The sequence below is a fragment of the Elaeis guineensis genome, chromosome 5 (genome assembly GCF_000442705.2).
Source record: "Elaeis guineensis isolate ETL-2024a chromosome 5, EG11, whole genome shotgun sequence".
NCBI lineage: Eukaryota > Viridiplantae > Streptophyta > Magnoliopsida > Arecales > Arecaceae > Elaeis > Elaeis guineensis.
In genome coordinates, this window is record NC_025997.2 from 117,842,274 (window position 1) to 117,986,452 (window position 144,179).

General features: G+C 37.0%; 4 protein-coding genes across 13 annotated transcripts; 2 read left to right on the plus strand and 2 right to left on the minus strand.

Moving 5' to 3' along the window:
* The first annotated feature begins 1,893 nt into the window (after nucleotides 1–1,893).
* LOC105045461 (uncharacterized) lies at nucleotides 1,894–65,387 on the plus strand. 7 transcript variants are annotated; one of them, XM_010923743.4, is made up of 35 exons: nucleotides 1,894–2,218; nucleotides 2,997–3,164; nucleotides 3,263–3,352; nucleotides 5,312–5,448; nucleotides 5,533–5,623; nucleotides 5,750–5,832; nucleotides 5,933–6,039; nucleotides 8,306–8,458; nucleotides 10,053–10,117; nucleotides 16,117–16,204; nucleotides 16,357–16,435; nucleotides 16,540–16,648; nucleotides 20,848–20,907; nucleotides 21,417–21,535; nucleotides 28,154–28,535; nucleotides 28,643–28,824; nucleotides 28,934–29,006; nucleotides 34,196–34,346; nucleotides 34,458–34,627; nucleotides 34,737–35,087; nucleotides 36,710–36,877; nucleotides 36,984–37,277; nucleotides 38,685–38,861; nucleotides 39,083–39,346; nucleotides 41,843–41,941; nucleotides 42,134–42,318; nucleotides 45,271–45,606; nucleotides 48,286–48,439; nucleotides 48,599–48,709; nucleotides 51,554–51,721; nucleotides 60,902–61,028; nucleotides 62,644–62,802; nucleotides 62,901–63,007; nucleotides 63,102–63,161; nucleotides 64,957–65,387. In XM_010923743.4, the coding sequence occupies exons 1-35, from the start codon at nucleotides 2,030–2,032 to the stop codon at nucleotides 65,158–65,160; spliced, it is 5,460 nt and encodes a 1,819-aa protein (XP_010922045.1). In that variant the 5' UTR covers nucleotides 1,894–2,029; the 3' UTR covers nucleotides 65,161–65,387. The 7 variants fall into 7 exon arrangements, 6 of the variants coding, with proteins under 6 accessions (XP_010922045.1, XP_010922048.1, XP_029120499.1 ...); XM_010923746.4 differs by having other exon boundaries at nucleotides 63,102–63,146; XR_832056.4 differs by lacking the exons at nucleotides 62,644–62,802; nucleotides 62,901–63,007; nucleotides 63,102–63,161; nucleotides 64,957–65,387 and adding exons at nucleotides 61,952–62,053; nucleotides 62,177–62,298.
* Nucleotides 65,388–66,952: 1,565 nt separating this feature from the next.
* LOC105045459 (uncharacterized) lies at nucleotides 66,953–78,615 on the plus strand. Of its 3 annotated transcripts, none has more exons than XM_073258301.1 (6): nucleotides 66,957–67,203; nucleotides 70,975–71,019; nucleotides 71,105–71,174; nucleotides 73,246–73,286; nucleotides 78,226–78,281; nucleotides 78,381–78,615. In XM_073258301.1, exons 1-6 carry the CDS (start codon nucleotides 67,063–67,065, stop codon nucleotides 78,457–78,459), a joined length of 432 nt encoding a protein of 143 aa, XP_073114402.1. In that variant the 5' UTR covers nucleotides 66,957–67,062; the 3' UTR covers nucleotides 78,460–78,615. The 3 variants fall into 3 exon arrangements, with proteins under 3 accessions (XP_010922044.1, XP_073114402.1, XP_010922043.2); XM_010923741.4 differs by having other exon boundaries at nucleotides 66,974–67,203; nucleotides 78,222–78,281; XM_010923742.4 differs by lacking the exons at nucleotides 78,226–78,281; nucleotides 78,381–78,615 and adding an exon at nucleotides 73,832–74,246 and having other exon boundaries at nucleotides 66,953–67,203.
* Nucleotides 78,616–81,915: 3,300 nt separating this feature from the next.
* On the minus strand, nucleotides 81,916–90,201 carry LOC105045462 (10 kDa chaperonin, mitochondrial). The gene is made up of 3 exons (XM_010923749.4): nucleotides 89,928–90,201; nucleotides 83,467–83,606; nucleotides 81,916–82,243 (listed from the first exon to the last, which is right to left on the minus strand). Exons 1-3 carry the CDS (start codon nucleotides 90,030–90,032, stop codon nucleotides 82,195–82,197), a joined length of 294 nt encoding a protein of 97 aa, XP_010922051.1. The 5' UTR covers nucleotides 90,033–90,201; the 3' UTR covers nucleotides 81,916–82,194.
* Nucleotides 90,202–125,501: 35,300 nt separating this feature from the next.
* Nucleotides 125,502–131,437, minus strand: LOC105045463 (10 kDa chaperonin, mitochondrial). Of its 2 annotated transcripts, none has more exons than XM_010923751.4 (3): nucleotides 131,169–131,437; nucleotides 126,984–127,103; nucleotides 125,502–125,821 (listed from the first exon to the last, which is right to left on the minus strand). In XM_010923751.4, the coding sequence occupies exons 1-3, from the start codon at nucleotides 131,271–131,273 to the stop codon at nucleotides 125,801–125,803; spliced, it is 246 nt and encodes an 81-aa protein (XP_010922053.1). In that variant the 5' UTR covers nucleotides 131,274–131,437; the 3' UTR covers nucleotides 125,502–125,800. The 2 variants fall into 2 exon arrangements, with proteins under 2 accessions (XP_010922053.1, XP_010922052.1); XM_010923750.3 differs by having other exon boundaries at nucleotides 126,964–127,103; nucleotides 131,169–131,432.
* Between the last annotated feature and the right edge of the window lie 12,742 nt (nucleotides 131,438–144,179).

The window sequence follows — 144,179 nt, forward strand, 5'->3', positions numbered from 1 at the left end:
CTTACAACTATCATGGGTTTGATTCTCTCTCTCTCTCTCTCTCTCTCTCTCTCTCTCTCTTTTTGAGCTTGTCTCCACGCTTGGCAACCAGACAAACACCTGAAACTAGTTATCAGGCTGGGATTTGATAAAACCTTAAAACTCTGGCAGGTTTATAGGTTGAGGCTGCCGTCATAGACCAGGTGTTTTTCTTTTTCTTCCCCCCACAAGCAAACCAAGAGGAAGAGAGCTCGATTAGTCTAGAGCAACAGAGCAAGAGAGGAAGAGCGGGCGAGGACAAGGAAGATGTAGACCTTAGATCGAGACGACAGATGAGAGGTGTTGGAGAGAGGAGGGTGCAAGATTAGCTGATGTGAGCGGAAACCTCCAAGAACTCATCTAATTGGTATAAGATACAACAAAAACCCCAAAAATACGTGAAGATAGAGACCCAAAAGGAAAATATCCTAAAAGTATTATTTTATCTCTTATTTGCATTATTTTTTTTTTCCCTTGTTCTTCTCCACCTCAAAAACACAAACCAATGTTGTGGGAACTAATCTAACCTTTAGTTTTTTTTGAAAACATGGAAAGTGCATGTAAAACAATTTTTTTTTTTAATGCTTGAATTAAACATATAAAGTGTAAGCATCAAAAGTAGTACATACTATAAAATCAGCTAGAAAAAGAAGAATTATACCTCAAGTATCATATATGGGTTATAAAGCTCATGTATATATTATTTTTGAGGCTAGGGAAGGCATATGCTCTTCTTGTCCGCCAACAACCATGTAGCTTCATCTATAAGTTCATCTCTATATGTAGTTTATTAGTTTTGTGTTTTTTACGGTATCAAGTCATATTTGTTATTTATATATAAAATAATTTAAATTTTTATTTTGTAATATTTTTTTAAAATTTATTTTTCTCTTTTTATGAGAATAACAAGGAGAGGACAATCAATGAAGGTTACCATAACTCAATACTTAGATACATCATAGAATCTCAATACACAACCTACTCCTAGATGGAAGGATTTACTTGTTGGATGCTATTTTAAGTCTCAAAAGACATTGTTGTCATCATTAACCTAATTCATTTGATGATATGTTCATCCTTATTTTATTAAGTCGTAGTATTCCACAATGTACAAATGATAGATGATCAAAAAGGATCTCAATTTTTACTTGGGTAAAGTATGAGCCTACAGTGATCATATAATACAAATCATCAGTCAGTATATAAATTTCTATGATCTAATCCCCTATCATGGAGTATTGTGATTGATATAGGGTTGAAATTAAATCGGATACGGATCGAATATCAATATATCCATATTCATTTTTGTTTCATTTGATGAATATAAATATAAATATGGATATTATTTGGATGTAAAAATTCATGTCTATATTTGTTGAAAATGGATATGAATACAATTTGGATACTAAAAATATGGATATAATTACAGATATAAGTTGGATAATTAAATTTTATGACTATAGAATCAAAAATATTATTAAATAAATAATAAATTAAGTTAACAGTATTTTTATATGATTGTATATATTTTTTAAAAATTAGTAAATACTATATAAAATTGTATGGGGTTATATATAAATTCGGATATTTGGATACAGATCGGATAATTATTTATCTATAATCATATTTTTTTTTTCATAAATATAAATATCAATATTAGTTAAATTTTTAAATTTTTATTTATATTTTGATTGATTTGAATATAAAAATAGGTTCCGGATGGGCATTATCCGTGCTACCTTCACCTTGGACTGATAGGTCTTTACCCTCCTGGGCCTCCCGCTCGTGCGCCGAGGCTCCCACGTGCAATCCTGGTCCATCGAACCCAACGAGGAGTCGTCCAGCGATCCAGTCAGTCCTTCCTCAACCCCTTCTTGACACAGGAATTTGCGGCGTATCGTCGGGAACCCATAAGTACGCCCGCCGAATGCCCATCGTTCCAAAGTTCCCTCTCGGTCTCTCCCACTCTTCTTTCCTTGCAGCGGAAGAATAGAGAAAGGAAGCGTTGGAAATGGCGGAAACTTCTTCTTCCTCCTCGCCAGCGGCCGCGCAATCCGATGCGGAGAGGGAGGAGATGCTCGATCGGATGCTCACCCGCCTCGCCCTCGCCGACGACTCCAAGCTCGAGCCATTGCTCTCCAAGATCCTCCCTTACTCAATCTCCTCACTCGCCTCTTCCTCCCCTTCCATCCGAAAAACGGTAACCTTTATCCCTTTTTTCCTGCTCTCTTCGCTTTTCTCCGAAATTATGTTACTGTTTTTTTTTTTTTTTTTAAATTTTTGTCACTCTTGTGATGGTAGGATTGGCAGCTGTCGAGTAATTTCGTTTGAGTTGGTAGAAAAGTACGTTTTAGGGTCTTAGTTTAGTGAAAGATATTGGTTCTTGTTTTCTGATAGCTGTATGATTGCCAGCTGCGCGGCTCTCGTGTATCTTTTTAAAAAGTTAGTTCAATTGCTATGAGGTTCAGTCGAGTGCGTCTAGGTATTTGATCTTGAATAATTCGGATTTTATTATATTATTATTTATTAGAATTTAGGGATTTCACTTCTTAATTCTCTATATATCTATCGCTCTGCTTTGCCCATAGGGCTTCATTGCTTTCTTTACAATCCGTGTTACCTTTGTCGTGTTGGGATTCTCCATAGTTCTGTTTCATTTCAATAGATGGAGGGGTTTGTTTTAGGGTGATCATTCAGCAAAAATACTGGTTTCTATTTCCTGGTAGCTGGGTAATTGCCAGAGTAATATATTGTGTTTATTTGGTTGTTTTTTTTTTTTTCTTTCCTCCTTTTTAACTTACATCTGTTTGGAACTAACTGCTATTTGATTTTGTGGTTTTAATGATTGATGGAGTTCACTCATACTTAATTAATTTAAGGTTTTAAATTCTTAATTCTCCATCAATCACGTTCTTAGTTGTTGTTTACGTTCTCAATATAACTGAATGCAGTCATTAATTTTCTTTGGTTGCCACTAGGTTTTGGAGATCCTAAGTCATGTCAACAAACGGGTGAAGCACCACCCAGAGATCAGACTTCCCATGTTGGAGTTATGGAGGATCTATAATGATGCTGATGCTTCGTCGATGGTTAAAAACTTCTGTATTGTGTATATTGAGATGTCATTTGATCGTTTATCTAGTGAGGTCGGTCTTTTTCAATTTTAAAGTTTTTTAAATGATTATCCATCTCTATCTCTGATACGAATGTTCCCATTTACGCATTAATATGTCCTCTATTTCAGGAGAAGGCAAATATGGCACCTGATCTTTTAGTTAATGTTGCGAATCTTTCACTTCAACATCAAGGCATCATCTTGAGGATTGTTTCAAAGGTCAGATTGAATTATTGCCTTGACGAACTGTTAATGCTCTTCTATGCTTTCTCCCAATTCCCTCTCCTAGTCTCTTCTTTTTCCTCGATGCAGCAGTGCATTGACTTCGCAGTTATTAAACTTGTTCAGTAGAATTGGTTGGCAGAAATCCAGACAAAATGATGGGTTAGGTGCTCCCTTAACTAATGTCCAGCATCATCAGAGTAATCCCGCTGGACACATGGGATTTTTAGCTAGCATCCTAAATTATCTATTGTAGACGTCCCAGATGTTTCTAGCATTTTCTCCATTGTTGGTCCATGACTTGGAAAATAAGTGCCAATCATGATTTTTAGATTTACCTGTATTCTATGTAAATTTTTTTTTTGGGCGATAAAGCATGAAATGTTAAATATTGAAGCTGCAGGATGTCTAATCAGTCTTCTTGATTATTGGATTAGAGCAGTGCAATAAAATAAGAATCAAGATCAATGGTCAGAAACTAATGTTAATCAAGTCAATGTAGTTAAAACCTAAAGGTGTCTTAAAGGAGCTAAGAAGCCGGTATTGTTTGAGGTGCTAGGATTGCATATCATCCCATTTCCTGTGTGCCAGAAAGGTGCTCATTTGAAGAACGCAAGGCACTATTCTGCATAACATTTAATAAATGGATTAGAACTAAAATATTCATGCCTAGCTTAAAAAGAAAGGATGAACATCAACAAATTAATCTTGAAACAAGGTTTTAAATTCCGGTGGGATGGCATGGTAGTTTCATTGTCTTGAGTGTCGGGATAGGACAAGTTGGGAAATGGACTTGGACAGGATGAGGCGTCCTGCATCCCAAGTGTCAAAATGCAAGGTGTCCCATTCCACTAAAAAACCATGAGGGCCCCAGCCTATGGTATTTAAAACTTTATTTTGAAATTTCCACCTCATAACTGGTCTAAACATCACCATCATATAACATAGTAATCATTTAGCACTAATAAATTTGTTTAATTTTAAATGTTAGAGTGAGGTGCCTCTATGAGTGCTGGCTAGTGACATGGATAGTCAGGTGCTATCCATGATGTTGCAGATGGGCTTTTTAGCTGACTTGTACGGGCTGGTAGTTGCTGTACGGGCTGCTATCCAATACCTTGCACTCCCTAGCATTGGTAAGTGGGTGAATTGACCCGAGCTATCCCAAATAGCCAGGTACCAAAGTGACACCTCTCTGTATCATTGTGTGTGCAGCTTAGATGTTTGAGAACACCTTTTTCTTTTGAATCGGCATGGCATGATACTTGTATCATGACATGGCAAGTGCCATATTGGCTGTTGACCAGGAAGGGTAGTAGCACTAGTTTTTGAATCATTGGTTTCAGCAGCAAGACTGAGTTCAAATAGGAGGTATATAACTTTGCTGTTATTGGTAATGGTTTGTAGTGTTAGTGTTACGATCCTAGATTTGAGACGTATAAGTAGGCTATGGGTCAGTACGATCGGGTTTTCAAAAGTGCCTGGTGGATTGATTTGGGTCTAGCGGTCTCAACCTGATATCAGGTTTTCTTAGGTAGTGGTAAATGTTGGAAAAGTTATTATTTTAAGATGACTGACCAAATCTGACCATATCACCCTTGTCCATCACATCTGAAATAGCAAAAATATTGGTACTCCTACACGTCAGTGATAGTGAAATGCCAATTATTCTGCTTCCTGGGATCTCATAGCATTGGAACTTCTAATTGTTAAAGATCACCAGCTAGTCAAGTGCTATGCGATCATATGAAAATGATAATGGGTGAAAGTGCGAAACCAAGATTACAATAAGAATGCTTGTGGAAGCATATGTGCAAATTAAGATCTGAAGTGAAAATCAATTGAAAATCATAAGAATGTATTATATTTCTGCAATCCAGTTCCTGACCTTATTTCGTTTAATCTTTGAAATTCTCATTTAGTATCTTATCATGCATGATGCCTTTTTGGTCGCAGGTGACTGGTGAATGCCATTCAAGTCAGGTTGTTGAAAATATTGGTGCGAAGTATAGAGCTATTGGCAGTGGTAAAGATGGACAAGTTTTCATAGAGTTTTGCCTTCACACCATTTTGTATCAGCCACCACCTCCTGGGTATGGCATTGGCATTACAAACTTTAAATTTTAATATCTCATTGGTGAAAATTTTTTCAAATATTAATTCTATGTTCTTTCTAGTGTTGGATGCCCGGCAGGTCTTTCAGTTGTTCAATCAGATCGTGTTACTGGAAAACTTCCACTGAAAGATGACATGTTGATGATTAGAAAAGTAAGGCTGTTTTGTGTTTCTCTATCTTCTTGCTTGCGATGGTTTCCAACTATCAAGCATTTTGCTTTCTGTGCGAGTCACCAGCCAAATTGACGCATTGTACTTACATTGTAATCTCTTCTCCAGCTCGGAATTTTGAATGTCATAGAAGCTATGCAATTGGGTCCTGAGCTTGGCTATCCTATTTATTTAGCTGCCTCCTCAGATAGGTACCTATTTCTGTGATAGTTTAATAAAGAAACACTACATGATTACTCCTAACAGGCATCTTTAATTGTGTTGTGCTATTTGTTTTTTGTTTTGTTCAAGTCAAGAGCCTGTTGTTAAGAGAGGCGAGGAGCTCTTAAAACGTAAGGCTGCTGGTGTCAATTTAGATGATCCTAATCTCATAAAAAGACTGTTTATGCTATTTAACGGTACGTGTTCTATCATTTGTTGACTGTTGCAAAGTAATTCACAGCATATAGTGTTTATCCTTGACACATATTCTAAAGCTTGGTCTACTAGAAATGAATATACAAATTTATGATACTGGTTTCATTAAGATAATTGAAATTTAGTTGTGAAGATACCCGATTTTTAGTGTACTTCCACTTGGATATGTAAATTGAAGCCTAAACCCATGCAACTTGATGATTCCACTTGTTTACAAAGGTTTTTAAGACCTAACATGACAGTCTTCTCATGAGTTTTGTCTAGATCTGCAATTGTGTTAGGTGACGTACTGGCAATGTTTTGAGGTCAGGATGGGTAATAGTCACAAAACTTACCCATCTTTTTTCTTTTATTTATTCATTTTTTGTTATTTGTTCATCTGGATGAAGTTCACCAGTCATCAGAAAATAAAGCAAGTCCTCCTTGTGCAAATCTATAATTACAACAATAACAAATCCTTTCTAATTTTTTAAAATTTCTTTTAGCGATCTTATTGAAATCTTTTTGCTATTAACTCAGATGAAGTCCCTTTACACCTCTCATTTTTCAGTTCAACTAAAAACTAGACATGCAATAGATTTTACAAGTGGCATATCTCAAGATTTGGTCCTTTGTTCGCCAGTTCTCAAGAGACAATTCTGATACTGGATAAAAGTACAGAATTGTTATTTGATTCTGGGGTTTGGAAAAATCAGTGTTATTCTCCTTTTTTGTTTTTTATCCTTCTGCACCTTAAAAATACAAAGTAATATAACTTTCGAGTGGCAATTAAAGGTTTAAATTTTGGCTAATACCAATCAATTTCGGCTGAAACAGTTCAGTTTCGTCGGAGATTGAATTGAAGCTGACCTTCAATATAAGCATTTGGAAATTTACCAGGTTTTGGTTGTCTTGGCTGGTTTCAGCCCAAATCATATATGCTTTGTATAGGTTCTATTTCGGTGTTTACTGTCATGTTATATCTGATACTTCCTTAAATATATAAGCTGCAGTGTTCCTTTTTTCTTGAGTTAAAGGAGGGTTTAGATGATAAACATAAGTTTTGATGAACCAAGGACTTTGAAAGGACCCTTACTTTGAAAGGTCTTTGAAAAGACCCTTATTGTTGTACTTTATAAAGATGAATGCAAACAACTAAATAAAAGATACTATCATTTGTAGTAAACATCTTTTTATATTAAATAAATATGACATTCTATAACTGCATGTAATTATGTGAATAATTACTTACAGTATGAGAAAGAAATGTCCAAATTCTGTCTTTGCAAATTCTACCAATAAAAATGATAAAAAAGCTTGAAATGCACACAGCATCAGAGAGCTCTTCATTACTACATATAGATGAAATTTCGAACAATAAAAGTTCAAGAAGTTGATATATTCTCAGGTACAGAATATTAGTACATTTTTTGAATTTGACTTATATGCAATTTTAAGTTCAGCATAAAATTATTGTTCAAAACTGTATGAATAAAAATAAAGATACTCCTAAATATTATGTTGTGACTTTTCTTGGTTTCTTTTATTTTTTTTGATTAGTTTTTGAACTTTTTTTAAAGTTATTCTTTTTTTTTGACCCAAAATCTGAAAGTCACAGTGAGCCTGTTGAAACTGCTGAAATTATTGACACTGAAACTCCAGAAGCCTGCCAGAGATGCAACTGTTTTCGAATCTTGTAGTAGAATTCTAGAAGATAACAAGGGAAGTCAACAGATTACTAAAAAGTGGGCAAAAGAATAATTTATTGGGATGCTACTAAACAGGGTGTCATTGAATTATGTAAATCATCTACCATGATCTGTTGTTGGATTGTGAACCTGTGGTTTGAACTGAAAAGCATTGCTTTGACATTCAGTCATGAAGCCAGGGTAGCACCTTTCTTTGTTCTGACTAGAGTGACAGGCATATGAAGGTGAGGCAAACACCTACAAAGTCAGGATGATTATTTTTGGTTCGGCATATCAATATTTATATAGATTCAAACTTTGTCTACATGTAATCATGTACAATTTCTCAAGAGAGGATTGAATTGTTGTTTGGATGCAGACAAACATATTTCTTGGGGGTTTCATATTTTGGCTATTTTGCTTTTCACTTGTCTGGATTGAATATTTTGCCTACAAACATTAATGTTTTTTTCTTTCAGTTCGGTATCTTTTTTACTGTTAAAATACGTGTACTTGATCTTTGATTATTTGGTTTGTTTAGCTTTTATGTTCATAAATATTCTTATTTCACTACTGGTAGGTACTGTTGGGGTTGAAAATATAGCAGTAGATTCCAGGGTTGCTCCAGCAAATTCTGCATTGCGAGTGCGGCTAATGTCTGTTTTCTGCCGATCAATAACTGCAGCTAATGCTTTTCCTTCAACACTTCAGTGCATCTTTTCTTGCATCTATGGTAATTTTTTTTTCTTTTCTTTTCTTCCTTTTCGGTACTATGGATCTGCTTTTAGTTCCACATACTATTCATTTAATCATTCTCAATAATGCAAGCTATTGATTTTTGTCCTGTGTTTCATCTGAGTAGCTGCATGGTAATCATTCAGCAGAGCTCGATATTCTTTTGCTTTTCATTTATTAATTCTTCAGAAGTGGAAGTGCTTTTTCACTCCATTCTTTTTACTGAGTTTTAACCCCTGATTTCTGTACGGTTCTATTTTTTCTTCACTTTGAGAATGTCCTTAATGAGTTTCATGGAGGTCACAAGTAATTGAACTCTGTTTTGTGAATGACCCTCTTATGATTGAATACATCATATTCCCTTACTTGATTGAAAGCTATAAAATCTTTTAGAAGCAACATATCAAGAGACATAAAAAGGAAAAGATGGATAACTAAGAACTCATTGCCATAATGATCTATTTTTATTCATATAGCAGTAAAACACCATTAATGATGTTTTTGGGTTTTTCTAACATTTGAAATTAAATTGCCTATGACAAAATTTAGATATTATGATAAAATTGAAAAACTGATGTTGCTTGGCACATGTAAGAATGCTTTAGACCAATGCTTCAAGTCTTGGTACTAGATCCTATACAGGTACCTTTTCAGTACAATTTGGTATGGTATGATAACTTCTTGTATGGATACGGGGTACACTGTTGCCGCTGGCAGAACACCTTTACCGTGTATTGTTATGTGCAAGGTTTTAAATCCGGTGGGATGGAGCTGTCCCGATTTTTTCATGGAACGGGATGCGTCGCCGTCCCACCCCGTCCCGACACTTGGGACAGAGGATGTCCCAAGGCATCCCGATTGGGACGCTGGGACGCTAGCGAGACGACTGTCCCAACACGTGGGATGGTATCCCATTCCGGTGTCCCACGGGACGTCCCGCTGGGATCTGAATCTCTAGTTATGTGGCATCTAGAGGGTGTTGAGTTGGTATAATGGGTCCTGATTTTGCTTTAGACAGAATAATGTCAAGATTTGAGGAGCAATTTGCTTTTCTTGCTGTAAGCTTTGTAGGTGCTGACTGGTACTGCTCTTCCCTCCCCTCCCCCATCCCAACACTTGGAGATACCCTCACTAGCAATGTAGTGTTGTATTATGCTTCTTTTCATTCTCTCTATTTTTGCTGTTCTCTTGTTTCTTTTTTTCCTTACCATTCACCTGGATGAATGGAGAAATTTTACAAGAAAAATCTGCTTTATATTTTTACATGGGATTGTAAATTTGAGAAAGGACTGTTGAATAAAGAAAATGAAACAGAAGAAATGAAGAATTATTGTTGAAAACTTTTGGAGGATAGACAGATGATTATGATTGGTTTTGACTTCTCAGTTTTTCACATTCGACAGCTTTAAATGCATCATGTACCATGGTTGAACATGATTCTTGCATTGCTATATTTCTGATGTCATAGTCTTTGAATTTTTTTTTTGGTGTTATAAGTTGTTTTGTCATAACGGTTGTCTTTTCATTGTTAATTATTTTTGAGGTTAATTTCCTAAGTTCTATTTGGTTTTTTGAACTTCTTAATATGATAGGAAGTGGGACCACTTCAAGATTAAAGCATTTGGGGATGGAATTCACTGTTTGGGTGTTTAAACATGTAAGGATTTGGTTTCCATGTATATATATATATATTATCTTGCTTTGCCTGTCAGTTTATTGTTATTTGCTCTTTTTAGGAGATCATATATTAATGCCTTATCCAAGGCTGCAGATGTGGTTATTAGATATGAGTTTAATAATATGTGGCAAAACTCTTTCCCTTTCTTCATCTATCTATCCATCTGTCATAGGTGTATGTATGTGTATGTGTGTATGTTTTTATCAGATGTATGAATGCAGATCTGTGGTCAATACTGCAATTGTATTTGATTATCCGTGGTTGAGTGTCTTGATAGTGATATGTTAATCATGCCATTGGAAATGTAGAAGACTGCTTTAGGTATTATTATTTTCTTGTAGGCATTCACAAGATAACTTTTCTGGACTTGTGAAGTGGCAACTTGCTAAACAGAAATTTAATTTTTGTGTCCTCGTATTTTACCTTTTCAATTCAAGGTATAGTGCCTCTATCTATTGTGCCATATCTATGGCAATACCATGCTGGTATCCTATAAGGAAAAGTAGTTCATATTCTTCACTATTATTGTCGGCCTATATTGCGACATTTGAATCTGTACTAATGCATCTCTGTTTAGTACATGTCCATACATACTGATTAGTAACAATACTTACTCATATCCTACTTGTTTTACACCATGCCTAACCATCTAGAATTCTTCCCCCCCTTTTCTTTTTTCTTGGATTGGAATTCTGGGTCTGATCTATAAGTTGAATTCTTCATGGGACCAAGGCTTCGAACTACCCATAATATATGATTATCCTACAGTACTACCAATATATGAGGCTCCAAAAGAGGGAAAGTGTGCTTCTAGCACGTGGAATATGTTTTTAAAGCTCATTCATGCAACATATATCTTGATCATCTGTGTAATGAAATTTTGAGTGTGTTTGTGATATTCATCTATTAGTGCAGTTTTTGTAATGTCAACATATATAACAAATTACTTGAGACCATGTCATGCATAGGGTATTAAACAACTGAAATAGATATCTTAGAAGATTCATGATCTTACATTTTGAAAGGTAGAAACTATATTTGTTAGTTCGAATGATCTGATCAGGGAAAAGAAAGATTTTCTTCAACCTGTTCAACTCGAATCTCCACAAAGAAAAGTAGAAGCAAGGAATTTTCAAAAGTAGGGCTCAAGTCCTTTTTTTTTTTGATAATAAGTCCCTTTTTTTTTATTTTATTCTCTATCATCAAAAACTAAGGTACATAGCCTCTATTTATAATAGTGAGGTCCGGCCTTGCATAATTTAGATCGGATTCCTCTTCTTATTTTGTAGAAGGATGTTCATTATCAAACAAGTTATGTTGAACTCTTGTTCATAGTTTAAATAGGACTAGATCTCTAAAAATTATGATGAATATAAAAAATTATGAAAAAATATTAAAATTTTAGATAAGGTGGATCTCAACTTTTACATCAATTTTGCCTACTATCACCTTACCTAATTCTTCACGGATTGGAAGATAACTTTCGATCAAAGTATTTTCTAAAAAAGAAAGTTTTAGTTTGATCAGTCCGTTTCGAGGTCCAAATGATGGAATTTTGGCCCGATTTAGCCTCTTTAAGGGATAGCCCAAAGTTGTGGATTTCAAAAAGATACCTAATTTCAAAAAAAAAAGATCATCACAATTGGGCATTATATGACTAAGTGATGGCCTCCTGAAGTTTGGCATGCTATTTGGCTTTTTGATGTGGTAGATCTTGCTCCTGCATCCTATCTAACTTTGCTCGTAGTGGCCAGTGTGATCTACATTGCGTCATTGTAGTAGCGAAAGCGATCTATATCGAGTCTGGGGATCCTCTTGGATATCTGTACTAGTCCAAATGGCCTACATTGAGCCTGATGATTAATCTGGATAAGAGCTTCCCTTCTTTAGAGGATTTAGCTCCTGCGAAATCAGAATTGAAGATGGGAAATGTTGCTTTCTCGCCTCACGGATGAACTACTTGACTTTATTTGGAGATGGTTTTCAGCATTGGTCTTCCTTGCTAAATGATAGATGTTGATCTCTAGATGTAGGAGACAACTTTGTTGCAGGAGTTGCTGGTGCTTGTGTTGAAGGTGTAGCCAATTAAGATACGACCTGGTTGAGTTGGGCAATCTTCTCTCTTAGTTGTGTGAGATGTCCCTTCATCTCATAATCCATTGAGGTAGAAGTAGCAGCCATATATATACTTGCTTTTGTCCTTCGATGTACTTCATGCTTCGATAGCTCTTCTCCTGTCTGCTTATGCTACTAGGGCATTTGGACCACAAACTAAGGCTCTTATAGATCTAGAGAACTAAAACTCTATTACGAACTTAATCCAATCGGAAAGAAAGATTTTCTTCAATCCGCTCAACTTGAACGTCCACAAATAAAAAGTAGAAAAAGAGGAGAATTTTTGAGTTCTTTTTTTTTTCTCTTAATTTTATTCTCTACTATCAAAAACTGAGATACATAGTCTCTATTTATAATAATGAGGTTTGCCCTTGCATAATTTGGATCGGTTTCTGCTTTTTATCTTCTAGAAGGACGTCTACGATTAAACAAATTGGGTTGTACTCTTCTTTCTAGCTTAAATAGGACTAGATCTCTGAAAAATATAATGAATATAAGAAATCATAAAAAATGCTAAAATTTTACAGAAGATGGATCTCGACTTCTACATTAATTTTGCCTTATATTACTCTATCAATTCTTCATGGATTGGAAGATAACTTTCGGTTAAAGTCTTTTCCGCAGAGGAAATGGTTTGATCAGCCTGTTTCGAGGCCCAAACGATAGAATTTTGGCCTGATTTTGCCGCTTTAGGGATTAACCTAAAGTTATAGATCTCGAAAAAATATCCAATTTCAAAAAAAAAAAAAAAAGATGATCACAATCGGGCATTGTATGACTAAGTTATGACCTTTTGAAATTTGGCATGTGATTTGGCTTCCTAATATGGCGGATCTTTCTCTTGGATCCTATCCAGCTCTGCTCATAGTGGCCAACATGATCTACATCAAGTCCTCATAGTGGCGAAAGCGATCCACATTAAGTTTGATGATCCTCCTGGATACTTGTAGTGGTTAAAATGGTCCACATCGAGTTTGATGATCAGCTTGGATCATTGAAAGCTGTCTATGTACTAGTATAAAGCAACTAAATTGTCTATGCCCAAACATAACATTCATGGAGATGGTAAATATTTTTCTAGACTTTAGTAGTTTTCTCTATCAATCATGTCTAGTTTTGGCTACCTTGAGGGTCTTTGACCGGCACATTAATGAAATGCAATGCTTTTATCATTGAGATAGCTGAACATGTAATCTCTAATGGTGACCTGGCTCAGCCAAAACAGCAGATGATTGGTTCAATCTGGCTCTTGTTGGTTCCCTGATCGTTGCTTTGAAGATGGCTCTGACTGGCCTGTTTCTTGAACTGCAAGTTGACATATTTTGTTAAGATTTAGATCTCTTACGGGATCTTTACTGCAGTCAAAGGCGGCTTTGACTAACCTGCTGCTTGAGCTGGAAGTTAACTTGGTTAATATTTGTATCTTTATGAGATCTGTCAAATGGCGGTCTTTTTAGGAAATTTTGGGAGACCAATTTGAGAGGACTCTGGACTGACTTTAGAGTCTAAAATGGACTCAACTAAATTTTGTGGGGTCCATGTAGCACAGAGGGACTGGTGTCATAGGTGGGAAATTAGTGCACCATACACAGGAGGTGGTTGTTGAGTTGCTAGCCCAGCATTTGCTGGACCAGGCAACTTTTCATGTGCACATAACTGGCGCCCCAATGCATTTTCATTTATTTAGGGGAGCAATAGTTGACAGGTCCAGTCTTTTATTGTCTCCTTCTAAAGTTTCTAGTATATGCTTAACATGTGAGAATCAATCCTCTTAAAAGGGGAAAGAGGCAGGCTGTTTTCGGTAATGTGATGAGATATTGATAGGAGAAAGTTTAAGGGCTGCAGGCCTCTCTATGCATTTTCTTGTGTTATTCTTCTGATCTCCACTAAACTTTCTGAAAGTTTGTTCTTTGTTCTCTTTTACCTTCCCTTCTATTTATACTTATTTCCACCTTCTGCTGTGACAGGACTCTGCAGTATCGAGCAGTGCATTTTTGTTTTAGCATTTCTGAAACTAGATGAATAAAGCTGCTGCAACTTTCCTTATTCCAACAGTTCAGCAATCAAAATGGAAGCTATTTAAGATTTTAATTGTGAAAGGATTGTAAATTTGTCAAAAAAATAAAGAAATCAACCTTATCGTCAATGCTTGTAGCCACCTCCTATTCTTGGCTACATCATGACCCCAAGTGTCTTGGAGCTACACAGCCTCCTGGAGTTTAAGATCCTTACTGATTTGTTAACTTTCTTAATATGACAACCTATATTTACATAAAGAAATAATTTATTGGAATTGAAAAGGAAGATTTCAAAGGTCAAGGATTTAAAACTCGGTAGCAGTTAAAATATATGAAATCCAAATTAGTGGAAGGAGATGCTTATGATGTTCTAGTCAAGGTTGATGTTTAGGAGATAGCATGATCAAGGTTTGTAATCCCGTGGGATGGGGCTGTCCCACTTTTTCTATGGAACATGATGTGCCACCATCCCACCCTGTCCCGACACTTGGGACAGGTAATATCCCAAGATGTCCCGATCGGGATATTGAGACAATGGCGGGATAGTCCTGTCCTGACACATAGGATGGTATCCCATCCTGGTATCCCACAGGACGTCCCACCAAGACCTGAATCCTTGAGCATGATAGTGGTTTAATCATTTTTGTTATTTTGGATCTATATTTTAGTCAAAAGAGATAGAGGAGGACTTATCTTTCAGAATCAGAGAATAATGGATAAAGTGGAAGTATGCTTATGGGGATTATTCACCTTGTGGATGCCATCAAGATAGAATGTAAGATGTCAATAAGCTCATAGCATAGGGTTTAGAATGTTGAGCGATAAAAAATGGTCTGAACATAGAATATGAACATGGAGAGTATAATTGTTTTGAGCTCGAGCAGTAAATCTAGGAACTGTAAGGAGAAATGAGTTAAGTCATCTGCATCCCATCGAGGACCAAGTTGTGGTGAATCCGCTAAATGGTAGCTTTGCATTCATGACAATAATCTGGAAAGTCCAAGTCCCAACAGTCTATTGGATCGGCCTAGATTATCCATATGGCTCAAGCCAAGGGTACAGGCCATCGCTTTAACCAAACTCGTTCTGTTTGAACATGAGTACTACTTGATAATGCATATTCATTTTAGAGATATGGCTGATTGTTGGCAGACAAGTTGTCCAATTTGGTGTTGGATGACAATCAATGCACTGCCAATCAAATATAAACATTGCAATAAGTTTGAATTGTTTGTTTATACATTTTTTAACAATTTGAGTCAAACTAATCTCACATTTAGTAGCTGCATGATGTACAAAAAGTGCAGCACACTTGTGATTTTAAAACTGAGCTGCTTTATATCATATAACAAAGTTTCCCTTTTTTGAATATAGTTGTCTTATGGCATTGGAGCCTTTAAGGCTTTTATTTTTTTCTTCTACCAATTTGTCCTCTTCAAGGTCTATTTGACCACATCCATCAATTTCATAGGAGCATTTTTGCTCCATCAGCAGCTGCAAACTTTGGTTCTTTTGTTTGGTTTCTTTTCACGTAAGCTAGGTCCCTGCTTTATCATGATCAGTTCAGACTGTTGTAATTGATGACCAATCTCTTTATGCCACCATCCAGTGTACCTGAACATAGTCATGTGGATCTTACATGCTCAAACTCCTTTGTCAACCAAGAGCTTATAACGAATACTACATGTTTTTTTTTTTTTTTTTGTTGATATACCGAATCGGCTGATAATTTTCTACCATGCAATATCCCTTTACATTTTTGGTGTAGTGATTATTAGATCAATCTCCTTCGCAAGAAAAGTTTTTTTTGGAACCGGAAAGATTTTCTTGTAATTCTTCATGCAGGCAGTTATGGATCAGTTGAAGCTTATGGGTCCTATCATCTTGAGTGGGATTTTACGATCACTTGATGGTTCCTCAATCACGGAATCAGGTCAAGAATTTTTTATTTATTCTTATTTTTGCTTCTCGTCCCTGACACTTCTGTTGAAAGTCAGCTGCATGTCCATTATATTATCTGCAAAAGACTCTAGGAAGTATTGCTCTTAATGCTGTGTTTTTTTTTTTTTTTTAAACTAATTTTAGAGGCTGCTGCTAGAGATGTCAAAATATTTGCTTATCAAGCAATTGGCTTGCTCGCATCTCGCATGCCTCATATTTTCAGGCAAGTTTGCCTTTCTAATTGTACTTTTATGCTTAGGTTACATATATTGTTGCTGCTATGACCAAAAAATTATCTTACATCTTATCAATGTCCCTTTTTACCAGAGACAAAATTGACATGGCTGTTCGACTTTTTACTGCTTTGAAATTGGAGGATCAGTCACTTCGTCTTACCATTCAAGAAGCAGTTACTTCCCTTGCAGTAGCCTATAAGGTACTTCAGTACTTCTTTAAGAGTTTGTCTTGTTGCATTCTTGTTGGTTCTGTTGCTGATATCATGCAATATAACTGTAGTTTTGTTACTTGTATTTTTTGTATTACTTGAAGTCTGTGCTCTATGGTGGCTTTTCTTTTTTTTCCTTTTGTCATGAAAGATGGGAACCATCATTATGATTGTTATTTTATATTGTACTTGGCTTTGTAGTAGCTAACAAGTATAAAGAAAGGTTCATATGTTAAATATGGTCATTGAAAGATTGTTACTTTGTTCCATTTGGAGATCATAATGCTACCCATAGTGTAGTCTATAGTATTTCATTTATAGCCAGGTATAGTGCTAACAGATATTTGCTAATTACCATATTATCACTTATTTACAAACCTTGTGTAGGTGTCATAGTTTTTATTTCCATCTCACAGATAACCCTTTTTGGTTATAGGGTCATCCTCGGTTCTTGAATTGATAACCATTTTTCAGCTAACCTAGCCTCCTTTGTCCCTTGGGACCAAAGGAAGCTGAACTCCCCCTTTGCAACACCCACCTTTTTTCCTTCTTGGGATGGGTGTCCCACTTGAAGCAAGAGGATCCAACATCTTATTCTTTGAGTTGATGAGATCAAAGTATTTGGTTTCCAACCCAGCAGTTTATGTATAAGAGACGAGATTCATCCATCCCCATATATTTAATCCCTTCACCTATAAGGGAACATGTAAGGCCAACTCCATTTTTAATTCCATTAATTACATGTCTATCAAAAACTTAAGTTATGGTTTCAATAAAGATTTGTTTTTCTGGAGTACCAAAAGTGAACATGACGTTGTTATGAACATCAAGGCCCAATATATGGAACCCAAGAAATAGGCTGGCCCAACTTAGATGAGGTTTGATGGCTTCTTTGTGGTCGAACAGTGTGATGGGAATTGAACCCGTGGATAGTAGATTCACGATCCACTACGTTGATGCACTGGGCTACATCCGTCCTGCTCTTTTTTCCATTCATTATTGTATATATTCTGACCTCCATAAGTCAAAATAAATCTTCCTTTCAGCTTAGAATCAAGACATTCTATCTGGTCCAATCTTTAGAATCAAAAAACACATTCCTCCCTTCTTTTTTGATTCCAAGAAAAAGAAACACGTCAAAAGAACTTGGGCTTTGTCCTCAACTTCTTCAAGAGCTTCTCACAGGTCAGGCATATCAGTTGGAAAGACCATGACCTCCACTTTGTTTTTGTTGACTTGTGTCTCTTGGGCCTCTCTGGCCATCAAAGCTTCTAAGGCTTATGTTGGAATGTGGAGGCATTTCTTCAGACTCATTGGAGGAGTCTCCTGGTGTGATCATTCTGAGGCTAAGGCTTGATAGGCAATTCCAGTTCTTCTGCTTTTGGAGTATCCTACTTTATGTGATTCACAGGGTTCAACAAGCAGTAGATTTTTTATGATCAAAGGTGTGGTATTGCTTGTACTAATGGTCCTTGCATCTCATATGTATTTCAACATTTATAGACTTATCTAAATGAATAGTTTGTTACTTCATATGACTAATTTTTCGATCTATGATGGGTACATTAATGAAAAAGATAATGTGTTAAGTATATTGGTTTGTTATACATCGATATTGAAAGTAAAAGCAGTTAATAATAGTAATACAAATCAAGGTTTTAAATCCCATGAGATAGTGGCGTCCGGGTTTTCCTATGGAACATGATGCCCGACAGTCCCGCTCCGTCCTGGTGTTCATCCTAGTTATGCATCTTGGTAGATATCTTTCATCTATCTTTTCTTCTTTTTTCTTTCTTTTTCTTTCTTCTTTCTTTTTTTCTTTCTTTTCTTTTTTCTTTCCTTCCTTTCTTTTGTTCTTTTTCTTTTACCTTCCTTTTCCTTTCTTTTTCTTTTTGTTTCTTATCCCTTTCTTTATTTCTTGTTTCCTTTTTCTTCTTCTTTCTCTTTCCTTTCTTTTTCTTTCCTTTCCTTTCACTTTTTTCTTTTCTTTACCTTTCCTTCCTTTCTTTTTTCTTTCTTCTTCTCCCCCCGAATGGATGGGTTTTAGAGTCCCAACCTTGTTTTGGTTCTGTTTTTTCACTAGAATGGGACAAGACGGCTGGAACGCCCCCATCCCATCAGGACTTAAAATCTCAATACAAATAACCGCCTTAATCGGTTGAAGGAGTCATTTTTCTCATTTAATAGAATCTAGTTGCTTTAGTAAGGTCTGGACAAAGTAAAGAAGAATTTCAACATAATTGTTTGCTCCCAGAAATTATACTATGCTTATAAAGTGCTCATTTGTGTTCTATATTTGCTTGGCTTTTCATTGGTGCCTTGTTCTATGTAGTGTATGACATTGTCATAGTTATTGAGGACACATTGAGAGAGGATGGCTTAGATGGCTCGGACTTATACAACATAGGTTGAGGGATGTATGTACAAATGAATGATTTGACACATGTAAAAAGAAAGAGGTAACCTAACATCACATGCGAGAAAGTAGTAAGGAAGGACTTGATATCTCAACATCTTACAAAATGACGGTCCTAAATCGTGTAGAATGGACACAGGATTTCATGTAGTGGACCCCAACTCATTAGGGATGAAGGCTTAGTTAAATAGTTGCTGTTCTTATGCCAGCCATGGGCCCACTTAATTGACATTTTGCATCTTGCACTCTTATTCTTTTACCTCCAACTACTTGCATGGAAGTGCACAACATGGCTCATAGCTATGCCATTAAATTTCTCTTCTTCTTAGTGAGTTATATTGTTCTCTAGTAATATAAGGGGCTGTTTGGTTTCCTGCAATTTAATAGTAATATTAACTAAATATTAGTATAACAATATTATATTACTATTAACATTACAATGATATAACTTTGATAATAATATGTAATACTATAATATTATTATAATATTGCTATTTGTAATAAGGGAATGATTGGAGTAGTCTGGGAATCATGGTCTGCCGTATCATCCCATAATGCCTGATAGAGGGCTTACTATACCATACCAGTCTCATATCGGTATATCGTGTCATACCATATTGACACATGGTATGCGATCTTGTACCATACCACTGACACTGTAACAGGATGGTACGTGTAATAGGATGGTATGTATATGGGGTTTGATCCCGACGGGGAACCTTGGTGGGAATGCTTTTCAAAGGGCTTTCTCAATTACAAGATTCTATGCATTTGGATTTGTTGGCTGCTGTTCCAATTGCCAATTTTTGAGCTTTTTTAGCAGTTGAGCTGCAGCCTGCAATTGAAATTGCAGGCATCTGAACACATTTTTTGGGCATCTGCAATTCCATTGCAGGCTCTCCCTACATGCTTAATATTGTTTCCCCAACTTGTTTGACCCAGCTTGATAGAAAAGTTTATGGAGGCCCTCACCAAACTTCCCCATTTCATTCACATCTCCTATTAGAAGGATTTTTTTTGTACTAGTCCCTCAAATATGCTATATTTGCATGGTAATCCCTGTCTTTCCAATATTTTTGTTTTAATCCCTGAAATCTTGTACCTATTGCTTATGTATCCCTTAGGTTAAGTAAACTAGATGAGAATGAGATATTCTACTTTTATTCTCCTAGCAGTCTTAACTTCACATCTTCTAGACATTTTGCCCTATCCCTCGTACTGAACGGATCTCTTAACCCATGCCCTTCCATTGTTGGCCTCCCATTGGCCAAGTTCTGAGCATGGAGAGAGTGAAGTGAGTGAGAAAAGGCCAAATTGCAAGTCTTAGTCATTGTTATGAAAAGGACATTTTTGTCCTTTTGCAACCTTTGTTAACTTTAACCAGGTTTTAGTCAATGAAAACTAGTTGAAGGATCGATTTGTACAAATAGAGAACTTTGCAAGGATTTTTGTATCATTAAGAAAAAGGACAGGGATTAATATGCACATATGAAAGGTTATGGAGACTAATATGCAGAATACTCTATTTTTCCTTTTATTTCTGGCAGCACCACTCTACTACATGCTATTAAATGGGATTTAAATCAAACTACATGTTTGTCTTTAGTTTTGTACATTTTTGATACTGTAATTTACCGATCAAAGTAGTTTGGATTACTTTGCCTATATGTAATTTCATCATTAATGTTATCATTCTTTACTACTATTAAGATATCTTCTTTTTTCAGAAATTTTTCTTGGAAATATTTTATAATCTTTATCGCTTGTACATTAGGGTGCTCCGGTAGCTGTCTTGAAGGATCTAGAGGCACTTCTGCTGGAAAACTCTCAAGTGGTAAGGATATTCCTGTTTAGTTTGTCCATGATTTCCTTGTATCATCATTCTTGCAAAACATTTATTGTAAATATTCTGACAGACAGTGGAGGGAAATTTTAATATTGGATTACTGCTGTCTCTTGGTTGGTTTTCTTGGTGTTGGAAACTTTAATAGCAGATATTCTGATATTCAGTAAATGGAAATTTCAAGTATTCATTAACACTATGTAGTTTGGAGGTTTCTTTAAATTCAACAATCACCACAAGCTTTAGTAGGGAAGTGATTGGAATTTGGAAATGGTCTACGTACGTATAAATCTTTCTCATGAGAAGTGCTTATGGTGCATAAGATGGATGAGGATCCATTTCTGGTCACTGTCTGAAGAAAATTGGACAGCGCCGGTGGAGTTTGTACGGGCAGTTTGCTGCTAAAACTTCTTTTAGTATTGTCTTTTGTAATTAGTTGATGGCTAATGCAATAATTGGCAATTTAATCTTTTCAAACCTTTTGTTCTAATTTGTTAAAGGTGCAAAGCGAGGTGCGATTTTGTGCTGTGAGGTGGGCAACATCTTTATTTAATTTACAGCATTGCCCCAGCCGGTACATTTGTATGCTTGGTGCGGCAGATTCAAAGCTGGATATAAGGTCATTTGTGAATTCTTTATAACCACTGCTTATGAGCTCACCTTTTGTGCATTTGATTGATATCTGGAATTTGTTCCTATTATTTTCTTTTAATATCTGGACTTTGTCTTTATTAGTCTTTTTTGATAATTGTTTTTGTGGGTTTCAGTTCTATTCTCTTTGAAATTCTCTTCATTGTAGGCTTTATTTGGTGGGAGTGTACTGTTTTGTCACTAGGTCACTGCTTAAAATGCTACTTCCTTGGTCAAAGTGCTTGCTCCCAAAGATTGGTATTCACATAATCAACAATTCAAGCACTGCAGACCAATTTATGTTGCTAAATAGTCATTCAAGATATTGCAACTGTTAACTTATATCTTTTCAGTTATAATATCTTGGTGGTAGTGAAGGGAGGCCCTCACTAAACTTTCCATTTTGGTCACATCTGTTATCTGAAAATTGCTAATCCCTTCTTCTCTAACAGCATTGTTATAGTGTATGATATTTATTGGGATTGAAATCAACCTACATATTTGCTTTTAATTGTACTTTATACATTTAATAGGATAATTAACCGACCAGCTTGGTGTTTTGTGAGAAGAGTAACAATTCGAGAAAGTTATTCTCGAGGAGTCAAGTAATCATTTTCGGCTGTGATTATCTTCATAAATGCTTTAAACCAGCATTCACCGAACCATCCCAAACTGTATCGATAGGATACCGATTCGGTTCCGGCATACAAAACGGCACAATGGCCATCTCGAAGGAAGAAAGAGAGGAAGAGAGAGAGAGAGGGGGGAGAGAAGGAGAGGGAGAGTAAGAGAGGGCCTCTGGCGGCCACCAATGGCTATCCAAGCTCTTGTCGAGCTCGGTAAGGATAGAGGGAGGGAAGGAAAGAGAGGGGAAGATGCTTACTGGAGGCCCTCGGAGGCCCCTCCGAACGGACGGTGACACTGTTGCAACCTCTCCAATGGTCGGGGAGCCAGCGCCGAGGGAGGTTGAGTGCGATCGAGGCCAGAGGAGGGCTGGCCTGCCGACTTCATTCGATAAAAAGAACCCTTGTTTCATAAGTGGAGGAGGGCGGAGGCCCTCCTCTGACCTCGGTTGCCCTCAACCTCCCTCGATATTGGCTCCTTGGTCGTTGGAGAGGTCGCGGTAGCATCGCCGTTCATCTGGAGGCCTTCGAGGGCCTCCGATGATTCGACAAGTGTCTCACCCTCTCTCTCGTTCCCTCCCTATGCCCTTATCGAGCTCAACAAGAGCTTCGATCTACTGAAGGCCCTCTCTTCCCTCTCTCTCCTTCTATCCCCCCTCTCTCTCTTCCTTTCTTTCTTCTCCCTCTCCCCTTCTTGTCTTATCGGTTTGGCATGGCACGGCAGGGCACGGATCCGTACTGAACCATCTCGTCGGCCGACCGGCATGGGGTCCGATTCTGGTTCGGTAGTCTTTGCTCTAAATAACTTTCAGACTGTAATTCAAAGCATTTTATATGGCTTTGTCTGTGAGCATGCAAGGGTGGCATCATTGGTTGCTTATTGGGATTGAATTCATCTAATGTTGTCATTGGAATAATTCAGCGCATTGTAAGTTTAAGAGGACATGCAAGGCATGTGGCTTGAATGTGGGGTATCTTTTCTTCTCTCTGTCATTTGTCAGTGTGGGGGAATGCAAGTTTGTATTGTTCGTGTATCCATGTGCTCCAAATGCTTTCTTGTCAGAAACAACGAAAGTCCTCTCAGTTCCGGTATACAAAATGGCACAGTGGCCATCCCAGAGGAAGAAAGAGAGGAAGAGAGAGAGAGGGGGGAGAGAAGGAGAGAGAGAGTAAGAAAGGGCTTCTGGCGGCCACCAAGGGCTATCCAAGCTCTTATCGAGCTCGGTAAGGATGGAGGGAGGGAAGAAAAGAGAGGGGGAGATGCTTATCGGAGGCCCTCAGAGGCCTCTCCGAACGGACAGTGACACCGCTGCAACCTCTCCAATGGTCGGGGAGCCAGGGCTAAGGGAGGTTGAGTGCGAGCCAGGGGAGGGCTGGCCTACCGACTTCATCCGATAAAAGAAACCCCTGTTTCATAAGTGGAGGAGGACGGAGGCCCTCCTCTGGCCTCAGCTGCCCTCAACCTCCTTCGGCGTTGGCTCCTTGGCCGTTGGAGAGGTCGCGGCAGCATCGCCGTTCGTCTGGAGGCCTTCGAGGGCCTCAGTGATCCGGTAAGCATCTCATCCTCTCTCTCGTTCCCTCCCTATGCCCTTACTGAGCTCAACAAGAGCTTCGATTTATCGGAGGCCCTCTCTTCCTCTCCCTCTCCTACTATCCTCTCTCTCTCTCTTCCTCTCTTTCTTCTCCCTCTCCCCTTCTTTGTCTTATCGGTTTGGCATGGCACGGATCCGTACTGAACCATCTCGCCGGCCGGCCAGCATAGGGTCCGATTCTGGTTTGGTAGTCTTTACTCTGAATGACTTTCAAACTGCAATTCAAAGCACTTTATATGGCTTTGTCTGTGAGCATGCAAGGGTGGCATCACTGGTTGCTTATTGGGATTGAATTCATTTAATGTTGTCATTGGAATAATTCAGCTCATTGTAAGTTTAAGAGGACATGCAAGGCATGTGGCTTGAATGTGGGGTATCTTTTCTTCTCTTTGCCATCTGTCAGTGTGGGAGAATGCAAGCTTGTACTGTTCATGTATCCATGTGCTCCAAATGCCTTCTTGTCAGAAACAACCAAAGTCCTCTCAAATGAAAATCAGCATCGTTGGTCATTATATATGACATCTAAAATACTGGAAACTTTTTTTTAAAAAAAAAATATTTTTGAGGTCACTTGCCTATGCATCAAGCTAACAAAAAAAATGCATGATAAAATATAGTTAGTGACAAAAACATAACATAAACATTAGAATTTGCAACTCCCTCCATATATTATTTTTATCATCGATTAGTGTGCCTTTTGACACCTGCAGTCTGGAAATGCATGTAGTTGGGGTTACATGTGGTTGCAGACTTGTAGTTGCTGCAGTTGAAACTCCATGTCCTAAGATTTGGTCTAATGGGTTTGAAAATGCGGTAAAATAAAATCTGATGTTTGTTAGCCTGAAAATGAGAATTGTAACTATATTTGGTTGTATCATCAGAGCAGTATTAGTTATGCCACCACTAACCACAGTCCTTGTTCTGACAAACCCATCATAAAGATGCCTTTAAAGCCTTTTCTAGTTGTGGTAATTTGTCTTATGGAAAATTTGGCCATAGGACAAAATACCATAAAAGGGTCCCTGGGTGTAATTTTACTTGCATCATTTTGATCAGCTTATAGCAATCCAACAATTGCATCCTGATACTTTGGTTCAGTAACACCCATTTGTAGGTGTCCAAACACACCCTTAGTTGTTATCTAGGGTCAGATGCTATATGATAACAAGTTTTTTTAGTGATGCCTCAGTACAAATACAAACTGCAGCTACATCAGCTCTCTTTCCCCTCTTTACTGCTTCATGGCTATGCATATATATTTAAATTAATATATTATATGATTATTCATTTTAAATTTTGGCATGGTGACCCACCCTCACTTGACCTTGAAGTTTGACAATGTGGGATCCATGTACCCTATGTGAACCAATCAGTGTCCAATTTTTACTGCTACTGGATGTTTAGACATGATCCTGTCTTTTGCAATTCAGTGTCAACCATCATAAAATGCTGAAGCAACAATTTGTATATAATTTACCAATTGGACATCCAATATGCAATCTAACTCTATATATCTGTGGTGTTTGAAATAATTTTTATAAGTTTCGTAATATTGACCCAAACTATAAGTGTGATGCTTGTTGGTTATGCTTATGGTTCTGGCCTAATGGGCATGTCTTGCCTACTTGATTAGTTGTAATTTGTCCTATTTAATTTATATAAATGAATATTTTATAAGTTTCAGTTAGTTAGGGAATATGTTGAACACAATTTGATATGTCATTTTTAAGTTATCCTTCTCATCCATCTTACTCATCTTCCTTTTTCTTTCACCCCCTTCTCTTTCCTTCTTCACCTTGCTATTTTCCTTTCTTTTCTACCTTGTCTTGTTTCTTTTATTCTTCTTGGAACATTATGCATCCATGTTGTTTGCCTCATCACCACCTAGGTATTTGAGTATCCATCCCTGTTCAGCTGTTGTTTAACTTGGGAACCTTGAGCATTACCTGCTGCTTAAAATGTTAGCTGTTAATTAAGTAGAAAAGAATGTTGCTAATTTAGGTTGTGATCATTTATTTGCTAATTAATTTAACTTTGGTGGGTGAAAATTCCTCTGCCTTCAAATGAAATCAACGTGTTAATTGGTCAAAACTATGGGCTGATGGAAGGTCACTTATTTTAATGTTTAAACCATGATGAGAAGTTTGAAAGGCCAGACTTTTGGTACAGTTGGTTGCTAAAAACTGACTGACTGGAACTTGCTATGCTGTCCTTGTATCCTATATTTCTTTTATGCTAGCATCTGAGCGAACGACATTCTATCATAGACTTCTTATTACGTATCATGGCTATGCTGTTGTTGGAGATGGATGATTTTTTCCCCTTTCAGTCTTCCATCGAGCGAAGTGCTGGGGGAAGCAGCAATGGCGATCTTCTGAAGGAGAGAGGAGACTTGTAGGTTTCTTGAAGAGTGGCATTGGTTGGTCTGAGCATTGTTGTCTATTCTTCGTATTCTACCTGAAGGCCAAAACTGTGATAATGTGATGCCTGTTAGAATAAGTTGTTGACTTCTTTAGCTTGCACTTTTTATCTATCTTGGTAAAATGCTCCGTTATGCTCTGAGTCCAGCTGCTGGACTGTGCCTCCCAGATCTGTAAATTAATGTTTCTTCATGCACAAGCTATGTTATCTCTTGTCCTATGATTGCCCAGATTCTTTATAGTTTATTCTTTTCTTGGATCAATTAACTTGCAATGCTGATATTGTTTCTATTACTGTGTACTTTATCTTACTCATTGACCTATCTATGTGGATTTCCTGTGCAATATGGTGGTAATGTGCCACCACCAAGATTTGAACCCTGAACTTCTCCTACAGGCAGGCTATTAGGAGACAAGTGTCAACTAACTGAACTATCTGCTATTGGCATCACTCTATATTTTTGCAATAAACAATTGAAGTTACATGGACAAGGCTGAAATAGACAGTAATATTAGCAACGCCATTAGGTGATGGCTAAATAAGGACACAAACCAATGGAAATTGGCAGGTACCTTAGGGAAGGGCTAATATAAAGAGATTGTCGTTACTTTCTTTTTTTTTATAAAAAAATTTATTTAATAGGTGACAGAATAGTTGGTAGAGAAAGGAAAATTAAGGAATGTAACTTGCTTATACATAGTCACTTAGTGACATTTGTTCTTGTTTTGAAGGCCTAATATTCCTTTCTTTTTATTTAATAGGTGACAGAACAGTTGATATAGAAAGGAAAATTAAGGAATTTAACTTGCTTATACATAGTCACTTATTGACATTTGTTCTTGTTTTGAAGGCCTAATATTCCTGTATTTCTTTGGAGGCTGGTATTTTTGGCATTTCTACCATCATGTCTCTTTGACTGAACAACAATATTTTGAAATTTTTGATGCTTATAAGATATTATTTTGCAACAAAGGGGTGCTTATGATAATAGAATTTCTTGCCTTCCATTCTGCTTTTTGCTGTCATATACCTGGAGGGCTTCTATTGGTTGTTCTTTTATTAGCAAATAAGCTAAAATTTCATTTTATGTCTTAGACTTTATGTGGTCTGGCAACAAATCATGTCATATAAAATTTGGGTTTTAGGGTTTGGTCATAAGCTATAGCAAAATTTCTTCCAAAAAAAAAAAAAGGCATATCAAATTATGTTAAGCTTATTGGAAAATATGGTCTTTATTAAGTCCCATAAACCTAACTGGCCCTAGTAGGAATTTAAACATAGCATAGAGTTGGAACTTAGAAGTACAATTGGAGCCTCCTCTTTCGCCTCACAACTACAAAACCCCAGAGATGTTCCCCATGAAGCCCGTGGTTGGGGAGTGGAGAAGGGCTTGACTGTTTCTTGTGTAGGAATTGGAAATTGTCAAGATTAATGAGCACCAACAGGTATGTCTTAATCCCAAATTGTCCTATGCATCATCATGATAGATCCTGACAATACAATTTCAACTTACATGATGTTCTAGCCTTGAATAATTGCAAGACGTTCCAAGTGAGGAAGCTGAGCGACTTATTGTGCAAAATTTGGTTTTGTTCCAACAACAATGTTGAGCTTCCTTGGGTTATAGTCCATCAATATTATCAATTGGAATTGATTAGTGCTTCCCATCTTCCTTCATATATATTTCTTTGTTTGCATACATAACATACATGCGTAGTTATGTACACATGTACATAAGCATGTGCATGCATGCTAATACACACCCACCCACCCACCAATCCTCTTAGTACACAGCCATACATGCAGACAGACATGCATTTAAATCTCACAGCGAGTCTGTTATGTTGTTATCCTTTGGTCTTAAACTGGATTATCCATGAGTTTGATGTTCCCAGGCCTAGTGTTTTTTCATGCCAACTAGTTCAATATAGGTGATATATTTGTTCTCTTATATTGTTTTCTACTTTTCAGGGAAATGGCTCTTGAAGGTCTTTATCTTATGAAAGATCAAGGGCAGACATTTGGAACTGGTGCTGATCTCAAATATCCTGAGCTGAAGAAGATGCTAGACTATATCTGTAGCCAGCAACCACAATTATTACATTCTACAGAGCTGAGGGAAGAAAAACTTGTTTTTCCATCAAACACATATGTTGCCATGATTAAGTTCCTGATGAAGTGCTTTGAGGCAGATGTTAGCATATACAATTCTGATGTTGGTGCAGAAATATCTTGTTCTCCGGTAATAACAATGTGCTTGTTGTTAGAACATGCTATGGCATTTGAAGGATCTGCTGAGTTGCATGGCACTGCATTGAAGGCATTAGTTGAAATTGGTTCTCATTTGCCTCAGGTTATATATATATATATATATATTTGGCCTTTCTGCTGAGATTTTGAGTTTTTCATTTTCTCTTCTTTCAGATGTACTTGCTTTTTAATACTCCTTTTCTTTTCCAGTTGGTAGCATCACGTTATGCAGACCGTATTGCTTGGTTGAAATCTTTACTAGGCCATATTGACTCTGATACTCGTGAATCTGTATCGCGCTTGCTGGGAATGACATGTACTGCTATTTCTACTTCTGCAGCATCCGATCTTATATCTGAGCTTGCTTCCTCTGTTAATGGAACTCACTTAAGGTTTGCATGATAATTTCATGCATGTTTACCAATCCCTGTATAGCTTTCTGTTTTCTTTAGTTGAATAGAGTTGGTCCTTTCTTACTTTCTTTATATGAATTTCTTCCAGATTTGAGAATCATCATGGGGCATTATGTGCCATAGGATATGTGACAGCAGAATGCATGAAAGAACCACCTAGTGTGAGTTTTCTTGCCCCTACAAAATAGTATCTTAATTTGATTTTACTAGCTTTTACATAACACATACCTTTTGTAGTTCTTGCATTTTATGGTCCAGTGTTCAATTTTGTTGGAAATGTTGATATCTGCATATTTTTCATTTCTTATCTCCATCTGAAGAAGCATAAATGTTACTTCAATTTTTTTCTGTAAAGTGCTTCTGAAGTATTTTTTTTCCCTCTCTTGATTCAAGCTCTTCCCTTGGTGTGTATGTGTGTGCATGTGCTTGTGTGTATAACTAATTAACACTTTATGTTGAAACAAATGAATTATGACAGGAGTTGATGATAGGTGCTTACTCTTTTCTATAGTTGCTAAATGAGAAATATCATATGCTGAAAGAAAAAAGGTGATAACAGATTCTCAAAATAATACAATGATTTTATTTTTGTTTGCTTGTAAAACAAAAAACATCTTGATTTTCTGGCCCCTGGTGCTTGAAATCTTCTCCATTTTGTCATATAATGAATATATTTTCGCGATGAGCTAAAAGAGTTCATATATTTTCGTAATGAGCTAAAAGAGTTCATCTTCCACTTTTAGTCACATTTTGGCTTTGATACTCTTGATGCACTAGTGCACTCTGTGTATGTCTTGAACAATACATCATGACACTTTTGTTTCACCTTGCTTGTACTCCACTCCTTCCTTCCTGTTGGAGTCTGCAAACAGCAATGTTGCTGCTGCCTTTTCTTTTACTGTCCTACCAAAATTTTGCTTCCTTGAAGTCATTGAATCTTACTCTTGTTACTTGAATTATCTTCCCTTGACAAGTGCTAGCACAATTACCCACCCAACACTCTTAATTTGATGCGCAGACCTCGCATTCCATGCATCTTTTGCTGACATCAACAATGGTTGATAACGGGACTCTCTGGCTGGTACAAGTAGTTTCTCCATGGGAGAGCATCCTTCCTTGATCAACTTCTCCAAGCACATGAGATAACAATGTATTCAAAATCTATAACAAAGTTCTCTGGTGAATCTGACAAGTTTGGTGTTTTGTTGTGTAGCATTCCTTAACAGCAGTGCTGAATGCAAGGTCCATAATCAGTGGCATGTCAATGGTCACAAGTACAACAGATTATGTATTGCTATGACAGCTCCTGAAGCATAGGTGAAAGAAGTATGCAAGGAGCCGTGCATGAGATATTTTAAATAGGCTGGGGTGGCCTTAGGCTGGGCCCAGGCCCAAGCATGGCTCAGGCCTGAGGTTGAAATCTCAGCCCAAGCCTAGCCTGAAAGAAACTAGACTGCAGATATCAAGACTCAATTGGCAAATTATGATGCTCCCCCCTTCCTCTCTCTCCTTCTGTCTATCTGTCTCTCTTTAGACAAGCTAGGCTCAAATTGGAACTCGTCCATAAACCTTTACCAAAACATTAAGTCCAGGTCTTGTCCAAGCTCATGCAAGTTTCTAGGGCTCAGAACTCTTCGGCCCAAGTACCTAAAAAGATGAGATGGGGTCTGGAAGATTTTTAGTTGGGTCTTTTGTTTGGCTCGCCCATCAACAGCCCATTGCATGAGCATGCTGCTAGTCTAGCCATGAGAGACAATCTAGTGAGACTTGTCAGTTTACAATACTACCATCACCCACTTCAACTTCTCGCATCCTATATTGAATTGGTAAGCAGACAATTCATGCTTGTGTAATGTCCTCTTAAATTATGTAGTGTTTTGCCCTCACCTATGCACTTGTATTGCACCTTAAGTTCTAGTCTGAGTGCTTCTATGAGGGATTTTTGGTGTGATGCCTTTTTTAGACAAACAAGTTTGCTATGACCTGTTTGGATGCTAGAACATCCTGTCGGACCAATCTCTTGTTGGTTTTTCAATTATGAAAATAGGGTGGAAGCTGAGTAAATTGAAGAGATATTGTAGCTGGGATGACGAGTAATCCCTATTTTCGAGGATAGGTGATTCCTTCTCCAAAATGATTCTAATCTTTGAAACATAGGGATTAGCTATATGGTAGCTATCTCATCAATCTAGTTTCTTGTTTCAGTCACATGTTTACAATCGAAGAATTTCTAGGAAGATCTTACCGGTCGAACAAGATCATCTAGTGTCCAAACAAGCCCTAAGGTTGTTGCCTATACAGGGAAAATGATTTTACTTTCTAACTTATTTAGTTTAAATAAATGGCATTGTTATCTATACAAAGGAAAAAAGTTTATATTTATATAATTTAAGCTTGCCATCTTAGTATTGGACCTTGTATAGTCACATGTTGGTACAATGTTGGGATGCTCAGTGTGGGGGGAGGTTTGGCATATCAAGACTTGATACGCCACTCATACCATTTTTTGGTTGGGTATCGGGATGGTACACCACATTCAATATGTTTTGTATGAGGTGGTGCGCACTGGTATGGTGAACGTCAGTTTAAATAAATAGTTCATCATTCTAAGAAATTACTTTCCGTAGTTAGTCTTTGGTCATGGAATCATATTCACTAGATCTAGGATGCCAATTTTTGACCCGACCCATTTACCTAGCCCAACTTGAACACAACCTGCTTGAGCCATTAGGTTCATGGATGGAGTACAGGTTAGCCAGGTGGGTTGGGTCATGTTTGGGTTATGGCCCAAGTATATATTATATTACTTTTTACACTCTTTTTGTATATATATGTATATCTATAAGGGGATGTATTATGCTTTTCTTAAGAGGAGAGTGCATCCACTCCTTTCAAGTCTAGAATCAATAATGGGGCATTCAAATTGAAGATTCACATGGCTGATCAAGATCTATATCACTGAAAATGCCTATAAACTGAATATCATGTATTTTGGTCATCTCTAACCTATGTCATCATATGTACACAAAAAAAGAATGGTTTTCATTATGCTCAAGTTTTTAAATCCCATAAGACAGGGCTGTCCCGATTTTTTCATGAAACGGGATGTGTTGCCATCCCACCCTATCTCGACACTTAGGACAGAGGATGTCCCAAGACATTCCGATTGGGACATTGGGACGCTAGCGGGATGGCCTGTCTTGATACATGGGATGGTACCCTATCCCGATGTCTCATGGGACGTCCCGCTAGGACCTGAATCCTTGATTATGCTAATATGCTAAAATACATGATAAAGCATTTAGATTGAAATCCACCTAAAAATCAATGAATTTTAATGCTTAGATGATAGTAAAACATGGTCTCCCATGATTCTAACTGTACAATTTTGTACCCACTTAATTTATAGGGCAGGGACTACCAAAACACTTGTTTTTTTTTTTTTCTAGGCGTTTTTAGATGTATGTAGCATGATCAATGGTGTGGATCTTCAATTTGGATGCCCCATTATTAATTTTGAAATGGACATAGGAGCAAAGGCCATCTCTCTCTATATCCTGACACAAAACACTAGCATACATAGCTGAAGGGAGCCATTCTATCAACAATCATATTAACTTGTTTTAAAACTAGTACAAAAAAAATATGAAAGAATAGCCTACCATACAACATGAAGCACTAAAATAGACTTGGAATAAGGAAAACAGGTCAGTGGGTGGTCTGCAGGTTGAGTTTGGGTGAGGCTCTATGTGCCTTGATACACGATCTCAACCCATCCTGACTCATAGATTGCCACCCCTAACTAGGTCCATGTGTATCTGTTTGACACATGCCAGTAACCCTCTTCAGGTATTTCCATATATGAATGACATAGCAATTTCAAGCTGTTATAATTGTTGGTTTTGTTTTCCCATTTCCAACTGTTGGCATTTATGAGCTAGAGCATTTACCTGTTCCTTCAATAAAGAGTATGGTAGTTTATTGAGTAGCCTGGCATTGTAAACCCATCCTGACTCATAGATTGCCACCCCTAACTAGGTCCATGTGTATCTGTTTGACACATGCCAGTAACCCTCTTCAGGTATTTCCATATATGAATGACATAGCAATTTCAAGCTGTTATAATTGTTGGTTTTGTTTTCCCATTTCCAACTGTTGGCATTTATGAGCTAGAGCATTTACCTGTTCCTTCAATAAAGAGTATGGTAGTTTATTGAGTAGCCTGGCATTGTAAACCAGTCTGTCTCTGTTGTCTCATCCTAATAGTGTCAATGCTTTTTGGTGACACTTCTAGTCTTCTGTAGTGGATGATGTGTGGTCCACATGTGACATCCACCAACTGCTTCAGAGTTCCACCTTCCCCACTAACAAGGATCCTTGTGTTGTGAAAAAGCATATGCCCGTTTTATAATGGCATGGTCGAGTTATGTCTGGCACCTGAGTACATATGCAGATCTCAAGTATATGTCGTTCTTCAGTTTACATGCATTTGCTGATCTTATGTATATCTGGTTCTTCAGTTTTCATGCATTTGTAACAGCTTGATAAGAATTAATGGTCTGTATGAGATTTGGGATCATTAGCTAGAGCATGCATAAACCTGTCAATTTGATCTTCCAAAAAATTTAACTGAAAATAGGAATAACAGAATCCTTAGTCAGCCTATAATCTATTTTTGGAATAACATGGCTCAACAAATATGATTAGTTCCACCTGCTTTTTATGTTCTGTTCAGATGTCGAAAAAGCAAGAAAAGAAAAAGTTAAATGGGACTCTTCTTTTTCAATGTTTGGCAATGAAAATAAAATTCAGTAAAATTGGAGGAAACTGAAGACCAAATTTTTCTCAGAAAAGCCAACATTTTGTTCCTCCTTCTGAGGATGAATCTAACAGGCAATTTAAGACAAACGGATCTGGCCATTTCTCCCATGTCCATGATTCTGTCAGTGCAGCCAAACAAGAGAAAATTCTTAACTTTCTTTTCATTTATTCCATAAAATTGTTCTTTAACTATTCAGCAGCCAGACAGGACCTTATGTTTCTGCGATATTTATATATGTTTTGTCATTTGGTGAGACAATATTTAGTTTATTATTAATACTATACATCCAGTGTATGTGAATGTTTGTTGTGTGGTTTTGGTAGGTGGCATGTCCAGCCTAAGTTTTGCCTCTGTTCAGTAAATGTGTCTGTGTACCCAGCATATATGGTATATACTTGCGAAATCATAATGTCAGGCTTTTTCTGCCTGTGGAGTCTAAACAGCTTTTATAGCCTCATGTAACATTTGGTAGCTGCACAACCTGTTTTATTGTTTTTTTTAGTGATCTGTATGCCAATATTATTACAGATCTCAGAGGCGCTGTTTGAGAGTACTGTTAATCTTCTTGTTCATGTGGTTGAGTCAGAAAGTACGACATTGTCCTCTGCTGGAATGGAAGCACTTGGTCATATTGGCCTTCGTTGCCCATTGCCTACACTGAATCGTGATTCTGTTTCAGGTACCTTCTTGTTCACTGATATTTTGTCAGGGATATACATGGCTTTGTGTAATATTGTTATGCTTATTTCACAATGATGTTATATAATAGATCTACTATTCATCACTGCAGCTGGAGTTTTGACAATTTTACGTGAAAGATTGAGCAGGCTACTTACTGGAAATGATATCAAAGCAATTCAGAAGATTTTAGTTTCTCTGGGACATATTTCTGCAAGAGAAACTTCATTTTCACACTTGAGTAGTGCTCTTGATTTGATTTTTGGTCTTTGCCGATCAAAGGTATGTGTGGTGTTTTCCCTTGTAATAAACTCCGTACATGTTAGTCTAGTAGCTATAGGCACATAGTATTCTTTCCAAAAGTTTACAATGTGAATTATGGAATCTTCAGGTTGAAGATATACTTTTTTCTGCTGGGGAGGCGCTATCTTTTATTTGGGGAGCAGTGTCTGTATCTGCAGATATGATACTCAAATCAAATTATAGTTCTCTTTCTGAGAGTTCCCACTATCTTACTGGTGAAATGCCATTATCCATAGTCAAAAGTAACTCATCTGAGGGTTGTAACTCTGATGAGGAGTCACGCGTCATGATCCAGGAAGTGATAACAAAAAAACTCTTCGATGATCTCCTTTACAGTAGCAGAAAGGAAGAGCGCTGTGCTGGAACTGTCTGGTTGCTGTCACTGCTAATGTATTGTGGGCATCATCAAAAGATCCAGCAACTTCTCCCTGAAATTCAGGTTTGTCACTTTGTCGGCTTAGCTTTACTTTTAGAAGAGCACTGTGTTGGTCTTCACAATCCTTTGTTGCTGTTGATATATATCTTTGTGAGAAGATGTTTATCAGTAGTGCATTGCATGCGCAAGAAATGCTTGACCTTCAAATTTTGTTTTCCAATTTGGAATAATGTCAGATGAAGGGGAGTGAGAGTGAGTCATCCTAATGTGGGAGCTTGAAACATTCATTCCTGTGAAATTTATAGCTCTGGAGAACCTTAAAAAGTATTGATACTCACCAAAGTTTTAGGTCCTGGCCGGTACTAGCCTGCATCAGGCATTTTAGGTTGGACCATGATGAACCTGGACCTGGGACAGGTGTGAAACTCTGAAACCATAGAAGCAAGACCAGCCAGGAGGTGTTGAAAAGGCCCAGCTGGCCCTCCCTTTTGTTTTCTGTGTGTTGCATCCAAAGGTGGAGAGGATGAAAGAAGGGAAAAAAGACGGGAAGAACACCTCACACAAAAAAGCACATCTTAAAATGGGAAAAGAAGGCCAAATTGGTGCCTGGACATCAACAAGCATCTAAAAGGTGAAAAGATAAAAAGACAGCAAAACAAACAAAAAGCTCTAAACAAACTTAAAACATCCTAAAGATCATTAACTTGCATTAAACAAATTCAAAAACAAAAAGGAAAGAAAATAATCTGAGGTCCTGGTGTGGTACTAGGATGCCACAGCATATTGTGTTGGTACACAGGCATCCTTGTGTCATACTGATGTACTGTTATGGGCACTGAGGCCGGGTCCTAAAACCTTGCATTACACAGTGCTCGTTTCTATATAAGATGATTGTATTAACTAAACAAAACTAGAGAGGTAAAACTAAGAGTTGTTCAGTTGGAAGCATGATACGGTAACCAGTAATCCAGCTAAAAACGAAAGAGTGCATGCAAATATTGTTTGCAGAGCAACAATTTTTGCAGTCAATGGGCACCTAGAGTAAAGTGTCCATGGCTGTGTCATCACACATCTGCTCAGGTGATGGGTGTGAATTGATTGTGAACTTATACTTTTGGGAGTAAACCATTCAAGACTAGAATCGATTACTCCATGATAAAAAAGTGAGAAAAAGACAATCAAGAAAATCAAGATACTAGATAGGGAAAGGTTCACATGTTACTTCTGTTAGGATAGATGCAAAACATTTACAACACAAAGCGGTGATAACCAAAATAACCTAGTACATGTATATTTGCCTAGCCTATCCTTACCACTATTAGATGATGGGATATATGATCTGTCATCAATATCAATACCAGCAGACAACTTTCAGGCTGATAAACTCATATTTGTGGCACTGTTATTCCGTTTAAACCAGAAGCTGTAGCTTATTCCCACCTATGTTAAGTTTATCTGAAGCAGTTGGCTGAAAACCAAAAGAATATTGCATTGTGAGGAGGCTTTTGGTAAATCTATCCTTGTTCTTTTTCTGTTACTGCTGCATTTATCTCAGAGTCTAATCTGCTAGCCTGATAATAGTAAGCTTCATTATGGCAAATTTTGCAATGATGTTAACACTTTATGTGCTTTAGTATATTGATAGAACAATTTTGAAAGGCTTATACACTTAATTTTTTCTGCAGGAAGCATTTTCTCACCTTCTGGGTGAACAGAATGATCTTACACAGGAGTTGGCTTCCCAAGGCATGAGCATTGTTTACGAACTAGGTGATCCATCTATGAAACAGAACCTCGTAAATGCTCTTGTAAGCACATTGACTGGCTCAGGGAAAAGGAAAAGAGCTATCAAGGTGAAACACAATTTTGTTGTGTATTTCTTTTCTCTTTTTTCTTTGTTTTGTGCATGGTTTATTTTTTCCCAGAAGCTAGTGTATTCATTTATTATGTGGCATGCAGCTGACTGAAGATTCTGAAGTTTTTCGAGAAGGGGCCATTGGTGAAAGTCTTAGCGGAGGAAAACTAAGCACTTATAAGGAACTTTGTGGCCTGGCTAATGAGATGGGTCAACCTGACTTAATATATAAATTCATGGATCTGGCTAATTATCAGGCTTCTCTAAATTCCAAGAGGGGTGCAGCCTTTGGGTTTTCTAAGATAGCAAAGCAAGCTGGTGATGCGCTTCGTCCACATTTGCGTCTGTTGATTCCTAGGCTTGTTCGTTACCAGTATGACCCTGATAAAAATGTCCAGGTATTGAACCATCCATGATCTTTATGGTCTGAAAAATTCACTTGATATGCCTCTAGATTCTATGTCATTTAATTTGCATCCATATCTGTGGTCTACATGATGTGCATTTCCATATTGTGGGTCAACCATGTCTCAAACTTTCACACCAGATATTGAAATATTATTGTAATCTAAAGCTGTTGTGCTAGACAGGTGGACAAAGTAGGATACTAGAGGATTCCTGAAGATAGTCTTTAAGGAATTATTTATGTAGGTTTGGAATTAGAACATGTTGACTATCAATGCTAAATGATGGCACTAATGACTCTCCCTCCATCTGATTGAAAGGTGTTGATCTAATTTCTTGCTTCCCATTTTTCACTAACCACATCAGTGTTACGCAGGCATGTCAAACTTGGTACAGTGAATATCTCAACTGCCATAGATTAGGCTGTATTGAGTAATTGGTTAATTCCTTAACCAACAAGTTCAGGATCTTCGACACCAATTTGAGAATTTAAAAAGAAGTTTACTAGCCCTTTAAACATATCAAAAGTCCATTCACTTGAATACTATATAGTCATCTCTTTCTAAAGCCTTCTCTAGTGATGGTAAGATCAATACTAATTTGCCTTGGATCATACGTAGATGAATTCATAAGCACATATTTATATATTTGGGTATAGCTTCACATGTCTATGCAATTTTTACATTCGAGAATATGCTAAAGTTCACAGTCTTGGTATCGGGCCTTGTACTATATGGTACAGCATCGGTACATCTGGTATGGGGGTCAGTTTGGCATACTGACCCTTGATGTGCTCCTGCACTGAATATTGGTTCTGCAGTACACCCGGTACAAGGCGGTATGCACTGGTACATGCAATTTCTTTTTTCCAGATTTAAATGTTTTTTGTTGAATTTAAGACTAGTATTAACCAGCTAATTGTTGGTGTGCATCTTGGCCATGTGATAGGCCCAAGTTCATTTTCTTGAGCTCCACGCATTTGTATGATTCACAAATTATGGTTGGAGCATGCGAACTCCGGTCCTCTGGTTAAAGTACCAATGTCCGAAACCATACTGGTTGGGGACCGCGTAGGTACAGTTACCAACTGGAGTCTGATATGATACAGTTGGGATACCTACCAATACTATATTGACACATGGTAGAGCAGTTGGTGCTGGCACAACAAAGATGATACCAACTACCATGTGTCGATATGGTACAGTCTGAGGGGCATAACAAGTACTGGTTTCCTATCAGCTCAAAACAGCATAGTTGGGGATGGACTGATGCAAACCATTACATAAATTCTAGATACTTTGCCTTGTCTAACAGTGTGTTCAGCTTCCTTTTCTGTGTCACTGTTCTTTTAAGCTGATGCATGCATTCCTGATCTGTTGACTCTTTAACTTTGATATTAGGATGCTATGGGACACATTTGGAAGTCAATTGTGGCAGATCCAAAGAAAACCATCGATGAATATTTTGACACTATTATTGATGATTTATTGACACAATCTGGATCAAGACTCTGGCGCTCACGTGAAGCTTCATGTCTTGCCCTTGCAGACATTATCCAAGGCCGCAGATTTAGTCAGGTAAAAGTGTAGGCAATGGGTGACATGTGACTGCTACTTAAAGTTTGAGTAGGAAACACTGCTAGCTAATTCTCTAAGACATAACCACCATAGGCAGTTCTTTTTCATGGAATATCTCATTATCGGCAGTGTGTCTTGTTAAATTTGGTGTTGACATCTGTTCCATAAGCTGCAGCATTTTGTTATATCTGTTATCATCAATGGTTTTTTTTGTTATCCAGGTTTCTAAGCATTTGAGAAGAATATGGACTGCAGCATTTCGTGCTATGGATGATATAAAGGAAACTGTACGGAATTCTGGTGATAGTTTGTGCCGTGCTGTGAGCTCATTAACAATCAGGCTATGTGATGTCTCCCTTACTGCAGTCTCAGATGCAAGTGAAACACTGAATATTGTTTTGCCATTCTTGCTTGTTGAAGGGATAGTCAGTAAAGTTTCCAGCATACAAAAAGCATCAATAAGCATGGTTATGAAGTTAGCAAAGGTAAGCATCCTTTCTTTTTGTTGATCTAGTGGTTCTGTTTCAGGAATAAGTGCTTGATGGAGTGCCTCTAATTTATATCTTTTATAGAAGTATATGTTCAATTAGTTATATAATTTATGGTTCTTTCAGAATTTATTTTCTGTATCACTGTATGCTGTCTGCTATAATTAATTAATTTTTATCTTCCTGCTTATCATACTATGGATGCAAATGTTTACTCTGTGTTTCTTTTTTTTTTTTCTTTTGTTTGGTTATTTTGCTGCTGTATTCAATCCTAAGATGTGATGGTTTGTACTTCATATGTGACAGACATACAAATATGCATGTATGCAAGACATATACATGTCCACACATACTTGTATGTTGCAAGTTCCATGCATGTGTGCGCTACATAAATATTGTATATGCAGACTGAGATTTTAACCTAACAAAGTTCCACTCCTGAGCTATCTGAGGAATTGATTTGTTTGTGTAAATATCAAATGATAGATAAAGTTACATTTGATAATAACTATGACAAAAATATATAAATTTAATGATTCTGTAGAAACAAATGTAAAATGAAATAAATTTAATTAACCTTATCTACATGTTGTAATAATTTTCAATTGTCTTCAATTCAATGCCTTTGCGGCCGTATAAAATTCCTTACACGAGGTGTATTGTCGTCTTTCCTTTCCACCACACCTCTTTTGAATGAAGTTCAATAATTATGTATTGTTAATGAAAGACTGGGTTGTGAGTGATATGACCCTCTACCTGAGGACTGGGCTTTGAGATATAGTTTTAGTGCACTTATTAATGGTGGAGCGCAAAATCTCAAGTTGTTTGTGCATTTTTTTGATATTCAACAATGGACCATTCTATTAGATTCTATTTTTTCCTCTTCTGAAAATCATGGATTTTCTGACAGCAAATGTCAGCAGCCTGTAGTTCATCATCTGCGCACCATGGCTTTGCCAAATTTGTTGTTAAATTAAAAATACAAGAAAAAATAAAATTGGAAATAGAAAAGCTAATATATAAATAAAGTAAATGCAACAAATCTTATTCCTCATGTCTCAGCCCCTCCCATCATATCCTTCACCTCTCATTCCCTTGCCTCCAAGAGAGTAAAAAACAAATCACATGGTCGTGAGCTTTGAAAATGGGAAAAGTGGAGAAATATTTGAAAGAGAAGGGTCACTGCCATACTGAAGTCAAGGAAGACCAGGTCATAGAAGAGCCTTCTTCATTCCATCTCATACAAAAGAATAGGAAGGCTTTCAAGCAATGTCTGCCACAACTGACTCAAACCGCTCAGTTCTGCACATACCGATATAGTTCAGTTCAGGATGTGGTGCGAATTGTCCTAAACCACTCCGAACCGAGTGGAACCAGGGGTCCCTCTCAACCGGCTCCGTTTGAAGGCTAAACCAGCTCAGTTATCTTTAAAATTCCTCCATTCGGGTTCTCGCTCGATCACATGAGTCTCTTGCTCATCATCCTTCATGAGATCGAGACCCTCGCTGCTAGGGTTTTCAGCTTTTTGTCACCACCATCGCTACCGACTAAGTTGATGCTGATGACCAGGCTGACTAGTTCCCCTCCCTCTCTTTCTCTTCCTCCCTCCTCTCTCTCTCTCTCTCTCTCTCTCTCTCTCTGTCCTTCAGTCTCTTTCTCTTCCACTCTCTTTCTCTCTCTGTCCCTCCCTCTGTCTTTCCCCCCTCTCCCTCCTCTTGGTTCCATTACCTGTCAAATCAGCACAGCACAGACAAGTACCATACTGAACCATTGGCCATCTAGTTTGACCCCCAATATCGGTTCGGCAAACAATGCTTTCAAGTTCTAAAGGGATATTGGTACATGGATTTCATATTAAAATACTTTATTTTGGTAGCTATGATGCAGCTGAAACAATGAAACTTTTGGGAAAGGGAGCTTATGCTCAGGTTGAATGGAGTGCAAGCGATAAATGGGGAAGTGTATACAGGAGTTTGGTTTCCTTTCTTTTCTTCTCCTTTATTTCCTAAGCTATGGGAAGCATTTAAGAAATGAAATGTATTTGCATCTAAAAATGTTGACCAACCAAGCAGGGGAATGTCCTAAATTTTGAAACTTTGTTTTAATGTAGTATATATATGTGTGTGTGTGTGTGTACACACACATGTATATATATATACATTCATGATTCATGCACGCGCACACACACACACACATGTACACACACACACATGTACACATATACATTGTCTTTTTATTTGTTATATAGGAAGAGAGAGTTGTAATCTGATATGGTGGGAACTTCTGAGAAAAATATAAAAGCTTATGGCAACACCAAAGAACATACATACATACATACAGTTATGGTTATTGTCATTGTTATCATAACCATCAAGCTTTTTCCAACAATTATAGAATAATATATACTGTGTAGGTATGGTATCATCTTGTTCCTAGGTCTACTAAAATTCTTATCTGCAAAAATTATATCTAATCAAAGAACTATTATTACAGAATGCTGGGATTGCAATTCGGCCGCATTTGCCTGATCTTGTCTGTTGCATGCTGGATTCTTTATCAAGCCTTGAGGACCAGAGGCTCAATTATGTGGAGGTTTGGCCATGTCAAAACTGCCAAGTCCTTGTGTTGAATTTCTTTTTCTTTCTTTTTTTTTTTAACCAAAAGAATTTGTACATAAATAGCTCTTGTTATTCCCAATCTTTGGGTGTACGTTACTTTTAATTAGAGGATCACTCATGCATTATTCTTTTTAATCTTTTTTTTTTTTTTCTTTGTGGAGAACAGTTGCATGCAGCAAATGTTGGAATTCAAACTGAAAAACTTGAAAACTTGCGAATTGCTGTTGCTAAAGATTCTCCGATGTGGGAAACTCTTGATCTTTGTTTGAAAGTTGTTGATCCACAATCATTGGATCTACTAGTTCCTCGCCTTGGACAGTTGGTCAGATCTGGAGTTGGCCTTAACACCAGGTACATTTCTATGCCAGTAAAACGTAGTGATCTTTGTAAACTGTAGTATTTGATAAAACATTTAGGTGCTTTTCCTGAATTCTATTTGATGAAGTAACTTATTTTGAAAACCTACAAAAGCCATCTTAATTGGTTTTTATTGTAGTTTTTCTAGATGGTCAGTAATTTGTTTTTTGAACTGCATCTTTAGGAAAAGCAGGATTATACTTAATTGTATAGTTTGCATTTTAGGGGTTCATGGTTGTGGACTCCATTGGAACTTGTGAAAATAAATTTCATAGGGCCCAAAACAACTTTTATCTCATAGTTTGTTTAATACATTATTCCATTGGAAATTAAGAAGTTCATAGCAATTTCTGATTCTTTTATGAGAGTTCAGGACATTTGTTTTGGCCTTTTTAAGTAACTATTCCCTTTGTCTCTTTATTGTTAATATCAAGCACAAAATTATGTATGTCCTCATATTTGTATTTTTACTTTGATTTTATCAAATTTAATATTTGAGGTCAAAAAATTTCAATTGCAATGGAGATTGTTTTAAATTTTCAAGCATGTTATGGAGATTCCTTAGAATATAGTGTGAGATGGTTTCTAACTGCTGGTCTGTGCTACAGAGGCCTTGCTGTGCCAGGCCAGTATCACCAAGCTGCGCAGGTCAGCATCTATAGCACCATTTAATGCTATGTATATGTATATAGAAAAGATTTGAAACTTTTTGTCAGCACACTCAGCATGCATGCCAACATAGCTCAGCATGTACCTTGCCAGTGGGTGAAATCACCTGCAGGTGAAAAGGATTCCCTGTTGACATCTATGCTCAAAACCTTGTGGCATGCTAAATAAAAATCCAACATCCAAGACTTGTGAGGTTCCAGTTTGTTTTTGTAACCACTATCAAGAACATGACTACAGATTTTGATTCGATAGCAATCATATTTAATCTTTAATCCGATCTCTTTTTCATTCTCTATGCAAGGTTTTAAATCTCGTGGGACAAAGTTGTCCCAGTTTCTCCATGGAAGGGATGTCCTGCTATCTCATCCTCTTTCGACAGCAGTCTCGGTCATGCATATCGGTGCATATCCTCTATCTTTCTTCCCTTCTTTTTTCCTTTTTTTCTTTCTTTTTTACTTTTTTCTTTCTTCCTTATTTCCTTTCTTTTCCTTTATCTTTCTTTTTTTCATTTCCTTTTTCTTTTTTTTTCTTCTCTTTTCCTTTCTTTTTCTTCATTTTTCTTCTTCTTTCCTTTCATTTTTTCCTTTTCTTTACCTTTCCTTCCTTTCCTTCTTTCTTGTTTCTTCTTCTCTCCCTGCATAGATGAGTTTCGGTGTCCTAAGCCTGTCTCGGTCCCGTTTAATCACAGGAACAGGTGGGACGATCGGAATGCCCCCTATCCCACTGGGACGTAAAACCTTGTTCCATTGAGTGTATGGAGCTACTGGCTTTCAAGTGTGCGTTATTTCAGTTATATATTCCAAGTTTGGGAACAATGAACCATGTCCAGTTCAATGATTGAGCAACCGAAGCCAATCATATCTTTTTTGGAGTCTTTTATCATCTAGGAATCTTCCTTTGCCTTCCAGTAAAGTTACTGGTAGTACTTATTGGTTGGTCTTGCTTATCTACATTGGTTCTAATTTTCAAGACAGATATTGTAACAACAGTCATCTTTTTGTATAATTTCTTTTCGTGATTCCTTCCGGTTATCTTTAGTTTTTATTTATTTGTGGGGGTGGGGGTGGGTTCTTTCATGTGTTTGAGGAAATTTCTTAAGGTATTTGGTTTATGTATTGACTATTTCACACTCATTTTTTTTTTAAAAAAAAATATGTAAGCACTAAGCATATCATTTTCAGTTGCTTTGCTTTCTCTTACTTGTATTGTAAATTTATTAGCTTTATGTTTTGAAATACTTGATTGAAGTTTTAGTTACCTCTTACAATTTCTTATCTCTGTCAGTTTCATGCAAGTTACTTTCCTTTCTCATAATTGAAGCATCATCTATTTGCCTATTCATTCTTAGTATGCAAAATTTCAACTCTGCAGTTGGTTACATGAAGCCAAAGCAGGTTTAGGAGTGGAGAAGGGAAGCAGGGTTCTAAAGAAGTTTTGATAAATTTTGGAAATATCATATCTAAAAAATATGAGACATTACTTTCTATCCTGCTTGTAGACACTAACTGGTGTCATTTCCTGCAGTATCAAATGATCAAAGAAAAATTCCTTTCAGAATTAACATTTACTTTGCTGATCTCACTTTGATTAAGTTAAATGTATTAATCTAAAGGACAGCTGGAAACACCATCTTGTTTTATGATACCAGCTTATCTTTTACAACCTGAATCAAGGTTTTAAATCCTATGGGATGGGGCTGTCTCGATTTTCCCATGGAACGGGATGCGTCGCTGTCCCACCCCGTCCCGACACTTAGGATAGAGGATGTTTCAAGACGTCCTGATCGGGATGTTGGGATGCTAGCAAGACGGTCTGTCCCAACACATGGGATAGTATCCCATTCCGGTGTCCCACGGGATGTCCCGTTGGGACCTGAATTCCTGATCTGAATGACATATGATCCAACGTTGTAACTTTCTTGCATCACTCTTGAGCTTTCACAGTTTCATTACCTTTTTTCTAGCAGTTTCAGTAATCACTAGCATCACTAGGAGTAGCCATTCCTTCTAGGACACTAGGGCCACTATCAATGGAACTATACCATATCTGCATTTCATAACTGCATTTCATAAAAAATGGTATTTTTCATACTCTATTGTAGAGGTCGCTAAAATATATTGGATTGTTTTTGAATGAAGAAGCAGGTGCTGTAATCACTGATTTGGTATAAATTAATCACTATAATCTTTTTCTCAAAAGAATTTCTATCCAGAATAATTTAGATCTTTTAGGAAACTACCTTCTTAGTTTTCCTTTTGCTAACTGTTTCAATTGCAGAGTGGGTGTTGCCAGCTTCATCACCTTGTTGGTTCAAAAAGTAGCTGCTGACATTAAGCCATTTACCAGCATGTTACTCAAGGTTGTTTACCATGCTGTTATAGAGGAAAAGAGTGGTGCAGCAAAACGAGCTTTTGCTGCTGCTTGTGCTGTCATTTTGAAGCATGCAAGCCCTTCTCAGGCCCAAAAATTGATTGAAGAGACAGCTGCTTTGAATTTGGGTGAAAGAAATGCACAGATTTCCTGTGCAATTCTTGTGAAAAACTACTTAAATCTTGCAGCAGACGTTCTTAGTGGCTACCATGCCATAGTCATTCCTGTTGTTTTTGTTTCAAGGTTTGTATCTGACATTCCGGATCCTTTCAGTTGATCTGTTAAATATGTCTCTGAAATGTTTATTCTATCATGATAATAGCTGACACTTTGTGATATGCATCAATTTGGATTCACAAATCAGTTTGTTTTGGCATTCTATGTTAGACCATACTTTCTGGCTGGTTTTATTCTGTGAACAAGGTCAAGATTTGATTTTGACTGTTATCACTGCTTACTTGGCCAATATAAGCAGCAAGATCAGTACATCATAAATAACACATCCTAATGTGATGAACGAACAATTATTATTAGCACAAGTACAAGACAAGACATGAAAGAAATCTATAAATTAATTACAGTGATGGAGAGGGAAAATGGAAATATGGATCAATTTACATGAGCTAGAAGAGAGGCTAAAGGGGTGGGGGGATTCGAGAAATGGGGGAAAGCATTGAAAGATAGAAATTCAAAAAATTGTTGAATGAAGATATTGCCAAAGGAGTTTGCTTAGGAGAGGCACAATTTGGGTAGTTGCCAGTGATTCCTTCTCTCTCTCTTTTTTTTTTTTTTTTGTTATTTTAAAAAAATACAGATTGCTGAGAAATATTGGTTGAGCTATGTAAAATCATGTGGAATTGGGATAAATTGGTTAACTAAGTTCTGTTTGGCATCATTCTTGTTTTTGTGTTTTTGTTTCTTTACAAATTAGTGAAATATCACATGGAGATTCGTGTTAAAGATAGCATTTGTGCAGAACTTCTGCCATCCCTTTTGCTTTTGTTTTCACTCTTTCTTGAAAGCAATAAATCTTTGCTTCCAAAAGCTCTAAATATTTTACAAACAGTTAGAAAAAACAAAAGGGTTTCATAGTCTGTGTCATTTTTCTCTTTTTTTTTTAAACAAAAAACAGAAAATAAGAGCAGTACCAGATGGGCCCTAGTATTGTGGCGTTTTGAAAATCAGGAAAATACCAATTGATTAGAAGAGAGTATCATTGAGCTCGTGTCTGAGAATAAAGCTGTACACATAATTGGATCAGCTATTGTGGAATTAAAACTTACAAGCCACACTATGAAGTTGGGAGAACTTAGGTCATCACCTAAGTTCTAGAAGAAGTCACTGGTCTAGGAAATGACTGACTTTTAGGGCTCTTGAACTAGCCTACGATGTTGCGATCATTATATTTTCTTTTTAAGGTGGGAAGAAGGAATTACGTATCAAGTTCCATGCTTGTTTTGGCCATGGTTGCTGCACGCATGGCATAGGCTTGCATGCCTTGGGCACAGTGCCATTGTACTAGCATGAATCTGTACTGTGGGCACAAGCATTTTTTTGATTTCACTCCCTCTCCTGTCCTCTCTTTCCTTCTTCCTCCGCCCTACCATGTCTGTTCAAGCCTGGTACGGAATGGTATGACAGTGTACGAACTGTACCGCTGGCTGACTGGTTCAGATGCCGGTACTGGTACAGCGAACCTTGCTTAGGACAGTTCCATACCAGGATGATAAAGTCAGGACTTACCAAAACAGCTAGTAACAACAAAAATAGAAAGGAAAAATAAAAAAATTGCATGCTGGTCTCTCTCAACTGTCACAGTATGTTACAAGTGTCGTGACACGATCAGGTGATTAGGATGGCCCAGTTCAAGAGAGTACTGGAATCCTGTAGTTGTTTTGAATTCTGATCCTAGTTTCCTGTTGGACTGGTATGTTAACTGGCAGTACCATCCTATTCTAGTGGGACTTAAATCCTTGATTATAGCACCCTCTATCTGTTTTGTATAATGACCATTATAAATTTGCAATAGCACATGGAGCAAGATGATGGGTATTGTTCATTCTGTCATACTTAATTTGTGTAATGATGAATGTTCTATTCTCAAATTCAGATTTAATTGGTATATAGGTCATGTATCTGCAGATTTATGTTTGGCTGTGCCACTGCTGTTGAGGTACTTATGCTCTATGTATGATGTCTAAAGAATTGGCTACCTATCCATTTGTTAGATCTCAATATAAACTGGTAGGAGCCTGCAAACCTAGTACATACTACCTTGCCTATTAACATGTCGGTAGATACGGAAATTAATTGTTGTCCATCAGTGGGCTAAACTCGTGAAGAGGATCATCGATGTTCAAATTTGTTTTGAAATTTCATAAAGTGCTCCTAATATATCTAGTTGTATGATGATTTATACAACAAGGCATGTCTGCATTCTGACCATCTTAGTAAAGCAGTTTAAGTGGATAGTGTTCTTATTTGGAGGCATTTTAACCCTTGTAAATCTATATAAGATGCTCTGGCTTTTTCTTGGAATTTCTTGTAAGATCTACCCATGCTTGCTGTGCTCTTGCTTATGGGAGTTTCTGTAATATAGTTCTTTTACTTTGCTGCAGAGCAAAATGCTAGATTAGCAATAAAAGTTGCCAATGCTGGCCTTGACGATCACTGATCAGTGCTCTTAAGACGATGGATTGTTATCTCATGCACATTGTAGTGGATAGTCCTCTATATTCTTATTATGTTCTATCCTTTCAGAAGTATTTGATGTTCAAAAGATTCTTAACTTGTTGATGCATCTTAAACCATAATCACACTTAACCCCCAGCTTCTACTTCTGATTGACTGTAACATTCACCATTACCAGAGTAGACAAAGAAAGAAGATACACTTTTCTCCTTTATTCCAATTCTTATGCAGATTTGAAGATGATAAGGTTATTAGTACCTTATTCGAGGAGCTGTGGGAAGAGAACTCAAGTAGTGAAAGAGTTACCCTTCAGTTATATTTAGCAGAAATTGTTACTCTCCTTTGTGATTGCATCGCATCATCGTCATGGACAAGTAAAAGAAAGGTACAGTTTCTGTAACATTTTTCTTTCTGTTATTTATACCTAACTCTACATTAGATATATATAATCAGGAATTCATGGTAGTTTTAGATGGGTAATGGATTTTATATTATCTTAAGTTGATTTTCTGTCCCTGATGGTTTGTTTCATATGCAATTACAGTCAGCAAAGGCTATAAAGAAGCTGAGTGAAATGCTGGGTGAATCTCTTTCTTCATATCATCACAATCTGCTCAATTGCCTTCTAAAAGAGCTACCCGGTCGTCTTTGGGAGGTATGCATTAATAGAATGCAAAAGTAGAATTGTTTTCCCCACCTAGGAATGCAGATAACATAATTTACATACCTCCAGTCCTGAATTATTTTCTGTTACTTGAAGGAACATTAGTATCATAGATGTTAAGAAGGCAGCATTTTGTCTCAACAAATAGTGGAAGTAATGAAACCATATTTTTGACAAAGTGTTTTCTACATGTCTGTGTTTTGAGAATCCCTCCAGCTGATCATAGACCATCTTGTCAGATGTCCTAAATGTGATAAAAAACATAATTGTAATGCCACTGTCACAATTTCTCTAATTTTTTAAAATGTAATAGACATTTTCCATGGTTCGCCGCTACGGTTCATCCAGGTAAATATATTCCTACTCAAATTCGGTGATCAACAAATTTTAAATATTGTGGTGTTCCTATGTAGTACCCTCTGTCTTTTGATTTTTTGCTTGACATCTTTTTTACCCTAGAATCCAGATAGGGTGGACATGCAATTGTTGTCATTTCTTCCTTTGTTTAACTATTTCTGATGCAAGACCAGTTTAAAAACCAATTGGAGGCTTGAGTTCTTACAAGCAGGCATATAGACATTCTCCTTATTTTTTGAAATATAAGTTTAGCAGTTCCATACAGAAAAAGGAAAAAGTAAAAAGAAAAATTTAGCTCCATTCATCTTAAAGCTTTTATTTTACAAATTGCTGGATCCTAGCACTTTGATAGCTAGGATGTTTGTAAAGTGATCAACATGTGATAATCGGATGCTCTATAAAAGACTTGCCAAGGTCGGATCCTCTATGAAGACATATTTTTAATTATAAGGCTGTAAATTGTTAGACTTGCCAAGATTAATTATATCCAACCTCAACCTTTCTATCATATAAAAGGAAAAAACAATGTAGTCTTTTGTCCAACTCCTCTTTTTCAAGATTTCTGTCTTCTTATCAAAATTACCCAATATCTCCCTTGTTCACCTCATCATCACATCCCAAAGGAGACTTGTTTCTAGAAAGCATTTTATGGCAGCAATAGCAAGTGGCATGGGGCTTTAAAAATTTGCCAGCATCGCCAGGTAAGTTGGCAATTAGAGTGAGCGAGCATATGACATCTTACAAACAAGCTCCTAAGCAAGATGCAGATTTTAATGAATCTGTTGATGATGTTTGATTCTTGTCTCTGTGATACAAAGTAGTGGCAGCTAATATTCAGCTACAAGAGTAAGGCATATTGGTGTTGGAAGAAGGTAGCATGGAAAATATACCATAAAATCCTAATCTAATGTGACATTATCTATGATTTTTCTGTGATGGAGTAGTCATAGAACCCTATGTTGACCAATGAAGAAAGAAAGAAAGGAGTAAAAAGTTCTTAGGCTGGATGGTTTTTCTTTTATATTTTATCAGCATATTTAGTATGTTGCAAAAGGCATATTTGATGGCTTGGCATTATATGTTGGACGTCTTGTTGATTGATGTTTAAAGATGACTTTTCGGGAAACAAGATCCTCTGCTGAATGAATTTTAACAAGTTTTACAAGAATCCTTGTGTGGTGAAATGACTTCCCCGACTTCCCTCAGATGAGAATCTAATTATATAGATATTCCTTAAAACATAAATAGCTAGTCCTATTGTCTTGTTCTTTCCATATTTAAGTAAAGAATTAATATATGGTCTATGGAGTATGGACAACTTGTAGCCATTCCTTCTCACATCATGAATAGAAGTTTTTGCAAATAATACAATCCCTGACAATCACTAGAGAGTAGAGACAATTTTGTAAGTGATCGAACTGAACTCAGAACCAGGTGCTGCACCATAATACCAACTGCAAATTGATGGAACCTCTTTCATGGTAGCTTTTTTAATGTGCGCTTCATTTCTTTAGTATTGATTACTCAGGTTATTCAAACCTAACACTTCATTATAATATCTTGCTCTATCCCAATTATTTAGTTTGGAAAAATATGATTCCTTGAATATTATTGACCATTAGATCCTGCTCCTTATCTTCTCAATTTAGTTGTTAGACTTACCATAAACAAATCCAGACTGCAGGTTCCTAAGGTTTTTGCTTTCTTTGGATCTCGTTCCTCTTCATCCATAATTCATCTTTCTTTTTTTTTTTTTTTTTACCCGATTCTTTTCTGCGTTGAAGAGAACCATAACTTCTGACCGACCACACCCTGTGGGCCACACACGATTAACTTTTCCAGAGTCTTTTTTGTACATGCTCAGATCCTGTGGTTGAATTCATGCGAGTGTGGATCTAAAGTAAGATGGAGGAAAATATGAAGAATAGCTTCTCTTAGAAGCAAAACTGGTAATTGGCCAGTGAGTACCTTTACTGCTCAGTCTCGCAGCCATCCTGTTGAGTTGGAATGGCCCACTTTTTTGTACTATTTATTGTCTTCGTGCACTCAAGAATAATGAATTCATTATAGGTCTGATGAATTCAGTGAGTTATTCATGTTGAGGCCTTAAAAGGTGCTAGCCTTTTTCATCTTCTGGTTCTATAATTGCATTTCTGCAAGGTGCTGGAAAAGAACAATTCCTCATAGCGGCACAATCGGTAAATGGAATATGGATGACTGCCAGTATGATGCAACTCAAATTATACATCCAAATTTAAATATCAGAAGATGGTCTTGTTTTTCCTTGCAGTAGCAAATGTTGTTATGAATACCATTAAAGCAGTGAAAACAGAAAGATTGCACATAAATATAGAAAAAAGAAAAAAATGTATAGCGTTCTATTTTGGAAAGCATTTTAACAACATTAGACGATTCAGTTAGGTGTAGAATTTGAAGTTATGTTCATAAATTAATCATTGATGCTTTTCCCCTTTGCAGGGAAAAGATGTTATTTTGTATGCAATAGCTTCGATCTGTTCGTCTTGCCATGATGCAATATCTGCTGGAGACTCTGCCACTCCAACTGCTATTTTAACTGCTATTACTTCTGCATGCTCAAAAAAAGTAAAATCTTACCGTGAAGCAGCTTTCTCATGTCTGCAACAAGTAATAATTGTGATCCTTATTCTTCTAGCTTATTTCTTGAATCAACTTTTTCTATTTAAGGTTTATGATTATATAGATGCTCACATGGAGACTAACTTATATTTATTTTCTCTTGTTTTTATTGTTTTATATTAGTAATTGTCGCTACAATTGTTTGGAATTAACATTAGGAGCATGGGTTTGAGTGCTGGTTGGCATGCATGGAATGACATGACACATGCTGTGCTAGTGCCTTGCCAGCATGCAACATCAGCATGCTACCAGCATTTTGCCAATATTTGGCATGTTGCTATGACTGAGCATGTCAAACACTAGCATATAATGGCACTGCACAACATGCTACCAGCATGTGATGGTTCAGTCCATTAAAAGCAAAATCCAGCGGCAATGGGTTAGTTCAAATCAAGGCATTGGGCTTCCTTAGTAATCCAGCCTTTTCAATGAGACAGTGTAAATCAAGTTCTTACAAACTAAAGGAAAGAATCATGTTTCATTTTATAGGAACAAACCAGGCCTGTTGTATCAGAGAACTGACATGAAATAATATTTATGAGACACGTTATGGTATTGTCGTGCAATGGAAAAAGCTTACTACACCAAGGTTCTGGCCCCAAATATGGTGATAAGATTTAAGGGAACCGAGTTTTCTTCTAGGAGTATCAATTGATAATGTTTTCTTGCACTAACAACCCTACCTGATAACCTGATTACGTATACCAGATGCACAGTGCCCAATTTAGATATTAGTAAATAAATAAGACCACATAAAAGTTGATAGTAAATCAGATTAGAAAGTGAAAACCAGTGCTATAAGGCCTTTAATGAAGCTCAGTTAGTTATCAAACATGCAGATTTCTGTCTAGGACGGTCAATTAGATAACAGCTATAACTCCATTGGGAAAGTGCCATGGGAAGCCTCGAGAACTAGGAAAAAATGGAGAGGGATGTGGTGGACATCAGTTGTCCGGTTGACTATAAGTTTGTTGCTTGTGATGGGCAAAAGTTACAAAACTATGAGCATCACATGATATGGTTGCATATAGCAAGAGGACCATGACATCCTATGTTAATTTCATAAAAGAGCATGATGATTGATGATGATAGCTCTCAGTTCAACCTTCAAAATGGAAATAATGATTCGGAAATTTTTAATGTAGCCCAGATGTATAGTTGATACAATCTTTCCGATATGAATTTGATAGCAAGATCCCAATACTGAGAATGTCAAAGATTGCAGAGCTCCACTTATGGCCACTACAACTTTAGATGTGGTTAGGCCTTGACTTCTGATAGGCATGGATGGGTGCGAGAAAAGATAGAAACTGTGGAGAATGTAGTGAAATTAAAGCAATTGGTGCACACCAGCTTTAGAGAACAAAACAACGGAATCATGTTAGCATCACTTAGATGAGGTGGGGCCAGCATTTTTGTACGGAATACTCACTATTAGAAGAAATATGTCATATTTCATTTGTGTAGGCTATAGTTTGTACTGTATTTCTTCTCCTTTGTAGCAACATATTAGCAGGTCACATGTAATAGTGTGGAGAGGGAATGATGGAAGTCAAAAGTGGTGATCAGAGAACACTCACAGTGAATGGAAGCTATAATAAAGCGTTAAGAAGTAGAAATCCTAAGATTCAAGAAAAAAATCCTTCAAAAGTAAGCTCAAATGTGAATTAAACTATGTCCATACTAAACAAAGATAGGTGCCAAAAAGAGGAAAAGGAAAAGAATGGAAGGTTATAAAGTCAAGAAAACTTCAAAGAAGCACAAATAGTGAAGTGAGAATTAGAGGTTACATAAACCCGCAAGAGTATTTAATGTGATTTAGGTTTGACTCCGATCCAGGATGATGTTATCTCCGCTATTTTGTCAACACAGTCCTTGAATATTTGCAAGCTTAGTTCTATCATCCAATGAGATTTACGACTTAAAAAAACTAGGGCACGATGTGAGGGTGGACCTTTGCAATTGTCAACTGAAAGAGGTGGTAAAAAGCAAACACAATCATGAAAAAGAATATAGTAGGCACTCTTCAAGCCACTTCGAGAAACTTTTGATTTATGACAATGCAGAGATGAACTGGAAATTTCACCAAGGGGTAGCCTATCCTTGTCAAGGTGGGCAAGGCCCAGCTATCTTGATCGCAATGCCATTAGCCATCTGAAAATTTCTGGCTAAAAATAGCAATTCACCAATAAATAAATTTCATGACAAATTGATTTGCAGATGATGCTGAATTGATCAAACCAGAAGTTGGTTATGATTCTTCTATACTAAACATTAATCTTTGAAGTGGATGGTCGGAGCCTGAATCTTAAGCCACAACCTGAGACATGAGGATTAGTTGCAAAAAATGCAATAAGATCAACCTAGAGAACCATATCAGTACATATGGTAGTTATTGGGTATGGATTTCTCATGAGTCATGCAATTATAGTGCAAGTACAAACACATAAGATGTGAACACATAAAATATGATATAATACGACATTGTCCATTATGGTCCATATTATATGAGTCATTGAGAACTATATTTTGTAGTGAGTGATTTCTAGATATCATTTTCTTTCCTAGGCACCAAATACTGTGTGCATACCACCATATATCAAATTGTCGTCAAAGTGATATCTAGTTCCATATCTCATAATTCTAAGCTTAGTTTGATGAGGACAAATTCTGGACAAACTGAGAGGCCAAGAACATGCAAAAATCATGATAATTAATAGAAAGAATAATGAAAAACATAAAGGAGAAGCATGTAAAAAGAACGGAGTTTTTGATTGACTTGTTATGGTTCATGAAATCTAAATATATTTGCAAAAACTTAAAAAATACTTTTTTTATGCAGCATAGATAAAAACATGTGTTCATTAGAATAAATCTCTTTTTAAAATTAGTATTGTTAATTATTTATGTATATGATTATTGAAGGTTGTTGCCTTGTAGGTGATCTTTTTATGTACACTTTGTCGTTCTCCTTGTATTTGCATCCCCAGTGAATGCTTGTCATTCGTGTGATATGCCATTGAACTTAAACTAATCATTGGATCATGTCCTAATTTAGAAAACAAAACGCTACTCAAATCTGAAAACTTGCTATTCCCATGATGGCTTAGTTGATAAGTCTACCTTTTTTATTTCATCCTATGCTATCTCAAGTCATTTCATTTGCAAAGAGATGAACAATAATCAATTAAACTTACTCTCATGTATAACTATAAGATAATGGATGGATGATAATGGGCATAACCATGGTTGTAATAATCGCTATGGTACAGTTTTGGTCCGCACCTTACTGAACTATGACATCCTGGAACCATAGGGAGGGAGAGGGAGAAGGATGGATAGGAAGAAGGGGAGGGAGAGAGAGGAGAGGGAGAGGAAGGAGAGAGGGGAAGAGGTGGGGGGGAGATTCACTTGGGCCAGAGAGGGCTGGATCTAGGGAGGCCTTTGATGGATTCTTTGAATGAGAGATGCCATGATAGCAATGAGGTCAGGGATTAGATTTAGGCCTGGATGATGGCGAGGGAGAGAGGCCTTGACAACAATGATGAGGCCAGTCCCTGACCTCTATGACAAAGGCCTTCATCCCTGTGTGTGAGAGAGTGGCCATGGAGTCATGGAGGTAGGCTGAGAGCAGGACATGGAGGGATTGTGAGCTGGAGAGAGTGGAGAAATCTTTGGGTTAGGGTTTCAGAAAGAGGGTGGAGTGAAGCGAAACAAATGGAAGAATGGGGTGGATGATGCTTATATTTTCTGAATTGAAGCTTTGAATTGTGCCAATAACCGGACCGATCTGATTCTATATGGTTTGGCTAACCTAGAGTCCGAATTTTAAATCCCATGGAACGGGGCTGTCCAGGTCTTCCCATGGAATGGGACATGTCGCCGTCCCGCTCCGTCCCAACATTTGGGACGGGAAGATGTCCCAAGGCGTTCTAATCAGGATGCTGGGACGCTAGCGGGACGGTCCTGTCCTAACGCATGGGATAGTACCCCATCTCGATGCCCCACAGAACATCTCGGGATGTCTGCTGGGACCTGAATCCCTGCCTAGAGCATAATCATGCTGACAAGAATTGGTCGATGTAATTGGTGTTGATTGTGTTAGGGACAGATCCAGGATTAGAATCCAAGGGGGGCCGAAGTACATAATCATACTTATATTGAAAATTATATATAGTACTTATATGAGGAAAGCAGACAAATTTTAATATGTATTTCAATAATAATAATATCTGAAACCAAAGAGTCTTACATTCATCCCAAACAAAATAATTACTATTATATATATAAAAAAATCATCACCATGAAATTTACCTTAAGAGATCATCGTAGTTGTGCACGACGCTCTTTTAGATCATAAAATTCATCAATAATGAAATCTGTATCAAATTTTTCTACAATCCTTCTCTTAATGTAGGTAATCAAGTAATCTGCAAGATGATCGTCTTCCATCTTGTTTCGAAGTTTATTTTTAACAATCTTCATAGCTAAAAATGATTGCTCAGTTGTTGCAGTTGAAATTGGAAGAGTTAATACCAAACAAATCAAGCGATCAATCAAATGGTAAACAATAAACTTTCCTGTTTTTTTCAATCCTTGATAAAGTTCAGAAATTGTTGACAACTGCTTCAACTCTAGATGATGAGAGATATCAAGCTCATAATGTTGTGTCTGTATTCTCAAATGTAGCTTTTCTTGTTCAGTAAAATCATCAGAATAAAATTTATTTACTAGCTTACAAATATGGTCGACATTAAGTGACTTCTAATTGTCTCTTGGATCCAAACTTGAGTTAAGAGTAAGAAGCTCCATTGTATTTTCAGTGAATCTATTATTAAGCTCTTGCCATTGAGTATCAGTAGTAACAATAAATAAGTTGACCCGATAATGATGCTCAAATGAAATAGGATCCTATTGTTGACGAGCTAGCCTCCTTCTAATGATATAAGGAGCACTCATGTCAGGAATATCAATCTCATGTTTCTCACAAAATAATTTCACTTGACAAAAATTTTCCCAACATGATTCCCTCATTCTTTGGATCAAAGTTTTAGAAGTAGAGACCAAAGTAATGGCATTCAAGATATCTTGAGATTTACATTGCAAAGCTTGACACAAATCATGAGTAATTGTCATGATATCTCTCATAAGATGCAATGTAAAGACAAACTCAAAAGATGTCATGGCATTATAAGCAAACTCTGCATCACCTCGTTGTGAATAATTACCTTCTGTCATAATAATTTGAAGGACAGAGCAAGTTCCATCAAACATCAGTAATAACCTTTCAATAGATGCCAAATGGGAACCCCATCGAGTATCTCCAACTTATTGTAATGTTCCAATTTGATGGAGTCTACTATTTGTTTCAATCTCACCATTGGCAATTAAATTTGAAATGTTAGTAGCAGGAGCAGCTGTAAGTTGATCATGCCTTTTGGAAGAATTACTAACAACATTAACAATAAATGTCAAATTAGAAAAGAATTGATGAACATGGCTAACTTCTCTAGTTGCTGCAACTAATGCCAATTGCAAACGATGAGCAAAACAATGAATATAATATGTATAAGGGCATTCTTTCAAAATCAATGCTTGTAGTCCATTCCACTCACCTCGTATATTACTTGCTCCGTCATATCCTTGATCTCAAATATTGAGAATGTTGAGGCTATGACGAGAAAAACAGATGCTATTTTATTTTTTAATGTTAATGTTGTAGTGTCTGACACATGAATAAGATCAAAGAATCTTTCCTGCACATAGCCCTCTTTGTCAACAAATCTCAAAATAATAGCCATTTATTCTTTTTTGCACTCTTTTCGAGCTTCATCAATAATAATATAGAATTTTCAATTTTCAATTTTCTCACAAATTGAAGCACGAATTCTTCTTGCGAAAATGAATAATATCTCATTTTGGATACTAGGTGAGATATATTGAGCATTTCCAAGAGCATTTTCAAGTACAACATTTGCAACATTCTGATCATAAGATGCTAAAAGTTTTATCAATTCAATGAAGTTCCCATGATCCAATGATTCAAAACTCTTATCATTACCTCTAAAGGCACATGCCTGAAATGTAAGCCACCAAACAGCATCAATAGATGTCTTAAGCCGCAAACGATTATTAGCAACTATTTAAACACTTTGCTGGCTAAAGATTTTCTCTGTGTTGAGATTGAGCCATCAAAGTGTCACAAGACTTTACACAAATATTATGTAGTGAATTTGGGCAATCTCCAACATGGACTGAAAATGCACAATCTTTTTCACGAACTTTTTTTCAATTTTGAAATTTTTTTTCTGTAAAAGCATTTGTACCATTTCTCATATTTGAAGGATTATTGAACACAGCATGGCAAACAAAATGCTGCATCTTTAGCATGTGAATATTCTAACCAACTAGGAAACTCCTTAAACCAAGAATACTAAAAACGTCGTAAATGTTTTTCTGAATCAGATGAAGGATATCGAGAAAGATAAGGTTGATATGGTCCTGCTTTTATATAAGCACACCGAATTTCATCACGTTGATCAATAGGATACTCATATATTGGCACACGTAATCCTGGATCGCGTTCTAAAGAAAAAATATCAACTTCTTTTTCTACTCTTGGATTCTTAGCAGGATAATTCTCAATATGAGTAGATTGTGTATTTGATGTTGGAGATGAATCAGTAGCTTCACCATGTTCACGTTGAGCTTCAACACTTTTTTTTTTGAAAAAAGCATCAATAATACGTGGCTTTCCCATAATTATACTAATATAAAATTAAAAGGAGTGAAATGGTTTGTTGATTAAACAATTATAAAAATACATATTATAAGCAACTTATTGGATTGCCCTTTTACATGAAATTAAATAAATGATATTATCGCAAAAAATTGTTTATGTATTAGACAGAGGCTAACTTTAAAAATACATATTAAAAGCAAGAAATAGGATTGTTTAAAAGTGTATTATTCGCATTCCACAAGCTATTATTATGTGGGAGACCAACAAATCCTTTCACCTCAAGAAAAATTTTCACTATTGCAATACTTGCAAAGATTTAATAGAAATTCAAGTTATATATGTCCATCAATTATCTCAAAAATTTAAAAAATAATGATGCTAACTTAAAAAAAAACATATATTTTAGACAATAAAAATATATTATTAACTAAATATGTTAATTACATACAAATTTTTAAAATAATATTTTTATATTTCTTTTCATTACCTGATAAGATTTGAAATTGTTAAGCTATGGCTGAGAAGAATGCACCTATTAGGCTTCTCAAAACATCTGTTTGGAATCTTTGGATCAAAAGAAAAAAAGGTAGGTGATGGGAGAAGAAGAAATGAGAACTTGTGAGCCGTGTGTTCCAAGGAAGGAAATGGAAGCGTGGGAAAAAGAAAGAAAGAAAAAATTAAAAAAGGTAAGTGAGTCTCGACCTATTCCCAAATACAACTCCTAGCTAGCAATATTTCAATTCAAGGCATGCTCCTTTGTATCTTCCTATCACATAACAGCGCATGCAGCCCAAAACAATTGAAAGGATGCAATTATTAGTGAATAGTGATACTTGCTATAGAACTTCAATGATCACTTCATTGGTCCTCTTTCAGTTCTTCAAGATTGAAACCTCCAAGAACAAAATATGAATCCTGTAAGCATTGCAAGGTTATCCCATTTAAACCACGAATTGAACGATGGGAAAGATAGAAACGGAAAGATGCGAGAAAGAAGGGAGGCCTTGGTGTTTAAAATTCTGTAAAGGATCCACTTACCACATAATAAATTCTGTTTTAAGATATATATATATATATATATATATATATATATATATATATATATATATATATATATATATATATATATATATATTAGATGTTATATATATATATATATATATATTAGATGCTTGGGGGGACCACATAATAAATTTTAATTAGTATATATATATATATATATATTTATTTATTTATTTATTTATTTTTTTTTTTTTGAATGTTGGGGGGGCAGGGTCCCCACCCAGGCCCCCCTCTCCATCCGTCCCTGACTGTGTGAATCCTTTTTACCAATTATTCTTAACTTCTTATTAGGAGTTGATCTGTTGGCACTAAATGATTTTGAGTCCTTTCTAAGTACTAACAATTATTATCCATATTATGTCAAGTGTTACATTTTTTCCCCCTTCATTGCTTGGACAAGTCTGAGTCCTTTTTACCAAGGCCTCCTTATTTTCTTCTGCCCATAACCATATAATCTAACGGTCCAATTTTTTAACCACTTCTCAATTGTTAGAACTGTTATAATTCCTTATGTACTCATTCTCATTTTATTTCCATTCGTTTGGCACACATATGGGTGCTGCATTTTTAGAAAGTGGGCCCTAAACAGGGCAGAATAGAGGAAAGGACTCATGTAGATGTAGTCGACCCAGTTTGGGATGAAGGCTTAGTTGAGTTGAGTTGAGACTTTTACCACACGTCTATATGAGTATTATCTACCTTGCTTATCTCGTGTACTTGGATCCTCTTGATTGCCAACATTTTGGGCGTATGCTATATTACCTATTTACCTTCGTATATAAAGTTTTCCTTCTATCCTTAAAACCTTGTTGTTTCAATCTTCTTTCTCTCAGAGTACTTCTCTACTTCATCCACCTACAAGTAGTATTTGTTTCCAATGATGAACTAAATAAGAGTGATATGTTCATTTCCTGATATAGTTTTTCTTTTTCTTTTTTTTCGGAGGTTGTCTTTTGTGTCCTTTTTTCCTTATTGTTCAGGTTTTTAGTGGATTTTTATCTTAATGAAAAAACTCTAATTATTTTCTTACTAAATTTGCCCCTAGAGGGTTATCCAAATAAGCAGCATTTTGGTCACAAGCATTACACATGCTCTGACTTATTGAGACTGCTAAGCTAGTAAATATTAGGATGTTGAAGAGATGCAAGTAAATTATTGGTTCATGAGCTCAATATTTGGTTATATCAACCAATTTTTGTGACCATAAGTTGTCTGATAAACCTGTTTCGCAAGCAATTCTATGGTTCTTAACTTCTTATGTGAAGCACAACATTCAATTATCGTGTTTCTGTATTACTTGGTTTGCTTAGAAATTTTGCACTGATTTCTTCTCATTTCTGATCGTCATATGCATCAATTTTCAGGTTATAACAGCATTTAGCAACCCTGATTTTTTCAACAGCGTTTTCCCCATGCTACATGAGGTTTGCAGTAAAGCTGGTGTCTCCAAGACTGTGAATGCTCCTTTAATAAGCTCTGCTACGGGGACAGGTAATGCCAAAGTTTCAGTGTTGACTGCACAAGGGTTAGCATGCTAAAAAAAATGCTTCCCTGGGAAATACCAAATCTAATTATGGATAAAATGTAGTATGATTGAAGTAACGCATCTGTCATTTTGATTCTGATCAGTATTGATGGTAAATAGTTCAACATGCTTTCATACTAGGAATATGAAGCTTGAAACAATGTGTCCTTTTCTTTTTCTAAATAATTTGTGCATCTTTTATTAACATGAGAAAATTATCACCCTTTGCATTAATAATGAAATGAAATTTTATTTTTCATGTGATATGCAAGCATTTCATTATTTAGTTATTAAACCCTTCTTTTCAATACTTGGTTTGTTTCTTCAAAGCAACAGTATCCTATCATGAGAAATGTTATCTCATATTAACTTTCTATGCATCTTTAAGCATTTGAAATTTGAATGAATTGTAAAAATCAACAAAGGATATAACTAGAGCATAAGAATGAGCAAAAAAGTTATGTAACATTGTATTCAGAAGAGTAGAAAAAAGGTATGTGTCTCTGCTTGAAAGAGAGGACAACTTCAAATGTGTGGTGGAGCGAGTCAGATTTGACGGTCATTTCCCTTTCTGTCTATCATTGTTCCTCCATCTATATCCTTCATAATACTGATAGGAGTACAAACATTATATTGATATAGGAGTAAATAAGAAATTGTATAAACATGTCTACAGTCAATGTACATGTAGTGCTTTGTCCATTTGTTTCTAAATATAAAATTCTTATATTGCAAACTGCAATTTGTCAACATTCTTCCACAAACTTCTACTTGCCAGTGTATTGCAGGTTTTGAATGTATGCAAATGCTTGGGATACTTGGCTCATGCCACAAATTTCTGATTTATTAAATATTGGCGTAGACTTAAACAGTTATGGTGCTGCATCAGGTATTTTATGTAGCATGCTCTGGATTCAAGGAATGTGATAGACTTCTCATCTCGCTATGTCCAAGGCCAAGATGTGTTGGCTGACACATGCATACAAATTTGGTTTTATTCATGATCACTATGATATCCATCTTCTTTTGAATCTGTTCATACCAAGTACAAGTAAATGGATAGAATTTTAATCAGCACCGATTCTTGTGTCATGACATAATTTGCTCTTTGCAGGAAGAACTGCTTTCCTCCTTGTGTCGGCTCCCTACCATCAGGGACAGAGCCTTGTGTAGTCAAGCATAGGAAATTTGATCATGAGATTAGGATAAATAGCAGCACTCAAATGTTATGACCAGAAGTGACACCTTTATGTAGACAACTCTTTCCTGCCCGGTGAACAGTATGAACAATCTTTCAAAATCATAACCAGCTACTAAAGTATCGTGTTCAATGGGACATTAATGAAACATTCCCATGATACTGAAATCTCCATATGATGTTTTCTTCTTTTATTGCATGAATATTTTGTGGTTGGTATGGATGTATTCTGGAAGCAGTTTTTATAGTTGACTTGGTCACTGTGACTTGTGATAGTAGAGTTATGCAAAATGGAGCTCATGTTAAATGGAGATCAATCTTGACTAATCAAATTGTTGCAATGCTGTAATTAAATTTGCATTTTTAAAATTTTCTTGCTGCAGATGAGGACAGCACCGAAGAATTCTCTGCTTCTCTTGACAAGGTTCTAGATTGTGTGGCATCTTGTATCCATGTAGCTCATCTTCAGGATGCTCTGGAACAAAAAGAAAAATTAATACATGTCTTTTCAAGTTCCCTGTCACCTGGATTCAATTGGAAAGGTATTTTGCAATCTGTACTAACATCATATTTGTAATTAGTGCACTTTGGTTGATATGGACTTGGATAGTTACCTATATTTATGTAACTTGATGGACAGTTAAATTGTCAGTTTTTTCATCAATTGGAGAGTTATGTTCAAAGTTCCACCCCATTTCCAATAGTACTCCTGTTTATTCTCAGGATGCAACTGCTTTACTTTATGAGGTAATGCTGATATCCTGGCGACTGCATCTTTCAGCAAATCATTTTCTAACAAATTCTTTCTAGCGGCTTCACTTTTTTTCTTTCTTGCATTCAGTTATTTCACTCTGTGGCGCCAAAAATAGTTGATTGCATTCGCGTGGTAAGGATTTCTCAGGTATCCATTCTTGTATTCTGATTTTTCCAAAATTGGATGGTTGTTTGGCTTTTGTTTATTAGTAAATTATTGTCCAACAATACATAGAGGTGGACAAACATAAGTCTTTTATTTCATGACTTCAAAGTTTTCATCTTCACAAGGGTCTTGACTCTTAGATTTTCATTATTTTATACTTCCCTTTTTTATGATCTTTGTTTTAAGGGGATTACAAAACTTGCAGCCACTTTCTTGTTACTGCTGATCCATTGAGGTTTGCTTGTCACTGGATATTGGTGAGCTCACTGATTAGAGGTCAGGTAGAGCTACAATTTATTAGATAATAAAATTCTTTCCAATGATTAACAAACCACTCTGAAGAGATCAGGCATGTCCTTAATCCATGATTTCATCCTATTAGTAAATTCTTGTAAGGGATGAAGAGAACGTTTTCCTTCATTTTGGGTAGACCAATTGCATGTTCTCTGTTGCAGTATTGACGAAGAAAAGGAGCCAACCAAATAACAAGTATTTGTCGCATATTTTGGATAGTTGATATTCCATGAGGAGAAATAGAGGTAGGAGTTAGGGTGTTTATACCAGCCTTAAATGCATAATAAGAAGTCCGTACTTTGTCTTCAAAATGTACAATTTAAATCTACAAATTAACAAGAATAGCTTAGCTTACTATCCCTTTTTTCTTTGATATTTTACGATGGGCAATTTGGACTTCACCACACTCAAGTAGATCTCCACTCAAATCTAATCAGGTCTACATTGGATAATAGAAGTCCCATAACAATGAACCGAGCTATTGGATGTGTGGGCTAATATCTCTAAATTGCTTACACAAAAAAAATCATGTGATTTGGAAACCCACTCAAGTCTAAGTGAAGATCTATTCGAGTGTAGCCAAGTCTAGCTTGGGGCTTATCGTTGTATATCCCACATAAATATGAGAATTTATATTGATGGAGAGATAGCGCCTTACTTTGAGGTAGTTGAACGTGGGCTTATTTTTCCCTGGTGAAAGCAAGAAACATCAAGCACACTGCTTCAGATTGGCTCTGTGAATTGTATGGTATAGACAAGGTAACCAGAACATCCCTTGGTGCTGTTCCATACCAGCATGTAGTGTATCACCCTGTTTTTGATGTGCTGCCACAACTAGGTGTACCGTGTGTCCATGTGGTACTGTACAGTATCTGTAAGGTACCAATTTCGGTACTTGAACAGTTGAGTAAAAGTATTGTAGCTAAAATTGGTTTAAGGTGGAGAATTCCTCGCAGATTAGCTTCTACTGTTCATGCATTGTTGTCTGATGATTAGAAATGAAACAGAGTTTTATGTGTTGGTATAGAATTGCTATGACTAGTGCATCATCTGTCAATGTAGACTCAAAATTTGTAATTCCTCAGATCTTCTCCAACTTGTCATGATCTTCTAACAAGTTTGTTGGTTTTTAAAACTTTGCTGCGTGGTAACTTTATTAAATATTGAGATGTGTTTCGGTATGCGACATGAGCATGGCTAAAGTTCTAACAACAGAATGGCATACCAAATATATTTTTATAATCAGAGCATGTACCGTTAGGCATTTTTCTTTGTCATCATCCCATTTTATCTCTTCAATGGATATCCATATTCTTTGTAGAAGGCCATGGATTGGTTGTTTGTTCCTTGTTCCTGGAGGGCCTCTGTCGTCTCTTACACTATCATCAACCAATTAAGAACATTAAGTAGATATAACCAGTGTTTACATTAATTATCATCTGCATTCACTTGCTGTAAAATTCCTTTTGCTTTCCGTTTACAGGTCCATACTGCTGCTTCAGAGTGCCTACTGGAGATAAGCAAACTATATAGAGAGATTCCTTTGACACAAAGAAAACATATTGAGTTCAAGGATGAGCTAGTTCATCTGTGTGAGGTGGAAAAAAGCGAGCAAGCAAAGACATTGCTTAGAAAGTGCCTTGCCATTTTTGAAGATCTTGATCGAGAAATAACGTCTATGAATTAAGTTGGGAGGACCGATTCCAAATTCTTTCCATATGGTGATATACCACCATTGATCACCATATGCTCTCATTGGCCCTTTTTGTATGTTCTTGTCATCATTTTTGAGTGAGAAGTCCACTAATATCCTGCAACCCAAAAGATCTTTTTTCTTTCTTTGTATTATAATCATATTTTATGATATGCTGTAACAATAATTTTTTCTAAAAAAAAGATCGTATGTTTCAGAAATTGCACTTTTGTGTAATTTCTAGTAGGTTTAATACTAAAAAAAAAAAAATTCCAGCTGAAGTTGCATTGTCAAATTGTTCAGATGAAACTCGTAGCCTTTGAAATCAAGGGGCTAATAAAAACAGCAATGGAACTTAATTGTCACGGAAAACAATTAGTGGCTGCCGTTTGTGAAGCGATGGTTAAGGATTCTGCTTCTTGTTCTATGGGTGGTACACTGTCACCAGCGATGAGAAGAGCAATATCCACATTCTCATTAAAATACTTGCGCGTCACTTGGAACCGAGTGGCATTGCATTTATGCTCTTCACCTCCAGTTTGAAGTCATCAAGAACTGCAAATATTTTCTACTAATAGTTAATCTGAAATGCGGTAAAAGCCCTCCAAGGATTTAGGTTGATGTTCTTCAGGTCTGCTAGTTATGCCAATCCATGATACCTTGGTGTTAAGATTTGTGGAATGTTTTCTCATCTGTTTCGTCCTCCCGAAAGTATATGGCCTTAAGTCCTCGAGACATAATTTTGCAATGTTATGTTTAGTTATGTTATTTTGGTACGTGATAAAGCTAGCGTTCAGCTAGTGGAATCTGGAACCGACGCATTGAGTCTCAAGAAGGATTTGGAAGTAATTGTCTCCGGGGAGCTGCATGGTAATCGTAATTGGGTATCCCACCTTGCATGTACTCCAGTCAAGCTTTTGTTGCTTGCAGTAGCAAGTATAATCAACAATTAGCATTGTTGGAATCATAGCTAATGTTCTCCTCAATGCTAACGGTGCATTTGGATTATGATCAGAATCGAAATTGAAATAGTCTGGAGCAAGGATGAGTCCTTAACATGTTGGGTTGACGATTGGAATTGGAATTAGAATGGAATTTGGCTTTCAAAGAATAATTGGGTTTGTATTTTAAAAGATTGAGATTTTTTTTATTTTCTTTTAATATTGAGATAGAAATAAAATTATTACCAATCAAATAGTTGAAACGGAGGTCGTTCATTTTCATTCTCACTTTAGAGTTTTAATCTCTTCCAACCAAACATGTCCTAAATAATATAATTATTACAGAGTATAATATTTTTGTCGGCCTATTTCATAGAACTAAGTTAGGTGTAGTTGTCGAACTTAGATCAAAACTTGATCCAATTGGCATCCTCATCAGTTACCCTCTATGTATCGTTGCCAAGGAAGCGAAATATTTTGAGTTACCAATTTCAATAGCTTGTAGCTTGGGGCACTCCCTGATCCACAATGGCAAATTAATATTTTTTCAAATTCCGTATAATTCTGATTGGTCAAATCTCTTAAAGTATTTAGTCCGTGATTAGAATTGAAAATTTAAATTCTTAAGAGAGAGTAGGTTGATTGGGATCATTTCTATTCCGTCTTGGAATCAGAATAGAACTTCTCTCAACTAAATGGTTGGAATGGAAGTCATCCATTCCTATTCCTATTCTAGACCCCAACTCTCTCAAATCAAACACTCTCTTAATATTTTATGAATTTGATAATTAACAAATTATAAAATTGATAAAATGTTTTTTTTGTAAAATATAAAATTGCAGCCATCCAGGAGTCCCCTAGCAGGGATTGCACGGGCGCAACACTAGGAATTTCAACTTATTCTCTGGTTGATGAAGCACATTCATCAGACGGTTGATATGGCATCGTTAAGTTGATGTCCACCGTTTCGGGTATTTTAAAACGGCCGATCGCAGCGAGGGGCATCCAAAGTACGAATCCAAGAAGCTCCATGGAAGAGCGCCACTTCCGACGCTTTCTTGACCGCTTCCCGGTCGTCCGCTCTCCTTACTACTGCGTAATCTGTGCTCTCACCTTCTCTTTGTTCTTTTCTTTTCAAAATCCTTCGTCAATGTCCACGGATTTCTTTTTGCATCGTTTTAATTCCGTTCTTGATCCATTTGTTTGTTCAAGTAACGTGGATTTTTTTTTTTTTTAACTTAGAATTAAGGTAAATCATAGAGCACTACTTGATGTTCCTGAAATTGATTTATAGAAGTGTGAATTTGGAAAAATATCGTAGTTAGCCAATTCCTTGAATGGTGTATAAATAAGGAAAAGCAAATCTATGACGGTAACAGAAGGAATGAATGGGTCTCAATCGGTTTTATGCCAATGAAAAGAACCTACATATGCATTTGCCCTTTTTTCTGTTGTTAGCATTGATGTTCCCAAACTTAAATTTTCCGATTATTCTTGTTTATCATATAATATATTGCATTTTCTACTGAGCTTTTTATTAACTTATTTTTGGCTGCAATTACAAAACGTAGGTTAAGTAATCACCATGTTGATTTTGTTGTTGGTTGACGGGGTATTCATTAAAATGTTTGAATTGATTTTTTTTATTAAATTAATGTTTTGGATTCCAAGAAAATGATCTTGGAAACTTGTGGATCTTTAGAACTAGTTTCTGCATATGCTATATCATGTAGCATAAATGCCTGATAGCTTTTCAGTCTTTCTAAATGGGTTGGAAGTTGGTATTTAATCTGTGTCACAAAAAATTGAGAGATGTATCCATCGGATGTGACCACACTTTGGTTTTCATCAAGGTTCTTGTATAAATACTCTCTTTGCTTTTGATGAAATGCCACTCCAGAAATAGGTATTATTTGCAAAGCAGCTCTTTGTTTTCATGTATATCTTGTATTAGAAGTATCTGTTTATGGAACTTACAAGGGTTTCTCTTGTCCATCTGCAAGTGCATGCTCTCCTTTATGGATGCGAGATGGTATTATCTTAAACATTTGGGAAGCTAGTCACTCCTTGCAACAACGAACTAGTATTGGCAGTGAGACATGCCTCCTTCTAGCTAGTCCCTAGCAAAGAAGCTGAATTTGCCTGAACCTAGACTACTTAACTCCTCTATAAACTGTATTCACTGCACAAGTTGACAGACATACAATTCATCAGTGCGTCATGCCATTTCTTTAGTTTCAGCACTATGATGATCTCATCTGACACTACATTGATGCATGTTAGAATCTAGTCTCATAATGATGCATACTCTTGATAATCTTCGTCAGTAGTCCTGTTAGACCATACTCTATCAAAAGGCTAATGGAGTCCACCAAATTAGCATCTACTGTTTAACATGATGTTACTTTACCATGAGTTCCCACCATTGTTATCAACATCTTACAATCCCTGATATGGATGTGTGATCCAAATGAAACTGGTCCTCAGAGATATGGATTGGATCCCTTGATTAATATCAATGTGGTTCATAATATCTAGATTTGGGTCAGAGGATCTGGATCATGGATTTTATGATCCTTTGGATCATAAGATCCAGATTCAGGCTATGTTTGTATAAACCGAGACTATTTATATGTCTTTTAAGATTAATTTATTGCTTTAACTTTTAGAATGATCACTGATAAAGTTCCAAGATATCAGATTGATGATCTCCCGATAAATTTTAACTTTCAACAGCAAAGAAAAACTGATTGCTTCGAGTTGTCTCTTCCATCGTTTTTAAATATTCAGTTCCTTCTATGTCTCTGAACCTCAGAAAAAGGGATTTCAATAAGTCTACTATATTTTTTTTAGGGTTTTGGAAGAAATATATATTTTTCATTCAATATCCTTTTTCTATTTTTGTAGATTTGTTACAGAGTTTTGAAAATAGGAAAAATTGCCTCTGCCTCTGGCCCTTCAACATTAGTTCACCATCCCATAATGCTAGTATTGCTGTAGTTCTAAATTGAATTTGTGCAAAGTTTTGAATAACTGATCTTAGCATATAGTTAGTATAATAGAAAACTTGCATGGATCTTATGCATGTTCGTCGATATTATGGCTTTATACTTTACCTATTTGTTGTGCTCTAACAACTTGTAGCATTAGTTGTTTATTTTTTGTTTATTATTGACTAACTCTATAATGGATTATTAAACTTTGTCCTTTACAAGTCTATGTAAATCCTATTCAAAACTTGTATCAAAGTTATTAAAAAATCATGCAAATTTTCAACATGCCAATGTAGCAAGGAAAAAAAAAATCCAAATTGGAAGGGCCACGAAAAGCCCTCTACACTAGCTTACCAATGCTCAAGTTGGTCCAGGTTGCACAAGTTCTGAAAGGAATTTGCACAAAGTCTTGAATAACTGATTTTAGAAGAAGTTAGTATAATAGAAAACTTCATGGATATTGTTGGATACTGTGCAAGTTTGTAAATATACTAGTACGCGTTTATTGTGGTCTAACAAATTGTAGTATTAGTTATTTATTATATATATTTATTATTGATCAATTTTATAAACAAATTATCATGTTAGATGCATTTTTGAACTCTGTTCTTTACAAAATTGCATAAATACTTTTTAAAACTTGTGTAAGGGGTATTAAAAACTTACACAAGTTTTCACCATGTTGACATCACAAGACAGAAAAATAATCCAACCTGGAAGGTCTAGGGGCAACTTTGTCCAGATTTTGAAACACCGTATGAATCTGCAAAACAATAAAAATGATTTTGAATTTGCAAAATGGAAAGAGGGTGTATTTTGCTTGCAAAATCCTCTTTTTTTCATTCAAGTAGCTCAAATTGAAATATTATATTAGACCTATATAGTGGAATAAAACTCTATTGATTAATTAAGCATACTGTTTATTCTTCTTGGACATGATATTTTTGAGCTTATGGCTGTTCCAAAGAGAATGTTTTTGTTTTTATATGATGGTTCCTTACTCATTATCCATTCAGACCGCAATTTTATGTATGCATTTTGCCTCACATGTTGTTTCAACTCTATCTGTTGTCCTCAAAGGAAATCATAAAAAATCTTGCGGATTGTGACCTGGTTGACGATATGATCTGATTCAACACTTCTATAATTATGATACAATCCCAATCAGAACAAGATTGGTCCTTGCGATATATGACTCAAAATCTTGATTTTCATTGCGATGTAGGATCAAAGGCTATTTGACTTGGATTGAGTACTAAACCTTGATAATTTATATTAGACTATTTCTTTTTATTAAAGAAAATACTTGCACAAATTTTTGGGTTCATGGCATAGGCATTATGTGGCAACAGTTACTGAATTCACGTGCTTTTGAATTTCCATTTTATTTTATTTGAAAGAAATAGACTTTTCATCTTATTTCAATATATTTAACCATTTCTAGAATCACCACAAATCATCATAACTACTTGGAAAACTAATTGTGTTCTCGGTGAAGCCATCTGTCGTGATCTCGTTTGACTGAGACCAGTGCTTTGCCAGCATAGCATCCATTTTAGTATTATAATATGCTGAGTCATAGAATGATGATATGATGCAACAATTTGAGTCCTAATGCGAGACTAAGTTATATTGTAACGACCTAGATACCTTCTTGGATTTACTAGCATTTTTTATCTTTAGTATCAATTTTTTCATGTTTAAAAGTGGGATTTCCTTGAAGCAAAAAAGAAAAGGACAAAAGAATGTATCCTTATAATGAATTTCAGTTGTTTTTTTTACTTAATAATGGTGTGACCGGTGTTTCTATTCAAAATGCTTGTTCTTTTCTTTTTGTATATGCTTTTGTCCTACTGATCTTAATAAATTCTCAGGCGGACACAGAAAGAGAATCATGTACACATTCAGCAAAGGATGAGGTCTAAAAATTGCATCTGTTTGCTTTTTTTTTTCTTGGACTTCGTATATTTGTTGCTTGTTAACTAACTTATAATTGTGTTACAGAGAGCAAGTGGTAGAAATGTCCAGAATGAGATGGTGAAGAAAGACGCTTTAGCTAAAACTAGTGATGAAGGTATCTCCTTATATGTAACATGTGTGTGCATAATTTAGTAATTGTTGACTTTTTATATAGTCATGCAATAATTAGAGCTTGTGTCAGTGACCAGTTAATTTAAGTTGAAGACTTGATGGCATTATATATCAACATATAATGCATTGTTAGATAACTTATATTTGGATGGATCAAAAGTAGAATCTTTACACCTCTACTCATTTAGACATGCAATATATTTGTATAGTATAATTATTAATGATAGTACACCTTTCTTAGTAGCCCAGTGTAAAAATGCATCGTTAGATAGCTCATGTTTGGATGGATTGAAATTATAATCTTTGCATGTAACTTTTATTAACCATTCACATGCAGTATATTTGTATAGCTATGATTACTAGTGATAATCCACCTTTCTTAGTAACCTATCTTCTCTCAATCTTTATTAATTATTAGTCATGAATTTTTCACCCATACTAGCAAGAATTCTATCTAGGACGTGGAAAATTCACTTCAAAATCCCTCAAGAAAATTAATCTTACACCTGCTTCTTAAGGGGTTCCTGTTTTTATTTTTTATTTTTTTTCTAGAGATCCGCTTCCCTACATTGTACTTATTTCAGTAACTCTGCCCTCTCTCCTTGCCTTTACCCATTGTTCTCTGGTCCATCCCATCTATTACATTATGCCTCCATCTTGAACAAAGACTAGAGACTACTGACCCATACTACTCAGTATTGGGCAAACCTTACCATACTCGTACGATACTTGAAGTTTAGTACAGTATAGGGGCCGAACTAGCCTGCACCAGGTTGAAGCAACTAGTTTCACCCAGTTTCATGTTGTACCAACTTGTGGTTTCTGGTTTTGAGTGTCACCATGTTTGGTGTGCGACAAGGGTCTCTGGACCCGGTGCAGTATGAAGGGTTATACCTCATGATATCGGGTGTATCTTATCATACCAGTTAAGGAAATAATATAATACCTAGTGCTGGTATAGTAAACTATGCTAGAAAGTTTATCTACTAAAAAGAAAATTACCTGCTTTTGGTTAGATGAAATGGGTAATTTATCTTTCATTTATATTATCTGCATTCATTTCAAGATAGAATCTATAATCTTGGCCATTAAATTTAAAATTTCTTTCATGGCAATAAAAATACACACACTCTGTTTTGGCAAACCACACATATGTGAATGGTTCAGGTTCACTTAGTGTATAGCTCAATAAGGACTCACTCAATGAGTAACTAGTTCGCAGCTGAGGAAACACACACACCTGCCCACCCACAATGGGCGGCATGCATGCACAAACGCTCCTCCCCACCCCGCAAACCACCCACACAAATGCATGTGCACATGCACATCGTATGATTAATATAAGCATATGTAGCATATCTACAATCTCACTTGTTGGATGAAGCATTTCCTACGGTTAAAGAAATATTTTAGTCTTAAATCTAAGATTAATTCTCTATAAGCAATGATGAGGTGATTATTTAGCTCTTATTCAACAGTTCATGTGCAACTTAGTTTTAATAGAGTCAAGTTCAAGCTCAGCTTAATTACCAAAGTGAGTCATGGAAGGCTTGATGAACTGCCAGTCAGCGCCTGTCACCTGATTTGTAACCCAATATTAATAATTGAGTTGAGCTCAGGATCAGCTCAATAAGCATTGAGCATAGCTCGAGCTTTAGCAAGGTTTGGCTTGCTTAGGATCATCTCTACATCCCTACACACCTATTAAAAGCACTTAGCATAGAATGGAGGAGCATGCAGACACTACCAAGCTGCCTCAATGACCAACCCCTTGCTCATATTTATTAACTTCCTGTTTGAAGGTGCAATTCTTCTACATGCATTTGTTTGGTGAAAAAGTTGAGAGATCTAATTGCTGCCTTTAAGATTTGATAAAACTCAAATGATCTTTTCTCAGCTCTTGCAGTGGCTGCCCAATGCTTATTTTTCAGTAGATGTGAATACCAAAAAATAACCATGGGTCTAAGCTGAATGAGCAGGATAATCGAGCTAACATCTTTGTGTTCTTTACATTCTGATTCATAGAATTGTAATTGTTTTTATTTATTTAACAGATCCATTTTGGCAGAAACTACGAGTAGCAGCTGAAAAAAAGGTGTGTTACATTATATATATTTAAGCAGTTATCTGCTTCTCTAAGAACTGCATTGTTAGCATGTCGTCCTATTGGAACTGCTTCCATTGCTTATGTAGACCATTAGAGATATTTTTGTTATTGTTAGAAGTCTGTAAAAGACAGAAAAAATGGTGTTTTGTTCTTAGATTCCTTAAATTATGCTGCATCATGTGGTTTAAGTGTACATTCTTTTGCATCTAAATATTCAATACAGACATGAACTAATGTGCACGCACACACATGCATATTACAGATATGCACAAATTCACACTATATATATATATATATATATATATATATATATATATATGCAAAAACATGTTTGTTATTGAAATGAGACTGAACAGCACCATTAAACTTATCCAGTGGGATGGGCTGAGATATGTAGTTCCTTACACCTTTCTTTGTTTGAGTCTACATGAGTCACATTGGCAGTTTTAGAACATTATCATGTTGTCAAGTGAAATATATCAATATCTCAACCAGGTTTTGCTTTTTACATTAACCTTTTTGATTTGCACCAGGTCCTTGTAACATGAACATTGGACCATGTAATCTGCAAAGCGACAACAAAGGAATGTGCAACGGCATAAGAATTGCTTTAGCCAATATTATTCCTTATTTAAATCAAGTTAATCAACTATGTTCTTGTAAATATAGAAAAATGAATGGCTCCTGACACTTTATTTCATTTCGCTATTTAAATTTCTGTAGTGCCTGTATTATACCAATCAAGAAAATATTTAGCTTTTCATAGCTATCATATTTTGTTGTTTAATAAATCATAGAATCAACATGAACCTTCAATTTTGAACTAGGATAATGATGAATGTAACTGTGACCTGAAGTTGTATTTCTTGTCATAAATTGGGAAAGTGGCAGGACTATCATTGATAAAGCAATAAACCATTTTTTTAGCATAGTTGGCTGGAACCAGGGTTGTAACTTTTCAAATGCATATATATATATATATATATATATATATATATATATATATATATGGATGGATGGATGGTGTTCAAAAATAGCTCCATCCAACTTCCTTTGACAGTTTGACTAGTTATTTCAATTAGGACATCCAAAGCTCTTAAGGGAACCAAGGTACCTGTATGTTGGATTTTTATTTTGCTAGAAATTGGCAAGTTTAAGACATGAAATCGGCAAGTCTTTGATGGATGTTTGTAACATCTAATACTGAGAATAGGTGGGGACCGTGGGATCATAACTTATAGAAAGAGAAGTTCCGGTGTGTGTTCCTCTTTTTTTTTTATTTTAATTTAATAGATTTCCATGATACATCTAATGTTATAGGATAGAGGAAGGTGAAACTATGTGTCTTGGTTTTGGGAAGAGATAATGTAACACTCGGGCCACTTGAAGCCTGTCAATTGAGCCCAATTGGCTTGGGCTTAGATCTGAACCAAATCTAGCTAACCTGCCACCTCTATATTCCCTCTTCACATAAGCATCCCAGGCCCCATCACCCTGTTGCCCTCTTCTGTCTTTCTTATTATGCTCCTGCTGAGAGCGCTCCTGTTCCACCATCATCCGCTCCCATCCTGCTGGAAACCTCCCTCTTCTTCCTCTCTTTCTCTTAGTTTTTTGCTCTCTTGCTCACCTACCCTAGATCTCCTCCCTTTTCTCATCTGTGTCCATCTACCCATCTTTTTCGTTCTTTCTTCCATCTCCCACCATTTTGTGCATATAAATAGTGAGAAACCCATATCCGTATTTCTCTTCTTCTTTGTTGTTGTTTTGCTCTCTAATCTAACCCTAATGTGGGCTCTTTATGTAGGGAGAAGTGACCACCATATTGATTTAGAAATTTAATTTGACACCTTGACATCTAGCCAGAGGCATGATTGAGGTGATTTCTAACACTATTGCTGTATTATTTCATGATGGTTTTAAGGTGAATTTAGGGAAAACCTAGATACTTTGGTTACCTCCAGCGAGTTTTTAGCAACATGGCTTATACCTTTGAAGCCCTCATATCAAGGGATTTGAAAAAGACCGATATTGTAATCTTTAGAGATGTATTTTGATAGTTGAGGGCTATCATTACTGTAAAGAGAGCCTAGACCTAAAATCAATTGGATATGTTGGGACTTGGGATCACTCGATTTGGCTAAAACTAACCATAAATTAGCTCTTTTATTTACTAATTTTTCACTAAGTTTCATAAGTTCTAGAGTTTATTTTGTTAATTATGAAATATTGTATGTTGCATGGAGTTGTGGTAGTTAGTTGAATTGAGGGTTAATGTAGGCCTTCATGATGTACTAAGACATATTATGGGGCTTCAGAGAGTATAGTTCGATATGGAAATTGCTTGTAATTGTTAGGTATTATAGAGCATTTGGTTCGAGTAGAAAGTCTTTGTTGGACTTAGCATGTTCAATAAGTAACCTTCTACTTAGACTGGAGTTGCAACCCCATATTTTCTAATGCATGTCTTTGTTAACCATTTTATAGGATATTTGAAATGGAAGAATTTTTGTATTTGCATGGTGCTTAATCCCCCAGAACATTGCACCCTATATATGTATATATCATTAAGCTGTCACATCTCATGATTTGAAGAATATTTTTATGCAAAATTCTATTTTGGAATTACTTGCATTAAATATCCATTAGAATGTATTTACATCAATTAGTTCATAAATAGTTTGGAAATTATGTATTTTAAATTGTAAAAAGACTTCTTTTGAATAAATTGTGTGTATTTCTAATAAATGCTAACAATTTTGGACCATGCTAGTCCATATTGCGTCGAGTCCATACAAAGTTGCCACAAGATGCATGCCACCGCTGGCTGACATCCATGCCAGTGCTCTTTAGTTAGACACATATCACTCTTGTTATGATACCATATTGCACTTGCTAGTTATTGGCACGAGGCCAAAACCAACACTTTAACCGATTTTCTTGCAAATGTTCCTTTTGTCTACATGGAGGTTGGATCAGGCAAGCGAATATCATGATATTGAAACTCTTGGATATGTTTGGAATAATATGCACCCACAGTTTGGATTTCGTCATGTCTAAAGGAATTATTGGAATTATAAGAAACTATTACATGATACCTTGAAACCTCTTGGAACTGCTTTGGATTCTCCTTGAAAACAATGTCTCTTTTCAGATGTGCTTGGAATACTTGTTTAAAACCTTACATGCTTGACAAATATTTGAAGCTTTTTGGATACTCAAGTATGATCGAGGATTTGATAAACTGTTTGAGCAATTATTCTGACTTGGAAAATAAATGAAATAGTATTTGCAGAACAAATTGGATCTGTGTATTCACTTTGGACTCTCAATTTGGTTATGTTTTGGGCAATGTGGGTTATATATTGATACTTTGAACATTCCAAAAAATGATTATGCTTGGATGTAATTCGCAAGGATTAATTGTAGTATATTGGACATACTTTGCTGGGGTTAAATTGTGATGTACTGGAGCTACACTCTGCAAGGGATAAATGTGGTCCAGTTGGCCTATTTTTTAGGGGTTAAATGTATGCTAGATACACTATGCAAGGGTTAAATGCGAAACACTGGATCTATATCTGCAACGGTTAAATGTGGAAACTAGATCTATCTCGTAGGGGTCAAAAGCAGTATACTGGATCTAATACATGGGGGTTAAATGTGGCATACTAGGCCCTGCTTTCCCACGAAGAGAGATTCTCATGTGATCTTCAGAGTCCCCTCTACTACTTTTATCAATTAAAAAACATGGTAAATAAATCCACCTTCCTATAATGACTTCCCCTCGTTTATTTTATTTTTCTTTCCAATTTGTCATGTTTCTCCAAAATAGTTACATAGAAGTGATGAGGTATTTTGAAGGATTTCTTTTGTAATTGGGTTCACCTTATTCTACTTTGCCACTTTCTATTATAAGAAAAGTTTTCTAAGAAAACTAGTGAAAAAGAATGAGTTATATATGATAGAGCTACATCCATGCATGTAGCCCATTTGTTCTATGTCATTTTTCACCTGAAAGATGACTGAGAGGACAAGAAAGAAGCATCCTCCATTTTTTTTTTCCCAACTTATTGAAGCAAGGCAATAATGAAGAAAAGACACTGGGAAAGATGTAGGAGCTTCTCTTGGTGAAAAAATAGGAAATTGATTCGATACATAGAGATTTTTGCCTTTCATCTCTTATTCTCATCCACATTTTGAAAATTGTAAAATTGGAAAAGACAAAAACTGACTGACTGAATGCCGCTGTCTAGTCCCTAGGCAGAGCCCTGGCACTGGATCAAGGTCAGGAGGGGGTTTGGGAGGACCTAGGGCAGTGAGAGTGTGCTGATCAAACGGGCAGAGGTAAAGTGCCAAAGTCAACAAGAAAGGCGAGTCCAAGGGTCTGGAGGGCATTGGAGAGGTTGCCGTGGAGGAATTACTCACCCATGTTAAGCAGATATTTATATGGCATCTCTAATTTATGACACTAGTGTGATGGAAAGGCAGTGTTTTTTGTGTAGCCTTTTGGGACATTCAGACATCCACTCGACTTTGATAAATGAGATCACAATACAAATTATGCTTAAAAGAGAATTTTTGTTTGTAAGGAAGAGGAATCATGCATGATTTGGTACTCCATTGTCTGTATGTCATCTGATCATAGCTTGTCCTATAAGAGATCTATCTTTTTTGAGGGAATCTCTCTCTCTCTCTCTCTCCCTTCCCCTCCCCCCCCCCCCCCCCCCCTTTTTTTTTTGTTGAGGGAAGTCCTATAAGAGATCTCATCTGGCATTACCTGTTACTTTTCTCACCATTTTTTTGTTGAGGGAAGTCCTATAAGAGATCTCATCTGGCATTTCCTGTTACTTTTCTCACCACTTTGTACACAAATATTACGCATCTGATGCATGAAGCAGTGATTAAAATGTCTCTATGTTTCAGGTAGGTCCAGCAAAGGCGCAGAAGTTTTGCAGGGCATTTCAAAGCATCCACGAGAGACTTGTATGCTCTTCACTTGACCATCAAACTATTTTTCTGTTTCAGCCAAAGTATTTCCTAAACTTTCCTAATTTAATGGATGGAATGTGCATTACCTCTCAGGTTTACAGAGAACTTAGTCTTGAAGCTGCACAAAGATTCATTAATGCCGAAGGAAACTGATGTGATAAACCAACATTGACTTCCTTTTGAGGAAGTACATATATCCTGCTCCCATCTTGATTTTTCTTTTTCTTTGAATTCAATTTGTTCTCTCTGAAAGTTCTTCTGCAACTGGAACATCAAAGTACATTTTATATCACATCAGCTAAATATTCATAACAAATCATTTCTATCATTGGTCGGAATTCTACAGATAGAAAGGGTTCTAAAAGTTATACTAGACATTGAACTATGTGCTTTGTGACTTGGAGAGTTGATGATACACAGAATGCTGGTTGCTAAAATAGGTCTTAACTTTTGCCAACTAATTCTGGAATCGGTGCCTGGGGGGCATTCGGATAACACCTGTAGATGGTACAAAGCTCTTCTTGGTGAGGTTTACAAGCTTAACATCGGCACCTTGCTTCACCTGTAAACATAAATCATGAGTCTCCAAGTCTTTTAATGCAAGCCGCACCACCTTTTCAAACCATATAATTTTTTATTTTATTTTTTAATATTTTTTTATTTTGAGAGCAAGGGAGGGAAGAAGAAAGCTTTCACTGAAACGTTCTCTAAAGAATTAAAAGCTGTGATGACTAGGCAATTGCACAGTTCTCATAATCATGCTGCTGTTGTTGGTTGTAACCCAAGGAGGATTTAGCTGGAATAGGCAGCCAAGACTGAGCAGTGCTTAGGTGGTAAGCAATTGACTGTTCCATGGTGGACGTAGTTAGTGCTTAGATGCAAGCTATAACAGGTGATGTAGGGCCCAGAACAGTAATGTAAAAATGCAGTGGGTAACTTGGTATTCTGTCTAACAAATCAGCTCCTCAGCTTTAAAAGTTAGAACAGGCAATTCTGATAGTAGGTCAACTAATGTTAAGCAGTCTTTTGGACGCTTGTGGCAGAGGTTCAACGCCAACATCAGTTCTTGCTTAAAATGATTGCCCCATGGAAGTCAACTGGGAAGTAAGACCTTGGTGTACTGGACCAAGAGACAGAAGGAAGGATCGATCGAAGGATCATCTGGGCCTCAAACTGCTTGGAATGGTTTTGCCAATACTGAAGATGAAAGGCATTTCTTCTTCATTCATTGATCCTTTCGTTCAAGAGGTCTACGGAAGCCGATTATTATGTCTCTGCATTTCACTTCCTCATCAAATCAAAAAAAGCAAGGAGGATGAGTCCATGCTATCCTATTGGGATTGAGAGAGTCATTCTCTAAAGAAAGAGTGGAAAGAAATGAGAGAGCAAACTCCCTATCAAAATCAAGATGTAGTATGACATAACTCAGAATGCGTAGCTAAATAGCCAAAGCCTTTGATTGATGAGATTGATGCTTTGATCAAACTACTTTCTCATAGATCTAATGCTAATGGTTTCGTGGAATTAGTTGTTCTGTTCTCCGAAAATTGATCTTCAAAAATGTAGCTCACTGGGTTTTTCAAACTAAGCAAAGGCAGCTTTGTCATTTCTCAGCTGTACGAAGGCAAGTTCCACCCGCGAGGGGAAAATGAGTTTTTTTATTTTCACTGAGCTAAAAAGGTTGTGTCATGTGTGGATTTTTTGATATGTGTCTTTCTAACTATGGCAACTTCAACTGGATCTTTTCAAGTAAAATCAATCTGGTAGCATCATGTTGCAGCTCCTTGTTAGGGCATGTTTTGTAGGCTGGTACTGTCAAAGATGCGGACGGTTGCTGGAGGAGCTTAAGCAATTACTGAAATGTAATGTACTTAACAATGATTTGGATTTGATTTTTCCACTTATTTCGTGCATTTATAATAATGGATAGAGGCAAAAAAAAATAAATGGAGAGGAATTTTTTTTCTGTGCTGCAATGTAACTCTATTCTATCAAAATTATAGAACAGAATTATACCATGCAAATCACATATACCACTGATGGTATAAATCTTTCCTTCATTTTCTGACGTTTGGCAAGATACCCCTCCATTTGTGGGAACATCCTACCACTTATTCCATCTACCAAATACGACCTAGAGAACGAGAGGGAGATACACATAATCAAGCTGTAATTACCTAAGTTTGGACATTCCTTTTTTTTTAATGGAATTAGATTTTTTTTTTTTTTTTGGTAAACAGATCCTCCTCCTTTAAAGTAATGTTTGGTTGCAGAATAAATTTTGGACGAGATAACAAATAATTGAAGGAATGAACCAATTCTGCAAATAAAAACATTTTGGCATTTGATTGGAGGGATCAATGCAAGGAATACAAAATGAGGTGCATTTGATACGAAGTCGAATTTGATATATTTCAAATTTTATCACAAAAACAAAATTTACTTCCCACCTTTTGTGCACGTTGAGTGGATAAAGGCAAAAAGGCAATTAATGGAACAAAGACAAATTTATTCCGAGGTATAGTTCTATTACACCAGAATAAAAAAAAAATAAAATAAAATAATACTATATTGGCCCACTTATACCCTAACATTGTATGACCCTATTCCGGCCCTTTTTTTTTTTTTTTTTTTTTGTGGGAGGGTGCATATTCTCTCACCTGGTCCGCAACCCTATTCTGCCTTTTTTTTTTTTTTTTGGGAGGTTGGGGTTCTCTCACCTGGTCCGCGATCAAACAGCCTCTAAGTGTGTACTTCGATGGCGAGTAGAGCCACATACCGTATGAGAGTGATTTACAACATGGAAGAGAAGAAGCTAATTTCATCCTAATTACCTTTTTTACATCTATCAAATCCCTCAACACTCAAAAAAGTCAGAGGGTGAATTATCATGAAATCCAAACTGACACACGTTGCTCCCTCATCTCTGTCATGACCCATTTTACTCCAGCAATCACTAACTAGTATGGATAAGGAGAGAGATTCTCTCTGGCCTAGTTTGGCTCCCTCTCTCATTCCATCTACACAAAAAAGAGTAGAAGAAAGCAGCTCATGCGATTCCTTAAGCCCATGCAACCATCATTAGAAAAGAAAAGTAGAAACATTTACCGGTCTGTCGTCATCCTCCATGCCTCCTCTCCGCATACCAGAGTACCACCCTCTGCGTACTAAAATTATCCAGATTCAAATAACGAAATAAACAATCCAAAACTCTAGCCTCAGCGTCCACCAGTCCTGTGGTCCGGCACCGGTTAACCATGATCAAAAAGAATCACAAGATGTTTAAAGGGCAAGGTAGACAACAAATTGACGATCTCTAGTATCTACATGTGCACAAAAGCAAGATCGAAATAGCTTTATTCAGCGGGGGAAAAAAAAAAATGAAGGACACAAAAAAAAAAAAAAAAAAAAAAAAAAGGGCTGAAACCAGATCATGCCTTGCTACCTTGAAAGTAAGCACCAATGCTTGACAAAAGCACTTGGTTGACTTCACAAGGAAAATGCTGATGGCAAATACACCCTTCCTAGGAAGCAATCAGAGGATATATCCAGGTTCGTGCAGGCTACATAGTTTGTACTGAATCATACCCATCAAAAAAAGCCACCATAACTCAAAAAACCAACAATATGAATCGGTACCGCTTTCATATATAAGTATCCCGTTTTAATGTAAGTACGAAGAAACAACAAAGACCAACTTCGTTTGGCAATTAAACATACAATGCTCTCAATGCAAGCATTCAGTTTTGTGCATCAAAATTGACATGAAAGAGTATCCTAAGCATGTTCTCAAAATTTTGTTTTTAAGAGGACTATTTCAAGTCCAAGCATGATACATCTCACTCAATTTGACAACCAGAAAACATAAAGCTAATAATGCGAATCTAATTATTAGCTGCTGGACGGATCACTCATGAAGTGTTCCGAGTATGTCGTCATCCCTGAACAGATGATACCTGAAAGAAAATCAACAAAAAAATAGTGGTTTTTAGCACCTACATATAATCCTGATTCCTATACATACAGAGAGAGGAGGAGGGGAGCCACACCCATCATCTACCCATTAAAAATGCGTAAAAAGTAGGTCTATACATTAAATGAGAGCAAAAATGTACGATTATATTTTAACTTAGTATTTCCATAAAATCTAAGCATTAAAATCTATTGATTTTCAATATCTACATGCTTTGATATAGATTATGAACAATAAAGTGAGTTCTGAATTGAAAGACTTGAGCATATATTTTAGCACACGAGTACAAGGAAAACCATTTATTTTTAATACACGATGCATAGGTTAGAGATTGTCAAAATACAAATTTTATGCTTCTGGATATTCAGTGGTATAGATCATGATCAATACAATAAATCTTCAATTTGGCTGCTCTATTACTGATTTTGAAATTGAGTGGAGATCCTCTTGAGAGAAGCAGCATCAATCTATATCTATATAAAGCCCATTATATTAATTCAAGCGCTAATATAACATGGCAAAATCAAACTGTAGAGTTGTTTGTTTCGCATTACACTATTCACTATGCATCAACGCCATGTCTTACAACCTTAGACAGAAATGAAGTACGTTTGCAAACAAAAGGCTCATGCACACAGGCATATCCTGTCTTCGTGCACTTAAAATTAAAAGCAAAGGAGGTCATAGCAGCAGACCATTAAATATCTTTCCAGAACATATTATTTGCACATATAATGCACTAATTATACAATCAAAACAAATCACCCAACTATTTTCGGTTTACTGGGGACCAGGGGATATATAAACCTTTGTAATACAAACAATTAGTATTAAATAGGTGCAGGTCTACAAACATATTTCTATATTTTTTTAATTAATAGTGTACAGAAACTTACATAAACACACACATGCGTGCGCGCAGAGAGAGAGAGAGAGAGAGAGAGAGAGAGAGAGAGACCCAAAAGAACAGGGGAAGAGATAAAGTACAAGCCCTCTCCAAATACTGAAATACCAATATGAAAGGGTGCTGCCTATGGTCTCAAAACTGCTGATATGACTGGTCTATGTGCATAGCCCCAAAAAAACACATGAACCAGCAACCAATTACAAATAAATTTTCTACCTAATATTCAGTTAGATTTCTAACATACACATACTCTTGGAATTAAAACGTAAAGAAGTGATACAAAAAGAAATTAAGCTTACTCCTTGTCACCGAGTTTTACTTCAGTTCCACCATACTCAGGTAAAAGAACTACATCTCCTTCCTTCACAGAAACAGGGATAAGATTCCCATTCCTATCACGTGCACCAGGGCCTACTGCTACAACTTTTCCAGAGTTCAACTAAAACAAAGGATAAAAAGATAAACAAATTAACAACGATCAAAATAATAATGAGCATGTCCATTCATGTCTACACTGTGAAAATGACAAAAAAATATTTTATAAAATTGATAAAAACAAATTCAAGTTATATGTTACATAACAGCAAGTTGACAATGAATTACATATTCACAGATGACAATAGGACTAATCAATTGAATTCATATTGAAAAAATAGCATTTTTACTAATCATGTCAGATAATAATGGAGCAAAACCACCCCAAATATAATGGTGTGAGGGGCTTTAATAAGAAAGCATTTTCAATACCAAACAAGATTAACCTATATTTAAGATGGTTTTCTGCATGTTGACAGCTATCATGACGTTAAAAAGGAAACCAGCAGCAATTCAACGACCAGCTGTAAATATCAGTTAAGGTAACCCAAGGAAGAACTTCAAGAGAAGTGAATCTGTGATGTGGTTGTCTTCCATGATGCACCTCATAAGGGTTTCTTATTTCTTACATGGGTCATGTTTAGAGAACTCTATAGTTGGGTCATTCTAGGGGAGGGAAAAGGGGGAAAATACCAAGTTGCAAGTCTAGCACCATTTCTTGAGCCTGGTTTTATTCTTTCAAAAAGGTCGGTGAGTTATAGGCCACTAAGTAGAACAGAAGAAGCTAAGACAACAGGGTGCATGAAATCAGATTCTTGAGGTTTTGGCTTGGTAGACGGTGCTAAAATTAGCAAGGGACCTTTCTCTCTACAAACTTTGTAAATTTATTTGATGTATGCATAAATGTTTGTCAGCATTTTTGGGCCAAAATGGATTGGTTTCAACTGAGACTGATCTGAAACTGAACGGAATTTTTGCTCCATATCAGCCAAACTGACTCAAACTACTTTCTTTATTAAGCATACATCATTAACGTTATCAAATGTTTCCTAAAAGTTGGCAATAGTATTCAACATAGCATTTATGTAACACTCTAATAATCTTATCTACATTATTTTTCGCTAAGCTTTATTAGGGCAAGATGCAATAGCGATGCAGGTCTTTACTAATTAAAAATCATGATGTGTTCATAATTTTTTTTTTCTTACTCAGATGAGTTTTTTCTCATTTTCAGAATAAAATGATATCAAAATGAAACAATGAAATAAAATGGGTTTTTATTTAGATAGCTTATTTTTCTTGCTTACATAGGTGAATGAAATGGAACAAAATATAATTAGGTAGGCTTAGAATATGATATGCTCAGATGGGGCTTTTTTTGTTTAGATGAGTTTCTACAATGAAATAGAACAAAGTATGCTTAGACAAATTTTTCATTGATGGATTATCAAAATCAAATATAATGAAATATGGTTCGAGAAAATGTTTACTTGAATGCAAAAATTAGAGCAAATATGAAACATTACAAATAAAAAAAGGAGAATAGGAAAAGTAATAAAAAGCAGATGAAGGTGCGAGATATTTCATGCATTAAGCTTTAAAATAGTTTAGTTTCAGCATAAAACTACCCAAATTACACAAAGAACAATCCTTGATAACTGAGAACGTGATAGAATAATGTGAAATAACATTTCTGACTTTGCTCTTAGTTTTTCTATTTCTTGTAGCCAAAGCCATGGAAAATGGGTGAAACTAAAACTCTACCAAGAGAGTCAAAACCCAGTTCTAAATCCTTGATCAAGAGTATGGCATGCAAGAATCAGCAAAAGCCAATTATGGTAATCTATTGGACTCTCCCTCTCCTCTCTTTTTTAAGAGAGATAAAGATAACAGTCCCAAAAGATAAAAATATTGGCAATCCACACACAGACATATGCAATGAGAACATGCATATGTTAAAGAAGGGATTTTGTGTGCCAAACAATTAACAAAAGAAACGAAAAAAAGATAAAAGAAAAAAAAAATCGCAACACCCACAATGTGCAAGTGCGAAATACACTAAGCATTCAACGGTCTAGACTAACCAACCCCACACCGCCCCTCTAGTGTATATAGGTACACATATACATATATAAAACAATGTTCTCTATAAAATCTTCCCTCTATATCATCATAAAATCTTCCCTCTACATACATATATAAAATCTTCACTCTATAGTGTGATAACCTGATCCTAAAGACCAGCCGCACGAATCTTTAAGCAGCCAAGAACCAAAAAAAAAAAATGGAGGAACAAAGACTCTTGATGGAAGTCTTCTTCTCCATTGAATCCGGCATAAAATCGGACTCCCCAAGCTGCCAAACTCCTAGGAGAACCTCTATAAATAAATCCCTCTCCCCCCTAAGGCCCTCCACTGGTGAGCATCGGCCCCTTTCTCCCTCTTTTCTCATGTTGAAGCTGCGGCACCTCGTGCTTGGCCCCATCAGAAATCGAAGCTGAGACACCGCTAGATCTAAGGTAAGGCTGCGATCTCACGTCCTCTCTCCCCACGACCCTCTACAGTGAGTCCTTGGCCGCCGACGAGTGGCCAACGACCAAAGAATATTGAAGCCCCTCTATCCCCTGATTTTTGGGCTTTTTCCATGATTTTCTTAATCAGAAAGCCATTGCTGCCGGCCGTCCTCCACTCCATTGCCATCGGCCGCTAGCTGTCGCCAGTCCACCAGCGACCAGCCACCACCTCCTTCCACCCCTTGTTCAGCCAAAGGAAGAAAGAAAGAAGAAAAAAAAAAGAAAAAGATTTCTCTCTCCTCTCTTATATCTCTCTATCCTCTCTTTTTCAGTCTTATCAAATTCCTAAACCCCAGCATGAACCTAAGATGATCTTTTTGCGAAACCCAAAATTGCTTTAATATCCATGCAGTTTGCCGAATCCCAACCCAACCCTTGTCAGAAATTCAGAGCATCTGATCACTGTTAAACCCCATTAAGACATCCTCACATGACCCCTGATGATTTTGATCATAGATTCCTCTTTTGAAGAATACGAAGATTCTCTCTCCACTCTCTATTTTCTCTTTTCATCCACTTTGTCTCCTTAAAAAGATCCAGGGACTCCAGTATCGAGTCATACCTTCCTCTTCCAGGAACTCGTGTTAACCCAACAAGAAGACCTCGAACCACTTTGGTGCCCTAATGGTCTATCAGACCGACCACCGAATTAATGACCTCCTTTTATCATTTAATTTTATTAAATTAATTGAAAAAAATTGATCATAATTTAATATTTTAAATAGAATTATCTGATTTTTCTAATGAAGTCTAAAGATATAGGATGAACAAGATAAGTGGATCTTACACTTCTTATTTGTTTTTAAATTTTCATATTTTCCATGCATGTGACCTCTTGATGATGAAATCGTATTTTTCATAAAATAAGGATCAGTATATGTGATGCGAAAAGCATATTTTATTATGACAAATGATTCCACAAAATATGTTATATGAAAATAGCATCTTTATAAAGTATGAACTTTCTGATTTTCCCACATATATATATATATATGTTTTAAGAAAAAGAGATAAAATTTTAAAAGCTCTTAAATAGCTATGATAGCCTTACAAAAATGAGGTCAATCGACAAACAGCCCTCTACCAATGGGTACAAATTTGGTAACGAATATGGATTATAAAATTTATCGATTATGATGACAGTCCTATCACAGATATAAACTCATCATAGCACGAAAATCTGCGAACAATATTTTAAAATATGACATGAACACATGACAAAAATGATTTACAAAACATGTTTATGAAATATTCATGATTTATGTATGAATGACTGATTTTGACTTGTTTTATAACATATTTTATGAAATACTTTATTTTTATAATATCTATTATTTCATAAATATTGCATTATCATAGAAAAACTCGTGCTTGATCCAACAAGCGTAGATTTTACTTATTTAGCTAGTGTATCTTATACTTTTTTTTTTAATAAAAAAATAATATTAGGAATGATGAAGGATCCAGGCTCGGGGATCTACATAGCAAACTTAAAAATTTTGTAGCCGAACTTAGTCTATTGAATGACCATGGATTTATAGTCAATGATTTATGAACTATAAGGCAGGTTTGATATTTGATTTTTGGATTTAAATGCTCTAAATCAATCTTGATTTAATTACTTAATGAATGATCGAATTGAATCTTTTATTATATTTTATTTGTGAAGATTTTAATTAATTATGATTGATAGACTTTGTGTTATCGAGGACGATACCCCTTAACAGTATGGCCATGTTATGTCCTGAATTTGGGGCATGATATATAAACTAACCAATCCTGCACCGCCCCTCTAGTGTATATAGGCACACATATACATATATAAAACAATGTTCTCTATAAAATCTTCCCTCTATATCATAATAACTATTTAAAAAAAAAAAACTATCTCTATGCACGCCCACCTCTATGACAATGCTTGCAATCAAATCCCACCAACTAAATTCTCATCAAAATTTTAAAAGGAGAAAAAGGAAAGAATATTCTAAATTTCTAGGCTTTCCCACCACAGTAATGAAGTTGGCAATCAAATTCCACCTCTATTATCATCCCTTTGCCCATATAAACTCATAAGTTGCATATCACCCAGATCTCCCAATATATGGCATGTCAGGGTTCATCGAACTGCCTCGAACCAGATGGTTCAAATTATGCCAAACCATACTGACGGCTAACCGATACAGTTCGAGCATTTGACTCGAAAAGCCGATGAAGATGGAGCGAGAAGAAAAGAGAGGAAGAGAGAGAGGAGGGAAGGGAAGAAAAGGGAAAGGCTGACAAAAGCCAATAGTCACCCATTGAGGCTGCTAGAGGGCCCCCCGGGCTACTAAGCCTCCATGATATGCGAGAAGAGAGGGATAAAAAGAGGGGGAAAGGAGAGCAGAGGAGGGAGCGGAAGGTGGCGGAGAGGCCGCCCAATGACCCAACATTACCCCACAGCCACCGCAGTTTCAAAACAGGGGTTCACCCCTATTTTAAAAACACGACACACAGTGAAGTCTACAATGGATACGATCCAATACAGAGGCATGTCAACTCGTACCACCAGCCGGCTAGCACAAGATCTGGTTCCGAGTCGGGATCCTTATGGCATGTGCATCTAGTTCCCACTTGAGGTAATTTTGTTAACAGTTACATGAACAATTATCTAAAGCATCTTGTAGTGGGATGATCAAGACTTGGTAACTGCTCTGGTCGACATGATTAAGTATCAAAATATTAACTCCCTTCAAGGACAAGTTAGATAATCCTACAGTTGCAAAGGAGCATCAAATTTCTCATTTCTCAAAAATCTTCCAAACTATAATAATCATGTACCAGAGCCTCTATCTTAAAGGCCAAAAGATAGTATAAGGAAAGCATCAACCAAGACATTAATAAATCACCGTATTACAAATATCTCATCCTCATTCAATCACTCTTCTGAACCACAAACCAACACATGCTTAAGGCATCTAGTAAAGGCCAGATCATTGATAAGATAAGTAAATAAAGAACCAACTGCTTATAAATGGTTAAAGACAATCTTTAAGTTTAAAAGGAATTTTATTCCTTCACAAATTTATGAAATATCAATCAAGAGTTAAAATTTAAACATTTAAAATCCACGAGCAACCATCAATGTCTGCAACGTTTGACATTGTTGAATCACACATCAGTTGATTGTTTCTATATAGTTGTCAAGGTCAAGGCCTCTGGACTACGATAATAAGCAACAACTACAGAAATGGCATGAAAATCGTACCCATTTAGCAAAAGAAACAGTCCCAAATAACAAAGAACAAACTGCCCAGATTTAAAAAATAATAATAAAAGAGAGGAGGAGGTTAATGTTAAAAGTTCATAAAGGATCATACATTCACTAAACCCCTGCCAAACCAAAGCATGAACTAGTAATTTCCTATGCACAACGGCTAATAGAATGTACCTAAAACAGAAAATTCTTTGATTATAAACCTTCAACCTCACATCCAGATACAATTGCAACTGGGGGACAATAGACACCATAATAGCCCGGGATAGGTCATTCCAATGATAGTACCAAATAATACCACACCATAAGCCTAGGGTATGGGAGGCATAAAACCAATCTATAAATCACAAAAACTAATCAAATGCTGTTAGAAATGTTAAGCCAACCAACACAACCACCTAAACTAGAAACAGCACACGGTTAATAACAATAACTGAGTGTTTTTTTTTTTTTTTAATAACTATTTGAGAACAAAAATAGCGCTTAAAGAAAATAAATCACAACAAAATCACAAGAAATTCTTTTTTTTCTTCAAAAAAAGTCCGTTCAAACAAAATCCAGATGCAGAAAAGATAGATTAGGCGAGACCTCAAGAGAAGAAAGGGGTCTAGAAATGGCACCTTGGTGGTCTTCTCAGGGAGCAAGATTCCAGCATTGGTCTTGGAAGGGGGGACGATCTTCTCAACAAGAACGCGATTGATGGAAGGAATGAGACGCTTGGCCATCGGGAATGATCGACGAGAGGTCTGAAGAAATGTTTCTTCCTCGGAGGGGAGGACGGCTCTCAGCGACGGAGATGGGGACGGACAGGGTTTTAAGCAGAGGATTTTATTGAGGGGGAGGGTAGGGTTTTGCGAAGCTTCTCGAATGGCCGCTTGGAAATTAGAAATCGTAATAAGAGGAACGTTCTCGAACCATTATTTCGGCGACCAGAAGCTAAAACTCGGCAAACAAAGTACTACATAGGTGGCCATAGTTCCAGGCACGTGTGGACGCATACACGTGAATTAAGAGACTTAGCTTACCGGTTTTAAGGATTTTTTTATTATTTTTTAATTAAATATTTTCAAAATATCTCTTTCGGAAACTTTTTTTTGGATTTACCGTCCACGCGTGAAGTGGCGATTTCATGGTTTGCATGGCTCTCATGTGGTAGACATGGTGCCACGTCACGAAAATACTGTCACGTCGCGAAATCGCCGCTCCACTTGAAGTGGTGATTTTAATGAAATTATCATTTAAGAAAGCGATTTCGGTAAAATCATCCCTTCATCCGGCGATTTCAAGAGAGTTTTCCAAACCCCCCACGGTCCTCGTCTGTCGTCTTGCACTCCGACCCTTCTTCTTGGCGATTTTGTTGCCTTTCTACTCTGAACGGATCCCACTCTCTTTTCCCTCCGATTCAAAGTCCTGTTCAACCTCCAGCCCACATGCATCTTTTTTTTTGTTTTGATCTTTTTGACTGTGACACCGAGAGGATCACCAACTTCCCCATCCGGCATCCGTCTTCCATCAGCCTTACGTGCTCTCGGTGTTCCTTCCACATTTTCCCAACCATCCAAGATATTTTTTTTAATTTGTAATGCCAAAAATTTAAATTAAAATATATGATTAGGTTTGATTTATTTTGTGTTATTAAGAGTGATTTGTGATATAATTTTTATGTGTTAATTACAGTGATTTAAGTGATTATATTAAGTGTATTAAGTTAAATAAAATTTGATTAATCAGAATAATTAAAGTTAATTTTTTTTTAGATTAATTCAAATAAATTGAAGTTTTTGTGCTATAAACTTGATTAAATTGTGTTAGTTATGATTGATTTGTGCAACGATTATGTTGTATTATTAATATTTTTCTAATTATTTTGATTAATTTGAGTAAAATTGGATGAATTCATATTAATCAGATTAATATGAGTTAAAATTATGCTTGAAATTTGATTAATTTGCATTACTATGAATTAGTTTGATTAGTTCAAATTATTTGGATTAATTTGAATAAAGTTGATTACTTTGAATTAACTCATGTGAATTAGATTAATTTGATTAAGTTGTATTAATTTACTACTAGGTTAAATTAATTTGTGCCATGTATTTGATTAATTTGAATAATTTGTGCTGTGTTAATCGTATTATACGTAGTGTATAGGTAATAGAAATGATAGAAATAGTGACAGCCTTATGCTACATCAATGGTTCTATGGTTAAAAGACTATATGGAATAGAGTATACTTGGTGACCATAAAAGGTTATTATATTGAAATATAGAATGAAATTTGAGGAGTTGAAAGATAAATTATGTAAAATTTTTCGTATAGATAGAAGCAGAAATATAATAATGGTAATGTATAGATATCCCACTATTGTGCAGCCTTCAATTCTGAAATATGAACCTGCTCTGATCACTGATGATGAAGATATGGGGATTATAGTTTCAACTGCAAGCTTACATTCTTATTTATCTGATGCAGAGTTATACATTGATGTGCAACCTATTGAGGATATCAGAACTATTTTCGATTCGGAGTATAATGAAGTAGCTGATCGGGATATTAGAATGACAACACAGACGAGCGAACAGGTTGGACCTTTTAGTCCTTATATGGCGAGGGTTTCGCTGAATATTGGTTCAAGAGATACAAAGGATCAGGTTCATTTGGCAATGGATAGTGATGTGCCAAATCCTATTATCAGACAAGCCTCACTGTACACAGTGGTCAATGATGCCGTCCATATTGATAATTGGCTTTTTGAGGAAGATGATGTAGAAAGTGAAGAAGGTATGAATGATGATGCTCAACAAGCGGATACATCCCATGATATACAGTAGTTCCCATCTATTGTGGAGTGCTCAAATTATCCGATGTTTGAAGCTCCTTCGGTTACATTCAAGAGCATTGATTGGACAGCTGCCAATGTACCAACATCTTCTGGATTGTATGCATCTTGTAGTATTTGGGAAAGAGGTAATGAGTTCCGTAAAGGGCTCCCTTTTACGGATAAGATAGATCTATAAACTGCAGTAAGACAGTATTCAGTGGACACATATCATTCAATGTTGTTAAGTCAGAGCTGAATCTTTGGGTTGTTAAATATAAGAATACGGAGTCAAGATGTAATTGGAAGCTCTGAGCCATTAAGTCGGGATGTAATACGGAGTCAGATCCTCCATGTCATCGATGAGCACGAGCGCAGCACCATGGAGTACGACGCATCAGGATCTACATCTTCACCTTATCAGTATCCGTCATCGTCGAGAGTACTGCCTGATTTGCATGGACGAGCTATCCGACCAGATACAGCCTTTGAGTTTCAGATGCCGGAGTTTCCTCCATTCAGTCCCTATCTGTCATCGTAGGCTTACGTGCATGACGACATGACACGATTTCAGTCTGTTGATGATACAGTAGTGCATTGTGGAGTTGCTGCAAATGACGTTATCCATTAGGGAGCTTCGAGTCATACAGCAGGTATTACAGATGAGGAAGTTGTAGATGACACTGTCATGCAGATAGAGCATGGCATCAAGGAGCATGAGAGCCTAAGTGAAGTCCATCCTATCCCACATCACAGGCAACCATCCAGGAGGAAGCGACGACCACCATGTGGGACTTGATTTTTTTTTTTGATTTTATTCTAATCATGTGGGACTTTACTCTTTTTCTGGATTTATTATACCCATGTGGGACTTTGTTTGAAGTTGATTGTACCATTCTGACGTTCAAGTTTTTACTTGATCAATTCTGTGGTATTGGACTTCATTTGTTTTGTATAACATGTTTCAAACATTTAGATTGCTAGTTCTATAAATAAAATTATTTATTTATCAATTTTGAAATAGAGTATGTTGATCAGGATGTGATGTTGGTTAGATGTACATATGATGTGTGATTTTGAATTTTTCATGTTACTTGTAATCTATTTAGTCCAGGTAATACGTAAGTCCTAAATCAAACTATAATTCCCTTATGCTCTCTCTTTGTTTTAGCTTAGTTAAGTAGCTAAGCCTTCTCCATGCTTTCCATCCCAAATCGACTAGGGCAGTCAATCGGGCTGGAGCCGTGCTGGTGAACCAGGATTTTCAGGCTGACAGCCGCTCTGGCATGAGCTGGAGCCGTGTCGGTCGACAGGCTAGATCAATTGGGCCAGAACCAGAATCTGATCGACTTTCAACAGTCGACCAATTGAGAAACATGATCGACTGGCTGTGGTTGATTGGTTTGGCACAACCTGGAGCCGTGTCGGTCGACCGACCTGATCAACCGGGCTAGAACCAGAATTCGATCAGCTTTCTACGATCGACCGACTGAGAAGACTGATAAATACTTGAATTAGCATACTAGAAGCATCTTATTAATTAATTATTATTATTGAGAATTGGATGCTTCTTAGTCTATTTTACAGATAATTAGGAGATTGAGCATATACAATCAAAACTGGACTCGATTTGATTTAAATTTGGATGAATCAAGTAATCAATTCAAATCAAAGCAAATCATTAGCCCAAGCTCCAATGAAAGAATTACGCAGACATGATTTGGACGCAAAAAACCAAAATATGAAAATAAAGCAAGGACATATGTGACGTTTATATCAAAGAGTAAGGTTTGTTTTGGAAGAGTGGACTTTGGTATGACATTAAATGTGATGGGGCCATGTGCATTTAAAAAAAAATCATAAAAAAAAAACTTTGAGCTTTCGAGTATTGTTGGCTTGGTTGGTGCGCATGAGATGGCGTGCATTGGGCGCAGTATGGAGAAGAGACTCATATGAAGGTTGGGAAGCAGTGGACGGGTTCGTGGTTTGGCACGTGGAGTCTTTTGAGTGACCTGTACAAGGGTGTGCAATGCAGAAAAAAAGAAGTGCGGCTTGACGCACAAACGTGGCGTGGTTGAGTGTTGCGAGTAGAGCTTCACATAGTAATGAGATAGCAAACGGGCCCATGCAGAAGGAGGTGCGAGCGGCGAAGCAGCAAGCGGACGTGCATAGATCAATGTAGAAAAGGAAAAAAAAGAATTTTTGAAAAAATTATTCATGCCATCCTCTCCTTTCATCTCATTCATTCAATTCTTCCTTATTCTTAAATCTCATCCATCCATCTCCTAGCTTTTTGATCTTTTCATTAGTCCCATATCTAAAACATACAAAAACCTCCTACCTCCATTCACCTATAAAAAAGGCTTCAATGCCTCTACTCTTAGACATCTCTCTCTCCACACCATAATTATTGCAGGGGCCGGTGTGATAGGTGGGAATACCCATCTTTTAAATTTATTAGCTACCATGTTTTCACTTTCTTCCATCTTTCCAACACATGAAAAGAAGAGTTAGCCAAAGAGAGGTGCGAGAATCAGAAGAGGAGCTTCTCAGAAGAGGAAAAAGCTCTGTAGAGGAAGTCTGTGAGAGGAGGTCTTAGTTTAGGTATTTTTATTTTTTATTCTTATTTTATTTTTTCTATTTCTTGAGTCTTCGGAGAGTAGATTGATTTTTTAAACTTTAATCTTGTATTTTTTCTTTTATGCAATTAGATAATCTTGTAAGCCTTTGAATTCTAATGAATAAATTTTAGTTTTGCTTTCAAGATATTGTACTTAATCTTTAAATAGTTTATGTATTTGTTGAGATGGATTGTAATCGAGAGATACGGTCCATACTCAGACGAAATAGGCTATCTTAAGGATCAACCCATAGATCTATTTATTTCTTTGAGTTAAGATTCTTCTTATGATTTAAGTTTGAATAACTTATGCTCAAACCTGAATATAAGAAAGTTTAATCAACTGATCTAATTATTTTTAAAAGAAAAATAGTTAGATTATAGTTAAAGATGAAGTCGAAATCCTGCGACCTTTTCCTACCTAAGACTTTTTCCTATTTGATATCTTATTAAATTATTATTTTCCTGCAACTAGTTAATTTTCTAATCATTGATATTTTTAAAACAAATCTTTCTCTATTTTATTCATCATTGTTTTGCTACTAATTAGCCTTCTGATCTCTGTGGAATCGACACCTGACGCACCTTATACTACTGTTTTATTTATTTGCATCGGGATATATTATCTTAGATCACTCTCGCGACAAGAGCGTATCAAATTTTGGCATCATTATCGGGGATCAATGGCACAGTGGTAGCAAAATTAAAAAAAATATTAAAAAAATAATAAAAAAAATATTCATAACATATCTAAGGACATTAGAGAGAGAACTTGTTTGCTTTGACATCTTGCTTTGTTTGCATTATATATTCATAAAATACTTTAAGATCACATCCCATTAAACAAGATAAGGTAGAGATGTCATCATCCTTTCTTAGTCCAAAAATCATCACCTTCATTTTGCATTGACTTGTCTTAAATTTAAAATCTATTAAACGTTGACTCCTAAGAAACTCGAGCTCAATTAGGGTAAGGTCACTGAAGGTTAAACCGGGGTTGGGCTTGCCCAATCAACTAGTGTCTAGAAATATGGTTCAAGAACTATATTTCAAAGAAAAGTGATTCTCTAATTAGGTCTATTGCGAGAGCACGGAGAGCTTTCCACCGATCTTACACTTATCTGGCCAATTAGGTTGGCTAGCCTTAAGCTTGGAGGGCTTGTAGGTGAATTTACAAAGTTAGAAACTATTTAGGTCTAAACAGACCCTAGGTTAGAGTTTAATTTGTTGCCTAACTTGTGTGAAAAAAATAATCTTTTCATCTATTGTCTCTAGATTTAGGACTCTTTAGATTTCTCACCTTTAGAATGCTCCTTCCTATCTCTCCTTTCTCTTCTCACTTCGTCTAAAAAAAAAGTCTCCTACTAGGACAATCGACGATTGGTCAGACAAAATCTAAACCTACAAGCCTATAAGGTCATTGAAGAAGAAATGGATTACATTAGATAACCTAAAACCCTGCAGACCTATGTTATTTGATTAGCTCTGTCCAACCGTCTAGAATTAAATCCTCAGCTAACAATTTTACAATTGGCCCTTAAACGATTAACATGCATCTTACATTCACTAGAATTAAAAATGCATATATTTATACAAGAGAATTTGAAGATACTAAAATTGTAACTTTGACCTATAGAATTGAAGCCTTAGAATTCAAAAGACATATCCAATTTAACCAAGTGCTAGCACTCATGTGCACTGGATGCGATGCACCAGATCATGTTGTAGAGGAGCATCCTTACTTGATGAGTCTAACCCAAAATGGATTCACACAGGAAAATATATTCAATGAAAGATATATGAATGAACCTTATACACCAATCTATAACCCAAGATGAAAAAATCATCTCGATTTTATATGGTCATAAGATGCAACATTAGGAGCCCAGATTTTTGATCGACCCTACCTAAGGCCCAATCAAGCACTAAACAATCAACTAGATTTAGATCTTGAGGAAGGAGTCAACACATTAGAAAAAAATTTAGAAATCTTGACATAATCAACCTCAAACATTAAAAATACTCTCAATAATTTCATACAAATCACTGATCAGTTATTAAAACAATTAGACCCATCAGCTACAGCGATCAGTGAACTAGAAAAGGATAGATTGCCAAGCCAACTCGAGGTCGACCCTAGAACCTAGAATGGTCTAGAACTTAAAGACCAGTTCGATCAATTGAGAACATTCAGGTCTGAAGAACTGGAGGAGATAGCTGAAGCTGATAATAATAATGAGGTATCCAAATCTAGTGACTATTATTTTCAGTCAAGATCAGAATTACTAGTTGAACCCCTCATGATATTAGTTGAACCTTTGCCTAAAAAGAAAGATGCAACAATAAGAGATCCAAAAATACTCTCTCAACATATCGAGTATATAGATCTAGGTCCCTTAGAGCCCCAATTAGTACTTAAGTAGAGAAAGAGTTGTTAGTTATCAAGGGAATGAGTCACATAATGGTCCCACAGAGGAAATACTTTGAGAAAGAGCCCAAATTACATAGGAAGTTACAGACCTATGTTAAGATTTAGACAGGAATAGAATAAATACTCTTTTAGTATCCGACTGAAGACGTTAAACTTGGCACTTATTGGGAGGCAATCAAGCTCCTTGCATTTTAATTTCTCTTTTTAGTTTATTTAGATTTTTACTTCAATTGCTATAGTAAATAAGTTGGGGGGAGAGCCAAATATGTATCCTCAAGAATATCTGATGGTCCCTGCTAAATCAAGAACATAATAAGTCAGGTGTATTCTTTCTTATCTCTTTTTACCTATTATATCTTCTATTTTTCTTTCTCCATTGAGGATAATATCGATTAAGTTGGAAGGAGAATAAGAATAAAAAAAATTTAAGTCCTCAAGTAAGTTAGCATTTAGCATTTAGGCATCCGATTACGCTTAAAAGAATCAAGTTGAACTAAGTAATTTTTTTTAAGTAAATTGATATGCAGATCAAAGAGTTTGTGAGATATTGAGAAGAGTTTACTCCTACTTTTAAAATAAGTCTAGAATATAAATATTTTTTTCGTGAGCACTTTTAAATTCCTCCTACTTTTATGAAAGAAGAGTTTACTTCTTATGGACTAGTATAGAGTAATTACATGCTTCTTCATATATATATACACACATATATATATACATATATATATATATATATATATATATATATGAAAATAAAATAGTTTTCAAGTACTTTTCATCAAGTAACTGGCCCCTTTGCCCATGCCAAGTAATCATTGAGGTTCGCCTTGAAAAGTGAGAAGGACAAAGAAGCTCGTTGTAAGGTTAGTCTTAACTCGTAGTTTACTTGATTCGAGCAAGTAAGCTCGAGAGATATTTTATATCTAGCACCTTAAAATTATCTGATTTAGAAATCATTGGCTGAAACTTACTATAAGGATCAAACAAAAAGCTTAAGGGGTTAAGATACTCAATAGCAGTACAACAGTAAAAAAAAGAGAAAAAAAAAATTTAAACATTGATCTCCCACCGAGTAATCGGACCCCTTCACCTAAGTAAGTATTATAGTTCACATCAAAAAATAGACAATGTGAAGATATTTTTATAATAAATGAAGGACGGAAGTAACAATACACTCACCCATGTGAAAGTAAATGATTTAGAGATAAAAATAGGGATAATTTAGAAAAAAAAGTTTTTAAAAAAAATTATATTTTTCACTTAATTCTCATATCGGTTAAGTATTAATATCTCAATGACATACGCCACTCTCACTCTACAATCATCAATGGCTCTTTGAAAAAAATTACTCAGTAAAACTTGAAACTCTAAGCTTAAAGATGTTTAGCTCTAAATCCTTTTTTTACTCGAGGATGAGCAAAGTTCAAGTTGGAGAGAGTGATAAATACTTGAATTAGCATATTAGAAGTATTTGATTTATTATTAATTGATTATTATTATTAAAAATTTGATGTTTCTTAGTATATTTTGTAGATAATTAGGAGACGGAGCACATACAATCAAAACTGAACTCGATTTGGCTCAGATTCGAGAGAATTGAGTAATCAATTCAAAGCAAATCACTAGCCCAAGCTCAAATGAAAGAATTACATAGACATGATTCGGATGCAAAAAGCCAAAATATGAAAATAAAGTAAGGATATATGTGGTGTTTATACTAAAGAGTAAGGTTTGTTTTTGAAGAGTGGGCTTTGATATGATATTAAATGTGATGGGCCATGTGCATTTAAAAAAAATTCATAAAAAGGAAACTTTGAGCTTCTGGGCATTGCTGGCTTAGCTGGTGCGCATGAGATGATGCGTATTGGGTGCAACATGGAGAAGAGACTCATGTGAAGGTTGGAAAGCAGCAGACGGGTTCGTGGCTTAGCGCATGGAGTCTTTTGAGTCGCCTATATGAGGGTTTGCAATGCGGAAAAAAAGAAATGCGGCTTGACGCACGAACATGGTACGATTCGATGTTGTGAGTAGAGCTTCACGCAGCAATGAGGCAGCAGACGGTTCCATGCGAAAGGAGGTGCGAGCGGTGAAGCAGTAAGCGAATGCGCATAGAACAACGTAGAAAAGAAAAAAAAGAACTTTTGAGAAAATTATTCACGCCATCCTCTCCCTTCATCTCATCCATCCAATTCTTTCTTGTTCTTAAATCTCACCCATCCATCTCCTAGTCTTTTATTCCTTTCATTAGTCCCACATTTAAAACATACAAAAACTTCCTACCTCTATTCACCTATAAAAAGGCTTCAATACCTCTGCTCTTAGATATCTCTCTCTCTCCGCACCATAACTCTTGTAGGGGCCTGTATGATAGACAAAAATACTCATTTTTTAAATTTTTTAACCACTTTGTTCTCACTTTCTTCCACCCTTCCAACACAGAAAGAGAATCAGCCAAGGAGAGATGCAAAAATCAGAAGAGGAGAAAGCTCTACAGAGGAAAACTGTGAGAGAAGGTCCTAGTTTAGATATTTTTATTTTTATTTTATTTTTTTTGTTTCTCGAGTCTTCAGAGAGTAGATTGATTCTTTAAACTTTAATTTTATATTTTTTTCTTTCATGCAATTAGATAATCTCATAAGCTTTTGAATTCTAATGAGTAAATTTTAATTTTACTTTCAAGATATTGTGCTTAGTATTTTATGTTGTTAATCTTTAAGTAGTTTATGTGTTCATTAAGACAGATTGTGATCGAAAGATATAGTCCGTTATCATATGAAATAGGCTATCTTAAGGATCAACACATAGATCTATTTATTTGTTTGAGTTAGGATTCTTCTTGTGATTTAAGTTTGACTAGCTTATACTTTAGGGAGATGGATCGTGATCGAAAGATACGATCCGTACTCAAGTGAGATAGGTTATGATTAAACCTGAATATAAAAAATTTTAATCTACTGATCTAATTATTTTTTTTTAAAAAAATAGTTAGATTATAGTTAAAGATGAAATCAAAATCCTGAGACCTTTTTCTATTTGATATCTTATTAAATTATTATTTTTCTGCAACTAGTTAATTTTTTGATCATTGATATTTTCTTAAACAAATCTTTCTCTATTTTATTCATCATTGTTTTGCTACTCCTTAGTATTCTGATCCCTATGGAATCGACATCCGACGTACCCTATACTACTGTTTTATTTATTTGCATTGGGGTATTTTATCTTTGATCACTCTCGCAACAAGAGTGCATCAAAGATTGATCGATCGATCAGATCAATCGGGGCAGATCGGGATCCGCTCAGCTTTCTGTGGTCGATCGACTGAGGAAACTAGTCGACCGACCATGGTTGACTGATCAGATCAATCGGGGGAGATTGGGATCCGCTCGACTTTCTATGATCGATCGACTGAGAAAATTGATCGATCGACTGCAATTGATCGATCGGATACCTTGGTCGATCGACCTGTAACCTTGGTTGATCGATCTGGCGAGCCTGAATCAAATCGATCTGACGAGCCTGAAAGCTCTGAATCCTGATCCAGAACAGTCTGGCGAGCTAAATCGATCAGAATAGTAAGGCAAAATATGATGTTCAAATCTAAATTTTAAGATAAGATAGATTTACAATACATAATTTCATTAGAAAACAAACAAAATTACATTACAACAAAAAGAAATAAAGTAGATGATACATCATCAAGTGAGGCCTCAATTAGTGAAATAAGAAGCTGGAGCTTAATCATCCGCTGTAGGATCTTATGGAGGTAGAGAGAACTAACGATAAAAATGCTGTATGAACTAATCGAACCGTACAAACTTCTCATCCATACGTGCAAATCCCTCTCTGACATCAGTTTCTAGTGCATCAAATCGAGCAGATAATGCATGCACATTATAAGACTGCTTATCAGACTACATATGTGACTAGGTTGGGCTATGTCGACAGACTGACTTTCTTCTTCACCAGCAGATGTATGCTTTCAAAAATCATCAAAAAAAATATAGCCTGTACGTCTTAGAGATGACTTATCATAGGTGTTAGTAGGTCTAACCTCAACAACTTCATCATCATTAGTGATACGGACATCAAAGGCCTCGAAGATAACAGTTAGAACAGCTCCATAGGGCAAATAGGTTTGGAATTTTTCAAGGCATTCAATCATATAGTTTATCATTACATATGGCAGATTAACTCTATCACCTGAAAGAATCTTTGTGAGGAGATAAATATCCATGTGTGATACATTATCTCTATGACCTCTTCTAAGCAGAAAATTGAATGTTAATATATGATGAATTAATCTATTTTTCAATGATAATAGATGTGTACCAGGTTTACTTGTTTGCCCTAAACTATCATTGTCAAAAATAGTTCTAATACAGCTACGATAACCTAATCTATTATGACTCCAATAAGTGATATTAAAATATCTATCATTATTTGACAGCATACCTAGAATTTGATCAAGAACATCATAGTCAAACTCGATCATCTTTCCTTTCACAAAGGATAAAATAGAACAAGCTGATCTATCAAAGCTAAAATTACGATAAAAATATCTAACTAGAATAGGATATGTTGGCTTGTTCAATGTGATCATAGAAAGCCAACACATTCTTTCAAGCAAAAATTCAATTCGAAAATCACTAAAATCACTTAACTATTCTTCCCCGTACAGTTTTTTGTACTAGACTCTGAGTTCAAAAATAAATCCTTTTCATACCAATCCTGAGATTTTTATTTTTCTTTTTCTATTCGGGCTCTTTTTTCTTTTGAAACATTCCCACCTTTTCTTGGAGCCATGAGATTGATTCAGGCTGGAATACAGACACGAGAGAGAGAGAGAGAGGTTTGGGGGGATTATCAGGATTTTAGAGAGGGTCTAGAGAGCAAGGGAGGTGGGGGGGTGATTATCAGGATTTTTTTGGATGCTTAGAGAAAAAGATTTGGGGGGATATTTAAAACCATGAAATCACCACTTGAAGTGGTGATTTCTTTGAAATCGCCAGTTCAAGAAGCGATTTCACTGAAATCGCCATTTGGACTGACGATTTCAATGAAATCACTATGTGAAATGGCGATTAGTGATTTCACTGAACTTGCCACTTGGACTAGCGAGTTCAGTGAACTCGCCATTTCAAACGATGATTTTCTATAGGCCACGTCATATGCTTGCGTGGCCATGAAATCATCACTTCAAGTGGCGATTTCATGCGTGGACGATAAACCCAAAAATAAGTTTCCGACGGAGATACTTTTGAAAATATTTAATGAAAAAATAATTTAAAAAATTTCCAATTTTAAAGGCTCCTTTTTTTTAGGGGTCGGAGGGAGGGGAGGGGAGGGGGATTGGGAGGGTGAGGGGAGCAGGGACCTCATTTTGTAGCTCATTATTTATCACCTTTTTTTATCAAAAATATTATTTTTTAAATTCAAATTATATCAATTTTCTATAATCAAAATAATTATTTATCTTGTTATTATCAGTTAATAGTTGCTACAAAAAGAGTTCTTCCTACTAATATTGATGTTCGTCACTACTCCATTTTGGGCTTAGCATATAGTCTCCCCAATTAGAGATTGGTGCTGCAAGTAAAACGTATATGTAGATTTAGTTCGTATGGATACATCAAATTAAAAATTAATGATCTATTTATGTATTTAAATCTATCTAAAATATAGACAAATTTTATTATTCTTATCATATCCACATCTGCATCTATATTCATATTTATTATAAAGTAAGATATGGATATGAATATGGATATAAGAGTATGAACTATTCAATTTATATCTGAATATTCAATTTTACTTACACTTTTATCTAATATAATACTAACATTTTGCACATCCGATGTATGTGCATTGATAAAAGTTCTTAGATAAAAATATTTTATTTCAAAGACATATATTAATTTATATTTTTAATTCATGAATCTATTTAATTATGGAAGTTTAGTTCCAATCAAAAAAGATTTAGATAAGTGAAACTTCTAATTAAAGAAGATAAATTAGATAATTTTTATTTTTTTAGAATTCTAGAAAAGATATTCTTTAGGGAAGAAAAGTCTAGTTAGTTTTGATGTGGCATGCTCAATTTTTCTATAATTTTTTTAAATTTTGGAGAGTATAAAGCTTTCTCCTATTTGTTTAATAGATATAAAGAAGATATAACTCTCATAAACTTTAAAGAAAAATTGTGACAAATTTTTATATTTTTAACTAAAATTACCTTCTATATAATGATATCTTTGATTCACAAAATCCAATTATCCAATTTATATCTATATTTATAATTGTACTATCAATATCTATTTTGTATCCATTTACAATGAATATGGATGTGAGTTTTAACATCTAATTAATATTTATATTTATATCTATATTGACATTCATCAATTCAAAGCAAGTAGGGATATAGATACACTGATATCAAATCCATATCCCACCCATTTTTAACACTATAAATAAAGCTTTTTGTTTGTGTTGTATGATAGCATAAAAGAAGCTTCACAGACTGGCTCCAGTACGAGATTTAAGACTGAGAGGTTAACAAACCGGACAGTCGATCCAGATTGACCTGCTCTGCTACTAGCAGACAGACATTTTCTTTGGCAACTGACCATCTAAAACTAACATTTCATACCTTTTTGGATCAAAAAAACTAAAATATTGTATTTCTCATGCAGAGTACAAGTTTACCTTCTAGTAGATAAGCTTGTATTTGGATCAATCTCTGTTGATTTAGATTATGGAGGTTGGCTTCATCAAAACTTAGAGAAGCAACAGTCAGACATGTAGTATGCTTTCTTACATGGAATTTGTAATTGTAGTGTGAATATGATATCTGCAAGCTGGCTATCCAAATTTTGACCTGCTTCTTAAAAAGGACAGAACACAGGCATATTTTGGGATTTCATTATAACCTCAATTTTCTGATGGTTGCCTTAACATGTCGCAATCAATTAAGTTATCAGGTCAATGAGTATGAACCGATCAATTTGCAAATATATGTTACTTAAAAAACAAAAAATAGCCACTCAATTTGGAGTGCGAAATATTTGCAAACTATGCACTGCATCGAGCATCTGACCTCGAAGATACAGATATTTATGCTGCCACTTTCAAGCACTCAAGCTGATATTCCGAATCCAATTTTTCCAAAATGAATCTGTGATATCCCAACTATTAAAGCAAACAAAAGATCTGCAGAGATCTTAAAGCAGCACAGAGATTAAAAAAAAAAAATTTGAAAGAAGACTCCTAAATGGAATGGAACTCCTCCCCTCCGGCCCTATTTAAATCGGAGGGGTTTTCTCTCTTCCTCCCATCAAGATCCGAGTTCCAAATCGACGAGGAGATTAGCAGAATTTCTTCATGGAATTCTTTCATCGTGCCTACCAGAAACCGGATTAGAGAGGCTGTTGGAGCCCAGATAAGCCTTGTCTCTCTTTTCTCCTTCTTTCCATCATGATAGATAGCATTGCCGACCGCTACTTTCATTGGAGAATTTAAAAAAGAGAGCCTCTGTTTATCCTTTGCTTCCGCTCCTCATCATTTTGATTTTTCGGTGCCGTTGGTCACCGCTGATTGCTGGTTTGGGTTTTTTGGGCTGCGCCGCCATAGCCCCAACAGCCACCGACCACTGTCACGCCGGCCGTGGCCTCTGATCCGAGGAACAAGGAGGGATCAAAAAGTTTTCTATTTTTGCCAAAGAAATCATGGGAAGAAAGAAAAAGGAAGAAGAAGAAAAAAGAGAAAATAGGAAAGAAAGAAAAAAAAAATGAAAAAAGAGAACAGAAAAAGAAATGAAAAGAAAAGGAGAAAAATAGAAAAGAGATATTCTCTCTCTTTCCTCTTTTCCTTTTCTCTTCCTAGACTTCTATAGAAAGTCCGACTTTCTCTCTATAGAAAGTCTGACTTTCTCTCTCCACTTTCTATCTAAAAAAAGAGCACTTTTTCTCTCTACTAGTTTCTCTCTCTAAAAGTGTCTCTTTTTAGGATTATGTCTCTTCTAAAATTTTTTGAACCTTAGAAAGATTCTCGTCTTGATAGATCTTGGTGAAAGAATTTTCATCGTTGACTGTCGAACAGTTTACTGGTCTTCACTTTAATCAGAACGAGCATCATGAGATTTCATCATCGATTTAGCATCCTAGCATGACACTTGATTTGTAGCAGATTGATTTGATGCTCTAGATTAGACTGATTGGATGTCGGATGATACTACATAGCTAGCTAGTTTTGTGAAGAATTAGAATTTTTATTTTAAAAATAATTATGGTTAAAGTTTGATAAAAATATGATTTTGAGTATTAGATTTGGAAGATAAATTTTTGAAGTTATGTAGATTCATTGGAGCATATGTGAAGTAAGTAATGATTCACTTTCTCTAAATTTTTTATTTGTATAATATTATTTAAAATATCGAATAAATTTTTATTTGATTTGCATGTGATTTATGAATCTTATGAAAAGATATTTTAAATGGAAATTGACATAAAATTATGAAGTAATATTTTTTATACTATCGCTATATTGCCTACTGATCTGAAATCGTATATGCTTATTTTAATTTGATTATGAAATATGTGTTATTCTGTGAAAAAAATTTTGATACGAATTGAATTTTTGGACTCTCAGTCTGACTATATTTTGAACCTTACCAAATGTGAGTTATGCATTAGTATTCTGAGCTCATGATTCTATTTTCAGCCCCGTTATAGGGTATAAGTGTGGTATTTCGGCCTCGCCATAGGATATAAATATAGTATTCTGATTCGACTATAGGATATAAGTATGGTCATAGTGAAAAGCTGATGAATTAAGTAAAATTTATTTTGAATCAAATTTTTTTAATATAATTAATTTTGAAATCAGATATCTGATTATGTATATGAGCATTTAAGAGATACTTGCATTATTAAATTCATGTTTCGAAAATAAATTTAATTACATTTATGCACTGATTAATGATAAATTAGGTTTTGATAATTGTAATTCATATTATCATATAAATTATTTAATCAAGGTAATCATTGTTTATTGAGCTATTGAGCTCATCACTCTTATTTTATTATTTTCATAGATTCAGAGAACTAGCTTGACTTGAGATTTAATATGAAAGAGTGAACTGAAGACAGACTTTGATATTTTATTTTAAATTTAGATTTATTAAAATTTAACTCAAGATTATGAAATTTTATTTTGTAAGATATTTGATTTAATTATTTAAAAATAAAGTTAAATATAAATTATTTAAAATTTATTCTGTTGTTACTTTATGATATCGTGATGAGATATCTTGCATGCTTGTGGGGAGAGTTCTCCATAGGTATACGGCAGTTGCCATGATTCCTAGCTCACAATCTTGGATCAGGGGTATAACAATTAATATGATATCAAAGCATAAGTAGATAAACTATGATACACAGAATCAGATATGAGTGTAGGTGGACAGATATTAGGGATATTGGGACCATAACTAATATTAATAGTAAAAAGTTAGAAATTTAGAATTGACACAAGTGCATTGATAGATTTAAATCAGAGTGTGCAGTGAAAACATAGTGATTTGAATTATTTTAAAGCTAATCAAAAATAGAATTTGATTTGAAAGATATTATGATAAAAGATACGATTTTGAAATTAGAGGATGATTATAATTTAAGATAAAAATTATCCTAATTTTTGGGGACTTAAGCAAAAAAAAATTCAAGGATAAATTTTCTTTCTAGAAGGAGAGAATGTGATATCCCAGCCATTAAAGCAATCAAAAAATTTGCACAAATCTTAAAGCAGCATAGAGATAAAGAAAAGAATTTGAGAAGACTCCGTTAAGCAGTATTCTTCTTCCCAAACAACTCTTAAATGGAGTTGGAAATCCTCCATGAGGAGGAGTGAAACTCCTCCCCTTCAGCCCTATTTAAAAGGAGGGGTCTTCCCTCTTCCTCCAATCAAGATTCGAGTCCCAAATCGATAAGAGGATCACTAAAAATTCTTCATGAAATTCTTTCATCGTGCCTACTGGAAACCAGGTTAGAGAGGCCACCGGAGCCCAAGATAAGCCTCATCTCTCCTTCATCTCTCTTTTCCCCTCCTTTTCATCATGATAGATAGCACCACCGGCCGCCAGTTTTGCTGGAGAATTTGAAAAAGAGAGCCTATGTTTATCCTTTGCTTTCGCCCCTCATCATTTTAGTTTTTCAATGTCGATGGTCACTACCGACCGTCGGTTTGGATTTCTTGGACTGTGCCATCACAGCTCTAATCGTCATATCGGCCATAGCCTCTAATCTGAGGAATAAGAAGGGACCAAAGAGTCCCTTGTTTTTGCCAAAGAAGCCATGGGAAGAAAGATAGAACAGGAAGAAGAAAAAAAGAGAAAAGAAAAAGAAAAAAAGGGAAAAAAAGAAAGAAAAAAGAAAAGAAAAGAAGAAAAAAGAAAAGAGAAGAGAGATATTCTCTCTCTTTCCTCTCTCCCTTTTCTCTTTCTAGACTTCCACTTTCTCTCTCCAAAAATTCTAACTTTCTCTCTCCACTTTCTATCTCTAATTTCTCTCTCTAGAAAATAGCACTTTCTCCCTCTACTAGTTTTTCTCTTTAAAAGTGTCTCTTTTTAGGATTGTCTCTTCTAAGATTTTCTGGATCTTAGAAAGACTCTTTAGTCTTGATAGATCTTGATCATTAACTGTCGGACGGTTTATTGGTCCCCATCTTGATCGGATCATGAGATTTCATCATCGATTGTACTTTAGCATCTTAGCATGATTCTTTATTTGTAGTGGATTGATTTGATGTCCTAGATTCAATCGATTGAATGTTGAGTGCTATTGCATAGTCAGCCAGTCGTGTAAAGAACGAAGATTTTTATTTTAAAAGTAATTATGATTAAAGTTTGATGAAAATATGATTTTGGGTATTAGATTTTGAAAGATAAATTTTTAAAGTTATGTGGATTTGTTGGAGCACATATGAAGTAAGTAATGATTCAAATAATTTTTTTTGAATATCAAATAAATTATTATTTGATTTGCATGTGATTTATGAATCTTATGAAAAGATATTATAAATGAAAATTGACATGAAATTTCAAAGTAATAGTTTTTATACTATCACCGTATTGCTTACTGATCTAAAACCGTATATGCTTATTTTGATTTGATTATGAAATATGTATTATTCTGTAAAAAAAAATTTGATACGAATTGCCTTTGGACTCTCAACCTGGCTATATTCTGAACCCCGCCAACTGAAAGTTATGCATTGGCACTCTGAGCTCATGATTCTGTATTCGGCCCCACAACAGGGTATAAGTATGGTCTTTTGACCCCGTCACAAGTTATATGTGCGATATTCCGACCTAACTACAGGATATAAGTATGATATTCCAGTCCTACCATGGGATATAAGTGTGGTATTATGATTCAACCACAAGATATAAGTATGGTATTCTGGTTCAGCCATAGGGTATAAGTATGGTCATAGTGAATGAGTTAAATAGAATTTATTTTGAATTTGATTGATTTTGAAATCAGATATATGATTATGTATATGAGCATTTAAGAGATACTTGCATAATTAAATTCATATTTTGAAAATAAATTTGATTATATTTATGCACTGATTAATGATAAATTGTGTTTTGATAATTGCAATTCATATTATCATATGAATTATCTAGTCAAGATAATAATTATTTACTGGACTATTTAACTCATTATTCTTATTTTATTATTTTTACAGATTTAGAGAACTAGTTTGACTTGGGATTCGATATGGAAGAGAAAATTAGAGACAGACTTTGATATTTTATTTTAGATTAGCATTTATTAAAATTTGATTCAAGATCACGAAACTTTATTTTATAAGATATTTGATTTAATTACTTAAAATAAAGTTAAACATAAATTATTTGAATTTTATTTCGCTATTGTTTTATGATATGATAATGAGATGTCTTGCATGTTTATGAGGAGAGTTCTCCATAGATATACAGCGATTTTTATAACCCCCGGCTCGTAATCTTAGGTCGCAGGCACAACAAAATCACTCTAGAAACAGTAGTATAACCTGACTTGCTCTCCGTTGTTCTAGTAAGAATTAGAAATAGTGAAGCACCGGGCAACCTCAAATCCTACCTATAGATTCATATAATTCATCTACATGAAGCTGATGATAGCATACGTGGGTCCTGTTATGAACAACAGGAACCTTCAGAGCTTGGGTTACATTTATTTAATATGAATACAGAACATAGGGTAGGAAGATTGCCTGCCCGTGAGATGACCGGAGTTTCTTCCCTCAAGAACAATCATAGACCATATATGTGATCTATTTGGCCGCAGAGGCGACCAGCAAGTAAGTTCAATAAGATAATAGATGATCCTATATCTTAGAGGCACCTGCTGTAATCCGGCTCAGAGCGATGGCAGTTTTTGACCCAGTCTGACGCCCCAAGTGTTTGCAGATGAAGTCACCAGCAGCCATTAGCTTGCTCGGGTCCACATTGGTCGTTATGCCAAGCCCATGGAGCATGTAGACAACATCCTCAGTGGCAACATTTCCTGAAGCGGGCAACCTCCCAGTCCCGCAACAGATGAATCTACAGTACTGATCTCCATCTGCAAAATGATAGCTAAGTTACTCAACTGAAGAGCTGACTAAATTTTGTTTTATGGCTAAAAATCAAAGGAAGTCACTTACTTGGAGGGAGACCAGAATATTTGGGAGAAGTTGAAAGATAATACAAAGTATGATGTCACGCTAGCGGCGACATCTAATCAGCAACTATATCCGGCAACGTTGTTTTTTTTTTTTTTTTTGCTAATGGAAATAGAACGCATGAAAGGATGCTTTAATTTTTTTGAAATTAGTACCGATTGGTTGAAGAGTATATAGTGATCTGATGTAATTGATATGCAGAGTTCTTCTCTCAGAGTTTCTTTTGTCCATAACTCATTAGAAATGGAGCTCAAGCTACGTAAAAGGATTTTATATTGCTGTTTGCAAGCATCTCTCACTTTTATTGTCTCAATACAACATCCTAGTGTTAAAAGTGAATTACGCATGTTAAAGTGGTTGTAAATTCAATTTGTAATATAATGTTTTCCCAAAAAAATGGACCTAGGGGAACCAGGCCCCTCCCCCCTCTACCCAGCACCCCGTACCCTCAAATGCCAACTCCTCCAGAATGCATTGACACAGAATAGTACCAGGATAGAAATGCGCACACAATCCTAACCGATCAGTATTTAGTAGATCCCTATGTCAAGGTTGTAAACATAATTATGATTGAGCAAAAGTTGGCTCAAGTCTTACCTGGAGTGCCAACTCCAATTGTATCACCAAGTGAAATCTCATAGCAACCCATATCATAGAGCTCTTTTGCCACATATGCCACCTTTGATGGAGGCACTGCTCCTTCTACCGGACACCCGACAACACATGACACATACCTATCAATTAAACATTGACCAGTTAAAATAAGAAAAAATACAAAAACTTGTAGTCTTAAGGTGCTACTACTTCCAATTAGATGCTTTACAATTTAGAAATATTAATTTAATTGCAAAACTATTGCTTAGTGGCATACTGTAGCACCATGAAGTAGATTGGACACCTACTTGATCTGCGTAGCTCAAAGGGACCATAAATGTTGATTTTAACTAAGCAAGCTGATCGGGCTCTGTTGTGCGCTAATACCACTTATTTTGGGAGGAAGAAAGAAGAAAGAGAGAGAAAAAATACCGTAAATAACTTAAGATAATGTGGATTGGCCTCAAGCCTACCTCCATGGGGTGTGCAAGCTTCACTATGAGAGCAAGAAAATCAAACAAATACAAGAGGAACTAACCACTCAACCCTTATACAAAGATCGTTCAACAAGAAGCCATCCTCACAAAAGCTCTCAAAAAACCCAAGAAAACCTCCTTACTGCTCAGGACCAACGGGCACTCACTGTGCTCTCACGGTGCTCTCTGCTGTCTCGCTTCTCGGCTACACCTGCTATACTACCCTTTATTGCCCACAGCGCCTTTTACAGGCCTCAAACTGAGTTCAATTCGAGTCCAAAACAGAGACAGAACTCCGATAAAAACTCTAAATAGCTTCCTACCATTTGATCAAAGTCGCAAATCATTGTTGCCCATTCGACCACACTCATCAGCACAAAACATCTCTGTGGACCACCATAGACCACCCTCGCTGTGAGCCTAGCCCAATCCGCACGCACCATGACACCCAAAATGACCAAAATGCCCCTTACGTTGCGATTTCTTGAGGTGAACCCTTGAGGGTCCATGCCCAAGGCGTGGACCATGTGGATGTGCCATGTGGTCGGTGAACCGGCCACGTCCGCTGGGTCTCTCACAGGTCGCGCCCCCATGCATGTGTCATGGGCTGCGTGCCTGTGCCCTGGGCCGCATCTAGCTGAGGCCTGCTATGGCCCGTGGGCCCACTCGGACGGCTTGTGAGCTATACCAGCCTACTGCTGGCCTTCTCTTGCGCATATGTTTGCTGTCTGGACTCCGTTTAGACTGTTCTTGGACTTGTTGGATTTCGTTCGTCGTTCTGAACTTATTGTGGAATGAATCACGAGATATTTTTTTTAATAATTTCCATCTCAACTTGATATTCGACTTTTACTTGTCTCTAAGAGTTTGTAATCCATCTCGTCCCCACGTCCTGGGATAACCTACTGTCTCATGAATGGACAAATGTAGGAGTCTAGCCAAGCTGCTCAATCCCACCATCATTATGGATTGACGGTATTTCCGTCAATCCAACCGGAGGCTGGAGATGTCCATCGACAATGAGTTGCCGTGCTCGACGGCGGGCAAGATCGGAGGAGATGGGGTCCTTGAGGAGCTCGGCGGCGGGCCAGACCTTGATTTCCTAGGTGCCCTTTTCTCCATTCCTCTGAGGGCCTCGAACTACCCACACCAGCACCAGCACCAGCACCAGCACTACAAAAGGCTCCAATTACTCCTTCCTCAATCCCCACTTTCCCTCGGCCAAAACCCATCACCCTAAAAGCCAGAAGTCAGCCTGCCTGCAACCCAGCAGCATTGCCGATATCCCGGTCACCTTCGCCGGCAAGCTCACTTAAATGCTAGCTCCCCACGACCGTCATCGCCTCCAGTGGAAGAAGATGATGGATATTGCCTACCAGTACACTGATTAAGTTTTAGCTTTGTAGAGGATAGAGGGAAAAAAGAGACCTTTCTGTTCTCTTGTCTTGTTTCAGATGGCCGTGGCCAACATGCCGACAGTGGAGGTGGAGACTCCGGCAGCGGCAAAGGAGGACGCGGCCGCAAGGGCCGTGAAAAAGCAGTATAAGGGCTTGTTGATGGTGAGGGCCAAGGTGATGAAGGGGAAGGGGGCGTGGTACTGGGCTCACCTGGAGCCCATCCTCGTCCACTCCTCGAACTCCCCCGGGGTCCCCAAGGCTGTCAAGCTCCGCTGCTCCCTCTGTGCTACCCTTTTCTCCGTCTTCAATCCCTCCCGCACCGCCTCCAAACACCTTAAGCATGTCACCTGCCCCAACTTATCCTCCTCTTCCTCCTCCATCGCCGCCGCTGTTGCCACCTCTGCCGCCATTCCCACTCTCATCTCCACCCTCCCCCACCCCTTGCAAGCACACTGTCGGCCCATCCTCCTACCATGTCCCTCCCCTCGCCCTCGCCCTCGCCCTCGCCGATTCGGTGGCTCCGCCATCACCGCTGACGCTGCCACCCCCACACCCCTCTCATCCTCTCCAACGGGAGGGAGGACCTGGACACCCTGGCGATGCTAGAGGACAGTGTGAAGCGGCTTAAGAGTACCCGAAAGCCTCCTCAGGGCCACCCCTCCCGAAGCCCCAGGCCAATGCTGCCCCCTCCTCGCTGACTAGCTCCTCGAGTCCCTCCCTGTCGTCTTCCCCTCCGCGCTTGCCCACCCAAAGTTCTGATCTTTCCTCCACTAAATCCCCCCCCACCCCCCCGGGCCTTCTCCCCCCGAATGGCGGCTATTTTGAAGTCCCAGATGCGTTCGCTCTGCTGCAGCATGCGCACGAGCTCGAGGAAGGGATCCAGCTATTCCAGATGAGCCCCTATCAAAAAATAGGAGATTTTGACGCCCGACCGGATTTTAACATTTAAGTCCTGTTGACAAAAAATGTAACTCCCGGTTTATTAGAATTAGGTGTTTCACTTTGAATCTTTCGTGAAACAAAAATACTCCCACTTTTAATAAGGTGACTGTCCCATCTAAATCCTCTTCTCAAAATTCTCTTTTTTCTTTTTCTCTCCCCACTGACAGCTCGAGAGGCACTGTTTCACCGTGCACAACTGAAGAACGGCTCAAACCTGCTCATAATGCCTCTCCAAAAATATCTTATATACAGTTATAATCATGTTCTTTTTTTTTTTTTGGACGAAAAGAGGAAGTGAATGGAGGGGGCGGCTGGAGGCAACATGGATAGCCAGAAGACCGGCGTGCAACACCGGCAGCACGGAGTAGTAGCCGGAGGATAGTGCGAGTGGCCAGAGGGCAGCGTAGGCAGTCCGGGGGTGGTGTGGGTTGCCAGAGACAGTGCGAACGGTCGACGGATGGTGCGAGTGGCTAGGGGCAACATCGGAGACCGCAGGAGGTCGCCGCGTGGTGCCGAAGGTACGATGGGGGTGGCATGCACGAAGGAGCTCGAGGCCATCGAGGGGGGGAGTCTGTGGCGTGCGAGAGAAGGAGAAGGGAGGAAAAAATAAAAAAATAAAAATAAAAATAAGTATTAAACAATAATAATAATATTTTATTTATTTATTTATATTTTTAAAATATTTCTAGTGAGTCATCCTTTCAAAAAAATATTTTATATATTTTATTTATTTATGTATTTACATTTTTTATTTATATTTTTAAAATTAATAATCTATTAATAAATAATTCTTTCTAAAAATAGTTTTAAAAAATAATTTTTAGAAATAATTCTTTCTAAAAATAATTTAAAAATAACTAAAAATAAAAAAATAAAATGATAAAATAAAATAAAATAAAATATTTAAAAATATCTAAAAATAAATTATTTTTTTGTAATAAAAATAATTAGGTTTTTAAAATAATGATAAAATATTATTTTTAAAAAAATAATTTTGAAAAATGTGCAGAGGCACTGGGGAGCGGTGGCCTATGCTTTGAAAATTATTTTTTAAAATTAATATTTTTGACTATAATTTTTATGATAATTTTTGTTTAGTCAATTTGGTGAGAAGTTGATGCCACATAGGAGAGACATAAGTACGTCAGGCATCTCGATCCATGATGGGTTTGAGTCTACTCTTACAGCTCTGTATCGAATACCTACAACCCCCTCCAATATCAAAGTCTAAGTCTGCTCCCTCGATGATTTCAATAATAAATAAAAATTATTTTTTAATTATTTTTTTAAAAATAATAATAAATTACTCTTTAAAAATAATAAAATAATATTTTTAAAATTATTATTTAATAATAATAAAATAATATTAACTGTGTGCAGTGTTAAATTAACTGTGTGTAGGATTCATTTAACTGTGTGCAATATTAAATTAATTGTATGTATGATTTATTTAACTATATGCAGTGTTAAATTAACTGTATAATATTAAATTAACTATATGCAGGATTTATTTAACTGTGTACAGTATTAAATTAATTATGTGTAGTATTAAATTAACTGTATACAGAATTCATTTAACTATATGCAATGTTAAATTAACTGTATGTAGAGTCTATTTAACTGTGTACAGTGTTAAATTAACTATATACAGTGTCAAATTAACTATGTGCAGGGTTCATTTAATTATGTACAGTATTAAATTAACTGTGTATAGGATTTATTTAACTATGTACAGTATTAACTTAACTGTGTGCATGGTTCATTTAATTGTGTGCAATGTTAAATTAACTGTATACAGTGTTAAAATAACTGTATACAGGATTTATTTAACTGGATATATTATTAAATTAACTGTATGTAGTGTTAAATTAACTGTATATCGTGTTCATTTAACTGTATACAGTATTTATTTACTATGTACCATATTAATTTAATTATGTACCATATTTAGTTAACTATGTACCATATTAATTTAATTGTATACAGTATTCATTTAATTGTGTATCGTATTTAATTAACTATATATTGTGTTAATTTAACTGTGTATCATATTTAGTTAACTGTATACCATATTAATTTAACTGTGCACAGTGTTCATTTACTATGTATCATATTAATTAAACTGTATATCATAGTTAGTTAACTATGTACTATGTTAATTTAACGACCATTTCATTTGGTGAATAAGTGACCATGAAGAATAATTTAAATTTTATAATATTTTATTTTTTAAAAATCGATTGTAAAATCGGTCACTAAAATTGATCACAAAATTGATTGCTAAATTTATTAAAATATTTTTTTAATAAATCAATTGCAAAAATAATTGCTAATTATTATTAAATTTTTTATTAATAAAATTGATCACAAAATCTATTGGTAATTAATTTTTAATTTTTTAAATTAATTTATCGATAGTAATAGCGGTCGCTAATTTTGTTAAAATTTTTTATTAATAAAATCGATCGCAAGATCAGTAGCTAATTATTTTTAAAATTTTTAATTAAAAAATGGGTCATAAAATCAATCATAATTTGTTTTTATAATATTTTAATTTTCAAAATCGATTGCAAAATCAATCAAATTTTTATTTTATTTTTTTTTTATTTTTATATTATTTTGTTAATATACTATTTTTATTTTTATATATTTTATTTTTTTATTATTAAAAATATTTTTTATTATTTTATATATACTATATATATTTTTTATTATATTATTTTTATTTTTTATTATATTATTTTTTTATTATTTAAAATAAAATTTCATGTGATCCATGGAGCGAGGCATGGATCGAAGGGCATTTTCGGCCCATTTCGCATGGCTCATGGTCCTCTCTATGGACCGACGAAAGCCGACGCCGGTGACAACGGGGAGCTCGGTGAGGGGAGACCATTGTAGGTGGGCCGACGAGGGGAGGCCGTCGCGGGCAGTCACCGAGGAGGGGAGAGGGGGCCGTCGCGGGCAGTTGTCTGGGAGGGGAGGGGGGCCATCATGTCGTGGGCCGGCAAGGGGAGGCCATTGTGGGTGGTCGTCGAGGAGAGGAGGGGGCACATCATGGGTGGGGAGGGGAGGGGGGTCATCGCAGGCAGTCGCCAGGGAGGGCAAGAGGGGTTTCAGGCATCGGAGAGGGGAGGGGGGCCATCACATCATGGGCCAACAAAGGGAGGCTGTCGCGGGTGGTCGTCGAAGAGGGAAGGATGGGTCGGGGAGGGGAAGATGGGGTTTGAGTGTAGCACCCACTGGGATTCTTCATCTTGTCTCTTTTTTTTTTGCTGCCTGATGGCGTTTGGGGTCTGAAAGAATATTTTGGGTATTATTTAAAGTCATCTTGTGCCAAAACTGTTAGGTCATGATAAGTAGGGACCAAGAGTTACAGTTTTGGTCAATGGAGAGTTTTTGTTATAGCGGTGTCAATTGAGGGATCGATAATTAAATATCCATAAAAAATATAAAAATTTAATTCTTGATCTTTCTTTTGACACCAATCTAATAAAAAATTCATGTTGACGAAAACTCAAACTTTCGATCTCTCCTTTTAGACCTACCATGATAGGATATCCTTTTGACATCATTTTACTTTAAAAAATATCGAATATACTCTTTAGCCAGGTCTAATTATTTTCAGAGGTAGAGGGAAAGGGAGGTAAAGACGGAGGGGAATGAGATGTTGGAGATCGTATCAGTAGAGCACTTTTCGATAGAGACATCGCCGAAGGCCATGAATGACGATGGTGGGTCATCGAGGTTAGTGATGGAGGACAGGGAGCACACGATCATGGTGGCAGTGGCGATGGCCGCAACGGGAGGTACCGGATTTAGAGTCTAAGAGAGGGTGGTGGGAGGAGTAGAGGGATTTGTTAAGGGAGTAGTGCTTGTTAAGGAGCTGGCAGCCAAGGGAGAGGTAGGGGATGGAATCGTCATAGAGAGCAGTGGTGCAGCATCAAAAGATGGTGGAGGGAGGTGACAACAAAGAAGCGGGGGAGAGGGAGAGGAGAAAGCCAACGATGATCGAACGCTAATATGTAACTTTATCTAGCCATAGGAAGAAGGATTACTAAAGCCTACCTCGCCAAACCTTTATCCGACCACAGTAAGGAGGATTATCATAGTGAGGATCTTTTCCTAATATGTAGCTAGAGCCCATATATCACATCATATTAATTAGAGTTCTTTCACATCATATTAATTGGAGTCCTTTCATATTAATTAGAAGTGATGACTATGAGCAAGAAGAAGAGCTGAGTGGAGGGATATATATAGATGTTTGGAGGGAAATCCGATGTTTGAGAACAGCTATGGGTGGTGGGGTAGGAAGGAAGAAATGGAAGGATGGGAATGATAGGAGTGGTGGGAGTGATGTGATGAGATATTAATAATATCTTGAAAGGAATATGTCCTACAAGCCAATCGAAATTTGTATTTTGATGAATTTTTTTTGTAATCTTCCAGACTCATGATTGACTCTTTAAATAATAAAAGATATTTTTCATGATATACTGCATCTTACTTTTGTAATGATTATGATGAACTCTATAAATCAGGATAATAGGTTTAGGATTATGATGAGATCATACCTATGAGATCTAAAATCTTAAAAATTTTGATTTAGAATATTTCTAGTCATAGGAGCATTGAGAAGGGGATCAATGTTCTGGATAGACTAGCACTTCCTATGTATACTCGATGGAGAGGGTAGCTGATCTCATATGCCACTTGTATGAGACACTAATATAAGAAAGTGGATGCTCATTAGAGAATGAGTTCACTAAATTAATCCGACTTAAGAAATATCTTATGAAATTTACTTACTCGTCAAAAGATGTTTTCTTATAGTGGGAGTTGTGCATATAATCCTTTGACCTAAAACTATCATAGAACCATGTATATATGAATCTATTTTTTTTGGTTCATACTCATTCATGACTTAGTCATGTACGGGGTGTTCTAGATATGGTAGAATGTGTATAGAGATTGTGAGTAAGTCAACATGGAATCTATCACTCCTGGTAAGAAGAGATCGCATCCTACTTGCTCTAATCGATTGATGATTCAAAAAGTCTTTGATCAAAGCAGAATAAAAATTAAAATTTTTTTTTAATATTTTATTAATTGAATCATCATATAAGATTGAGAAAAATATGAGTATGATATTGGATTTGACATCATTCTATATCCGGAGTCATATTCAAGGTGCTGGGAGATCGCAGGATCAAATTACATGGTAACTTTTCACTGAAGGATATTTTTGATATTTCTATTAAAATTTTATATCTTTCAGGTAAACATGATATATTGCTAGATGTCAATCTTGTCTTGTAGGTTTGATCAAATTAAAGAGTTCAATTCAATCGTCAATTAGAAAGAGTTCTAATTATTGAAATTGGGTTAGTTCGATTGGATCTAGATTGATTAGATTAAATTTTAATCAAATCAAATCGACTTGCACTCAGATCCATTGCTGGCTAGATATGGAATTCAATGGGTCACACACAAAGAAAATTGATCAGGGGTCTAATTGGATTAGATCATATTTGCAAAATTGACATGCTAGCATATGTTGTAAAAACTAACTCCCTGTTTCGAATCGGGTTCGAAATTGATTCTAGATTAGGCTAATTAAGGTCAAATTAAACTAATTTTGAATTTGAGAGTTATATGTACCAAAAAAATTGGAATCAGAAAATCAAGAATTTTTCTTATGCGTGGGTGCAGTTTTTGTGCACAGAAACAGCTTTCACGTCCTATGAGATGGGATGCCTCATCCTCGAGCTTATCTAATATTCCACAATGAAATAAATTTTTGAGTGATTCTTAACTTAATTTTGAGCATAAATTTTTTTTTTAAAGTTAAAATTCCTTTTGGTTTTAACATGAAAATTCATCGAAATTGAAAATCCTGTCAGTCTGATCCATGTGCCTGACCAAGAGTCCAACTTGTGAAGGACTCTAATCCATTTGTCACGCCACTTCTTAATCTGAGATTTTTTTCACACTATTTTGATGTTAGCACCTTCATTTTTGGCCATTGGATGGATAAAATTATACTGATGGGTGATAAAAAAAAATTATGCCATAAGAAGATGCATGATGCATCAGAGAATCATCGAGAAAAATATTCCGAAGAGTCCTTCTGTGCGAAGCATCTCTTGAATTTTTTTTTTATGATTGCCATGTGTCAAAATCTTTCAGATGGGCATGAGAATTTATCAGGAGGCCTGAGATTTTCTGATGGATGTGAGATGGCGCGTGGAAGGGGCGTGAATAATTTTTGAAGGCAATCCGTCGCTAAGTATTTAAAGGGGGGTGCATCGGGAGATTGGATTCATTCAGATTTTTAATTCCTCCTTCTTTCTAACATCCTCTTCCTATTATCTAATTAATTCCTTCCTTCTCTTATTAGGATAAGTCTGATTTTAGGATAAGAGTCTGGGAAGAGAATTAAGGAAGACAAGGAGAGAAGAAAAGTAGGGATAGGAAGGCTAGGAGAAGAGGAAGAGGGTCTTGAGGTTCTGGTGTCCAAAAAAATTTTCAGAGTGAGAATTTTGGAGGAGGAATCATCTCAAAATATTGGTGTCCTAATCATATTCCTGTGTGGATCACCATTGGAGGGCGAACAATTGGGCGCCTGGTGGAGATTCTGTCGGAATTTGGATTAAGCACTGTAGGTATTCTTCTATAGCTTGAATTTAATTTTTAAATTTATGTTATATATAATTATTAATCATCAAGGAGATGCTAGTTTAAAAATTTTATATTTAAAATTTTTTAATTTAAAATTTAAAATCTATTATGCTTCCACTGTGCATGCCCATCCTAAAATCCTACAGTGGTATCAAAGCCGGCCTTGTTTGGTTCCATCATATATACATAATGTTTATATTATATATGATTGTTAATCATATATACATATAGTTTGAATTTAATTTTTAAATTTATATTATATATGATTGTTAATCATCAAAGAGATGCTGGTTTAAGAATTTTATATTAAAAATTTTTTAATTTAAATTTTAAAATCTATTATGCTTCCGCTGTGCATGCCTACCCTAAAACCCTACATATCTCATCACATCAATTAAGATTTTCACCAACTAAAATAATAATAAAAAAATAAAAATTTAATTTCTAATCTTCTTTTGATACCACTGTAATAAAAATTTTTTGTTAACTAAAACTCAAATATATCCAGATTGCAGTTAAATATATGCCATTGATCGTCGAGAGAGAGGGGAGTCTACCCAAGACGTTGATTGTCAAGAGAGAGGGGAGGCTGCCCATCAAGCCCTTCCCTTCATTGGTTATTGATGTGGATAGGATTCAAACGAAATGAAGTCATGCCGAAGCTTAAGCGAGCTATCATGGGTGGGTGGGCCACAGAGGCGGCAGGGCATTGAACTCTTGTCATTCCTGTTCATATGCTATTATTATCCTGTTCATGATCACTTGTTCACTAGATGGAACAGTCATTAATGGCTCTTGAAGTTGTTCTCAGATTAAGAGTTTTGTGCCGAATGATTTAAATTTTTTATTTATTTATTTTTTAAATTTTTTTTTGGTGGTGAGAGAGAAGGATGTTTCCAATAATTATCTGCAGCAACTGAAATGGATTATTTTTTTATTTATTTTTTTAAGGAACGATATATTAGTCTTATTCTATTCAAATACAATTAGTCAATTACATTATTTCTTATTTGATTTGAATATAATTATATTATTTGAATTACATATTAAATTATAGCTGGGTTAACAGCATCAGACTTATTTTGATAGTAGAAACCTGCCACCAAACATGCTTTGCCACCAAGCCAACTTCATATTTCTCTGACTGTAGCTAAGATGCCATCTAATAGATTTAATAATATAAAATAGTTATTTTATCTAATTTTTAGTTAAGATGACACAGTACAGTTTAATAAACATGATATACAGTTAATTAACTATTGTATACAGTTATATATATGTGGTATATGGTTAAATCAATATGGTATATAGTTAATTTGCCACTGTATATAGTTAAATGAACACTGTATACAGTTAAATTGATATAATATACAGTTAACTAAATATGATAAATGATATTTTTTGAAAGACTCAAAAGTATTAAAAAGGTCTTTAAAAGGTTGAGGGGTGATTTCACAATGTTCAAAAACTAAAAAATATGAGAAAATCACTTTTCAGGCATCAGGGGGTATCATAGCTCTAAAATATCAGCATATGCACTCCGTAACCTATAGTATCATGGTATATAATTAATTAAATATATTACATAATTAAATTCATATGGTACATTGTTAATTTGCCACTATACATAGTTAAATGAATACTATATATAGTTAAATTAACATATTACACAGTTAACAAAATATCATATACAGTTAAATTAATATAGTATATAGTTCGTTAAATATGATATACAGTTAAATTAACATGATATATAGTTAAATAAATATTAATCATAATTAAATAAATATTATATATAGTTAAATTAATAGGATACATAATTAACTAAATACGATACATAGTTAAATGAACACTGCACACAGTTAAATGAATGCTATACACAATTAAATTAACATGATACATAGTTAACTAAATATGGTATACAGTTAATTTATCACTATACATAGTTAAATAAATACTATATATAGTTAAATTAATATAGTATATAGTTAAATAAATATAGTACATAGTTAATTTATTACTGAATACAGTTAAATGAATACTATATACAATTAAATTAATATGATACATAGTTAACTAAACATGATATACAGTTGAATTAATATAGTACATAATTAAATAAACACTACACACAGTCAAATGAATATTATATACAGTAAAATTAATATAGTACATAGTTAATTAAATATGATATACAATTAATTTGCTACTACACACAGTAAAATGAACACTATATATAGTTAAATTAGTATGGTACACAATTAATTTGTTACTATACATAGTTAAATAAATAATATACATAATTAAATTAACATGATATATAGTTAACTAAATATGATATGTAGTTAAATTAATATGGTTCACAGTTAAATGAACACTGCACACAGTTAAATGAATACTATATATAGTTAAATTAGTATAGTACATAATTAATTTGCTACTATATAGTTAAATGAATACCATGCACAGTTAGATTAACATGGTACATAATTAACTATATATGATATACGGTTAAATTAACATGATACATAGTTAATTTGTTATAGTATACTGTTAAATAAACACTATAAATAGTTAAATTAATATGATATACAGTTAACTAAATATGATACGTAGTTAAATAAACACTGCACACAATACTGTACATATTTAAATTAACATGATATACAGTTAACTAAATATAATATATAGTTAAACTAATATGGTATACAGTTAATTTGCCACTACACATAGTTAAATGAACACTGTACATAGTTAAATTAATATATTATATAGTTAAGTAAATATGATACACGGTTAACTTGTCACTACATACAGTTAAATGAATATTATATACAGTTAAATTAACATGATACATAATTAATTAAATATGATATATAGTTAAATTAATACGGTATACAGTTAATTAAATATGGTACATAGTTAAATAACTATTGCACACAGTAAAATGAACACCATACATAGTTAAATTAACATTGCACATAATTAAATAAATATGGTACATAGTTAATTTGCTATTGTATATAGTTATATATATATGATAAATAGTTAAATTAATATGGTATACAGTTAATTTGCCATTGGACCTCGAAAAGTGTGGAGAGCGGTGGCGCCGCTGAGGTCGACAACATGGACTACGCATTCCCCCTCCATTGCCTCAAGGATGGCCTGGTTGGAGCGAGACAGATGAAGGGGCAGAGATTGAAGAAATGTCAAGGGGCGAGGAAAGCCTCGGGCATCAATCGGGTTGGCACCACTGATGGAGGCTAGAGGGTGTGGTGGAGGCTCGGCCAGGAGTGAAGAATGTGGCGGGCGAGGTTCTCCATGAAGTAGGATGTGATGCGCTGCTTGGTGTCACTGTCAGGAGCAGCAAGAAGCGAGAAATGCTCAAAAGACATGTTGGCATGCTTGAGCTAGCTGGTGGCGATATAGTTGGCGCAGTTGAGGAGAAGATGGATAAGATATAGCCCCCTCTCATCGGACTTCAGCTCTTGTAGCCACATCACCGGTGGCAACATCAGCTGTATTGTGGATGAGAGGGATATCAGTGAGAAACACTGTAGCAGCGATGATGTCACTGACGATGATCCCTCGTCCTGCACCATCTCTCCTATCAACAATATTACTTTACGTTGGATGGATTTTTCAATTAAGTCTCCTGCAAAATTTTAAAATAGAAAAAAATATAAAACTCTATGCAATATCTCTCTGCAACTAAGACTGCAACTACAATATTTCTCTTTTTCTACGAAGAAGAGAGATTCTAAGTTTGAGATGGAGAATCAAATTTTCTTATAGTGAAATGGGTTGGAAAGGAGGGAGATTTTAGAAGGACTTGCGACAAGTATCCGTGTGGGAGGAGAGAGCCCACGTCTCTATGTCCCTGCCAATTAGGTATCATGTGGGAGGGGAGAATCCAGTTAGCAGTAGTTTGTCAGAGGGAGAGTCCGTGTGAAAGGGGAAGAAGAAATATAGAGGATAGTTTTGTCTTTCATGGATCAAAAGTTACAAAAATATTTAACTATAGATCATTTGTTATAAAAATAGTTTACAGTGATTAAAAGTTAAAATGGGGTCAACGAATGGACCGGCTATTAAAATCTCTTAAAAAATATGAAGAATAATTTAATCATTTTATAATTTTATAATTTTTTAAATAATGTCATTATATTCTAGGGAAATGAGTGTAGGTTTTTTAAATTATTGAATCAAAGTGTGATGTGATAAAGATAAATCTCAAGGCTTTGGAAGATCAAGTTTATTCCAAGGTATACTTCTGTTATACTCAAAGAAGAAGAAGAAGAAGAAGAAGAAGAAGAAGAAGAAGAAGAAGAAGAAGAATAAAACAAGACCATATCGGCATAAAATAATACTACGTCGGCCCACTTATACCCTAAAATGGTGTATGCCCCTATGCTGCTCTTTTTTTTTTTTTTAAGTGGTGGTGGTTGTGGGCTTGGGGGGGGGGGTGGTGCTGCGTACGGGAAAGGATGTCCTCACATGGGTGCATATTCTGTCACTTGTTCCGCAATCAAACAGCCTCGAAGCGAATAGAGCCGCATAACGTATGAAAGTATGAGCGGGCATGCAAGCAACCTCCATTTCCCGATTTTGGTGGAACAAACTTACAACAAGGAAGAGAAGAAGCTAATTTCATCCTAATTACCTTTTTTACACCTATCAAATCCCTAAATACTCAAAAAAGCAAGAGGGTGAATTATCATGAAATCCAAACCGACACATCGTTGCTCCCGCCCTAATTCGTTCTAAAATCTTTATCTTTGTCATGACCCATTTAACGACAAAGAGAGAGATTCTCTCCTTGCTAATTCAAAATTATCCAAATTCTCCACCGTAGGGCCCCTGAAATCTCTCTCTAGCCTAGTTTGGCTCCCTCTCTCATTCCACCTACACTAAGAAACAAGCACAAAAATTCTACATTGAATAAAAGAGTAGAAGGAAGCTGCTCATGCGATTCCTTGAGTCCATGCAACTAACGTCAGAAAAAGGAAAGTAGAGACATTTGCCAGTCTGCGTCCTCATCCTCCATGCCTCGTCTCCACGTACCAGAGTACCACCCTCTGCATACTAAAGTTATCCAAATTCAAATACCTAAATACACAATCCAAAACTCGAGCCTGAGCGACCACCAGTCCTGCGGTCCGGCACGGGTTCATCATGACCAAAAAGAATCACAAGATGTTTAAAGGGCAAGGTAGGCAACAAATTGACGTGCACAAAAGCAAGATCGAAATAGCTATATGTAGAGAGGGGGAAAAAAAAAGGACCAAAAAAAAAAAAGGCTGAAACCAGACCCACCATGCCTTGCTACCTTGAAAGTGACACCAATGCTTGACAAAAGCACTTGGTTGACTTCACAAGGAAAATGCTGATGCCAAATACACTCTTGCTGGGAAGCATTCTGAAGATACATCCAGATTTATGCAGGCTGTATACTTTGTACTGCCATCAAAAAAACACCCACCAAACTCAAAAAAACCAACAATATGAATTGGTACTGCTTTCATAAGTATCCCGTTTTAATGTAAGTTCCACAAAACAACAAAGACCAATTTCCATTGGCAATTAAACATACAATGCTCTCAATGCAAGCATTTAGTTTGTGCATCAAAATTGACATGAAAGAGTATCCTAAGCAAGTTCTCAAAATTTTGTTTTTAAGAGGACTATTTCAAGTCCAAGCATGATACATCTCACTCAATTTGACAACCAGAAGACATAAAGCTGATAATGTGAATCTGGTTAGCGGCTCGACATATCACTCGTGAAGTGTTCCAAGTATGTCGTCATCCCTGAACAGATGATACCTGAAAGGAAATCAACAAAAATAGTTATTAGCACCTACATATAATCCTGATTCCTATACATACATACAATACATACAGAAAGAGAGAAAAGAGCAAAAATGTACTATTAATATTTTAACAGAGCATTTTCATATAATCTAAGCATTAAAATCTATTGATTTTCAATATCTACATGCTTTGATATAGATTATGACCAAAAAAAGAGAGTTCTGAATGGAAAGGCTTGAGCATATATTTTAGCACACCGGTACAAGGAAAACCATTCATTTTTTATCCACACAATGCATAGGTTAGAGATTGTCAAAATACAAATTTTATACTTCTGGATATTCAGTGGTATAGATCATGATCAATATGAAAAATCTTCGATTTGGCTGCTCTATTACTGATTTTGATATCCAGCGCTAATCCTCTTGACAGAAGCAGCATCCGTCTATCTCTATATAAACCCATTATATTAATTCAAGTGCTAATATAACACGGCAAAATCAAACTGTAAAGTTGTTTGTTTCGCATTACACTATTCACCGTGGATCAACGGAATGTCTTGCAACCTTAAACAGAAAAGAAGTACGTTTGCAAACAAAAGGCTCTAGCATATCCTGTCTTCGTGCGCTTAAAACTAAAAGCAAAGGAGGTCATAGCTGCAGACCATTAAATATCTTTCCAGAACATATTATTTGCACGTATAATGCACTAATTATACAATCAAAACAAATCACCCAACTAGTTTCAGTTTACTGGGGCGCAGAGGATACATAAACCTTTGTAACACATACATTTAGTATTAAATAGGTGCAGGTCTACTCTATATTTTTCTAATTAATAGTGAACAAAAACTTAAATAAACACGCGCATGCACGCACGTGCAGCGGGGGGCGGGAGAAACAGAGAGAGAGAGAGAGATGAAAGAAGAGGGAAAGAGATAAAGTACAAGCCCTGTCCAAAAAACCATATGACAGGGTGCTGCCTGTGGTCTCAAAACTGCTATATGATTGGTCTATGTGCATAGGCCCAAAAAACACATGAACCAGCAATCAATTACAAATAAATTTTCCACCTAATATTAAGTTAGATTTCTAACACAAACATTCTCTTGGAATTAAAACGTAAAGAAGGATACAGAAAGAAATTAAACTTACTCCTTGTCACCGAGTTTTACTTCAGTTCCACCATACTCAGGTAAAAGAACTACGTCTCCTTCCTTCACAGAAACAGGGACAAGATTCCCATCCCTATCACGCGCACCAGGGCCTACTGCTACAACTTTTCCAGAGTTCAACTAAAACAAAGGATAACAATATAAATAAATTAACAATGATCAAAAATAATAATGAGCTTGTCCATTCTTGTCTACATTGTGAAAATGACAAAAAAAAAAACTTTATAAAATTGATAAAAACAAATTCAAGTTATATGTTACATAACAGCAAGTTGACAATGAATTACATATTCATAGATGACAACACGACTAATCCATCGAATTCATATTGAAAAAATAGCATCTTTACTAATCATGTCAGATAATAATGGAGCAAAACAACCCTAAATATAATGGTGTGAGGAGCTTTAATCAGAAAGCATTTTCAATACCAAACAAGATTAGCCTACATTTAAGATGGTTTTCTGCATGTTGACAACTATCATGACGTCCACAAAGGAAACCAGCAGCAACTCAATGAGCAGCTGTAAATATCAGTTAAGGTAACCCAAGGAAGAACTGCAAGAGAAGTGAATCCATGATGTGGTTGTCTTCCATGATGCACCTCATAAGGGTTTCTTATTTCTTAGGTAGGTCATGTTTAGAGAACTCTAAAGTTGGGTCATTCTAAGGGAGGGAAATCAGGGAAAAAACCAAGTTGCAAGTCTAGCACCATTTCTTGCCTGGTTTAATTCTTTCAAAAAGATCTGTGAGTTATAGGCCACTAAGTAGGATAGAAGAAGCTAAGACAACAGGGTGCATGAAATCAGATTCTAGATGGCACTTTAGTTTTAGTATAGGGCCTTGGCTTAGTAGACAGTGCTAAAATTAGCAAGGGACCTTTCTCCCTACAAACTTTTGTAAATTTATTTGATGTACACATAAATGTTTGTCAACATTTTTGGGCCTAAATGGATTGGTTTCAAAACTGACCTGAAACTGAATGGAGTTTTTGCTCCATATCAGCCAAAACTGACTGAAACTACCTACTTTATTAAGCATACATGCTTAACATTATCAAAAGTTTCCTAAAATTTGGCAATAGTATTCGATATAGCATTTATCTAACACTCTAACAATCTGAACTACATTATTTTTTTGCTAAGCTTTATTAGAGCAAGATGCAATCGTGATACGGGTCTTTACTCATTAGAGATCATCAGGTGTTCATATAATTATTTTTTTCTTACTCGGATGAGTTTTTTTTCTCATTTTCAGAATAAAATGATATCAAAATGAAACATTGAAATAAAATGGGTTTTTGTTTAGATAGCTTATTTTTCTTGCTTACATGGGTGAATGAAATGGAATGAAATATAATTAGGTAGGCTCACAATATGATATGCTCAGATGGGAATTTTTTGGTTTAGATGAGTTTCTAAAATGAAATAGAACAGTATGCTTAGACAAAATTTTCATTGATGGATTATCGAAATCAAATATAATGAAATATGGTTAGAGAAAATGTTTACTTACATACAAAATTTAAAGCACATATGAAACATTACAAAACAAGATAACAGGAAAAGTAATGAAAGGCAGATGAAGTGAGAGATATTTCATGCATTAAGCTTTAAAATAGTTTAGTTTCCACATAAAACTACCCAAATTACGCAAAGAACAATCCTTAATAACTGAAAATATAATAGAATAATGTGAAATAACATTTCTAACTTTGTTCTTAGTTTTCTATTTCTTGTAGCCCAAGCCACGGAAACTGCTGAAACTAAAATTCTACCAAGAGAGTCAAAACCCAGTTCTAAATCCTTGATCAATAGTATGGCATGCAAGAATCAGTAAAAGCCAATCATGGTAATTTATCGGACTCTCCCTCTCCTCTCTTTTTTTAAGAGAAATAAGGTTAATAGTCCCAAAAGATAAAAATATTGGCAATCAGACATGCGATGAGCACATGCATGTTAAAGAAGGGATTTTGTGTGCCAAAAAATTAACAAAAGGCATCACCACCCCTTGACCCGACTCCCGACACACACACCCCCCAAAAAAATACCCAAAAGAAGAAAAAAAATAAAAGAAAAAAATCCCAACAACCACAATATGCCAGTGTGAAATATGCTTAGCATTCAATGGTCTGGACTAACCAACCCCGCACCACCACTCTAACATATGTAGGTACACATATATACATGTATCAAACAATGGTCTCTAAAAAAAATCTTCCCTCTATATGATAATAACTATTACAAAAAAAAAAAAAACTATTCTCTATGCATGCCCACCTCTATGACAATGCTCTCAATCAAATCCCACCAACTAAATTCTCATCAAAATTAAAAAGGAGAAAAAGAAAGAATATTCTAAATTTCCAGGCTTTCCCACCATAGTAACGAAGTTGACAGTCAAATTCCACCTCCATTATCATCCCTTGCCCATATAAACTCATAAGTTGCATATCACCCAGATCTCCCAACATATGGCATGTTAGGGTTTACCAAACCACCTCAAACTGAACGGTTCAGGATATACCGAATCGTATCGATGGCTAACTGATATGGTTCGAACGTTCAACTCAGAATGTCAATAAAGATGAAGAGAGAGAGAGAGAGACCAGCGAAAGTCATTGGTAGCCCACCGAAGCCGTTGGAGGGCCGCCAAGGCCTCCAAAGCTCCCGATCCTCCGTGATATGCGAGAAAAGAGATAGATAGAGAGAAGGGGGGAGGAGATAAGAGGAGGGAACAGAAGGCGGGACAAAAGACGCCAGATGGCCCAACATAGGCCCGCAGCCGCTGTGGGTTCAAAATAAGGGTTCGACCTTGTTTCATCATGCTTTTTAAAAAACACGATATACAGTGAAATTGGCAATAGATACGATCCGATATGGGGACATACCACCTCATACCGTCGCTTGGCTGACACGAGATCTGGTTCTAAGTCGGTGATCCTTGTGGCATGTGCATCTAGTTCCCACTCGGCGTAATTTTGTTAACATTTACATGAACAATTATCTAAAGCATCTTGTAGTGGGATGATCAAGAGCTGGTAACTGCTCTGGTCGACATGATTAAGTATCAAAATATTAACTCAGCCCTCAAGGACAAGTTAGATAATACAGTTGCAGAGGAGCAATCTTGTCAACTTTCTCATTTCTAAAAAATCTTCCAGACTATAATAATCATGTACCAGAGCCTCTATCTCAAAGGCCAAAAGGTAGTATAAGGAAAGCATCGACCAAGACATTAATAAATCGCTGTATTACAAGTATCTCATCCTCATTCGATCACTCTTCTGAAGCAGAAACCAACACATACTTAAGGCCCCTAGTAAAGACCGGATCATTGATAAAATAAATAAATAACCAAAGAACCAACCACTTATAAATGGTTAAAGACAATATTTAAGTTTAAAAGGAATTTTATTACTTCACAAATTTATGAAATATCAATCAAGAGTTAAAATTTAAACTTTTAAAATCCCCAAGCAACTATCAATATCTGCAACGTTTGACGTTGTTGAATCACACATCAGTTGGTTGTTTCTATATAGTTGTCCAGGTCAAGGTCTCCGGACTACGATAATAAGCAACCATTACAGAAATGGCATGAAAATCGTACCCATTTAGCAAAACAAACAGTCCCAAATAACAAAGAACAAACTGCCCAGATTTAAAAAATAATAAAAAAAGAGAGAAAGAGGTTAATGTTAAAGTTCAAAAAGGATCATACACTCACTAAACTTCTGCCAAACCAAAGCATGAACTAGTAACTTCCTATGCACAACAGCTAATAGAATGTACCTAAAACAGAAAATTCGTTGATTATAAACCTTCAACCTTACATCCAGATACAATTGCAACTGGGGGACAATAAACACCGCAATAGCACGCGATAGGTCATTCCAATGATAGTACCAAATAATACCACACCATATGCCTCGGGTATGGGAGGCATAAAATCAAACCTATAAATCACAAAAACTAATCAAATGCTGTTAGAAATGTTAAGCCAACCAACACTCAACCACCTAAACTAGAAACAGCACACGATTAACAACAATAAAAGAAAAATAAATCACAACAAAGTCGCATGAAAAAAATGTTTAAAAAAAATCAGTTCAAACAAAATCCCGCAGCAGAAAAGATAGATTAGGCGAGACTTCAAAAGAAAAAAGAGGCCTAGAAATGGCACCTTGGTGGTCTTCTCAGGGAGCAAGATTCCAGAATTGGTCTTGGAAGGGGGGACGATCTTCTCAACAAGAACGCGATTGAGGCAAGGAATGAGACGCTTGGCCATCCGGAACGATCGACGAGAGGTTTGAAGAGATGTTTCTTCCTCGGAGATGGGGGCGGATAGGGTTCAAGGAGAGGATTTTATTGGGGGGAGGGTAGGGTTTTGCGAAGGTTCTCGAATCGCCTCTCCGAAATTAGAAATCGTAATAAGAGGAACGTTCTCGAACCATTATTTCGGCGACCGGAAGCTAAAACTCGGCAAACGAAGTACTACATAGGTGGCTATAGTTCCAGGCACGTGCGGACGCATACACGTGAATTAAGAGACTTGGTCGATGGCTCTGGTTACCCGGTTTTAAAGGCTCCTTTTTTTTTTTAGGGGTGGGGAAAGGGAGACTGGGAGGGGGAGGGCGAGGGGAGCGGGGGACCTCGATTCGTACCTCATTGTTTATCATCATTCTTATCTGTTACGATCAATCTCTCCATCATCCGATCGTTAGTGTCACATATCTACAAAAAAAATCCTCACAAGTCGAAGAAATCTCCGATGGAAATCCTTTGACAGTCAAATCAGAGAAAAGACTAGGCAACAGTAGAAAATCAGGAGCTCAACGAAAGATAGAGAGAGCTCAAGAGTCTAGAGGCGCTTTAGAGAGCTTGAAAAAACTTGCTCAAAACTTACCAAGACTGTTGCCTTATCCTATTTTATAGTAGAATGTGGTATGGTCCCGTCATTAATGGTGCAGACAATTGGGGAGTTGTCAAATCGTCGGGGACTGTCAAATCACCGTGGGTTGTCAAGTCACTAGGATTAATCTATATCCTTGACAGGACAATGCCCCAGGACAGCCATACCGCCTGTTCTTGACAGGACAACTGCCCATAGCGGTTGTACGATGTTTGGATGGACTGACCGACTATAGGTCGGTATTCGGCTGTCGGGACGTCGGGTGATGACTCGAAGATACTGTCGGCTGGTCTGGTGCTTTGTGGAAGTCGGACGTCGGCCCCCGATAGTGAGTCGGTGATTTGGGCTCGGTCGCTTGGCAGGTCGGAAACAGTATGGGTCTGTTCGGCCGACATACCTTCGACCGAATATTGTCGGCAGCCATTGTCGGCAGTCACTGTCGGAGTCTTCGTCGGAGTCGTCCATCGGTCCGATTGGTAGAGTCAGGCATCGGTCAGACCGATCTGAGGATAAGTCGGCGTACAGGGGTCGGTCGGTATATCCCAACAGTTGCCCCCCCCCACTCCTGAGTTGGATGTCGTACTGGCCAGCGTTTCCACGTGGACGATGGCTTCGGACGAAAGGAGTGGTTTTCCATCACATCATGCTCTGACTCTGACGACCGTACCAACGAGCGATTCGGTGTCGGACGTCCCATTGGGAATGCAAACTGCCGTCTCCTTGAGAATGCGAACCGCCGTCTCCTTGGGAATGTGAACCGCCGTCTCCTTAGGAATACAAACCGCCATCGGTTAATGAATTTCGAGATATGGTTTTTCCGCCACATGTCAGGGGGCTATTGGGCCAGAACCGTTCACGTGGATGGAGGTGACGTGGCTTGATCTGGGGGCAGGTGCGTCGAACCGTCGGACCGAGGAAGGGCCCAGGCGCTGCCACGTGTCGGCATCTAGGAAGCCCTCGTTCGTCGCGCTTTCATCTTGACTGTTGAAGGGCCTTATATATATGCGGCCACTTACATCCAAAACTTCACTTTTTGCTGCAAATCCATTTCTGGCGCTGAGGCCTTATCGAATTATCCTCCAGTTTCAAGTAGTTGTCTCCGTCCTCTTCCTTCGAAAGCTCTTCTTGAAGTTTTTCCGTTCCTGTCTCCTTGCATCCTTTCTCCTTTGTCATTTTCTTTTTGTTCTCCTTTTTGGGGCTAGCATTATGGCTAGAATCTCTCCTCGAGAAAGTCAGTCGGAAAACCTGACCGACGATTCTCGGTCGACCCCGGAGGTGGAGGCTTCTTCACTTTCGGAGGCAAACGTCGAATGGCTCAGGGAGCAGTACGGTATCCCGAAGCAGTTCGAACTCTTCGCCCCTGGGGCTGAGGGTCGGGTTAACAACCCGCCTCCGGGCCAGGTGGCCTTTTACGTCAAGGACCTTCGGGCAGGTCTTTGCTTCCCGATTCTGGAGTTTGTCCGGAATGTCTTGGATTATTACGGGCTTTGCCCGACGCAACAGGCACCGAACTCAGTCCAGTTAATAATCAGTTTTCCTTTGTTGTGTCGGCTTTTGCCGACCTTTTCCCGCATTTCTCTCTTCCGGGCGTTCTTCATCCTCCGACCCCATCCGAAAGCCCGAAGATGGTGGTTCTTCAATCTCCGGAAGGGTCTTTCGTTCATTACCGATCTTCCATCGTCGATCCACGGGTGGAAGAATCAATTTTTCTTCTCTTCTTCTTCTTTGCTACCTTGGGGATTCCCTTCCTGTTGGGGCGACCCTCGGACTCAGCCGAACGAAAACAATCAGGTGGAGGCTGGAGACTGAGAGGACTTTCACCGACTGAAGGATGTGTCAGTGCCGAAGCAGAGGGAGCTCATCACCGAGCAAGCTCTGTACGATGCCGGCCTGAGTTTGGTTCTCCGTTTAGGTATAGTTCGGTCTGTCGGTCATTTTTGTCTTTTTTATCCATCTTTGGACTTGTGCTGATCCTTTGTTGAAATTGTAGGCATGCCGCCGAGAGTGAGGCTGACAGATGCCGACATCCGGCAACATGCGGAGAGGAAGAGACCGACGCCCGAGATCGGACCTTCGCGACCTCCCAAGAGGCCTCAGATATCATCGCCGACCGACATTGCGACGGCGGCAACGCAGCCCAACACCGAACGTGCGTCGGGCTACGAGCCGGTCATCGCCCTGTCGGCACCGACGGTGCCACCCGAGGCACCGTCCGAGGAAGGGGCGGCTGAGGGGGCAGCCGAAGGAGTGTCGGCTCCCCCACCCATGGAAGAGGTTCGGGTCGAAGCACGTGAGCCTGAACGAACTGCGATGGCCCCCGTCGCGCCCTCGGGAGGGACCCAGTCGAGCTCGAGGCCGAGGAGAACTGCGGTGTGAGTGGGACGGCTGCGTCAGGGAGCTCGAGGTCGAGTGCGAACAGCTCCACGTTAGCCTGGAGAACCTGGCTAAGGCCGAGGAGAACTTGTCCTCCGCCCAAGCCGACGCCGACATAGCAAAGGCGGAGGCAGAGTCGGCCAAGGAGGTGCTGAGCCGGGCGGTGGAGGACTTCCGTGGCTCGGACGAGTATCGGGAGGAGCTCCTCGAGAGTGGCTTCGCCTCCTATCGGGTGGGGTACGAGGATGCCCGGGATGCGATTCAGAGTCTGCACTCGGAGCTCGACCTGAGCGGCATCATCCCTCTAAGGTCGGAGGACCAAGCCGCAGAGGAGGAGGCCGACCCACTGCCGACAGGACGAGTTGCCGAAAGTGAGGTGGCTCCAACCTCCGATCCCTCTCCGACCCGAGCGGGCACGTCGGTTGCTCCCGAACTCTACCTGGTGCAAGAAGTCGACTCCGACATCGGAGTATCTGCTCCGTTATCTTTGTATTCTTTTTTCCTGTTTTGTCTTTGATATTTGTAATCGGGCTTCGTCCCAATTTTGTAATCGGGCTTCGGTCCAATTTTATAATCTGACTTCAACCCAATTTTGTAAGTCATTTCAACCTAACAAAATCAAAGACTTTTCACACTTTTCTCCGCGTGTGGTTCAATGTGTTTGATTTACCGAACCATCCCTGAGAGTATAGGTCGTAGCTCCGACATACCTCGTTAGGACGTTCGGTAGGATCTAGCGTAGCCGATCAAAGTAGTCAGTAGCATGCGCCGTGCCAAGGGCAGCGCAAGCCCCGATTGCAGACCAACATCCCGACCGTCATACAGATAGCGTAGGATTCGATGGTCGAGAGCCGTACCGATTGTAGATCGAGTGTCCGCCGCCCGGACCTTGGTCGGGCGTGTACGTTGGGCCGAGTGTCGGCCAATCACCAAACGTAGCTCGTCGATGCGATTATTCTGTAGAGTCTGATAGTCGAGTAGTGTCTGATGTATTCGGATAGGATAATGATGAAGAGTCGAATATCCGTTGTCCGACCCTTGGTCGGGCATGCACGTCGGGACGTATGATAAACGGTGGCAAGCCGAATATCCTTCGACCGATCATGACCCAGTCGGTTTGTCGCAAGTCGAATATCCATTGCCCAGACCTTGGTCGGGCGGGTATATCACGGCGTATGATAAACGGTAGCAAGCCGAATATCCTTCGATCGATCGTAACCAAGTCGGCATGTCATAAGTCGAATATCCATTGTCCGGATCTTGGTCGGGTGGGTACGTCGTGGTGTATGATAAACGGTGGCAAGCCGAATATCCTTCGATCGGTCATAACCAAATCAGCATGTCGTAGATTCGGCGTAGAGTCGTAGACTCAGCGTAGAGTCGTCGATCGAGTCGTAGATTCGGCGTAGAGTCGTAGACTCGGCGTAGATTCCCAACAAGACGTGAGGCCCAAGTTGGGACGTCGAGGCTCGTACTTCTGACGAGGGCCGACCCTCGACGGAGAGCCAAACTTTGTAGACTCTGGAGTTTTGAAATTATATTGTATTTCGAGCAAGAGGGGCATACAGAATTCATTGATAATACAATTTCAGGTTGTCAGCATTCCAAGTCCGGAGAATGGCCGTCCCTTCCAGGGTTTGAAGTTGATAGGCGCCCGACCTGCAGGTGTCTGCAATCTTGTAGGATCCTTCCCAGTTTGGAGATAATTTTTCTTGATCCTGAGACTTCGAGACTTCTGCCTTTCTTAAAACCAGGTCGCTAGGTCTGAAAGACTTTGGCCTAACTTTAGCGTTGTAGTATCAGGCCACTCTTTGTCGGTAGGAAGCCATGTGGAGTTGAGCCTCGCATCGGAGCTCGGATAGGAGGTCCAAGTCAGCTCTCCGACACTCGAAGTTATCCGGTTCATAGTATTGCTCAACTCTAATCGATGGTAACCCGATCTCTAGTGGGATCATTGCCTCCGTCCCATAGGCCAGGTTGAAAGGAGATTCTCCGGTTGAAACCCGAGGTGTCGTTCGGTATGTCCACAGGACCGAGTGCAACTCTTCGACCCAGAGGCCTCTGGCTTCATTCAATCGAGTCTTCAATCCATACAGAATGGTTCAGTTGGTTACTTCGACTTTCTCGTTGGACTGTGGATGGCCGACCGAGGTCAGCCTGTGCGTGATATGAAATCTCGCATAGAACTCTCTGAAATCATTGTTGTCGAACTGTCGCCCATTATCGGTGATGATGGTGTGCGGTAGTCCGAACCTAGAGATGATGGACTTCTGGACAAAGTCTTCTGTCTTGCGCTCGGTGATTTATGCCAGGGGTTCGGCCTCCATCCACTTGGTGAAGTAGTCGATTGCGATAACTATAAACTTCCTTTGGCCAGACGCTGGAGGGAAAGGATCGAGTATGTCGATCCCCCATTGGGCGAAGGGCCATGGGGCGACAATGGAAGTCAGTTGGTTGGCGGGCCGGTGTTGTAAGTTAGCGTACTTCTGACATGGCTCACACCTCCAAACCAAGTCAGCCGTGTCTTTCTTCATGGTGGGCCAGTATTAACCTTGCCGTAGGACTTTGTAAGCCAAGGATTTGCCCCCCAGGTGACTCCCGCAGATCCCTTCATGCACCTCTCTGAGTGCGTAGTCTGCATCCGTCGGTCCCAGGCACCGTAGCAAGGGAAGGGAGAATAATTTTTTGTAGAGTCGCCCGTCCATCATTACATACTGGGAGGCCGCCCACCGGAGTCGCCTGGCTTCCGTAGGATTTTTAAGGCTGGTTTCGTCAGTCAGATACTGAACGATCGGGTCCATTCAGCTTGGCTCGATCGTTAGTTGTAGTACCTCCTCAGCCCTGTCGATGCTCGATTGCTTAAGACTCTCCATGAGTGTTCGGCCCAAAATATCATAGGCAGATGTTGCAAGTCTGGAGAGTGCGTCGGTCCGAGCATTCTCCGACCTGAAAATATGGAAGATCTTAAAATACTTGAGGTGTGCCACGAGATCTCTCACCTTCTGGAGATATTTCACCATGGTCGGGTTCCACGCTTCGAATTCGCCTTTAACTTGCCCCACAATCAGCTGGGAGTCGGAGAAGACTCTGAGGCTGTCGATCCTGAGCTCCTTCACCACTCTTAAGCTGACGAGAAGTGCTTCATACTCGACTTGATTATTGAAAGCTTTGAAGTTGAATCGGAGGGTGTACTCGGTAACCACTTCCTCTGAGTTGGTGAGCAGGAACCCAACCCCGCTCCCTTGGGCATTGGAAGCTCCATCTATGTGTAACACTCAGGTTGACCCGAGGTCAAATTCAAAAGTCACAGCTTCTTTGGAGCTCCCGCCTTCCGACATTTGGTCGGCTGTCGGGTATTCCGCAATAAAGTCGGTCAGGACTTGGACTTTCAAAGCAGGTCACGGTCGGTACTGGATGTCAAACTCGCTCAGCCTCACCGCCCATTTCGTCAGTCATCCTGATGTGTCGAGGTGGTGGAGGATCGCCCTCAGGGACTGGTCGATGAGGACCACGATGGCGTGTGCTTAAAAATACAGACGGAGTCGTTGCGCGGATATGACCAAGGCAAATATCATCTTCTCCGCCCTTGAGTACCGAGTTTTAGCCCCGTGGAGCACTCTGCTGGTATAGTATATGGGCTGGTGGGTTCGGCTCTCATTCTTTCGGATGAGTACCGAACTAACAACCTCTGGGGCGGTGGCCAAATAAAGGTACAATATTTCTTCGACCTCTGGCTTTACAAGTAGGGGCGGAAAAGCTAGGTACTTCTTCAAATCTTCAAAGGCTTGCCGGCACTCATTTGGCTAAGAGAAGTCCTTTGTCTGCCTCAGGGTTTTGAAGAACGGGAGGCATCTCTCAGCCGATCGAGAGATGAATCGGCTGAGCGCGATGATCTTTCCATTGAGCTGCTGCACCTCTTTTTTGGTGTTCGGGTGTCGCATGTCGATGATCGCCTTTATCTTCTCGGGGTTGGCCACGATTCCGCACTGAGAAATGAGGAACCCGAAGAACTTCCCCGAAGCTACCCCGAAGGCGCACTTAGTCAAATTTAGCTTCATCCGATATCGCCGAAGAGTGCGAAAGATTTCTTCCAAGTCTTGGACATGATCTGAAGCCTGCGCGCTCTTCACCAGCATGTCATCCACATACACCTCCATGTTGCGCTCGATTTGATCTTTGAAGATCTTATTGACAAGGCGTTGGTAGGTGGCTCCGACATTCTTCAGACCGAAGGGCATCACTCAGTAGCAGTAAATGCCCTTGGCGGTCACGTGTTGGGAATAGTATCCCAAAGCCAATCGTCAGTCTGTTGATGGTTGTACTCATTTTTGTATATGTACATGAATTATGAATTAATAAAACTTATTTTGATATTTTTCATTACAAAATATTTCATCTTCTAATGAACTCCTATATTGTGGTGAAGTCCTTAGGACTATTTAGACTCGACAAAGGAGGATTTGTCGTTTAGTCCTTAAATCTGTTCGCGACCAAATGATACGTTGTTACCAAGGACGACAACATTTATTAAGCATAGGTCGTTGTGTGCCATATAGGTTGGTTATCATCTTAACTAATGAGTGTGGAGACACTGGTATGGCATACAGGTGAGATGTAAGGGTACATCTGCACTGAACGTGACCGACTCCGGAGCTATTTCTGCTGTCAAGATTTGCTCCGATGAAATATGGATATAAATATCCCTCCGACCTGAGACCGCCACGGTGACTTGCAAACAACTCACTGTACTTAGGCACTGGACTACCTGAATTTCTAATTCAGTGACGGAAGTGTAGGAACCAGATCTAGGGTTTCAGGGTTAGATCTTGAAAAAGAGGGTTAGATCTTGAAACTTTTTCAAGATCATACAGCGGAAGACTAAAATAAATCAAAATTTATTTTCTAAGATCAGAAAATCTCTAGATCTAAGATCCTATTACATGATTATTACATGGCATTAAATCAAAAATTAAAATATATAAATATAGCATGAACTACATGTTGATCATATCAACATGTTTCTATACTACATCTAATGTATGTATTAAACAATAGATCAGATCTATTACCTTGCAAGTTAGACGTTCTAACCTTGCTGATCTGGGCTTGAGGATGATGTTGCAAGCCGCACACGCGTCCGGCCTCTAGGAGTCGTCCACACGAGCCCACGAATCTCGATCAGAAGTCCTGCTTCAGGAAATCAGCACAGTATGCTAGTACTGCGCTGATCCTTCTTTGATAGTTGATCAGATACCTCCTTCTTCTTGATTTGGACTCTTCCAAAGATGGAAAGTAGAAGGAGGAGTTTCAGATCTGAGACACTCTCAAAAAACTCAAGATGGAGGGAGGAAAGATATGAAAACAAAAACCCAAGAAGAAGACCCTCTTCTTCTTCACGTTTTTCTCTCTAGACACCCAAACTTGCATCTTTTATATCTCCACGACCCAAAGGTATTTCTCTCTGATTTTTGGATGGCATAAAGATCTCTCAAATTTCTAATTTTTCCTAAAATTTTACGAAAAAACTCATCTTATATAGAGAGATATGATAGAGTCCTTGTCTAGGTTAAACACCTAGTCAAGGCTTATCCAAACATGGCAAGTTAAGGGATGCCCAACTCTTGAGCACCTCCTTCATATTTTCGTGCATGGATTACTAGAAAAGGGTGCACAATGTATACCCTAAAATCTACAAAAATTTTAAAAAAAATTTGGATAAATTCGATGCAAAATTGAAAGAGTTTTGGATTTCTAAAACTCTATCTCATAGAATTCGAAATCCAAACTTATTCCTTTTAGATTTGATCCAAACCACCTTCCATGTAAGAAAGAAGAGAGGAGACCTTTTGTGAACGTGGAAGAAATCTGGGAGAGGGCTTTTGTCGCACAAAATAAGTGGAGATTGGCGTTGAATAAGAGAGAGGGCGTGGAGAAGGATTATGTGGCGCAAGGTGGAATCTTAGTCTTACTAGGATTCTGTCTTATGACTTGTTTTAATTTAGTTTCCCAAACCAAATCAAATCAAAATTAGATCAACCCAATTAAAATAGGTCTTAACCCAATTAAGAACCTAATTTAATTAGATTAAATTAGATTTAAATTTAATTTAATTTTTCAATCAAATTAGAAATTAGATTGATCCAAGTCCTAGTTGAACTAGGACTAGTTTTTTCCTTGCACTTGGCTTATCCAATAAACCAATTGGACTTGATCCAATCAAGTTCAAAATAAATTTAATTAAATCATATTTAATTAGACTTAATCTCAGCCCATTGGCTTAATCAAATTAAGCCAATTAGCAATTTAATTGCTAATCGATCCTCCTGCAACACTTGCACTGGGTTAAATGTCAATCGTATTGATCATTTAACCCTAGAACGATTCTTAATCGTTGATCAACCATCTGATCGGATCATGAACTCTAATGTGTGTGACCTCATAGGTCCGAACCTAAGCCGATAGCATAGGAATAAATTTCTATACCAATCGAAGTGACCATCTGCAATGGTACCCGACGACCGGATAGGTCGAATGTGTAGAACAACATCCTTAGAACCCATGCGGATATAGTTTTCATATAATTCATCCCCTTGACCAAAATGATCATAGGACACCCCAGAGTTTAACTGTCAACTCTGATCAGGTTGTCCACATTGTATTTCAAAATATCAAATCCATCTGATGGATTACTCTGGCCAAGGTTTTGCTAAATTGAAATACAGCGACTCATTCTTCTCCAACTCTTGGAGTGGTCAATCCCATCTCGATCACACTCTGACTTCGCAAGTACTTGACTGTGCCCAGAAGCCTTCCGTCCCTGAATTAGAAATTCAGTTAGTCCAGTACCAAAGCACAGTGAGTTGCTTGCAAGTCACTGAGGCGATCTCAGGTCTAAGGGACACTTATACCTATATCCCATCAGAGATATTCTCGACAGTAGAATACTCTGGAGTTGGTCACGTTCAATGATGATGTACCCTTACATCTCACCTGTATGCCATACCAGTATCTCCACACTCCTTGGTTAAGAGGACAACCAACCCATATGGCCTACAGCGACCTATGCTCGATAGAAGCTGTCGTCCTTATTAACAGCCTATCATTTGGTAGTGAACAGTTTTAAGGACTAATCGATAAATCCTCTCTTTATCGAACCTAAATAGTCCTAAGGACTTCATCATAACAACGGAGTTCATTAGAAGATGAAAGCTTATGATGAAGATGCCAAATATATTTTATTTATTAACAAATCAATTACAATACTTGGTTGCTCAACCGTCAACAGCTTGACGATTGACTTTTTGGGACACATTTCCCAACAGAAAGGCTGCTGGGTGTAGTCAAGTACTTGGCTTATCGGTGCGTGTGTCAAGATGGGATTGACCACTCTAGTTTAGGAGCTGTGTACAGTCGTGTTTCAATTTAGCAAAACCTTGGCTAGGGTAGTCTTTGTGAGGAGTCACAGGACTGTTTGAGTTGAGCATGATTCGGATGATCTAATCAGGGTTGACAGTTTAACCCTGAGTCGTCCTAAACATAGAGGTCAAAAGGATGAATTATACAGTAACCATATTCACGTAGGTTCTGAGTGTTGCGATTGCGACTATTCGACCTATCCGATCGTTGGGTACCATTGCTAGATGATCACTTCGATTAGTACAGGAATTGATTCCTGTGCTACCGGCTTAGGTTCGAACCTGCGGGGTCACACACATTAGAGGTTCCTATCTGATCTGATGGCTGATGAAGAGTCCAAATGCTCGTGGACTATGAGTCCTACGTGTCTGGGACTCTGTGATCGAGAATCAGGATTCTCTGATCATGAGTCCCACACATTTTGGGTACCAGGGTCAAGAGTCCCACTGGTTTGGGACTCTTCGATCAGGGTTACATATCGATGAATTCTGATGCCCGATTACCCATCGGATTTGGATTCAATATTTATGAGAGGTTTAATTAGTGATTTGATCACTAATTAACTCAATTTGATTGAGTAATTATTTTTGGATCAAGTCCAATTGAATTGGATTCAGTTGGGTTTGACCCGATTAGGTTAAGAGTTGACCTAATCATCGAGATGGTTTGGTCCCTGATTTGATCAGGGGTTGGGCTTAATCAATTCTTGATTTGATTAGAATTTTATTGAGCCTAATTAAGCCTAATTTAGTTGGGTTTAAATTAGTCTAATTGGGCCTAACTTATTTGGTTCAATTAGGTTGGTTTAAATAATGAAACCACCTTGACCCATTCTCCCTACGCCACCTCACTTCCACTACACCCATTTGAATTCACGAGAAGAAAGTTCTCATGAATTTTTTCTCACACAAAACCCTCCTCACGCCCTACTTTAATGTGCCAAATGAGTGGATAAGGATGATTGGTTGGCCATTCAAATTCAAAACAAAGTTTGAATTTAAATGAGCAACCAATCTTAGCACTTTGACCTTATCCTCTTTTAACGCCCCATTTATTACACGAGAAAATATTTCTCATGAAATCACTCATGCACAAATTTAGCCACCCCCTCCTCTTCTCATGCCTTTAGTGGATAGGAATAAATTGATTTCTATTTGAATTCAAAATTTGATTTGAATTCAAATGTGCAATTATTCATCTTTATCCTCTCACGTGGATAAGATGTTTGACATTATTTTAAAAGGAGGAGAAGAGTGGGGCGTGTGCAAGAAAAATTTTGGAGAGAAAATCTGGGTGTGAGAAATCCTTGTGTGCAAGGTGAAGGTCTATATCCTTTCGAGAGAAAAAAAAAGAAAGGAAAGAAAAAGTGTGCGCAGGGTTTCAGTGAGTTCTTCAGGGTTTCAGCTTGGAGTTTGGGAAGTGAGAAGGTGAGCTACGAGTGTCGTGAGCCCACCAAATTTTAGGAAGATCTTCAACATCCTCTCAAGCATGTCTGCTGATGATCCGGAGTATCCAAAGAATTGACAGACATCGATCAAAGGAGTTCGATCAGCATCGACCGTCGAAAGGGCTCTACAACGAGCTAGCACTCGTGAGGAGTCGATCAGACCGAAAGCTTCGTGTGGATGATCCGCAGAGGCCAGACATACTGTGTGGCTACATCGCGATGATCAGACTCTCCCGATGGTGATCAGATTGCGGCTATCTACTACCCGCACAAAGGTATTGTGTTCTGAACACATTACAGTAAAGTATTTACTGTTCAAATTCGAATTTCAAATTTAAATGCATGCATGCTATATATCATATTTAGATCTTAGTGTAGGATAAATTTATGTTAATTAATTACATTAATTAATATTTTTTCGTTGTAAAATCATAATTTTTTTAAAAAAATTAAAATTACCATTTTACCCCTGCACTGAATTTTTCCACATCACGAAGGCCGTATGCTCTTCATCCTTGGGCGCCATCCGGATTTGGTTATATTCGGCGAAGGCATCCATGAAGCTGAGCAGTCGATGACCGGACATCGCATCCACCAATTGGTCGATCTTCGGTAGTGAAAAGCTGTCCTTTGGGCAGGTCCGATTCAAGTCGGTGTAGTCGATACAGATCCTTCACTTTCCGTTGGCTTTCTTCACCATGATGATATTTGCGAGCCAATCGGGATATGTGTTTTCTCTGATGAATTCCACTTCGAATAGCTTGTCCACTTCCTCATCGATGGTCTTCTGTCTTTCGGAGGCAAAAATCCATTTCTTCTGTCTCACCGGCTTCGCGCCAGGGGCGATGTTGAGTCGGTGAGTCATTATTTCCGGAAGTATGCTGGACATATCCGCTGCCGACCAAACGAATATGTCGGCGTTAGCTTTCAACAGCTCTATCAACTGCTGTCGCTCCGGGTCGGACAGCTGCGACCCGACCCAGACGACCTATTCAGGATTCTTTGCCATCGGAATGGAAATCAGCTGTTCAGCCGGTTTACCCCGC

What these genes read in the sequence shown, in the direction of transcription:
- LOC105045461 (XM_010923743.4), top strand. Translation starts at nt 2,030, where the DNA reads ATGGCGGAAACTTCTTCTTCCTCCTCGCCAGCGGCCGCGCAATCCGAT. An exon ending in GCATGAAAGAACCACCTAGT is followed by an intron (nt 29,007 to 34,195) that starts GTGAGTTTTCTT and finishes ATATTATTACAG; the next exon opens with ATCTCAGAGGCGCTGTTTGA. An exon ending in AAGCTCTGCTACGGGGACAG is followed by an intron (nt 61,029 to 62,643) that starts GTAATGCCAAAG and finishes TTCTTGCTGCAG; the next exon opens with ATGAGGACAGCACCGAAGAA.
- LOC105045459 (XM_073258301.1), top strand. Translation starts at nt 67,063, where the DNA reads ATGTCCACCGTTTCGGGTATTTTAAAACGGCCGATCGCAGCGAGGGGC. An exon ending in CACATTCAGCAAAGGATGAG is followed by an intron (nt 71,020 to 71,104) that starts GTCTAAAAATTG and finishes ATTGTGTTACAG; the next exon opens with AGAGCAAGTGGTAGAAATGT. An exon ending in AAAGCATCCACGAGAGACTT is followed by an intron (nt 78,282 to 78,380) that starts GTATGCTCTTCA and finishes ATTACCTCTCAG; the next exon opens with GTTTACAGAGAACTTAGTCT.
- LOC105045462 (XM_010923749.4), bottom strand. Translation starts at nt 90,032, where the DNA reads ATGGCCAAGCGTCTCATTCCTTCCATCAATCGCGTTCTTGTTGAGAAG. An exon ending in TCCCTGAGAAGACCACCAAG is followed by an intron (nt 83,607 to 89,927) that starts GTGCCATTTCTA and finishes CCTTTGTTTTAG; the next exon opens with TTGAACTCTGGAAAAGTTGT. An exon ending in GTAAAACTCGGTGACAAGGA is followed by an intron (nt 82,244 to 83,466) that starts GTAAGCTTAATT and finishes ATTTTCTTTCAG; the next exon opens with GTATCATCTGTTCAGGGATG.
- LOC105045463 (XM_010923750.3), bottom strand. Translation starts at nt 131,273, where the DNA reads ATGGCCAAGCGTCTCATTCCTTGCCTCAATCGCGTTCTTGTTGAGAAG. An exon ending in TCCCTGAGAAGACCACCAAG is followed by an intron (nt 127,104 to 131,168) that starts GTGCCATTTCTA and finishes CCTTTGTTTTAG; the next exon opens with TTGAACTCTGGAAAAGTTGT. An exon ending in GTAAAACTCGGTGACAAGGA is followed by an intron (nt 125,822 to 126,963) that starts GTAAGTTTAATT and finishes ATTTCCTTTCAG; the next exon opens with GTATCATCTGTTCAGGGATG.